Raw genomic sequence first — 121307 nt, forward strand, 5'->3', positions numbered from 1 at the left:
GATGAACAGCTGTGTTTTTTCCAGGTATTGTCTTTACAAACAACACTGCAAGGACCATTCTTAAATATTTATCATTATGAGTTTTATGAAGCTGTCCATCAGACAGATTCCACAAAGTAGGACTGCTGAGCAGGTGCTGCACATTAAAAAACTTTTATTTGTGTGTGCCCACTTTAGTAGCATAGATACTAAAACTGGAACAATACAGAGATTAGCATGGTCCCTGCGCGAGGAGGACACAAAAATTTGAGAAGCATTGCATATTTTTATCCTGTAATAAACCATGATAAAAGAATATGAAAAAGAATATATATGTATAATATATATTGTATAACTGAATACCTTTACTGTACATCAGAAACTAATACAGCATTGTAAATCCACTATGTTCAATAAAAAAATAAATCTTGGGACTTCCCTGGTAGTTTAATGGTTAAGACTCCAAGCTTCTGCTTTGGGGGCACAGGTTTGATCCCTGGTTTGGGAACTAAGATCCCACATGCCACACAGAGCAGTCAAAAAATAAATAAATAAAATATCTTTAAAAAATAAAATAATAGTCATGTGGCAGTTTAAATAAATAAATCTTAATGGATAACAAGGACCTACTGTATAGCACAGGGAACTCTGCTCGGTATTATGCAACAACCTAAATGGGAAAAGGATTTGAAAAAGGAAAGATACATGTATATGTATAACTCAATCACTTTGCTGTGGGCCTGAAACTATCGCAACATTGTTAACCAACTGTACTCCAATATAAAATAAAAAGTTTAAAACATAATAATATAGGACTTACTATGTGCTAGGCAGTGTTCTATGTTCTTGACAAATAGTACTTAATCCTTACCACAACCCTGTGAGGTAGATACTATTATTATCCCACTTTATGGATGGAGAAACAGGCCAAGAAAGCTAACTTGCTCAAGGTCATGCCCCTGGTACGCGGTGGAGCTGGGATTGGAGCCCAGGCACTGGGCTCTGAGCGGCTATTCAGAAGCACTAAGTCGTCTGCATGTGAGAGTGAGGCCCGCCCTGGAGAGGCCCCTCGGACTACAATGTGGCACCTGGGCCCGCCCAGGAGCCTGCACTCGTCCCTCTAAGGAAACGTGAGCAAACAGCAGCAGGGTTGCTGCCGCCGTGAGCACTGGGCCTGCCCTGGGGAAAGGGCTGCACAGAAGTTTTTTTTTTTAATTGCTTAATCATGTCCGACTCTTTCTTTGCAACCCCACGGACTGTAGCCCACTCTCTGTCCATGGGATTCTCCAGGCAAGAATACTGGAGTGGGTTGCCATTCACTTCTCCAGGAGATCGTCCAATTGAACCTGGGTCTCCTGCACTGTAGACAGACTCTTTACCATCTGAGTCACCAGAGAAGCCCCGCATGTGCTTAATAGAAGACAGCTAATAACCTCAGATATGCGGATGACACCACCCTTATGGCAGAAAGCGAAGAAGAATAAAGAGCCTCTTGATAAAAGTGAAAGAGGAGAGTGAAAAAACTGGCTTAAAACTCAACATTCAGAAAACTAAGATCATGGCATCTGGTCCCATCACTTCATGGCAAATAGATGGGGAAACAGTGGAAACAGTGGCTGACTTTATTTTGGGGGGCTCCAAAATCACTGCAGATGGTGACTGCAGCCATGAAATTAAAAGATGCTTACTCCTTGGAAGAAAAGTTATGACCAAACTAGACAGCAAAAAAATGTGAGGTTTGGACTATAAAGAAAGCTGGGCACTGAGGAATTGATGTTTTTGAACTGTGGTGTTGGAGAAGACTCTTGAGAGTCCCTTGGACTGCAAGGAGATCAAACCAGTCCATCCTAAAGGAAATCAGTCCTGAATATTCATTGAAAGGACTGATGCTGAAGCTGAAGTTCCAATATTTTGGCCTCCTGATGCAAAGAACTGACTCTTTAGAAAAGACCCTGATGCTGGGTAAGATTGAAGGCGGGAGGAGAAAGGGATGACAGAGGATGAGATGGTTGGATGGCATCACCGACTCTATGGACAGGAGTTTGAGTAAACTCCGGGAGCTGATCATAGACAGGGAGGCCTGGCGTGCTGCAGCCCATGGGGTCACAAAGAGTTGGACACGACTGAGCGACTGAACTGAACTGAATTGAAATCTGAGTAACTCGCAGGAGTCCTCTCCCTGATTTTCTTTATTCTCACTCAGACTCCTGGCTTTATTTGTTTATCGGTCCCTGGAATTAGACCAAGCTGAGCATAGTCAGTAGCTTTGTGCCCTTCTCTGAGCCTTTGTTCTTTTGTCTAAAAAGTGGAGATAAAAAAAGTGGGGATAATAACAGAACTTACCTTAAAGTTTTCAAAAGTAACACAAGAACAAACTAAGTGAAACACCACAATTTCAGCCACTCACTCAAGGATTTCTAGAGCCCCTACTGTGTGCCCTGCAGAGCTGTGGGTCGCTCTACCCCACAGAGAAAAGCTCCCCACACCCCCACCGAGTCCAGCCAGGATAACAAGTTGCCCCAGGAGTCCAGCTCAGGCTGCTGAGCAGGGTTCCGTGGTGAACAGTGATGATCAGGGAGGCCTCTAATGTAACAAACATGATGACTAGTAAGTTGGGGAGTTCGAGGGGATCCCTGGTCCAGGCTGGGACAGGAGAGGCTGCTCTGAGGAGGCAGCATCTAAGGGGTGAGGAGTGTTCTGGGTGGGGGGCAGGGCAGCCCGTGGGAAGATCCAGAGGTGAGAGGATGACTTTGGACTCATCTTAAGGAGGCTGCATCATATCCCAAGGGCAATGGGAAGCCATGGAGGGATTTAGAGGTTTCCCTCTGGCCCCCTTGTAGAGCATGGACCAGAGAGGCTGAGCTCGGAGACAGGAGTGAACTCAGGAACTAGGTTTCTGTTTGTGTCTCCTGTTTACACCATGAAGATTAATCTTAACATGAACAAGACCATCCTCTTTAACAGCAGAAGTCATCCGAGTGGCTTCACTGATGGTCTGTGTGAATAAGACTCTGTGCTTGTGATGCAGGGGGTGCTGGTTTGATCCCTGGTCAGGAAACTAACCACATGGCCAAGAGAAAAATGTTAATAAATAATTTTTAACAACTCAAAAAAAATTATCAGGAATCATTCTAGAAATCAAAACCTAGAAACAGCCTGAAGTGAGGGCAAAATAAAAACCTCACTCTCTCAGATGTGTGCCCTGGGTTCGCATCTGCACAAGCCTTTTCCTCCCTCTGGAAGGCACACCTAACTCCACCTGTTTCAGTCTCCCTGCTCAGCACCCCCTACAGGAAGTCCTCCAGGATTCACTGGCTGGCGGGGCCTCACTGCCTCTGAGCTCCCTGCTGGGTCTCTTCCTGGGTTCGTTCAAGGGTACTGGACACATTCACCCATGTGTGTTCTGGTCACTCACAGGTTAGCTCATCTCCACCTCCCTCCACCTCCAGCCTCTCCCCAGAGTCATGCAGAGTATAAGTGCTCAGTACCGACGGCCGCAGCTAGCCTCCTCCCTGTCTGATTTTTTCTCCCAGCTTTCCTAGAACCCAGCAACTATCATTCATTCATTCGTTTATTCACTCACCCATTTGCAAACGTATATTGAGCGCCACTCTGTTCCAAGCTTGTGCCAAGTGCTGGTCTGACCGTGATGAGTCGGGAGACTCAGCCCAGCATCTCAGAGCTCACAGTCTGCTGGGGGAGGCGGGGCAGGCATCGGGCAGGTGTGGGAGGTGCTGGGACTGGGAAGCCTGGCCTGGGAGAAGGAGACAGGGGAGATGCAGGGATGGAGTGCGCTGATGGTGCTAACGGACGTTTCTCAGGATGCCTTCCTGTATGGTGTCTGTACATGAGGCCGGAAAGCAGAGGTGAAGCAGTGATCTTTACTCTCTCAAGGTCACAGTCGTCAGATGTGGAGACGGGCAGACCCAGAGTCCCGAGGGGTCCCGCTTGTCCTCACTCCCCTCACCTCTGTGTCTAGTTCCGTGTCCTGCCTGCTGGCCCTGCTGACCATCAGCAGCCCCCTGCCCACCTCCAGAGGCTCAGCCAGGAACCCCCAGAGGCCACAACTCCCAACAGGCTCTGGACGTGCCCAGCTTCTCAGATTGCCTGTGGAGGCTCTTTCTCTGACCCTCCAGTTCCCGCTCTGGACCTTCATCTGCCTAGCTCCTCCCACTGTCATGTCAAACCTAATCCCCATGATAAATCCATATCCCATAATACTCACAGAGCTCAGCCTCCCGACCCAGTGCTGCCTGATACAGTGATTAGCGATGGTGATACTTCCAGTGGAGCAGAACTGTAAGGAGGGGAGGCTGGCATCGATGCTCTAATCTGTCGATTTAGGGGCATTTTAAGGACCTGGCTTCTGGGGTAAAGGGGTCATTGGTGGTCCATGGCATGCAATGTGAAGCCGACACTTAAGCGATCACCTTTTGACCGTTGGGGTGATGACCTACAGAAGGCTCTGGGTGACCAAGCAGCTGCTGGCATAGAGCGTACCTGGAAATAAAGAGCATCAGGACCACGGGGCTGCTCCTTTGCTTCTAAGTGCACCAGAAAACTTAGAGGGAAAAGATGAGCTCAAGGGCTTCAATTCCCAAAGTCTGCGTAAAGAGCCAGAGGTTCTCTTTGTGCCTAGAGAAGCTCTAGTGGCCAAGGGATAATGCTTCTCAGACTTAAGACCCAGCAAGTTTCAGGGTATCAGGAACACAGTGTGACCCATGAGGAGGCGTGTGTGTGTGTGTGTGTGTGTGTGTGCTCACTGGCTCAGTTGTGTCTGACTCTTTGTGACCTCATAACTGGAGCCTGTCAGGCTCCTCTCTGTCCATGGGATTTCCCAGGCAAAAATACCGGAGTGGGTTGCCATTTCCTCCTTCAGGGGATCTTCCTGACCTAGGGATCAAACTTGCCTCTTCTGTGACTCCTGCACTGGCAGACGGATTCTTTACCACTGCGCCACCTGGGCAGCCCGGAGAAGGCATAGTACACACCAAAGAGCTGCAAGATGTCTCCAGTGTATATGAGCAGGGAAATGTGTCTGGGAATGGACACTAAGTAGCGCATTATAATGAAAGGAGTATCACGTGTTGAAGTGGGTGGATGCATTAATCATAGATCCTGCATTGCTCCTGTTAGCTCAAACAGCTGGGGATGGCTCTAAAACAGTGGTCCACCCGACCAGGGACAGGTTTCATGGAAGACCATTTTTCCATGGACTGGGGGTGGGGATGGTTTCAGGATGATTCCAGGGCATGACATTTATTGTGCACTTCGTTTCTATTATTATTACGTTGTGATATATAGTGAAACAATGATATAACTCACCATAATGCAGAATCAGTGGAAGCCCTGAGCTTGTTTTCTGTAACCAGACGATCCCATCTGGGGGTGCTGAGGGACCAATGGGGAGTGGCTGTAACATGGCCTGGGGCTTGCTCTAAAGGGTTGCTTGGTTGATTCATCGAAGGCTGGTCCCAAGGCAGCCTACACTGAGTGAAGCTGAGAGGCCAGGATTCCTTTAGTAGAGTGTAGAAGGAAGGGTCCAGAAGATTCCAGAGATTGCTCAAATGCTGAGTGGACTTTTTTTTTTTACTGTGCCATTTGACTTACAGGATTCCCCACCAGGGATTGAACCCAGACCCTCGGCAGTAAAGTGCACCACCAGGGAATTCTCGGCACTAATCACTGCACCACCAGGGAATTCTCTGAATGAATTTATTTAATTTCTGCTCACCCACCTCACCACCTCACCATTGTTCTCCAGTTGTAGAGGGTGGAATGCAGGGGAATGGAATTATTAGTGATCGACTGATTGATCAACCAATTATGGTGCTCCCAAGACCAAAGTAAGTGGGCAGCCTAATAAAATCTTGATTTGCTGAAGCAGGAAAGTTCTAGGTCTGCTGAACAGAAGTCTGAACTAAAACAGTATAACAGAGAATGTGAGTCAGTGCCCACCCACGCTAGGACCAGGCATTTCATGGACACAGAGCCCCTTGAATGAAAGAGGAGGCTGGAGTCACTTGAGGAAGGACCCTACACAGCCAAGACTATTTACTATACATTCTCCTCCCAGTGTTCCCCTATGGGACCTGAGGCCTGAGTGACTGAGTGGGCTGGAGAAGGCGAAGTGCCAGCTATTTTAGAGATTACTGGATGCTGGTTCTGAGTTGACACTAGTTCCAGGAGACCCACCATGGTTCCGTCAGAGTAAGGGCTTCTGGAGGTATTGTGGACATCATTTCTGAGTAACAAACCACAGACATTGTCTTATGCCCTATTATCTCATGGGTGAGGAGTTCAGGCAGGCCTCAGTGGGCATTCTCCTCCTTTGGGTGTCAGCTGAGATCACTCAGCGGCACTCAGCTGGCAATGGGCTCTTCTGGAGAGTCTGAGATAATATCTCACATACTCAGTGCTTTGGCTGCCATGGCTGGTGGGCAGGACTCAGCTGGGACTGTTGATGAGGCTTGGCGTGGTGGTCTCAGAGCGGTCGTGATTCTTACTCAGGGACTCTGGGTTCCATGAGCAACAGAACAAAGTCAGCAAACAAAGTGAGAGGTCCATGGCTCAGAGGCCTAGCCTTCAAGGTCCCATAGCAGCATTCCTTTATACTTTATTGGTCAAAGGAGCCGCGAGCCCCCCCAGGTTCAAGAGGAAGGGACACAGTCTGCACGTCTTGATGGGAGTAATGTTAAGAATGTATGACCGTGTTTTTGTATTGAGTTTGCATTTCTTGTTTCTTTATTTTTTAACAATTTTTATTGGAGTATAGTTGTACAATGTGTTAGTTTCAGGTGTACAGCAAAGTGAATCAGTTACACACACACATATACCCACCCTTTTTCGGATTCTCTTCCCACGTAGGTCATTACAGAGTATTAAGCAGAGGCCCCTGTGCTCTACAGCACTTCCTTATTAGTTACCCATTTGATATACAGTAGCGTGCATACGTCGACCCCAATCTCCCAATTCATCCCTCCCACCCTTCCCACTTGGTAACCCTGTTTATTTTCTACATCTGTGAATCTATTTCTGTTTTGTAAACAAGTTTGTTTGTACCATTCTTTTGGATTCCATACATAAGTGATATCACATGCTATATCTCTGGGTATGGTCATAATTTTAAAATACTCTTGGGTAACCAGGAGAGTTGGGTAACTAGGAGAGTCTTGTTCACATTCAGCTCATTTGGACCCAGTGGATCCCTGCACACAGCTCAGGGATCCTTTCCCAGTTCTGAAAGCAGCTGGGAGGAAAGGTGCATTATGGGAGAAAGGCCAGATGGAAGCCCCTCCCAATCGGGTAAACCAGGAGCAGAGCACATTCCTGTTGGTGCCTCCATCGAGGACACCACGTCGCGAGGGGCTGTCACATCCCCTTTCAGCTCACCTCCTGGGTCCGCACAGAAGACCTTGGAGAATGGCAGTGGACGATCATCAGCTCCATCACGTGGTGATTCCCACTGCAGCTATTGTTCTGACGCCATTTCTTGGCTGGAGCTCACCATCAGTACATCTTGTACCTCTTCTTTTTCAAAAAATGTTTTTTATTTATTTGGCTGGGCCAGGTCTTAGCTGCAGCACCTGGGATCATCAGTCTTCGATGAGACATGCAGGATCTTTAGTTGCAGCGTATGAACTCTTAGTTGCAGCATGTGGGATCTAGTTCTCTGACCAGGGATCGAACCTGGGGCCACCTGCATTGGGAGCTCAGAGTCTTAGCCACTGGACCACCAGGGAAGTCCCTCTTAGCAGCAGTTGTTCACGTCCAGTGGGTGGGGCCAGTAATATACCTTCAGCTTTCCAGCCCTCTTCCATAGTCCAGACCACAGGAACCTTGACTGGCGTTTCTTCCCTAAACCATCACAATAGAGCTCATGCTATGACACCACTCCCCAAGGAGACCAGAGCACCCTGGTCGCAGACAGATTACAGAGCACACACTACCGTCATAGAAGGAGCAGCACTTCGTGCTTCTTGGCATAAACTTCTCCTGAGTATAGATTTGCTTTCCCAGCCCCAAATGCTCTGCTAAAACCACCACCCATGGACTTACAGAATGCCTCATCCACCAACATGGTATTCCACAAAGCTTTGCTTCAACCAGGACATTCACTTTGTAGCAAATCAAGCCTAGCAATTGGCCCATGGGATTCCCTGATCCATGTGGAATTCCCTATCCTGCTAAAGCAGCTGGCTTTGGAGAAGGGTGGGATGGGGCCTTCCCTGATGGTCCAGAGGCTAGGACTCCGAGCTCCCCATGCAGGTGGGTAGGAAGGATGGGATTCAATCCCTGGTCAGGGAACCAGATCCCATAAGCCACAACTAAAGGTCCTGAATGCTGCAACTAAAGACCCCACATGCCACAACTAAAACCCAGCACAGCCAAATAAATAAATATTAAAAAAAAAAAGTGGGATGATCTTCTGGAGACACTGTTTTTGACACTGGGCATGCGTGCTAAGTCATTTCAGTCATGTCTGACTCTTTGCAACCCCATGGACTATAGCCTGCCAGGCTTCTCTATGGAGTGTTCCAGGCAAGAATACTGGAATGGGTTGCCATTTCCTCCTCCAGGGGATCTTCCCAACCCAGGGATTGAACCCAGGTCTCCTGACCTGCAGGTGGATTCTTTACCGTCTGAGCCACCAGAGAAGCCCTACCAACAGCCTAGCCTTTACTAACATGATACCAGACTTGGGAGAGGGGTCTCAGACTATCATTACACTGATGATGGTTAAGGGACTTCATTTGATCACAGAAAGGATCTTATGTCTCCTGTACTGGCAGGTGAGTTCTTTCCTGCTAGTGCCACCTGAGAAGCCTGAAAAATAAATTTTCACTTTTTGGCCTCATGGCATGTGGGCTCTGAGTTCCCCAACCGGAAATTGAACCCATGCCCCCTGCATTGAAAGCACTGAGTCTTAGCCACTGGGCCACTGGGGAAGGCACCAGTGTGGGGCAACACCTCACAGGCTGGGTCAGGATCCTCCAGGGTGCAGGCTGTGATCTGAGTCAGCATTCAGCACACGGGCCGTCTCTCTCACAGTCAGGATTCACGAGTGTAGGAGTCAACGCTGGATAGAACAGGGAGTAGCTCTTCTCACCATTTCCTCTCGTGGCCCACTAGCAAAGTGTTTGTTTCCCATCCCTGCAATTTTGAATTCCCAAAGGAGAAACATTCGCACTGGAGGACATAACAATAGTTCCACTAAATCGATGCTTCCTTCTGGCTATTTTGGGCTCGTTATGCTGCCAAATCAACAGCCAGAAGGGGGTGATTGGCCCTGTCTGGGGAAATAGGGCTGCTAGGTACATAATGGGGGACTTCCCTGGTGGTTCAATTGTTAAGACTCTGTGCTTCCATAGCAGGGGATGCGGGTTGGATCCCCGGTCGGGGAACTAAGATTCTGCATGCCGCGTGGTACAGCCAGATACATGCAGATACATATATACATATTAATACGATGGGAGTGAGGAGGGATATACGCACTCCAGTATTCTTGCCTGGAGAATCCCCATGGACAGAGGTGCCTGACGGGTTGCAGTCCATGGGTCAAAAGAGAGTCGGATGGGACCGAGTGACTAAGCACACAGCGCAAGGAGGGATGTAGTTGGAATGGAAATTACAGCTCAGTATGGGCAGGAACACTGACACATCTTCAGGAGGAAAGGCCTGGCTCCCTCCACCAGTTAGGAACCGCAACCAGCTGGGTGCCTGATGCAGGCAGAGAGAATGTGGAACGGATGACGGAAGAGGAATTAATGCCAACTGCAGCCCTGAGGCTTCTTGCAGAAACAAGGACTGCAGGAGCCACTGGTACGTCCCCCTTGTCCACCTATGAGCGTGTTGTTTTTGTTGTTCAGTCGCTCAGTTTCATCTGACTCTTTTGCGACCCCATGGTCTGTAGCCTGCCAGGTTCCTCTTGTCCATAGGATTTCCCAGGCAAAAATACTGGAGTAGGTTGTCATTTCCTTCTCCAGGGCATCTTCCTGACCTGGAGATTGAACCTGAGCCTCCTGTATTAGCAGGCAGGTTCTTTACTGCTGAGCCACCAAGGAAAACCACCCGTGAGTGTACTGCATAGGTAATCGATTCTTTTCCTTTTCCCTTTTCTTCCTCTCTCATTGCCCCTCACGTAACAGAGTGCACTAATAGCAGTTACACTTTCGTCAGTGCTCAAGTTCTAGGGTATCAAAGGGCAAGTGTGACACAGCTGGGAGAGGAGTTAACAGCCCCTGAGATGGATGGAAGGGACTTTGTGTGCCTTGTGGGTACACGGCTGCAGAGCCAGAGAGGTGGGAGCTACATGCAGACTTCTGGGCACCTCCTTCCCAGTCAGGGGCTGGACGGCTGGACGGACCTTCCTCCCCAGGTTGGCTGGTTGTGATTCTTGCTCTGATCCCCCAGTTCCTCCCTCAATCATCACTGTCCCAGCTCCTTCCACGACCCCATCAGACCTCATCCTAAACTACCCACCCCCATCCCACAGGACCTGGTGGCTCCAGATGGACACTGATTGGCACAAGGGGTACCTGTGCAAGGGCTTGGAGGTGACTGTGCAGGGGGAGTTCTATGGGTCCTGGAGTGAGGGGGCGGGCAGCAGGGAGTCACTCTGGGAGGGGCTGCAGACAGGAGGGTCTTGGTTCCCCCAGGCCTTGAAACCCACGCCAGTCAGCACATGCTACCAGAGGGAACGGACGAGACATGGCCTCTCACTGGCACAAAGCCCCCCAGCCCTACGGACCCAGGCCTGTCGTTCCTCTCTGTGTGGCCTTGGGATGGGCCTTGCCTGTCTCTGTGTCTGTTTCCCCAATTATACACATGGTGGGAGACTCATCTACGAAAGCTTTGCCAGCTTCCAGACTTGCTGAGTCTCTTACAGGAAGTACTGGTTTGGGAGAACAGTGCTGTTTTTAGTGGCTCAGTCATGTCCAACTCTTTGAGACGCCGTGGACTGCAGTCCACCAGGCTTCTCTGTCCATGGGGCTTCTCCAGGCAAGAATACTGGAGTGGGTTGCCATGCCCTCCTCCAGAAGATCTTCCCAACCCAGGGATTGAACCCAGGTCTCCCCCATTGCAGGCGGATTCTTTACCATCTGAGCCACCAGGGAAGCCCTGTGAGAACAGAGCCCCTCATAAAAAGACAGAAACACCAACAACAAAATGGGTGGTCCCTGACTCAAGTCTTGGGGGGCAGGGACCCAGGCCTGGGCAGCCCCACAGTGAGCCCCTGGACCCTGGGCCATGTCTGAGGCTTGGAAAGTGGTTGGCAGGCAGTAGACTCAGGATGAGCAGAAGGAAAGGATGCTTCCCGTCCAAACTTCCAGGCACATGACCCGGTGACACTGGGGGCCTGGCTTCCCAGCCCTTCCCAGTGAATGCAGTAGGCTTGATGGTGCTGTTTCCTAGGGCTGCTGTAACCAATACCATACGCTGCTGCAGCTGCTGCTAAGTCGCTTCAGTCGTGTCCGACACTGTGCGACCCCATAGACGGCAGCCCACCAGGCCCCCCCGTCCCTGGGATTCTCCAGGCAAGAACACTGGAGTGGGTTGCCATTTCCTTCTCCAATGCATGAAAGTGAGAAGTGAAAGTGAAGTCGATCAGTCGTGTCCGACTCGTAGCGACCGCATGGACTGCAGCCTACCAGGCTCCTCCATCCATGGGATTTTCCAGGCAAGAGTACTGGAGTGGGGTGCCATCGCCTTCTCCGATACCATACGCTAGGTGACTTAAAATCTAAATATAGTTTTCATAGTTTCAGGGTCCAAAAGCTTGAGGTCAAGGTGTCAGCAGGGTTGGTTCCTTTCCAGGATTGTAAGGGAGAATCCATTCCTCACTTACAGTGGTTTGGGGACAACCTTTGTGTCCCTTGGCTCTTGGAAGCACCACCGTAATCTCTGTCTCCATCTTCACAGGCCATTTTCCTGTACAGTCTCTGAGTCTAAATTTCTCCTTTTAACTGGATTCTAGGACTTACCAGGTGGCTCAGACGGTAAAGAATCCACCTACAATTCAGAAGACTTGAGTTCGATCCCTGGGTTAGGAAGATCCCCTGGAAAAGGGCATGGCAACCCACGCCAGTATTCTTGCCTGGAGAATTTCCATGGACAGAGGAGTCTGGAGGACTACAGTCCATGGAGTTACAAAGAGTGGGACCACTGAGCGACTGATAGCACACAGCATTAGATACTAGTCCCCACCAGGTGGCGCTAGTGGTAATAACTCACCTGCCAGTGCAGGAGATAGAAAAGACATGGGTTGGATCCCTGCCTGAGTCAGGAACATTCCCTGGAGAGGAGAATGGCAACCCACTCCAGTGTTCTTGCCTGGAGAATCCCAGGGACGGGGGAGCCTGGTGGGCTGCCGTCTATGGGGTCGCACAGAGTCGGACACGACTGAAGCGACTTAACAGCAGCAACAGCCACAGGAAGGACTTCCTTATTTGAAGACAGGCTCTTTAGAGAGAGAATCAGGTTTTTAACTTTACAGAGACAAGGTTTTTGTTTGGTTGGCTTTTGGGGTTTTTCTTTTGCTGCACGAAGCATGTGGGATCCTAGTTCCCCTATCAGGAACAGAACCCAGGGCCCTGCACTGGAGGTTTTTAACTTTACAGAGACAAGGTTTTTGTTTGGTTTTTGGGGTTTTTCTTTTGCTGCACGAAGCATGTGGGATCCTAGTTCCCCTATCAGGAACAGAACCCAGGGCCCTGCACTGGAGGTTTTTAACTTTACAGAGACAAGGTTTTTGTTTGGTTGGCTTTTGGGGTTTTTCTTTTGCTGCACGAAGCATGTGGGATCCTAGTTCCCCTATCAGGGACAGAACCCAGGGCCCTGCACTGGAAGTGCAGGGTCCCAACCTCTGGACCTCCAGGGAAGTCCCCAAGGCAATAAAATATTTGAACTTGGGGTGATGTCCCATCACTCTGTGACTCTGGGGTGAGGCATAGATGAGGGTTGGGGTTTGCGTTGATGGGTAATGTGAGCCAGACTCCTTATTGATGAGTCAGGGATAAGGGGTCTCCAGCACTGGGGCACCCAGGTGTTGCTCATCCCTGACTCCCCTGCTCTGGCCCCTTAGATCATCCAAAATCCCGCAAGACCAGGCTTCTTTGGGGAAGAGTGGTCACAGCCGCAGGGCCTCAGGCCTGGTCCCGCCCTTCTCGAAGCTGCCCCAGGGGCTCAACCTGTCCCAGCCCAGCATCTCCCAACCCCTACCCACCCCACACTTACTTCTCCCTCCCACACACAAAAAGTGTTTTAACTTAATTACTACTGAAAGATCTTGTCTCCCGATGAAGTCACGTTCTGAGGTCCCGGGGGTTAGCACTTCCACATGTGGGTTTGGTAAGGGGACAGGATTCAACTTTAACAGTGACTGAGGTTCGGATTTGCTAACCTGACCCTGCTCTGCTCCAAATCTCCCCAGGATGGTTCTCTTACTAAATTCATAGGACGCTGGTCTAACTTCCTTCAGGAGGCAGAGGGCCAGGTTGCCCTGCCTGGATGGAGTACAGTGAGCAGCCACGGGCACCCCAGGGGGCCTGACAGACCAGCACAGCAACTTCTAGGCAAAGCGGACTCCTCTTCACCCAGCTCTGCCCTTGCCAGTGGCCTGGCCCTGTGGGCACCTCACATATCCCCCCATTTGCCCCTCACAACCACCTGCAAGTTAGGGATAAACTATTCCCATTTTACAGATGAGAAAACTGAGGAGGGAATTCACCTCCCTATGGTGTCCCAGCTGATAAATGTCAACACCAGCCAACCTGGCCTCTGAGCCTGAACTCTCACACTCAGCCACACAAGTGGCTCCGTCCCCCTCCTGTGGATCTGCTGGCATGGAGTTGATCTCGGTGGCCTCGGTCTGCAGTGACTTACAGCAGGATTTCAGTTCCTGACCAGAGATGGAAGTCAGGCCGTGGCAGTGAGAGCGCTGAGTCATTGCCCCTGGACCACCAGGGACTAGTGTCCAGCGACAAGTCCCTGGCCCATCAGCTTTGCAGAAATAAGTTCCACAGAGAGACAGAAATTAGTGAAACAAGTATAGTGTTTATTTAGAGGAAAAGGAGTACGTGTGAATAGGCACACACGAGCAGACTCAGCCAGCCAGGCCTCACAGTAGTTTGAATCACTCATATGGGCCATTTCTTCTGGGTTTCCTTTGGCCAATCATCCTGTTTCTCCTGGTTCTGAGTCCGTATTAGATTTTTCTCAGGGTCCTCCCTGTGTGTGTACATGCATCTCTTAGTCAAGATGGATTCCAGGAAAGAATCCAGGAGGTTGACATCACTCCATTTTTGACCCCCAGGGAGCTTTTCTGCCCATGTACGGTGGGAAAGGTCTCCACCTCGAGAACAGGAAATATGTGATCTCCATCTTTTCTCTGGGCAGGGCTCAGCTTCTCCTATTATCCTCCTGCTATTATCTTCATCTTGGAGTATCTGTCCACAGGGACAAACTGCAGCTGTTTAGCCGGGGGTCCATCTATCTCCTGCCTCAGGGTGGTGAGCAAGGTGGAGGGAAGCGGAGGCCCAGTGACTACAACCCTGGCCACCACCTCCAGGCAGGGCCCAGCTGCCAGAGGTACCTGGCAAGGAGCTGGACCCGGGCCGGAACTGCCTCTCCAGCCCTAGTGGGCTGGTCTTCCTATCCAAGCTCAGGCTTGCTACTATACAGTGGAGACCGCAGTTCCCAATGGCTCAGGGGAGACTCCAGCGAGAGCCACCAGGACAGCCCTATGTCCCAACAGGGCACGTGCTCCATGTTGTCCCCTTCTGGGCCCAGGGGAGCCTGGCACACTGAAGGCACCGACAAACACACAACACCAGACTTGTGGTTTCCAGAAAGGTGAATAATTAGTCAAAACCCTCAAACTCTGGGTGTGGGATAGAAACACATCCTGGGCGCAGACCCTTAGACCTCACCTGCCATCAGGTGAGCGGCAGGGTCACCAAGATCCAGCTCCTGCCTGTAAAACAACAATGAATGCTCCTCCCCCAGCCAGGCTAACGAGGCGCAGCTAGAGGAGGGGCAAGGCCATGGAAGTTGCAGAGCCAAGTACAGTGGGCAGACTGGAAGCTGAGAGTGGAACAGACACGGAGAAAACTCCTGTGGCAAATCAAGCCCAACCCTTAAAACACAGAAACACTGAAGGAATGTTAAGCAACCCAATTAAAAAATGGGCGAAAGATTTGAATAGACACTTCATCAAAGAAGATATGCATGCAATAAGAACATGAAATTGATGCTCAGTATTATTAGTGCAGAGGAACTCAAAAGCCTCTTGATGAAAGTGAAAGTGGAGAGTGAAAAAGTTGGCTTAAAGCTCAACATTCAGAAAATGAAGATCATGGCATCTGGTCCCGTCACTTCATGGGAAATAGATAGGGAAACAGTGGAAACAGTGTCAGACTTTATTTTTCTGGGCTCCAAAATCACCGTAGATGGTGACTGCAGCCATGAAATTAAAAGACGCTTACTCCTTGGAAGGAAAGTTATGACTGACCTAGATAGCGTATTTAAAAGCAGAGACATTACTTTGCCAACAAAGGTTCGTCTGGTCAAGGCTATGGTTTTTCCAGTGGTCACGTATGGATGTGAGAGTTGGACTGTGAGGAAAGCTGAGCACCGAAGAATTGATGCTTTTGAACTGCGGTGTTGGAGAAGACTCTTGAGAGTCCCTTGGACTGCAAGGAGATCCAACCAGTCCATTCCGAAGGAGATCAGCCCTGGGATTTCTTTGGAAGGAATGATGCTAAAGCTGAAACTCGAGTATTTGGCCACCTCATGCGAAGAGTTGACTCTCTGATGCTGGGAGGGATTGGGGGCAGGAGGAGAAGGGGACGACAGAGGATGAGATGGCTGGATGGCATCACCGACTCGATGGACGTGAGTCTGAGTGAACTCCGGGAGTTGGTGATGGACAGGGAGGCCTGGTGTGCTGTGATTCATGGGGTTGCAAAGAGTCGGACACGACTGAGTGACTGAACTGAACTGAACTATTAGTGGAGCCAGTAATGCTAGAGGGATGTGAGGGTGGCCATAACAACGTGACCCAAACTCAACTCAACTCCCAGTCAGAATGACTCAAATCCCAGAAGAAAGGCCTTGCAAAAGAGGAAATGTGTCTATTTCCAGATTAAATACCATTTACCAGATCAACAGCAATGGTGGAAAGCAGGAGACAATGGAATAAACTCTCAAAATTATCTGGGGATGTGACTTCCTACCTAGAATATCACACCCAGCCAAACCATCAATCACACAAGTGCATGGTGTAAAGCCATTTTCAGAATCACAAGATCTCTATTATACTGCATGGAAAACATACTCCAGAGGCGTTAAAGAGTTGGGGAAGAATTAACAATTGGGACATTAAAAAAACTAATCAAACGAAAACATGAGGATCCAAAAAGCTACCAGAGAAAGGAAATGTGATCAAAATTTCTTACAAGGCCCAGATGTGAACAAGACTTACATAGATGCTGAGTCCTGATTTAATATTGTTATATACCTACACTGTGAGCAAGGAAAAGAGAAAGGTGAGGGCAGATGAGTAAGAGAATTAAATTTTCATGTTCCATTGCAGGAAACGAGTAGAAAATGTCTGAAGCTGTTGGAATGAGAAATAGTGGTACAAACGAATTATTGACAAATATTAATTAAGTGCCTGTAAATTATTTAAGGTCTTCCCTTGTAGCTCATTTGGAGCAATTGCCTTTGGGGAAAGGGACTCGGGAAGGAGGCAGGAAGGGGTCAAGGGACAGCTGGCTTTTGTTAGGAGCTGTTAGTACTATTTGACTTTTTTTTTTTTAACTATGTGCTTATATAATTTGGGAGAAGGGGGATTGAAATAATTAAAATACAATGAAGAAAATGATGAGGTTGCACTGATTGGTCTCAGAAAGACTTTCCAGTTCTGCCAATCTGTGGTTCTACAACTGCCATGGAAAACGAGACCGTGAGGGCCATCAGATCTGGGCCAGCCCTTGACCTCAACATCTGAGAATCCACTCACAAATTCTGCCAATTGTACTAGTATTTGACTAATATTATCATTAATATTTTAATTACATGGATATATTTCAGAAGGTGTTATGGGTTAAAGTGTGTCCCCTAAGAAGGTATATAAATAAGGCTGAGCACCAAAGAATTGATGCTTTCAAACTGTGGTGCTAGAGAAGACTCTTGCGAGTCCCTTGAACAGCAAGAAGATCAAAGCAATCAATCCAAAAGGATATCAACCCTGAATATTCATTGGAAGAACTGATGCTGAAGATGAAGCTTCAATACTTTGGCCACCTAATGTGAAGAGCTGACTCTTTGGGAAAGACCCTGATGCTGGGAAAGATTGAGGGCAGGAGGAGAAGGGGACGACAGAGAATGAGATGGTTGGATGGCATCACTGACTCAATGGACATGAGTTTGAGCAAAATCCAGAAGACACTGGAGGACAGAGAAAGCTGGCATGCTGCAGTCCATGGGGTCGCAAAGAGTTGGACACAACTTAGCAACTGAACAACAGCAAGATACCCTGAAATCCTCTCAGCACTTGTGAATGTGGCATTTTTGGAAACAGTCTTTGCAGATGCAATCAAGTTAAGATGTCATTAGTGTGGAACCTAATCCTATACGACTGATGTCCTTATAAGAAAAAGAGACACACAGAGAGAAGAAAGCCATGTGACAAGAGAGGCAGAGGCCAGAGTGATGAAGTTACAAGCACCACCAGAAGCTGAGAGGCCAGGAAGCATTGACCCAGAGTCTCAGAGGGAGCATGGCCCTGCTAACACCTTGATTTCAGACTTGCGTACTCCAGAACAATGGAACATACTGAAGCTGAAACTCCAATACTTTGGCCACCTGATGCAAAGAGCCCACTCACTGGGAAAGAGCCTGATGCTTTGGGAAAGGAAAGATTGAAGGCAAGAGGAGCAGGGGGTGGCAGAGGATGAGTCACCGACTCAGTGGACATGAATTTGAGCCAACTCCGGCAGACAGTGGAGGACAGAGGAACCCGGCATGCCGGAGACCGTGGAATTGCAAAAAGTCGGACACGACTTAGCAACTGAACAACGACAATCTTCCAGAACTGTGAGAGGATACCCTTCTGTTGTTTTAAGCCCCCCAGTTTGTGGTACTTACTGATGGGAGCCTTAGGGAACTAATGCAGAAGAAACCAGAATATTAGCAGGAATTTGCCATTAAATCTAAGATCACTGTAGAAAGACTGCATTTTTATTGCAATGCTTATAATGTCTGGCACCACAGATCTTGTTCCTGGAAGTGGCTCAGTTTCCTGCCTTCTAGGCCATGCCTGGCTTTGGGATACCTGAGGAACTGGGCTCACAAACGTGCCATTTCTCCAGACACCGTGCCACTGACAGGCTTGAATGTGCTCATTCTTTTCTTTTAAAAAATATATATATACGTGCATATATATTTTTTCTGTATTTCTTTCTCTTTGGCTGTGCTAGGTCTTTGCTGAGTTTCAGGCTTTCTCTAGTTTGGGCAAGCAGGGGCTACCCTGTAGTCATGGGCTTCTCATTAGGGTGGCTTCTCTCGTGGATCAAGGGCTCTAGGGCACACAATCTTCAGGAGTTGCAGCTCATGGGCTCAGTAGTTGCAGTTCGAGCGTTCTAGTAGTGCACAGGCTCAAGAGTTGTGCTTCACGGCTCAATTGCTCTGCAGCATGTTGGACCCTCCCAGACCAGGGATGGAACCCATGGAACCCATGTCTCCTGCACTGGCAGGTGGATTCTTTACCACTGAGCCACTAGGGAAGCCCTCTTTTTTTTTTTTAATTAATTTATTTGCAGCCTGTGGGATCAAACACAGGTTCCCTGCATTGGGAGCACAGAGTTTTAGCCACTGGACCATAAGGGAAGTCCCCAAAGAGTTCTTTCTGCTCAAGAACTCCTGCAGCTCAAGAGCTCTGCTCAAAGTGGGGCTCCCGCAGCTCTCAGCCCTGCTCTCTAAGTAGAAGGGCAAGATAAATGTCAAGAGGGAGGCACTTTTGCAGCCCAAGCAACTGCACACGACCATAGGTTCAGTTCAGTTCAGTCGCTCAGTCGTGTCCGACTCTTTGTGACCCCATGGACTGCAGCACGCCAGGCCTCCCTGTCCATCACCAGCTCCCAGAGTTTACTCAAACTCATATCCATTGAGTCAGTGATGCCATCCAACCATCTCATCCTCTGTCGTCCCCTTCTCCTCCCGCCTTCAATCTTTCCCAGCATCAGGGTCTTTTCCAAAGAGTCAGTTCTTCACATCAGATGGCCGAAGGATTGGAGTTTCAGCTTCAGCATTAGTCCTTCCAATGAACATTCAGGACTGATTTCCTTTAGGATGAAGTGTTGGATCTCCTTGCAGTCCAAGGGACTCTCAAGAGTCTTCTCCAACACCATAGTTCAAAAGCACCAATTTTTTCAGTGCTCAACTTTCTTTATGGTCCAGCTCTCACATCCATACATGACTACTGGTAGACTCTCCCTTTATAAAATATATATATATTATTTTTTGGCTGTGCCATGTGGCATGTGGGGTCTCAGCTCCCCAACCAGAGATCAAACCCATGCCCCTCACAGTAACAGCACAGAATCTTAGCCACTGGACCACCAGAGAAATCCCATAGGTAGGCTGTCCCTTGAAGAGGTTCTCTTCTCTGTCCCTCCCCCGCCTCCCCCCAGTGTCTTCTGGCCCCCATGCCTCTGACTCAGTGAAATGAGCTCATCTGTCTGGAAGGCAGGCTTACAGAGAGTTCCAGAGCAAGGGATGGTCTGGAAGGGGGTGCAGGCCAATAGGAAAATGGAGCCTGAGGTCATGAGTAGACTCTCTGGAACTTGGCCTGTGTGTGCGTGTGTGTGCATTTGCGTGTGTGTCCTATGTGCACGTATGTGAGTGGTTATGTACGTGAGCGTGCATGCACTTGTGATTAAGCACATGTCTGTGTGTGCATGTGCATCCATGCGCCTTGTCTGAGTGTGTATCAGGCTGGAGCAGAGAAGCTCTGTAAATCCACCTAGGCCCACCCCAGAAGGCTTTCCACTGACAAACTTTTGGCCCAGGGTGTTCATTTAAACATTCTTCCACCTCCTTTCTTTCCCTCCATCACTATTGATCACGAAGATCCCAACCTCCAGGTCCTCCTTTTGGAAAGTCTTTTTCTGCCTGGTGCTCACCAGCTCGTGACCAACTTCCAGGTAGAGTAAAGGATTAAATGGAAGGCACAATAAGAAGTGAAACAATTAGAATTTCTGCCTCATTATCATGGTAATCTTATCAGTCGGATAATGAGGTATTAATGGAGATTTAATGTGCATCTCATAACAGAATCCCTTGGAGAAAACACACAGGGAAATTGCTGTAAATCCACTTAATGATGGAGAAGTCCCAAAACACCATATTCCAAAGGATGAAAAATGCAGGATGCAAATGAGAAAGAATCAAGGTCAATAACACCACGGGGACAGGCCTAATGGCAGATTTGGAGATATATGTAATAAAAATTGCATGTTGCTTTTAAACCTCACCCTCTGTTGTTTTCAAATGTGCATTCCTCGTAATGAAACACAGAAGTGCAGCCAGAATGATTTGTATGTTTTAGAAACCATAGGGGGGATGGAAACGCATCTTGCAACCCATCAGTTCCCCTGTGGGGAGCCACGGGAGAAACGGGGTGCTTCACCAAGAGGCCTCGAGAGGAGGGCAGAGGGAGAGCCCCTTGCTTAGCGGAGGGGAAGCAGCCTGCCTGAGTTCAAGGTCATTTGGGAAACACTAACGGAGAGAGCCACATTTATTCATACTTCCACTCCTTCATTCAGTCAGCATTTGTCGGGCGCCTGCTGCGTGGCTGACCACAAGCAGCTCAGAAAGCTGAAGGACACAAAAGATACAGGCTGAAAATAAAAGCTCTAGTTTGAAGAGCACCTACTAAGAGCCAGGTATTACTGAAATGCCTGATACAAGGATGATCTCATTAATCCCAACAGCAACACCGGAACGGAGGAACTTAATTAAGAGCCCCACTTTCCTGATGAGACACTGAAGCTCAGAAATATTAAGTAAGTTGTCTCCAGTTGCTCATGGCCTGAACTTCACCGCTACTATCTGAGGTTGAACCCTAGGAAAATGATGATACTGGACTGTTGGGGATCCACAGAAAGACTATTTTCATATGGTTCAGGCTAACAGTTTACTTTCTGCCTAGGGACCCTTTCTGGATGTGGATGCCTCTAACAGAGGCAGGAGGGAGGGACAGAAACATGACCTGAGTTGAGAGTGACAGAATTCAAGGAGCCTCACAAGGGACCGGTGCCCTCCTTTCTTAGCCCCTGATAGCCTGTGTTCCCATACCAGCCCTAGGGGCTCAAGCTGTGGACGCTGAGTAAGTGGAAAGAAAGCCCTGACACACTCATCCTGCAAATTAAAAGCAGTTTGTGGATTAAAAAACACTAAGCAAATGTTGGCTATTTGGTTCTTATAATTTATTGATGATAATAAATAACCCTTGGGCTTTCCACACGTTTGCAAGCATTGAAGGTAAAGTTAGCTCAATTTTTCATTTTAGGGAACTTGGAAAAGCAGAGTTTCATGGGACTTTGAGGGCAAACTGACAGTCCCTGTTTTAGTCCTAAAAAGCCCACATCCTGGGAACATCCTGGGCAAACTGAGACTGTCAGCCGCATCATCCCAGAGGGACACTGGGATGCCCGGGGTCGTGGACAGGAAACACCAGGCCAGTTCCACCCAGCGCTGGGCAAGCAGTCCCTATGTGCCAGGCTCTGTGCTGGGTCCCCATGGTAGCAGCAGATGCAGATTTGCCTTGTTCAGGGCTGTCTGGGGGACCCTGGGGCCTGCGTCTTAATGGCAGCCCAGAATGTAGGGGGTACAGAAGGAATCTTCACCATCCAGTTTCTGACTGGGGCCTAGAAGAGCCGCTGAACACCCATCCCAACAGCCAGAGGATCACAAACCCATTATACAGATGAAGAAACTGAGTCCTTGGTGCTGGTGCTGGCACTTGCTCAGAGTCACAAGCAGTCTGTGAGTGCATAATAGCTGAAGAAGGATGACAAGACCCCACTTGAGGGTAGAAATGGCCTCCAGAGAACAGGTCCGTCTGAGCTAGGACATAAAGGCGGATGGATATTAGGCAACATTTCTGGAGTCTTGCAGCTGTGTTTCGTTTAATCACAGACTGCAAATTGAATGAAGTGAAGACAGTGTTGCCTCTTTGAATTTCCCCCAGGCCCTGTTTAATGAATAAATAGGCATGATTTGTAATTAGCTGATCCGTTGTGCCAACGCTGCGAGAACACCTGAAGCGCGTTAAACATGCCCCCTGCAATCTGGCCGACAGTATTAATACGCCCGGCAAACCTTCCCTCCTGGTCCACGGTGCATGTCACCCAATGATCACACGCATTGCTTTGAAGTGGACGTACTGAGGAAAAAAAAGGGGATTTTTTCAGCCTGGAAAGATGAAGACACAGGGTCCTCATGAGCCCTGCCTCCCCATGTGGAATTTTGGAAGCTACAAGTTCAATTTGTTGCCACCCGCAAGTGCTAGACAACCCACAAAGTCATCTCACCTCCGCACTCTCAGCCAGCCTTTCAGAACCCCACGGCTACTCTCAGGAAACCCTTCTGGGCAGGACCCCCTGGTCGAGGGGTCCACGGCTGGGCCGGGATCCTCAGCCGTGCGGGCTGCGTTTCTTTGTGCAAGCTGGCATCTGTTTGCAGGGGCCGTCTGATACCCACCCGCAGCCGCTGAGTCCACAGATTCCTGCCAAACTAACGGGCATCCTGTATCATTTATCCTCTAATTGGGGCTGCTTATCACGAGTTTTGCCTGCTTTCCGTGCTAACCATGTGGCTGGTGCTGAAATTCCGAATCCTAACATTTCCCTGCACGAAGCTGGTAGGAGGGCCCCCGGCCCAGGTAGCGTCTTGATTGCCGCCACATTTTCCAGCAAAGGGGTTTCCATTCATCTTCATCATGGGCTCAATCTGTGCGCCGAAAGGAGGCGGCTGCCCCTGTGGGTCCTCTCCACCCAGTCACCTGGAGGCTCGCTCTCATCTGTTCCTCCGCGTTCACAGGCGCATTTATATTCCGCCCGCCCTACTGCTTTCTCGGGGCCTGCGAGGGATCTCCCGCCACGAAGCCCTCTCCCTCTGGGCCCTGCGTGGGAGTCCAGGTGCCAGCCTATTGCAACCAAGGAGGAAGAGAAGGTCACCCCTTCCTCTGAATGAAGTGAATCAGGAGGCAGAGACTGACTATCCTTGCCTCGACCATGAACACTAGGAAGTGGACCTGGGCCTCATGGGGATGGGTGCGGAAGTGGGCATTTCCCTGCTCCCCAGACTGCCCATTGGGTACCAGGCTCCGTGCTGGGCCCTGAGGATGCCATGAGCATCCAGCCCTGCCCTCAAAGGGCTCACACGCACAAAGGGAAGTGCACACCAGGAGCAGGATAATAATGCACTGTCAAGGGCCCCGTCCTCTACAGTTCGCAAAGCTCTCTCCACGCCTGCTTGATATGATTCTCCCATAATCCTATGGGGCTGATATGTTGCAGAGAAGCAGACAGGGTCCCCTAGTAGCTAAAAATAAGGACTCAGGGGATTTCCCTGGTGGTCCAGTGGCTAAGACTCCACACTCCCAATGCAGGGGACCCAGGTTCCATCCCTAGTCAGGGAACTAAATCCTACATGAGCGTGCATATTAAGTCGTTCCCAAGTTTGCCACCCCACAGACTGTAGCCCACCAGGCTCCCCTATCCATGTCCATGGGATTTTCAGGCAAGAATACTGGAGTGGGTTGCCATTTTCTCCTCCAGGGAATCTTCCCAACCCAGAATCAAACCCACATCTCCTACATTGGTATGGGTGCTAGTCGGAGGGATTCTTTACCTCTGAGCCACCTGGGAATCCCATATCTCACCTGTGGCAACTGGAAAAGATCCCTCATGCCTCAACTAAAGATGCCCATGCCACAACGAAGATAGAAGATCTCACATGCCCCAACTAAGAACCAGCACAGCCAAATAAATAAAAATAAATATATATTTTTAAAGATTAATATATTAAAAAAAAATAAGGATTTGTGAATCCTCCAGACCTGGATCAGATCCTGGCTCTGCCATTGATTTTCTGGGTGGCTTTAGATGAGCCACTTCACCTCTCTGAGCCTCAAATTCCTCACCTGTAACATGGGGCTCATAATGCTGCCCGGCTCACAGGTGAGGGTTCTGTGAGATACTGTAAAGCACACAGCTCTGTGCTCAGCACCAAAAAATGAACTCAAGGCATTCCTGTGGCCAATAATACTTCCACCCTTGGCAGCACCTCCCTGGACAGTGGGGTACACGACACCTGCGGCTCTCAGCCCTATGTCCGGCAGCATGCTGCAGCCTGACAAAGCTGGGCTCCAGTTCTGCTGTGGTTACTCAGGGCTGCTGCCTCATCTGCAAAATGGGAATAATAACCTGGTCATTGTGTGCTAGTCACTCAGTTGGGTCCAACTCTTTGCGACCCCATGAGGCTCTTTTGTCCATGGAATTCTCCAGGCAAGCATTCTGGAGTGGGTTGCCATTCCCTTCTCCAGGGAATCTTCCTGAGCCAAGGATCACCTGCATTGCAGGCAGATTCTTTACTGTCTAAGCCACCAGGTCACTAGCTTGCTATATAATGCTAATTTGCCCCAATAAGGTGTGGGCCAAGAGGAACCCAGTATATTCGTGTGTCTAGCTCAGGGGACACAAGTGAGTTTGGGGGTCTGCCTGGAGCTGTCCTAGAAAAGAGTTCGGTGAAAGGGTGGGTGCAAGGGGGCTGGTTGCGGCTTCTGAGTCCGAGAGCCTCTGGCCTCCTCCAGAGGAGCCTGAGGGGGGCCTTCGTTCCGCAGCCTTTGCCGCCGCGGGTCTGTACCCGTCCTTGGCCACAAGATGTCGCCCAAGCAACAGCAAAGCAGGGGCCTGGGCTAAACCGGCCAGTTCAGAGTCGACTCGGCGAACAGCGAGGTCCAGCCGCAGCCCTCTCCCACCGCCCCGCAGCTCTGGGACGCCTCAGGGGAGGAACCCCTGCTGCCTTGGGTTCAAATCCCAGGATTTCCTACCCAACACGATACTGCTGCCCCCAGAGAACACCGGTTTGTAGACCCCACCTAAAGTAATAAATAGAGATAATAATTACTCCTACTCCTTCACGGTGTAGGATTAACCCGTGCCTGAGGAACAAGGAGGACCTGGAGGCGGTGCAAACAGAAGACCACGTGGCCCGATTCGGGGCTGCAGCCGGGCGGCACTCCGCAGGGCACCGGAGACCCTCCATCCCCGCCCCGTGCCTCACGGGGGTGCGGAGCAGACACCGGACAGGCAACAGTGTGGCACGTCCTCGGACCCCGGGGCGGCCCCAGACGGCCCAGCAGGGCCCACACTTCTGCGTGGCGGCCACCTGGCACCGGGATCTGGGCCGCCAAGCGAGGGAGGCAGGGTGAGACCCCCGGGCTCGGCTCCCCGGAAGCAGCTTGGACCCCGAGCGCAGCCCCGGGCGCTGGAAGAGCCGTCGAGGGCCGACTGGAGCTGGAGAACCGCGTGCGTCCTGGACGGCCAGCCTGACCTCCCAAACTCTCCGCCGGCCGTCCGCCCGCCCGCCCTGGACTTGGCGCGGCTGTGCCGGCGCTTCGCTGGGTGGGGGGGCTCCTTATCCGACCCTCCATCAGCTCGAAGGACCACCTCGGTGAACCGGCCTCTCCCGCTGGGGATGCGCGGTCCCAGCAGGGTGAACCGGGGGCGGGCCTAGACACAGGCGCGCGCAGCGGGACGGGGCCGCCGGGAGCCTGTGCTCACCTCCGTCTCCCAGGTAGAGGTCCGGGGCTTGGGGCGCAGTGTCTTCCCCGAGGACAAGCAGAGCTTTCGGCCCCGGACCACGTGAAGGTGGGGGAGAGAGAGCCCCTGTCCCTGCACAGACTGAATCTGGGAGGAAAAAAGAGTGGAATCCCCGCACCCAGGGGCTACTGTCTGACTACCTACCCTCCTCCCCGGCCCCCGACACTTGGGGACACCTGCCAGCTGGTGATCGGACAGTCCCTAAGGAGAGCTCAGGTTCCAGAGAGATCACTACTTCGTAGAGAAGTGTAGGGGGATAAGCCTCCTAGGAGGGGGAGGGAAGGATGGGGACATCTGGGGAGTTGCCCGCCCAGAAGAGCTGCAGAGCCTGCTTAGGGAGAGCACTGAAACCAGAGGGCCCTGCAAAGGCGGAGGCTTGGGGGCAGGTGTTGACTGGAAAAAAGTGCACAATCTGAGGGTTGTGAGTTGTTTTATTTGGGGTCAAATGAGGACTATAGCTTGAGAGATAGCATTTCAGATGGCTCTGAGAAACTGCTTCAAAGAGGGTGGGGTGGGGGGAGGGCAGTATGTGATTTTATGCAGGGCAAGTACATGCAATCAGGCACATAATTTTTGCAGAACGTTTCTGCTAGCCACAAGGAGCAGAGGTCACCGTGAAGGAGAGGAGATGCAAGAATTGGGCTCATAAAATCATCTCCTGAAATTATCTGTCTGAAGACTCGTTCCGCCAGTTTTTCACAGAGCTCAGAGGGCCTCATTCCTCCTGATCTCCACCCTGAACTCCCTTCAGGGGGGTGTTGAAGGTCAGCAGCTGCAGTGGTTCATAATCTGATCCTTGCAGAGGTAGAGGGCCAGTGCCAATTTGTGGGTACTGCAGGTAAAGCATGATTTACTTTGAGAGGCAGGAGTGGAGCTAGACGGAAAAAAGGGACAGAGGCATGAGGATGAAAATGCAGGTTGGAAGCAAAATAGAAAATGTTCTGGAGAGAAGAGAAATCTGATCAGACTTGACTGACTCTAGGAGAAAGAGGGGAAGGGAGGCATGGAAATCCACCAGTTGTGATCATGGAGATGAAAAAAAAAGCACATTAGAGCTGTTTCCTAAGGAGACTCTTCAGGAGGTGTGAGTGATCCAGGGATTGGGGCAGTGAGGAATAGGAGAGGTGGGTGGACTGGAGCACTAAAGATTGAAATAGCCAAATGCAGAGAAGAACTGACAACTAAAAAGTCACTCGCCATCTGCTTTTAGGAGGGTTAGGTCATAGCCACTGCAGCTGCTGACCTTCAACACCCCCTGAAAGGAGTTCAGGGTGGAGATCAGGAATGAGGCACTCTTTCATCTGGAAAAACTGGCAGAGAGATATTTTCAGGAGAAAATGTCTTGAACCCAATATCTTGCATCTTCTCACATCTAGAAAAATCACTAAAATCATTCATGGAGACACCTTCTCATGACTAGCAGAAACCTTTTAGTGAGATGTATGCTTCACTGCATGCACCACCTTCACCAAAATCACATATGTATCAGCCTTCCCCTTCCTCCAGAGCAGGTCCTCAAAGCTGCTTGAGAACCATCTCCTCAGTAAGTCCCCAAATAAACTTGGACTCACAGCTCTTACGCTGCACTTTTTTTCCAGTCAACAGTATAAAGGGAAGTTTCAGAAGTTGTGTCAGTATTATTCATGACCACAGCAGCACAAGCTTAAGTGCACAAGGGAAGCTTTTAGTTAAAAACAGGTGGAGTGGTTTTTGTGTTCATAGGTCGTTCCGGTGTTCCTGGGATGTCACGACGCAGAACCAATGCTGCCCCTCGGCTCTGCTGGCTGATGTCAGAGAAAAGTGCTTCTCTAGGATTACCCAGCCTGTACCTGGTCACCCACAATACATCAGTCCTGGTTCAAGTTCATTAAACCAGATTAGAAAGAAGCTGGGTGCCTAAACTGGTGTTCACTGGCTGGAGCCTCAAGTCCCTCCTTGAATCAGCTCAGTGGGCAGCCTCTTCCATCAGGGCTTCCAAACACCCATGGTCCATGCTGGCAACCTCCGCAGTGTCACTGCACTCTACTACATCCCTCGGTTAAATGCTGGCACAGGAGAACTATTTCAAGACCATATAAATACACACACACACGTATACACATACACATGTATATACACACACATATTTATATACACCCACATATGTATATACACACATGCCTGCCTGCCTGCTAAGTTGCTTCAGTCACATCCGACTTTGCAACCCCCTGTAGTCCACCGGGCTCCTCCTCTGTCCATGGGATTCTCCAGGCAAGAATACTGGAGTGGGTTGCTGTACCCTCCTCCAGGGGATCTTCCTGACCCAAGGATCAAACCCTCATCTTCTGTGGCTCCTGCACTGCAGGAGCGGGTCCTTTACCACTGAGCCACTGGGGAAGCCCCATATACACATACATATATGCATATATATACATATTTGTATATCCATGTATAAGTCTGTGTATACATATATATTCACCAAGACTGGATGTCCAGGACCACTGAGGTAGTAGAGCCCAACTCAGGAAAAACCCTTCTAAGAGGTTTTCATTGGCCTTAGAATTGATTAGTGGCAGGTCTAAAACAAGAACCATTTTCAGGCTCCTGGACCTGACATTACAACCACATACCACTTGAAACCAGTGGCTTTCCAGGAAGTAGCAAGAATGATCTGGATGATCCCACTGGTGTGGCCCAGCTTTGCTGTGGAGGAGGTGTTTCGGGGCATCACTGTGACACTGTGCTGTGGGATGATGGCCTTAGCACCTCCCCTTCCTGTCATTTGTGACTTTCTTATGCGCCTGCCTCTCTGTCTCCCCCCACCCCACCAGGCTGGCTCACTCCCAGACTGCTACCCCTAAGCTGCTGCAGAAAGAAAGTAAAAGTCGCTCAGTCACGTCCAACTCTGTGACCCCATGGGCTATACAGTCCATAGAATTCTCCAGGCCAGAATACTGAAGTAGGTAGCCTTTCCCTTCTCCAGGGGATCTTTCCAACCCAGGGATCGAATTTGGGTCTCCTGCATTGCAGGCAGATTCTTTACCAATTGAGCTATCAGGTAAGCCCAAGCTACAGCAGACACAGCCTCAACTGTCACCATCACAGCCACAAGAGAAGGAAAAGAATGTTGTTACTGATCAAAAAGTGAGAGAGAGAGAGGAAGGGGCTGGAACTCACGTATCGACTGAGAGGATCAGAAATAGGAGGGGAAGTGGCTGCTTATAGGTTCTCTCACTTTCAGCAGAGGGCAGGCCGGGAAAAAAATCTAGTTGGGGGAAAAAATCCAGTTGGAAGCTGGGGCTGCTAGAAACAATGCTGTTACTTAACATGGGACAGCAAAGGCAACAGAAACCAAACAGCCATTTTAAAAGCTAAAACAATGAGGAAGGAAGATTAGATGATACGTTTTCACTTAGAAATTCGAACACCGTGATTATCAAATGTTTAGCAATTTGAGGTTTGAGAAAGAAACCTTTTATATAACCAGAAAATTATCAGAAAACATTTGGATTTAAGCAAAATTTTAAAAAAAGAAAAAACTGTCCTTAAAGGATATCAGCTTGGCTACTAGGTCCTTTATCCCTTTTTTTTTGGCCATGCTGTGCGGCATGAAGGCTCTTAGTTCCTTCATCAGGGACTGGACCTATGCCCCAGCAGTGCAAGCGCAGAGCCTTAACCACCGGACCGCCAGGGGAGGCCCTGCCAGGCCCCGTATCCTTTAAAAGGGGCTCTACCCACCTTGGGGATGTGGAGCCAAAACTTGAGGAATTGAACACCTTTCACAGATCACACATTTTTTAGCATCAGAGAAGGGGAGTTTGCTAGGCATGCAGATTTTTTCTCTGTTCTTCCCCCAAAATTGATTCAATGTGCCCTGTGAGGAATAATGAATCAGCAGTTTATCGTCCCAGGTGGACAGTGCACGTGGTCCTCCAGCTCATTCTCTGTGAAATGCTGACTCATGGTGCTGCTCTAAGTCCCACAAAAATAAGTCACCTGGAGTTCTTGTTTAAAGATTCCTGTCCCATCCCCTATGCACGCTGATTTATCAGCAAGAGCACCAGGTGATTCTTAACAGTGAGGTTTGAAAACAATGTTTTACAGAACTGCCTAGAGCACTTAAAAATGGACCTGTTTTGAGTACCACCCCCAGATTGTGGGCTCCCCTGGTGGTTCAGATGGTAAAGAATCTGCCTCCAATGCAGAAGACCTGGGTTTGCTCCTTGGGTCAGGCAGATCCCCTGGAGAAGGACATGGCTACCCACTCCAGTATTCCTGCCTAGAGAATTCCATGGACAGAGGAGCCTAGTGGGTTACAGTCCACGGGGTCACAAAGTGTCAGACACAACTGAGCAACTAACATTTTCATTTTCCCAAAGATTGGTTTATTTGGTCAGTGAGTCAGATCAGACAGATATCTTGACTACATTCACTAGGTATTACTGATAAGAAACATCAGCAGTTATGTATATTAACCAACAGTCTTGGTGACAAAAGTTCTGTCAAAACTGCAAATTAGTAGGGCTAAGGAGAGTTGAAGTAAAATGGTCCATGTTTAAAAATCACACTGGATACTCTTTTTTACAGGAGCATAAAATTTAATGATTTGGGCCAGCAATATGCTGAAATCCTAGTTAACAGAAATGAGATTACCATGGTTTTCATGTTCACTGTCCACAACAGGTTCAATGACAGAATTGAGAGCTTTTTCCATTTTAGCACAAAATGTGGAAGATGCTTCCTGGATCCTCATAACCAGATTTTCCTGCCTCTCTGATCAATGTTTTTCCCCCCTGAAGTCTTTGTACTGTATTTTGGTAGCCTAAGAAGATGGAATAGGGTTCTTCTGGAATGAAATGACTGACTCGAAAGCCCTTCAATGAATACTTAAATCTCTAGGTAGAGACGCATTTACAGCTAAGAGGAGCTTCTGACCTGATTTCACTTTCCAGGATCGTGACATATTTTACAGGCAGCACTGCAGGGAGGCCTAGCTAAACATCACTAGCTCTGCATCCTCAGGGAAAAGCCACAGAGCCGCTTACTTAGAGAGGGCTGAGCAGGCACAAATATAACAAGAGTCCAGGTGACATAGGGAATTCCAAATTGGCAAGAAAAGTTGAATTCTATTTTCAGTTCTAGGAAAGTCATAGCATTAATTTTAATAATGAACAGACTGAGTGAAAACTGAATCCTAATCCAGTTTTTAAATGTTTCCAACCAAGTTAAGTGCAATCAATATGAACAAAGTGCTTTTCCATCAGCAAGTAGAATGAGCTGGCCTCTGCAACAAGGGCTCCTTGGCTAATAGAAACTTCCCTCAACTGAGAGGATTAATCAAGGCTCCCGTGAATACCATGATTAGGACTTCTGCGCTCAGAACTAAGGCTGATGAATAGCTAACCAAATACAGGGTTCAGACAGGAACCGTGTTAAAGGAGTGAATGTGCACCATCTCATTAGCAACTGCTGGATGATTCCAATTCCTTCCTGTACTGTAGTTAACAAGTAGATGTTCAGATGAAAAGGACGAGTGTGAATTCATGGAGAACCTTAGTTACATCTGAGAAGTCAGAGAAATTTTCAGAAATGCTTCCAAATACAAAAGAGATGATGGAAACATAAAACCCAATGAATTCAACTGCTCTCCCTTTTTAATCAATTTTACACAATGATATTGTACATGAGTAATCACATTAGGAGACAGGATGGGTTTCCTGTACATATACAAGATGGTGCAAGCTCATTCACTGAGGCTTATAGGTTTTTATCAGTTTCAAGAGGAGAGGCAGTACAAAGCTTTTTCACACAGGTGAAACACAAGACGACGGAAGACAAGACAGAACATTAACTCAGCAGAGGTGAATTCTTAAGGCGTGTGGCTCCTGCCCACAGAGTCTGCCACGAACCAGGTGTAGAGGACTTTCTTTCCCGGGGATTTAACCTTTGATGAGCACAGGCCTGTGGGACATGCAGCTTTGTGGTGATGCCACAGCTCAACCACACCAACCTTGACACTGAAGCAAAGCGTATCTTCCTTTCTCCAAGTATTCTCAAGGGTAATAAAGCAATTCCTGGTCACCCTACTCCTTGGGTAACCCCATTCTAAAATATATGATTATTAATCTGGCAACATTCTCAAGTGTTTTGGCAAAGTACCTCAAACATCTCATCACTGTGCATCTACTCAACTAAAAATTCTTTGAGCTTCAAGATCTTTCTGACTTCCCCCCTAAAGTTGGCAATTACATATAGAATAAACTTACTAGTTAAAAGAACTAAACAGAGGGCAGACTTTTCCTTACGAAATAAAGCAGGAATGGGAAGGGAGGAGAAAGTCTAGGACGCACATCAACGGAGGAAGCTAAGTCCACTAATGACTCTATCACTTCGACACAACCACTAACAATTCTGAGCAAGTGTGTTCCTACTTTCCTTTTTCACACCCAATCTCATCAGACACAGGAACTGTTAAATCTTCACGATGTTGATCTTCACTTGGCCACGGAATTCCCACGGCAGGCAATGGGGAACAGTGCCGACCGGCATGCACAGTCAGGTACAGCTTCTTGTGGCCAAAATTAGACCTTGTCACTGACTGGGACGGGTTTTAGTTCTCTCGCTTACGTACCTCAGGAACATGTAGGTTGAAAGTCTACATTAAACAAAGGCTTCCAGGACACAACAGGGAGAGAAAAACCCATGCATCTCATCCACATCTATTTTCCATCCTTCACAAAGCCCAACCCTCTTACAGTGATTTCATATCTGTATAAAATGGCTTTTATAAACAGGTTTTTAAAAAGAAAAAGGAGAAATCAGTTAACTGTGGCTGAGATTTGACCTAGAGAAAGAAAACAAAATGTTTACTAGATTTAAAAAATAACACTTTTACAAATAAAAGATAATCTTCAATCTGTAATTCTATTACTTAATCATCTCTGGAAGCAGAGTATTAATACAAAATAGGAACTGATTTTTTTCGTGAGATAATTCCACAGAATTTCAGTGAACATTTAACATTCATTTTCTTTGTAAATTCCATGTAATAATCAGTGGCTACTGAAGGTTTCCTACATGTGATTTTGTATTTTTGCACACTCCTTCATAGGACCTATGTCCTGGGAGGATCTGTGGTACGAAACAGCTGAAGGACAACTACTCCTTTCCTGAAAGAGTACAATCGGATTACTCCCTATCTCACGCCCACCGCTGCCACACACACAGGTGTTGTGTAGTCACTGAATTGTGTCTGACTCTACGTGACCCAATGGACTGTAGTCGGTCAGCCTCCTCTGTCCATGGGATTTCCCCGGCAAGAATACAGGGGCGGGTTGCCATGCCCTTCTCCTGACCCAGAGATCGAACCTGAGTTTCCTGTATTGGCACGCAGAGGCTTTACTGCTGAGCCACCTGAGAAGCCCATGCAGACAGTTACCAATTCCTAAACTCAGAACTCAACACTACTAAACCCTGTTACGAACGAAACTACCAGTGACAGTTAACGCTGAAATAGTCCTTACTCCTGACCGGCTTCCCGAAGAAAACAGCTTAACCTTAAACAGCTGGGCTGTGCGCTTCTCTGCTGGCACCTGAGTCAAGACACAAGCACCCACCTCCATCTCGGACGTAACTGTGATGCCAAGTCTCTGAGGTCCTCCTCTCACAACTGTCTCAAGCCCTGCAGAGCCCTACCTCCTGCCTCTAGGAGATACAAACTCACCACCTTCTCCACAGAAAAGAGCCCCATGCAGTGTCCACATCTTCATATTTATTTCCATAGTAACAACATGGAAGTGAGTTAGGAACCACCACGGGGGTGAAAAACTGCATTGACTTCTGAGTTAAATCCCCAAACAATAAATTTCAACTATTTCAAGACTTCTGTTGACTTAACATTTATTGAATCAAATGCTGAACTGCCCCCCTCTGCCTTAGAAATCATGTTAAGACAGTTTGTTTGTCTTGTAAAGTATCTACGGTGGGATCTGACTTCTAAGACCTAAATGAGCTTGACCGTTACAGTCCATGAAGCATGACTGTACATAGATTTCTTGATCTAACGTTCAAGAGGACATTTTTCAGTACTACTTTAATTTTGATCTGCCCCTAAAAGGCAGAAACCTCATCTCAGAATCCTCTGCAACTTATCTCAGTATTTTAGAGTAAAGGAATGAGAAGAGGTCAAGGCATAAAGAAAACCCAGCTTCTTTAGGCACAGTGGAGCACAGAGCTCCTGGAGAGATAGCCTCTGTCCTTATCTGCTCAAGGCTGTTGGTCACAGTTCCCTTAAACATGCCTGGAAATGCTGCCAGCAACAAGAGACTCAAAGGAGGGGACCAATTTTCATAAAAGAAGTTAACACGTTTAGGAAACACACAGAGCGAAACCAGTCGGCGACAGCCTACGGGTAAGACTTGTGCTCGGAGCTTTGGTGGGCCTCCTTGGCCTGTTTCTCAGACACCAAAACCCATTCCTGATGAATCAGCAACACACGATCAAACCAAAATACAGAAAAACATACTTTTGTTCAGAAGAGGGAAACAAAGGCACAGAAACCTGCCAAAACAGATTTTTTCCCCCCCGTAAGAATAGTATGGTTGATTAAAATAGTTTATCACTAGTAAAACTTGTATCACTAAAGCAGACAATACAAATTAGTTTTTTAAAAAAATGACATTCACTGAATTCCTGGTCTGTGCATTCAATGTGAATCATCATTTCAAAAATATATTACAGTTAAAGGTTTGTAAGGAGTTCTGGCTGGGGTTTCTACACTATATTTAGCATTTCAGATGAGAAGTACCACAAGGGTGGGTTAGGTATCTACTGTCCCTTTGTATGCCTCGTATGGTGATTAAACAAACAGTCTATCTCCTACTGCAGGCTCAAAGACGTCCAGGGTGAGAAGGTCTAAGTGATATATTCAATAAGTTCTATACCCCTCATCAAAGGCAGCCCTGTGCATCAAATTCCATACCTAGAAAGTTCAATAAACTGTGTTACACTTTAATAAATACTTCTGCGTATTTGTTCGCCTTCTGCTTTTAAGCTCAGCTTAAATGTTGTCAAGGAAACCATTTCACAAGAGGGTACATGACAACCTACCATCAGCAATATTCCTTGTTTATTAGAATCTGAAGATGTCCATATTACATCAAATATAAATATATATCATATTTACATTTCCTTCTTAGCTTTTCAATTTAGGTGAGTGTATTTATAGATAATGCCACTAATGTCACCACTATTTTAATCCTCAGTGCAACTGGTATTTTCCTTCTGTTAGATGCTTCCAAGATTAGACAGCATCTTAAAAGAGGTGTACTGTTCTTTTTTTTTTTTAATGAAAAGAAAGAATGAGTATCCATAAACAGAGATCTAGGAATTTTCTAGATTTGGGTTTTTTTTTTTTGTATTTCAAAATACCTGAAAAATGTGGTCCCTTTTTGCAGTACTATTCTCTATGTGGGGACAAGAAATTAATGAAATATGCAACTCAGAAAGGAAAAGAACCCAAAGAAAAGAGAACCTGCTTGTTAGCTCATTAATCTGTTTAGTAAAGATCTGTTTTAAAAGGTCTGAACACTGTACAATATTATACAAAAACAATCTTCAGCCTTCAAAGCAGCTGGTACGTTTTCTGAGAGATCTGTGTGCCCCGCCAACAGTCCGCTGCCTTGCTGGGCCTTTGTCTCGGTCACTTTCGGTCATCGATAGTCTTAATGAATTCCACGGCCGCCGTGAACTGCATCCACCAATAGGACTCCTCTCCAGACAGACAGCTGGCATAAAAGCTACTGATGTACTGAACAGTGGACAGCAAACAGGGTGGATTTGCCTAGAGAAGTGAAAAACAAAGTCAACTACTCAGCCGGAAAAATCATTTATGGTAACATCTTTCAAATGTTTTCCTGTGAAAAAGAGATACCAGTCCTTTTCAAAATAATCCCCCAAATCCTTTTTGGAACTAATTTGTAAACCCAAGTTACTGTGAGGAGCAACAGTGTATTGGAAAGAAGACTCAGGTTCTAATCCTAGCTCGACTATCTAGAGCTTTCTAGCCTAACAAAGCACTTGACCTCACGGGTCCTTAGAGGGGCTGCACTAATCCCAGTGGCTTTACTCAACATCCCAGGATTCCAGATAAGGAAGGAAATGCTGCAGACAAATTGAGTTATATCTGTTTAGTAAGTAAGGATAGAGCAGAGAAAGAAAAAAACTTAAAAAAAAAAGAGTAGGCCCTCTGCTGCAGGAGGCAGCACAGAAACTCCTGCTTTTCACCTCCAGGCTCAGGTGTGTTAAATCAGGAGGGCAAGCTAAGGCCTGCTCCTTAAAAGGGGCTTAGACTGGCTCTGCATAGAGACTAAACACATCACCTGTGGAAGGGAGCTGAGCTACGGGCAATAGGAGGAGTGAAGCAGGCTCATCGCACACTGATTCAGAGTCAGGGTTCTGACTCTGAGCTAAGAGTTCAGGCTGCAGAAATACCGCAACATTAAGAATTAGTAAGCTATATGTCAAATACACTTTAGACATCACCAGAGGGCTGAGCTGACTGGAACACATACTGGCTGGCTGTTGTGCACCCAAACTGCAGGGTCCCCACCTCCAAACCAAAATGTTCAAAATAAACCATTTGAATGGTGACACTTTAAAGTCAAAAAAGGACAAGAGGTGTCAGTGCTTTTAAAAACAATATGGTACAATTAATAAAATGTGAGGTCAAAAGAGGAGAAAGATGACAGGAAAATGTAGTAGTTTATGTGATAACCACTATGAAGAATTCAACATGAAAGAAGATGGTAAAAACATGACCAGAGAACCTGCCCTCATTCATTCATTCAGTAATTACCTACTGAGCTCCAAGCAAGACCTTCAGGCACTGCTTTAAAAAGCTGAAAATGTTCATCTAGGAATCTAGCTCTTCCTTTTCTTTGGAAAACCCTAACTTCAGAACAGAACATAACTTGACGTTAACTACTTTCTTCCTGGGTATCACAGAGCTGGAAACTTGTAAAAGAGTCAAAGTCTGTTAACACCTGGCGACCCTCTGCACAACCCCCCGAATCAGGATGGCAAAGAAACTCTTCTCACGGGTGGTAGCGAGGACCTACCTTGATCAACACAAACACTAGCACAGGGACGAAGTCATCTGCCCCTGGGACGGAGTCCTCGTTGGCCAAGCTCAGGAGGTTCATGATCGTGGAGCACATTCTCAGGATGCACTGCACTTTGTCCCGGGGCGTCTTGTAAGCACTTATTGTCCTGATTTCTGACTGTGCCGAGGGCCACGGTGCCTCCTTAAGATAAACCTAAGCGAGACCACACACAGACTGTCATGCAGATGGGAAGCAGTGACCAGAGCAACCTCCACGTCAGGAGGCAGATGGGTGAAGCCGCTGCCTTTTCCCTTTTTCAGAAAAACCAAATTGCAATTCCTCCCCATCCTCCCACTTCAGGATTGAAGCCTAACTTTTAAGCTTTTAAATTATTTGCTTTGCATTTTAAAATAAAACCACCCAGAGAAATGCCCTGGCCGTTGAGTAGTTAGGACTCTGAGCTCTCACTGCCAGGGCCCCAGGTTCCATCCCCGGTCACTGGGGAACTAAGATCCCCAAGCTGCATGATGCGGCCCCAAAGGAAAAACAAACAAACACACAAACCCACCCCGAAATATAGTAATAGAGGCATTTGATAACACAGAACCTAGAATTCATAAATTTAAAACAATTATCTTTCTTAAAAGAGCTAGAATGGGACTTATCTATGTATTGCAGCTGATTCCAAAAGCACCGACAAGCTACTTTTACAATAGCTTAAAAATTAGTATGTACCTGTGTTGCAGCAGCTCTAGAAATCAAGGACAATTAAAAATTTTATGCCAATTAATATCCAGATTCTAATGAAACAACCAGAAAACTCATATACCTAAAACTTTCCTGTTTCCTGATTTTGTAAGAGGTGTAAGACAGGTAAAAATGTACTATTAGGAACTAAAAGGTAATTCTGAGGTCACATTCAGATTCAGTTCCCTCTTCTGGACAGGAGTTTCCACACTCTCTTTGAAGTTCCACCAGATCCTTTCATATGGGACATTCCTGCAGAATGTTCTGGAAAGAACACTGGCTATTGAGTGGTTAGGACTCCAAGGCTCTATATGATAATAAAAGCATCAGTGGAGTGTGTGGTTGCCGCAGGAGGAGTGAGCTGTGAGCAGGAAGCCCTGCCTACAGGGGGTGGTGTCAGGGCGGGGGCTCCCCCAGGCTGGCCCTCCCTCCACTCACCTCTCACTACTAAGGTCCCTTCTCAGGCTAGGGAATTTTAATCCACGGAAAGACCTTTGAGAATTTTATTGGCTGAAGGACATCCAGTGCAAGTGGTTTCTTTATAACTTACTATATTCTGCTTCCCTGAAAAATTGGTAACATGTACATAGCACACCAAGACACTTTTAATTGAATAATACCATCCATACTGTATAAACTGTTATTACCTCTGGTATCTGCAGAGCTCTGTGATTTGCAGTCACTACTTTAGACAATCTCTGAATATGTTCATGAAGAACCCTGAAAATGCCCCGAAACACATATGTAAATATATAATTCAGAAAAGAAGGTATGCAGGTAGTCATAATCGGTTTCCTCAAAACACATTTAAACCATTTTAGACTCACTTCCAGATACAGATTACCATTACAGTTGAGACTCTCTCTTAGCTATAAGTATTCTGTCTTGGTCAAAAACTCTCACATTTAGGATCTGCTTAGAAAGGCTCAGGGAGCCAAGGGGATGCAGGGGGAAGAGTGGGAACCCCTCCTTTCTGGACCAGGGAAGTGTCCACAGGAGAAGTGAGGGGACTCCTTAGCCTAGAAGCTACCTGGACAAGCTAACTGGTGAACAGGCTAAGAAGAAGTGGAGGGGTCAAAGGCCAGAAACTGGAGAGCACAGACGCTTTGATGGAGAAGGGATGCTGAGGACGCTCACCTCTCATTTCAGAGATGACAATGATTAGGCCTAAAAGGTGAAGGATTTCCCTAAGGCCACACAGTGGTGAGCAGCTGAGGCTACGCCCAGTCTCCTGCCTTCGAGTGTCCTTTCCAGAACACAGTGCTAACTCTCTATAAACCTGCAAAGATGACACGGAGGGGACAGAGGCATACTCGGCTTCAAAGGTGCTCTCTGCAGTAAGCAGTTTGAATGTTCCCATTCCTCATCCCACCCTGGAAGCCAAAAACTGGGGCTCTGGAGAAAAAACAGAACCCAGTTGGCAAATTGCATACAGAAACTTGGGGAGGGGTAAAAAGCCCGAGTCTAGGAACAAGTGAGGGAGGCAGGTGGGAACGATCCTAACCCACTCAAAGGAAAGTGAGCTCTCTCAAATATACAAGAGAGATCTTAAAATTTCCATGAAAAAAAAGAATCTTACAGAAACCACCAGTGTCCCACCCTGAGGTCCTATTACATGGGCCCCTCAGGGCCGCTGGCACAGTGAGTCACTGTCACTGCTCGGGGCACACGGTGGCCACTGAGCAACACACTCGGGGACAGAAACCGGGTCATAAAATGCAGAAGAGGAAAAAATTAAAATGCTGAGTCTCACTACCCCCAAATAACCACTGTTACCCTTCTAGATTGTTTTTTTCAAGATCAGTATTTTTAGGATTGTTTTTAAAAATAGGCTTTACTGAGATTTAATTCATATGCCATATACTTTTTGATATTTTGATATTCAAATACATATCATTCCCAATAAATAAAAAGAACATATCAGAAGTCACACACTGTGCTTGATGCCCCAGTGGAGAGATGAATGAAGCGTTGTGTTCCTGGACTCAAGGAAGGAACCATCCAGTGGAGGACAGAGGCGTTCATCAAACAATCACACAAACCAGTGATCCGGAACAGAGGGCGGTTCTGCCCCCAAGGGGCACTTGGCGGTGTCTGGAGACAGCGTGGTTCTCACAGCTGGTAGGGTACTACCGGCCAAGGCCAGCCATGACGCCACATGTCCCACAAGGCACAGGACAGCCTCCCACAGTAAAGAATCATCTGGCCCGAAATGTCAGCCATGCCAGCTTGAGAAACCATGACTCAAGTGTAAAACTGCAATGGTGGCAAGTGCTAAAGAAAGGTACCCAGGCCCGAGGCAGCCCTGCCCTGCCAGGGCATCTCACCCAGGCAGACAGGCTAGGAAGGGTTTCCCCCGAGGAAGTGAGGTCTGAGTCCTGATCTGAAGGGTAACAGTAGGTAGAAGAAAGAAGGGAAGAATAGCTGCGGCAGAGTAAACAGCAGTGCCTTCCACAGCGGCCAGGCCAGTGTACACAACCCTCCAACCCAACTCCCAGCATCTCTGAGAACACAGCGCTTTCCTTCTTTCCGGTCTGGTAACTCTGAGAGATGCAAAAAGGAAACACGTATCTTTTCCTTTACTACTCAGATACCACGTCTCATGAATACCTTGTCTAAACTATGGGGCTGGCTGGGATAGCCCTACTTAGTCCATCACAGGCAGGAGCACTCACTGGTCACGGAGTATGTCCCCGTCCTGATTCGGGTAGAAGGCAAGTTTGAAGATCCGGTTCATCACACTTCTCTCAATGGCCAGCTGAGCGTCCTGAAGCTGTTCCTCACTCGCGTTCTGCCATATGACGTCCTGGGCCATCGCGCCGTACAGGAACTGCAGAAAATCTTCCACTTGGGCGGTTTTATCATCAGCGGCTGTGAGTTTCTGAAAGTCTCCAATGCAAAATAATATGCTTTAAAATAGAGTATTTGAACGATTTTAAATAGGAAATTATTAGAAAGTAGTTAAAAATAGAAAACTATTAGAATCATAATCTACTACTGTGCTGCTACCATGCTCTCAAAGCCGGAAGTATCTGGGCATTGTTTCATTTGGGGAGAAAATACATCCAAATCATTAAAAACAGGGGAAAGGTAAGACACGTGCAGAAGTTTAAGAACAAGAGGTTTGTTACAAAATGATATGCTTTGTTTAAAAAAAAATAAGAAAAATTGGGTGCATCCAAAACTTTGTTAATTTTGCCAACTTTTTAATAAACCATAGATATTCAACCAGGATAAACACGACATTTATTGGTTGAACATCAAGGTTTAATTACTAAGAAATAACTGGGAATTTAAGGAACTGCTCTTAGACAGGTAGGTACTTAAAAAGTAGCAAAAGAAAACTTCCCAAATCTTCCCGCTAACATATGGCTTCACCGAGGGTCTCTGGTTACCTTGAATGAATTCCCTGATCTTCTTCTCTTTGCTCTCAAGCAGCAGCCTCACACAGACGGTGGTGAAGTACCGATTGGCCACCTCTTTGTCCCGAAGAACCCTCTGCAGTAGCCTTTCCAGGTGAGCCTGCGTGGTCTGCAGTCCTTGTCGACAGCGAGTGAGGTAAGCAATGTAGGGGGCCCGCTTCCTGAAAGGAAAGACACTGCAGGACGCCAGACACACACAGCGCACACCTTCCTTGGAGATGAAGAGTCCTGACTTTTCTCCAAAGGAAAAGAACTACCCCAAAGACTCTGGTTTTACAGATGAGCCTATCGGGCTGCAGACAACCATCCTGAGAACTGACTATTTTGCCAGGTCAAGAAACAGAGTCAGGACTTCCCTAGCGGTCCAGTAGTTACAAGTCCGCCTGCCAAAGCAGGGAACATGGGCTCGATCCGCAGTGCGGGAAGGTGTCACATGCCGAGGGGCAACTAAACGTGCGTGCCACAGCTACTGAGCCTGAGCTCTAGAGCCCGTGTGCTGCAACTCCTGAAGCCGGCACACCCTAGAGCCTGTGCTCTGCAACAAGAGAAGCCTGTGCTCTGCAACAAGAGAAGCCGCAGTGAGGAGCCCACACACCACATTAGAGAAGGCCCTCACGCAGCAATGAAGACCCAGTGCAGCCAAAACTTATGCAAGGGTAGAACGTACACTACAGAGAACAGACCCAACATTTTATAACGACTTTAACTGAAGTATAATGTTTAAAAAGCGCATCACTACGTTGTACACCTGAAACTAATTTAACACTGTAAATCAACTGTATTTCAATTAAAAAAAAAAGAAAGAAACAGAACCATTTACTGGTCCGAACACTCAGCTCCCTAACTCCCTAAACACTACCAAATCTCTTCCCATCACTGGTCTGTTCTGCACTGGAGCACAGTCTCCATGCTGGTAGAACCTCGTACTTGACAGGAAGTTGACTGCTACAAAAGACTAAAATAACAACAAAATACAGGCTGATATATCACAAGATCACTAAATATACCACCAATTATCTGCTTATAGTCTAAACGCAACAATCACTAGAGCACCCATTCCCTAAGCCTCTTTACTTCCTAAGCTTCTCAACTTAAATGTCAGCAGTGACAGGCAACAGGCAAATGGTAACAATTCCTAGGACTCCTCCTGCTTCCCTGGTCCGTGGAAGCAGTCTTTTCTATCACCACTAAAAGAGGGAAATGACATCCTAGTTATCCTGGCCCCACCTCCACCAAAGATGCTTTTGGGCAAAGCTGAAGTCAACTGTACTCTGTTACTAAGATCTGAGTGAGTGAGTGAGTGAAAGGCGCTCAGTCGTGTCTGACTCTTTGTGACCCCATGGACTATACAGTCCATGGAATTCTCCAGGCCAGAATACTGGAGTGGGTAGCCTTTCCCTTCTTCAAGGGATCTTCCCAACCCAGGGATCAAATCGCACCGCAGGCAGATTCTTTACCAGCTGAGCCACAAGAAGCCCAAGAATACTGGAGTGGGTAGCCTATCCCTTCTCCAGCAGATCTTCCCCACCCAGGAATTGAACTGAGGTCTCCTGTGTTGCAGGCAGATTCTTTACCAATTGAGCTATCAGAGAAGCCCTAGTAAGAGCTGCTCGCTTACAACTACACTTCCAGACTAAATATCCACATATGTTGCTTGGAAATCTACATCCAGGAAAGCCCAGCACTTTGCAGTGAGCCTAGATTCATTTCTGAAATAAGGGCTGAGAAGAAAATACTTGCAGCTGAAAACAGTTATACAAGTGAAACAGGCTGGGGATATTACCTGTAGTCCTCGGCGATGGACGCCAGCAGCTTCCTACAGGTCCGGTTATCAAAGCGGCACACACAACGCATTGTTTCCTGAAGCTGAGCCATTAAGTTCTTATCTTGTAAGTTAATTGCTTCAGCTATTTGCACTTTTAAGAAGCAGACAATTTCATTGTCTAAATAAAAAAACATCAGAATTCTGTTACTGTTGAGAAGTTCCACAAGCTTTATATAAGCTGAAGGTCATCCCTCAGCCTGTGGGAAGTCAGTTATGTCTGTATCAGTAAAACTAAGCAGAACCAATCAGAGAACATTTTCACAAACCACGAGTAATCCAAGTGCCCTTCACTTCAGTTCAATTCAGTTCAGTCGCTCAGTTGTGTCCGACTCTTTGCGACCCCATGAATCGCAGCATGCCAGGCCTCCCTGTCCATCACCAACTCCTGGAGTTCACTCAGACTCACGTCCATCGAGTCAGTGATGCCATCCAGCCATCTCATCCTCCGTCGTCCCCTTCTCCTCCTGCCCCCAGTCCCTCCCAGCATCAGAGTCTTTTCCAGTGAGTCAACTCTTCACATGAGGTGGCCAAAGTACTGGAGTTTCAGCTTTAGTATCATTCCTTCCAAAGAAATCCCAGGGCTGATCTCCTTCAGAATGGACTGGTTGGATCTCCTTGCAGTCCAAGGGACTCTCAAGAGTCTTCTCCAACACCACAGTTCAAAAGCATCAATTCTTCAGTGCTCAGCCTTCTTCACAGTCCAACTCTCACATCCATACATGACCATAGGAAAAACCATAGCCTTGACTAGACGAACCTTTGTTGGCAAAGTAATGTCTCTGCTTTTGAATATGCTATCTAGGTTGGTCATAACGTTCCTTCCAAGGCGTAAGCGTCTTTTAATTTCATGGCTGCAGTCACCATCTGCAGTGATTTTGGAGCCCCCAAAAATAAAGTCTGACACTGTTTCCCCATCTATTTCCCATGAAGTGATGGGACCGGATGCCATGATCTTCATTTTCTGAATGTTGAGTTTTAAGCCAACTTTTTCACTCTCCACTTTCACTTTCATCATGAGGCATTTTAGTTCCTCTTCACTTTCTGCCATAAGGGTGGTATCATCTGCAGAGCTGAGGTTATTGATATTTCTCCCAGCAATCTTGATTCCAGCTTGTGTTTCTTCCAGTCCAGCGTTTCTCATGATGTACTCTGCATAGAAGTTAAATAAGCAGGGTGACAATATACAGCCTTGATGTACTCCTTTTCTTATTTGGAACCAGTCTGTTGTTCCATGTCCAGTTCTAATTGTTGCTTCCTGACCTGCATATAGGTTTCTCAAGCGGCAGATCAGGTGGTCTGGTATTCCCATCTCTTTCAGAATTTTCCACAGTTTCTTGTGATCCACACAGTCAAAGGCTTTGGCATAGTCAATAAAGCAGAAATAGATGTTTTTCTGGAACTCTCTTGCTTTTTCCATGATCCAGCGGATGTTGTCAATTTGATCTCTGGTTCCTCTGCCTTTTCTAAAACCAGCTTGAACATCAGGAAGTTCACAGTTCACGTATTGCTGAAGCCTGGCTTGGAGAATTTTGAGCATGACTTTACTAGCGTGTGAGGTGAGTGCAACTGTGCGGTAGTTTGAGCATTCTCTGGCATTGCCTTTCTTTGGGATTGGAATGAAAACTGACCTTTTCCAGTCCTGTGGCCTCTGCTGAGTTTTGCAAATTTGCTGGCATATTGAGTGCAGCACTTTCACCGCATCATCTTTCAGGATTTGAAAGAGCTCAACTGGAATTCCATCACCAAGTGCCCTTAACTGATGCTAATATAAATGTGTTACATTGAACTGCATGGAACTGCTGTATAGTTTAAACACAGTTGAATACTGGCAGTTTCATATGGTTCCTATAAAGCATAGGGAAAAAACAAACTCTCATGTAGCAACCTACCTTCTGGGTCTGTATGGTCTGGTAAACCGTTTCTTGTTGAGTGGGTTAGCACTGGGAAAGCCACAGAATCCGCAGAGCAAAGAGCGAGCCTCAGTTTCTTTTTTGCATCTCTAAAAAACAGATGAAAATACAGTCATTTCTTTGTCCAGATATGGTCACATTCTATAAACTATTATCTTATTTACTATACAAATTAATGGGCTTCCCAGGTGGTGCTCGTGGTAAAGAACCTGCCTGCCAATGCAGGAGACATAAGAAACATTTGATCCCTGGGTCGGGAAGATTCCCTGGAGGAGGTCATGGCAACCCACTCTAGTATTCTTGCCTGTAGAATCCCACGGACAGAGGAGCCTGGTGGGCTATGGTCCAGAGGGTTGCAAAGAGTCAAATACGACTGAAGCAACTTAGCACACACGCACATACACAAATTAATAGGCTAGCTCAGAACTCAAATGTTTCAAATGGTCATAAATAAAAGATAATTTTTAACTTACTGACACCTTGCTTAAGGAGTGGGCTTTCTGGTTACCTGAGAAGCAAGGTTGTAAAGGTGGCTCTGAGCAAGGACCATTTGGTAAAGTCACTAGAATCAAACAAATCCTTTCTGATGTTCCAACATCCACTGAATTCTATGCTAAACGTGATGACAAGTCAGAAAGCCAGATTTTGCCCAAGCTGGGAAGGAATCCACAGAAGTCATCAGGACCATCTCAGCACTCAAACTAAGGAAGCCTTCCACCACATTTCTCAAGAAATGTTGATCCTGCCAGAAGACAAGCTTGTGACAAGAAGACCTTTCTGTTGCCCTGTTGATCAAAACTTTGTATTGAACCAAAACCCGCTCAACTTCTGACCACTGAACCTCCTGCTACCACCTGGCAGAGCACCCTTCAGCAAGCCATCACCCTCCTCAGCAACGCAGTCCTTCATGCTGGGAGGGTCTTGGAGGGCAGGGATCAGAGCTTCTTCAGAATGGCTGAGGCTGCCTCCCAATAAAAGGAGTCAAAACACCTCTGAGAGCAAGCCAGAGTTTGCTCCTATTGCAGGATTATCACTTGTCCACCTCACCTGACTGGTTCTGAGACCCACCTTAATGGTTTGCTTCCTTGAAAATGAGTAACTTACGAATCGGCTCAATCAACTGTAATATTTGCCTACTTTGTAAAGACTCCGAAATATAAAGCAGTGACATCATGGCTGGAAAATAAAAATTGTCTCCCACTACACCCCACGCCGTTTTACCATAGGAAAAAAGTATAAACTCCATAATATTTAATGATAAAATGATATGTACAGCACAAGGAATATAGTCATTATTTTATAATAACTGTAAATGGAGTATAATTTTTAAAATTGTGAATCACTATGTTGTACCCCTGAAACTTAAACAATATTATAAATCAACGATACCTCAATAAAAGTAAATAAAATGATATGCTATTAAGAGTTTACTTAAATTAAGTGGGGGAGGAAGTAAACATGAAACAATACTGGCCACGTATGAGTAACAGATCTGGGGAACGGGTACATCACTGTACTTTCCCGTTTTGTACAAGCTAGAAAGTTTCCAAAATAAAAAGTTTAAAAAGCTAGAAAGACAGACAGAAACGGAGAGATGGACAGATAATTAATGCTTTAAAACTGATAATCCGGGGGCTTCCCTGGAGGCTCAGTAGGAAAGAATCTGCCTGCCAATGCAGGAGACAGGAGTTCAATCCTTGATCTGGGAAGATCCCACATGCCTTGGAGCAACTAAGCCCGTGCACAACTGTTCAGGCTCCTAAAGTCATTTTCTCAAACTGTGTTAGAAATCGAGGGAATGAGGAAGATGATAAACTGGGAGGGCTCCAGTAGGCTTACTGGGGAAGTGGGTTACTCAACAATATGTGGTCCCTGTGAGCCCATGAGGTTTGCTTGGCTTTTTCATTCTCTGAATTAAAGCCTTTGTATATGACATCCACAAGGCGAGCAAAGTCTTCTCAGTGCACAGCGTTTCGTTCTTACCTCCCTGCTCTACATGTTTATTAAGGGACTCAAAGAAACACCTGACTTGAAGTGACTGCAATGGTGATGACAAATTCAAACCCAAAGATTCTAAGTCGTATACAAGAAATACCTGTAAGAGAAGGCTGAATCCTGAGGGTGAGCCGCTTGGCTCGCAGAATCTGGGAGATCGTCAGCGGAGATGTTCTGCAGGGTTTCGTCACGAGGAGAGTCGTGTGCGCTTTCACCGTCACCCATGACTTCTAAACAAATCCCACCCCCCGCAAAAAGGATAAGCAAGTTAATCCGGAATATTCTAGTACTGGTAGGTATTCAGAGCAACTCAACGATAAATTAAGCTGTGCCTTCTGAAAAGAGTTCTTTGAGAGAGAAAGGGAAAAAAAAAAAAGAAACTTCAAACATATAAATAAACTGCCTGCAACGATAATATATCAAGAGAGCAATTGAGAATAATTTTACTTCTTATCCAATTATAATCCAAAACAATGAAAACCTTTATTAACTTAATAAAGATAATACTCTGTAACCACAATCACTGAACCACAGAACTAAAAGGGGGTCTCAGAAATCATTTTATATAACACCCTCGTTTTTCAGACGTGGAATCCTGCCCAGTCAGGAAGGAGCTGGCTGTGACCCTCTCGGCCAGGCCACACTGAGACCCCTCATCCTCACTCCAAGGGACACCCCCCCAATCCTCCCCACCTGAGAATGAGCTGGGGACAAACTCACAAATGCAGCCAGCACAGACCTATGGTGCCCCCACAGTTATTTTTATGTTTCTAATTTATCCATTTAGATAATACATGCATGTATACAATCAAAAGAAATGAGAAGTTCCTTAGTGTAATAAAGATACTGTGCCTATGTGGAAAAAAAATCTCTATTCTTAGGAGATCATTTCAAATACTTCAGGAAAAAAATACATATAGAAAATGTGGCAAAACATTAACAACTGGTAAGTCTAGGCATATGGAATATAACAGACCTTCACTGTACTATTCCAACTTTTTTGTTATTTTAAAACTTAAAAAGAGTAGGTGGTTTTCTCAGGCTCCTGTGAGTCCCCCTTGAGCCAACTCATGTTCAGTTTGTCAGACTCTTCCAGAGACGCTCTAATATTAATCTTGGGGATTATACCATGGTTTTTTGACAACTGTTTACGGGAGCTACTAAAGGGCTACTTGGAAGAATGGATACGTGTGTACGTATGGCTACGTGTGTACGTACGGCTACGTGTGTATGTATGGATATGCGTGTGTACGTATGGCTACGTGTGTACGTATGGCTACGTGTGTGTGTATGGATACGCGTGTGTACGTATGGATACGTGTGTACGTATGGATACGTGTGTATGTGGCTGGGTTGCTCTGCTGTGCATCTGAAACTACACTGTCAATTGACTAACTCCAATGTAAAAGAAAAAGTTAAAAAAGAAAGAGGCTACTTTCAGTTCAGACCACTTTCATGGCAGTGACATAAAAGTTCCTATTCCGTTCTTTATCAGGATGGTCACCTGCACTTTCGTAGTTTGCCAGAGCTCCCTCACTGGGGCTGGTGCGTTTGATGGCATTCCTGTATTTGTCCAGAATATCCTCAGCGACCTGAGCCTGTGCACTGAGTCTCGGGCTGGGATCATCTGCGGGAGGGAAAGGAGAGGAGGAGAATTAGTGCCCCTTGGTTTGCATCCACTCTGATGTTAGTACGACACCAGTAGCATAATCCCAAAGGCGGATTAGGAGGTAAGACTTTAAAAGAGCACATATCTCAGTGTTATAAGAGGCACCATGCAGCTGCCTACTCATCCCAGGTCTAGGTCTGAGAGCCTTGCCAAGGCATGAAATCGGGACGAATAGCTCCACTTTCTCATCATCGTCAGATTTCTGCATGACATTGTCAAACAGTTCAGTGCAGACTGAATGGATGATGGGATCCTACAGTGTTTACACTCAAATCACTGTTATTAGCAATGCATGCTAACAGAACTTCCAACAAGGCGTTTTTATACTCAGGCTTCATTTATTCAGACATCTCTATGCTGAAGGAGGAAAAAACGTATTCAGACTTAAAACTTAACCCTTTTAAATACTTTTAAAATGCCTTCCTCCACTTTTCCTTCATGAATTTTTCTCTCTACACCGTATTTAAAACCTTCAGGTAATTCATATTCTATCTCACTGAATCTCACCATGACAGTTACAGGTGCTGGACTAGAGAGCACTTTTGTGCATGCAGTGGCGTCAGAGGCACTCCCAGAGAATCTAGACATTCTGGGAGAGTGCTTGAATTGTACCTGGCGTACACAGAGAAAAGGTTTACCACCATCACAGGTACTGACAGGCCCACTATCCTGTCAGCAAAATAAGCACATCAGTTATGTTTTCCTGGAGTCAGATGGCAATGTCACTAATTAACAGTTAACAAAGCAAAGAAGTGCTACAGATCTATGGGACAAAACATAGTTCCACGGTGAGATGTGAATTCCTGAGACAGATCTAGGCCAAGCAGGTAATATCCACACTCTGGTAGAATCCCATTTTTTAAAAAAGTCTTAAAACATATATTTTTAAAAAATCACTAGAATGTATATATTCCTATGTGTTAACTGCAGCTAGTGTGAATAGCAGCTGACATTTACTGAGCTTAGCACGTGCCAGGAACTGTGCTGAACAATAACCCTACAAGGGAGGTACCATTACCACCCCTATTTTCAAGAAAAGGAAATCTAAGTAGAAAGAGGTTAAGTGGCATGCTCACAGGCTCTTCTTCTCTTTCTACAAAAAACAATATTTAGTGTTTGTGTCTCTGTAAAATTGTGGTAAAACTGTAGGGAGAAACAACTGCCAAAATAATTTAATTTCTGCTATAATAATTTCAATGCATGGTAAGAAAGTCCTAAAAAAACATGATCTTCAAAATGAAAACTTACAAAACCTTTATTGTTACAAAATCTTCTTTCTGCTATTGGTTTTGAGTGCTGTTGAAAGCTCTGAAAAAAGGCTAAACATAGTGAAAGCAATAATGTTGCTTATAACCTTTATTTCTATAATGCCACTTAAAAAAAATTTATCTGAGGACAATAAACAACAAGAACAAATAACTAAAACATACAAAAAATGCTATATGTACAAGGGGATGAGTGTTCCAACTTATCTTAAGTAGTTTTTCATAGTAAAAAAAAAAAAATTGCATATGATTAAATATCCAAAAGCAAGAAAATGGTTTACATTGCCATAAAATCATGATAGATGATCCAAGAGCCAATAATGATTAAAAAACCACCTATGTCTAGGAGAAACTGGGAGAGGGTTTATGAAATAACGTGTGGTAAAAGGATACAACTCTGATTTAATCATGAAAAGCCGTGTCTAGGTATGGAAAGATTCAGAGAGAATATGAAAAAAAGAAAAGGTGGCGAGATGATGGACAGACTGTTAAGAAATTCATAACATTCCAAAAAATTGATTTAATGATACTTTTCCGTGAGTCATTAATTAAGAGTGTGTAGAAATTTCTGCACCAGTCGGGCAGCTAAACTGCTTGAATCAAACACAAACAAAATGGAATATTTTATGGGAAAAACTTAGTCAACTTAGCTTCTCCTTTAGGCACCAAGAACTAATAAAAATGTATTGCCTAAAGACACGAATAAAAAATAATTTAAAACTTCTCCAAAGTTACTAATTCAAACATTTTGAAAACCTGAGATTTCTTCATTGAGTATTCCACTCTGTAAATGGTGGTGGTGTTCTAAAACGAGGAGCATGGTAAGAAAACACGGAAATCTTGCCCAAACTATGCCTTTCCAATTCTTCTCAATCAGACTAAGTGCCAAGATTCATGTGTGATTTGACTTAACACCCACAACCCTTAGCACAGTGCCTGGCATGAGTCAGATGTTCAACAAGTGTTTGCTGGTTGAATGAGGCCTGACTGCTCTCAGCAGGAAACCTGGCCTGAAAGCACAGCTACTGCTGATAAAAGCCCTTTATTCCAGGAAAGTCATTTCATTAAATAAACAGGAAGGGACGCCGGGGCATAGAACCGTCTACATGTATTTCAGAGCTAGACATGATGGGGCTATGCGGTGAAATGGGATTCTACCTGTACTATGCTGAGCTCTTTGAGGAGGATGTTCTTTTGAAACTTATCCCATTTTTAAATAAAAACCTTCTTTTTACCTGAGTAGGATAACATAATTTAAAAATCAACACAAGAAAAAGAGAGACGAGGAATTAATTTCCCTCCAGACGCTCTGCAGTCACTGGAGACAGTACACAGCTATCAAACTCATGGTTGGCTTGTCAATACTACCTCTCATACTTTTTCCTTTCAGGGTGTTCATTCATAATATGCCAAAAAGAAGCTGCAAAAATACAAATGCTGCATGAGGTAAGAACCCAACCCCTAGTTATATATTCCTTGGGTCAGATAACAATGTTAAAATGATTCAAGCTGTAAAAAAACTGGTCAAGTTTACAAATCTACTGATGTTGTTTGAACACTTCTCGGGGAAAAAAGGAAATGATTAGGTAAAACAGAATTTCAGTGATCCTGAATAATCAAGAACTATAGATGGAAATAAACTGAGACTTCTACAATCAACGTTAAAGGAAACTACCGTCAATGATCCAAAGATACGGCATGCACAACGCTGAAACCGTCACCACACTTTCCTCAAAGGCATGGGAGGTCGTCATCCCACTAAGATGTCGGGTGCTAGGGCAGGCCCAGAGGCTCAGGGTCAGGGGCCTCATCATAAATGCAAGTTATGACAATGAGGATGATGATGGTGGTGGCGGTCTGCAGGAAGAGCACACTGTGGCCGCCAACTGGAAACCACAGAGCTATGAGAACATACTCCCCACTGTACACACACAGACACACTCGTCTAAAAAGGCAACGCTTATGGCACCCAAGAGAAAGTGTTATGAAATATGTGCTCTGGGAATGAAGGAGCCAGGAAGTCCATGAGTCTACAAACCTGTGAGTGTTGAGAATCTGTCAGGCCCCAGATCATCTTTGTCTTTTTCTTGTTTTTCTTTCTTTCTAAATGGTATAGGAGCTGGAAATTAAATAAAGTCAGTAGTGTGACATATAACATACTGCACTACTCGGCAGACAGCAGTCATTCTGGAGTTAACTGGTGTGCCAACATTTCTAAGTGGAAGGAAGGTGAAAAGTTTAAAAGCTAAGAAATCCCGAGTGTCCACTGATTATCATTCTTAACATAGCATTGAAGGTTCTTAAAGAAGTTTTCAGAATCTGCTTTGAGGTCATCTGCCACAGGAAGAAGGATTTAACAGGAATCTACTGGCACTGAATCAAAACCACTGCCTCTTAACCTCTGCTCAAAAAAACACAACACGTTCAAAGCTCTGAGCCTCATTCTCTCCTCCTCTAGTGGGCCTGAGTCTGGCGTGAGAGCAGTGCTCCTCAGCTCCTGAGCACCACAGTGCCGAGAAGCGGCCTTCGGAAGCAGCCCCTCCCTTTAGTTCTGGATAATCTCTCCTTCCTAGAAGAGATGCTTTTGCCAACTCAGATTTCAATACCTATTGGAATGATGCCAGGCTATTCACACAAAAAAAGCGAACAATGTACACAACTGCCTTCCAGAATAAACACTAATATTCAGGGTATTATCATTCTCAATGATTATAAACATAAGAAGCTTAAGTTTATTCCAAGAATGTAAAGAATGAATTTTCAATGTTTATTAATAGCATCCCTTTTTCCTGCAGTAATTATTAGCAATACATATGTCAAAAGTCCTACATGTTTAACTTCAATGGAATATAATATTTAAACAACTGTGGCCTGCCTGACTTTCATTTATGAAACCATTGCCACTTCCTGCAAAGAACAGGAACTATCACTTCTAAAGCTGTACCTTAGCATTCACCTGAGTGAAAGCATTTTCTATAACCTCAAAACAGCATGAAACTCAGGCCCCACAAGAACCTCCCAGAGGAGTTGAAATTTTAGCTCTCTGAAAGAGATTTGGGGGCTTTGCTTCTTGTTGCTATTATTGCATTCTGATATCTTATAAAATTACCTTTGGGCATGGCAGAAACAAAACGTTTTCTCCACCAAGGTCTGTTCCTGTCTGATTTCTCATCATCGCTATCTTTGCGTTCTTCAGTCTGTAGAAAAAGTTTGATGTTTTATTTGTAGTTGGACAGCAGGATAAATTACTATGAAAAGGATTTTAGTTAGTCTGTAAAATACAAAAACCACTCATTTGTCTTCAAAGCAAAACTGTTCTTATTGTGGTACAGGCAGCTTCTGGAACATAGACGTATACCTTTCAAGCACTAGACTGATTGATTACTTGAGGGCAGGCATTATCTCACTACTATCAGTAAGCCAAAAGGGTAATAGAGTCCAGCATAGAGTAGGCACTCAATAAATACTCATAAGGGATGACTAAATGCAATGCAGATAAAATCTAGAGATTTGGAGAGAGGTAGCAGTAGTATTAATAATAAAACTAAGTATGTACTGTGTGCCAAACACTGAATGAAAAACATGTATTACCTCATTTAAACTTCACAGTAGCCTTGTGGGTGCTAAGTGGCTTCAGTCGTGTCTGACTCTTTGCAACCCCACGGACTATAGCCTGCAAGGCTCCTCTGTCCATGGGATTCTCCAGGCAAGAATCCTGGAATGGGTTGCCATACCCTCCTCCAGGGTATCTTCCTGACCCAGGGATCAAACCTGGGTCTCCTGCATTGCAGGCACATTCTTTACTGTCTGAGCTACCAGGGCAGCAAAAGGGCTTAACAATAATATTTATAGTCTCAGGAAATAAATATTATTACTAAGCCCTCTTTATAGATGAGAAATATGAGGCTAAAAAAGGTTATCTCCCCACGTTCCCCAAAGTTATTCAGACTGGATGTGGCACAGCTGCTCAAAGCTAGATGTGACCAATTGCAAAGTTGCTGCTTTGACCATCAATTATGAGTTATCATTAAGACTACATGTCAAAAGGCAGAGACTATAATTCCTTTACTAATCTATGATATGACCCTAGACAAATCATTTTATTTTTGTTTTCTCATCTACAAAATTGGAACTAAAAATACCTTCTCTGAGGGCATCCATGTGAATGGGATATCAGAACCTAAGAAGGGAAATGAGGGCACCCAGGGAGGGTTCAGTGGTGGGGGTGGGATATTCATTACATGAGGGAGACTCATCAATTAAGTACCTACATGAAGAATCATGAAAGCAGGCTTCTCACTGCTGGAGAAGGGAATTGCAAACACAGAATGAGAGACATGAATTCTGCTGTTCTTGAACTGGAAATGTTTCTCTACATAGAAAGATAGAGAAATATGCACTGGAGCATCGGGTTGGCACCTAAGTCTCACAAGGCTGGGGGAGGGAGGCTCTTTGTGTCTCATTCCAACTTTTTTTAGTAACCCTGTGAGTGCTGAAAAATTAAAAATAATAACTTATTGGAAAAAGAAAAAAAGCAGTTCCTCTATCCATCTCTGAAGGAAACCGTGAGGTTTAAATGAGATACAAAATCACTTGTAGAAAAGTTAAAAGTATCATAAAAATGCAAGATACTACAAAACCAAAGTAGAGGGATTTTTTTAATGGGTTAAGGTGCTGGACATACCAGACTGACAAACCACCTTTAGACATGACTACTGTCCCTCCTTCACCCTAGATTTATATATTCCGCATTAATTTCAGGTATCAAGAGAACTAGGCAGATGGAACACTAACTGTAGCTGACCATAACGAGCAAGCTCTTCTGCATGGCCTGTGTCCCGTACCTCTCCTCTTGAGGAGTCCTTACTCGGGGATGAAGATGAAGAGTGAGGCGCAGCCACCAAAGAAGTAGCACCAATGGCTGCGGCTGGAGGGAGTTCTCGCTCTTCATTCCCTGGGCGTCGGTTCCAGCTGGGGTCGCTCATCGGGCGCCGGACAGAAGACACGACGTCGGAGCTCCTGCTGCGAACTAATCTCTCGGGGTACGAGTGCCTTTGCTTAAACGCCTCCATCTCAGCTGGAGTCAGGATATGGGAACCGAAGGTAGGCAACCTGGCCTCGTTTCCTCCCACAGCTCCTTCCAGGATCGGGGGGTCTGGGGGTGGGTGCGACGGCCGGGCATAGTGAACCTTCGGCCTTACCACAGCAGAAGCTCCCCCTGCAACACAGGAAAAACGTTCTCAGCTGAGACACAACTGGTCCCAAAAGGCATGAACAAAGGGGTTGTAGTTCTGCTCTTCTGGCCGTGATAGAACAGGAGCCAGAAAGTTCACCCGACTACTTTACCTTCGTGCGAAGACAATGGATCAAACATGGCAAGCAGAGACTCTGACTGAGACGGAGGAGAGGTCAGCTGGTGGGCACCTGAAAGACACGGGCAGACGGTGTGACCAACTCAGGAGTCATGACTCAGAGGCGGTCTCCACGCAGCGAAAAAGGCTCTCTCTTCCACAGGTTTCCTTTTTGACCAATCAGAACTTGAGGGGCATACCAGAAAAAACAGTCTAATAAATAGTATATTCTGATTACGTCAAATTCACTTTAGGTTTTTATCTACATACATGGATTTTAATTATGTTTAAGTGGTCTAGTATCCATATGCCTATTACTTTTAATGGCCAAATTATATTGTGGTTATTGCAAAGAGCAGAGTCAGAAGATGAAAATCATCAAAACTTTCAGAATGTTTTAAGTTTCCTGAGTCCACTTTGCCTTCACCTATAAAAACAAATACTACCTACAGAAGGAGCATAAATTAAAAGTTCTAAAACTTGAAATTCACTATTGTTCTCAGCAACAGAGAACTCATAACGAAAGTGAGTCAAGCTACATTATACCACAAAACAAACTTGAACCTCTAAAATACGTTATTTTAAAGCTACAGAGTAAAAGATGATTCCTCTGAGCTTGAGTGCTCAGTCGCTCAGTCATGTCGGACTCTTTGCGACCCCATGGACTGTAGCCCACCAGGCTCCTCTGTCCATGGAATTTTCCAGGCAAGAATACTGGGACAGGTTGCCATTTCCTAGTCTAGAGGATCTCCCCAACCCAGGGATTGAACCCATGTCTCTTGCATATCCTGCACTGGCAGGCAGATTCTTGACGCCTGTGCCACCTAGGAAGCCCCCTCTAAGCATATGTCTAAACAATCAAAACGAGAGACTATTAAAACACATAAGTATGTAGAGACTAAAACTCACAAATATATGAAAGAAACTGTTGCTCTAAACTTTCTAGTCTGAGTTCTTTTTTGATAATGAATGATACTATGATTTTTCCAATTGATTTTCCTTTTGTTCTGTCTTATAATTACTTTCCTTTCTAAAAACTACAGAAATAGTTTATCATTAGGAAAGATAGCTTAGAATTATCAGTTTTCAAGATTTTGGTCTTAGGTCATGTAAAACATGCTTAATTTCTTTAAATTATTTTTTTATATTTTGGCTGCACCACACAGCACATGGTATCTTAGTTCTCCACCCAGGTTCCAACCCACATACCTGACAGTGGAAGTGTGGCGTCTCAACCACTGGGCTGCCAGGAAAGTCCCTTACAATTTCTTAACCCTAAAACCTTACTTATATGTAAGGTTATATATAATACTATAACTAATATAAGATATATTATAAGATATATAATAAGATATATCTTATATATCTCATATAAGGTTGGTTATATCTAATATAGTTAACCATACTAGCAATTAAAACTGAAAAGAATATATAAATAAAACATTTAAACTTTTGATAAATTTTATATTAAAATGTTACATATATTAATTCAATTGAATACACTCATTAAATGGTAACACAAATAACCTTTTTAGGTGAAAAGTAACTATATTTTCCAAAATAAAAAGCCAGAAGAGTGACATGTTTACATTTCTGCAAATTCCTTCATAGAACACAGCTAAATTCTCATATCTGCTTCTGCTTTCCATCTGTTGCACTGTGCTGTTGTGGTTGACGTATATAAGGAAAAGCTGATCACACAAAGATATGCAAGTAGAAAGGAGATAATATTTTAACAGCCTTTTCAGGAAACTGTGGATATTACTCTTCAAATACTATACCAAACCTTGGCAGTAATAACTATTTTTTAAAGGTTAGCTACAATTTGGAAGCTGAAACCAGACCAACGAACTTTTTTGTACTGTTACATTAAAATTCAAGTGGTCTGTCTTGCACTTTGAAGGAATCTTTTACCCAAGCATGATTTTGTTACATCATGTGTTGGTCATCTGGAAAATACTGGTTCAACTAGATAAATGCAGATCTTCCAAATGTTGACACCATTCATCATATAATATCCAGAAAAAATGACACTCTCAGTATCACCACCAATCTCACCAGAAAAGTTTTTAAATAGCAGTAATCTGTCATGCTCATGGAGGTAGACACAAAGCTTTCAAAAATTCTGATTTCTATCTGAAAGCCTGAATTTTATCACTGGCAACAAACTCTCTACCCTGTAAGTTGTTTTCCTTGAAATAACAGGCTCATTTTGTTAATTTTCAAGAAATGTCTGCCAAATACCCAAGTACCAATAACTACAGCTTATCATTCTTTCAAGTAAAAATGATGTTTCATGAAAAAACAAACAATGAAAAAAGAAAAAAAAAAGCTACTTCAGCTCATAACTCAATCATATAAGCTTTTCCTTAGACATGCCATCATATTTCAGAATGCAGCAAAAATCCATTAGGGATATTTCCTGTGTCTTCAGAATATTAGACAGATGTGTACTCAAGGGTTGAGATATAAAATTAAATAATTTTTACTGCTTTATCAAACACATTCATAAGTAAAACTTTTATTTTTTTTAACTCTGAGAAAAGAATACAGTGACTGGTAGCCTGGTCCTGCTGTCCTGCTTTGTCCTAAAGGCCTCGGCAAATTTACCCATCTTTGCTTGTGTACTATCAGTGCAACGTCAGTATGGTACAAAGGACAATAACCTTTTATTATATGAAACCAGTTTTGACCTCATACCTCCCCAACCCCTTGAGAGGTCATAAGGGCCCTCAGTGGACCATGGACACGACACTCTGAAAACTGCTGGTTTAGAACAGTGGTTCTCAACTGGGGCTTACTGTACCACCGAAGTGATCATTTGGCAATGATTTTTGGTTGTTCCCCGATAGCTCAGTTGGTAAAGAAGCTGCCTGCAATGCAGGCAATCCCAGTTCAATTCCTGGGTTAGGAAGATCTGCTGGAGAAAGGATAGGCTACCTACCCACTCCAGTATTCTTGGGTTTCCCTTGTGGATCAGCTGGTAAAGAATCCGCTTGAAATGTGGGAGACCTGGGTTCAATCCCTGGGTTGGGAAGAGGCCCTGGAGAAGGGAAAGGCTACCAACTCCAGTATTCTAGTCTGGAGAATTCCATGACTGTATAGTCCATAGGGTCACAAAGAGTCAGACACGACTGAGCAACTTTTACTTTTGGTTGTCATGACTGCACAAGAAGGGGATGGTACGCTTCCAACAGAGGCCAGAGATGCTGCTAAACATGCTACAATGCACAGGACAGGCCCCACAGCAAAGAATCACCTGGCTCAAAATGCCATAGTGTTGAGGTAAGAAACCTTGGTTTAGAATAAACAAAAATGTAAAAATAAAAGTACTTCAAAACCCAGTACCCAAATCCTGTAAAGCAATTATCCTTCAATTAAAAAACAAATTAAAAAAAAAAACCATTACACAGTATATAAAATCACTACTTACTAGCACTCTGGTACTTCTTCCCAGTGCTTTCTTTAGGATAGGTTTTTTTTTTTTTACATTTTATTATCTTATATATAAAATGCTTTAAGATAAAATTTCCAAGTGATATTATGTTCTAGGTATTTCTCCAAATTATTTCATATTCTTTAAAGTATTTAAAAAACAGCTGTGCAAGTTCTAATAAGTGGTTACTTCAAAATTCACTTAGCCATTCTATTTTTCAGTTCTTAGGTTGTTTTAAGTTTTCTGCCAATATAAATATTATGAAGAATATCTTGGTGCCTAAGACTTTCTCCATACATCAACTGTTTCCTTACGACTGATTCCTACAATGGATTAACTGAATGAAATTTAGTCTGTGAACCTTATTTTAAGGCCTTATACACATAATGCCCCAAAGATGTATAACAATTGATATCACCATCAGCAATGTGTTAAGGCTGACAGTTTCAGTCATGGATGTGATCATTTCTATTAATAAAAGTCATTCTCATTTCCCCTTCTTACCATGGGTGACTTCATCCATGTCTGGACTAGTGACAGAATCTTTACCCCCAAAATCAGAGCTGCACTCAGATCTCAGATCTTCAATCTTATTGGGAATATCCTCAGAGGTTGCACTTATGCCTTCAGAAAAAAAAAAAATATACATATATGGTAAAAAAATTAACAGCAAGAACAACAAAATAACCACACAAAAAGTATATGAAGTTTGGAGAAATGTATATAGTCTCACATTCTTTTGTGTCCCAGTTCTTTACAAGGGAGTTGTTTGGTATTATATCCTTTCTCGTACTATTGCTTAAATATATTTACTTTGATTTGTACAACATAATCAGAATTACCACACGACAGCTAAATACAGTAGCAGAGGCTACCAAGAACAGATAGTTATAGAGGGAACACACACAGACTGTCTATCAACCACTCTGACAAGTTCTATAAAGGCACATAGTAACTTCTCACAGATGTCAGATCCCGAAGAAATAACTGTTTCCTGGGAGTTACTCAGATCTTAAACAAAATATATATCTTTGCTATTGACTTTATAAAGGGGGAAGTGGGAACACACCTTCAAGTCCTTATTCCTTAAAACAAGACAGACATACCCGACACAACACTGAGGCCTGGTGTGCTGGGGCGGGAACTGACCTCCCTGACATCCGTATCATCAGATGTGCTACCCAGTCCAGAACAGCTCTCCAGTTCCTGCAGTCGCTCTTCCTGCTTTAGATCTGGGGCCTCTAAGCAGAAGAAGTGAGGTACCACATTAGTGATTCTGCTAGCACATCACAGTTTCAGCTTTTGTGACCCAGATGAAGAAAGCTACTGGGGCATGAACAGACTCAGTGCAAACAGACTTCCAAGTCTGGGCCAGTTAGCAAAGCCAGTTAGATCAAGTGTTAAAGAAGTCAAGGTTGTGGTGTTTATCCCGATACAGGCCAGTTCACTGTGAACAGATGAAAACTCTGCTTCCAGATCACTAATCTCAGAGTATTTTTTCTTCTGGTTAAGTAAACTAAAGAATACAGGCGAGCCTGCCATTAAATCAACCACTTTCTAAAAAAATAACTCCAATGGTGGCTCAGATGGTAAAGCACATGTCTGCAATGCAGGAGACCCGCGTTCGATCCCTGGGTTGGGAAGATCCCCTGGAGAAAGAAATGGCAGTCCACTCCAGTAGTCTTGCCTGGAAAACCCATGGACAGAGGAGCCTGGTAGGCTACAGTCCATGGGGTCATTAAGAGTCGGACACGACTGAGCGACTTCACTTTCACTTTCCTGGATGCTTGGCAGTGAGCTAATCCTACCATCTCCTTATGGACAGGTCAGCATGTCTGAATGTGGTAAGGTTAAAAAACACATATCAAAATCACTTCATATTTTTGAGCCAAGCAGATGAAACAGACTGTAATTCAGATACCCAGTTGCTTATATTTGCATCCTGGTAGTTGATACTTAGTTGAAGCCAAGGATTTAAATTCATAAGCAGAAAAAAAGCAGAAATGCAATACATAAGAGAAAGTACAAAATACACCTAGCAGGCTACAGCCCATGGGGCTGCAAGAGTTGGACAGGACTGAGCAACTAAACCACCGCCACGTTTATAATAACCCTGCACAAAAGAATTCTTGGGATTCCAGAGTCTCAATTTCAATGCATTTCAAAAATACATTCGGTATCTTTGGGTTAAATTCTCCAAATCTAAACATGCTTATTACCAGGTATTCAACCACTCAAGGTTCAAGCTGTGCTGCTATTCTTCTCTTGCAGTAAGTTAGTAAGAGACATTGAACTCAATGTCCCACATAGAATCCTGATGAGTTACTAACAATTGCTTTCAAGATAAATGAACCAAGTCAGAAAGCACCTGTTATCAGCCTCTGCCATCCAACTACATTTTTTCTTGATGGATGCAAAACATCCTAAACTAATTTATCATTTGAAGTTTTTAGCAATGTTATTGCCTCATACTTGTCAAACGTATATCTGACAAAAGGTATACATAATATAGAAATTAGGATGCCTTACATTTAAAACTTCTGTGCAAATCAAAAGCAAACAATGACAGCATACTAACCTGAGTCACTTGGCAATACCTCTACACTCCAAGCTTCGCTTGTTGTCTCTGATATGGTGGAACCAGTGCAGGGGTCAAGAAGCACTGACCCCGAACCTGGCAGGCACAGTAAACTGCCTAACATGTTCTCTGCTGCTGCACCTGCATAACCAACGGGGAGCAAAGGGTTAACAAAGATCCTCAGGGAAAGAGCAGTGATGAAGGAAAAAGGGCAAACACGAAGCTAACAACATCTCTCTACTCACAAGAAAAAGGCCAAGGTAAGAGTAATTTCAATCAATAAAACCACTAAAAACACACATTTCCCACTTGGGTCACAATAGCACGAATGCCTTTTCATCAGTTTCCTACTATTCACCTTGGTCTCCACTGAGAAAACACAGTTCATTAGGTCAAGTCATTGCAACGAGCTTTCACTCTTGTTTTTCAGCAAATTTTGTGTGTCCTCAGCACTTCTCTAATAATTATAGTCCTTCAGGGATTAAAAACACTCAGAGACATTTAACCACAGAAAGTTATACTGGCCAAACGTTTTTTTCTGGCACATTAACCACATATTCAGAGCAATAAAGTATATTTGCAGGAAAATACACATCTCCTTTGTAGCATTCACTCAACTGCAAATACAACTTATTGCCCAAATACAGTTCACCTATAGGAAAAATATCACTTTGACATCTGGAACAAAATAATGCAAAACCAATTGGGAAATCTATTTATACGTCTTAAAAATACAAACAGAAAGATTAAACATTGTTGTACATCTGTGTTAAAAATAGTCAAGTTCAGAACACTCCACTACTTCTGATTAAACCTAATAAACTTCTCACTTTGACATCTGGAACAAAATAATGCAAAACCAATTGGGAAATCTATTTAAACGTCTTAAAAATACAAACAGAAAGATTAAACATTGTTGTACATCTGTGTTAAAAATAGTCAAGTTCAGAACGCTCCACTACTTCTGATTAAACCTAATAAACTTCTATTTCAGTAGATGAAGAACTTTTGGAAAAAGGTTACTGGCAAAAGTTACCTTTTAAAGATACGTCACAGTTACCAAGGGGAAAAGATGGGGGGCAGGGATGGATAAGTTAAGAGTTTGAGATTGGCATATGCACACTACCATATATGGAATATATGGTCATTAGGGACCTATCATATAGCACAGGGAACTCTGCTCAATGTTCTGTAATAATCTCCATGGGAAAAGAATCTAGAAAAGAGCAGACAGATGTGTATGTGTAACTGAATCACAACTAACAAAACACTGTAAATCAACTATACCCTGATGTAAAATTTAAAATTTTTTAAATGAAAGATATGTCATGAAATAATCACAAATAAAATAATGTCTGGAACATGCCTAAACATAATCACATAATCAGGAGAGGGGATGAAAAGGTGGGAGAAGAGATGAAACAACTGGCCAGGTGTGTATGTGTACTGTTGCATCTGGGTGACGGGTAATGGTGCTCAGTGTACTGTTCTCTCCTGTATTTGTTTGAAATGGTCCATGATTTAAAAAGAAAATAAAGATGGTGATTATAAGACTGTGTGACTCTTTCAGAAGGGACAGAACACTATCCTTAAAAAGGTAACTTTTAACATACGGAAACTGTATCTCGATAAACCTGATACTAGAAAAACAGAAAAAGAGAAAACTGTTCCTTCCTTGGAGCAGAATTAAACCTTCCAGAAGTGAATTCAGGTTTTAGAGAATCTCAATATATTACTCTGAAAGGCTTTACGGCTATAACCCATAAGAATTTTCATTTTAAGGCAAAGTGTTTAGTTTCAAAAGAATATGCTAATCATAGACTAAGAACATATCCTAGGCTCTGTAAACAAGAATTGACAAGAAGATAATTCAAAAGATTGGTTCTTCTTTTTTGTATGGGGAAGAACCCTTAAATGCAGACAGAGAAAACACTACCTATATTTCAATAAAGAGAAAAAAAAAATACACAAATGCCTTGTCACATACAATTATCTCAGTTTTCCAGTTATTAACATACACACCATGTTAGAGCACGGAAGCTCCCTCCCATGAGGGGTGGGTGGATACGAATAACCGAACAGCAATCTTCCAGAGACATTCACCAGCAGTTACCTGCGATTTCTTGCAAGCGATCTTCATCAATGTTAGGGTCAAAATCACTTCCCAAGACATCCGTACTCCACGTCTCACTCACTGTTTCTGATATATCCCTGTCATCCGTCAGTCCCATCATGTCACGGATTTCAAACTTCCGGAGCTTATCATCAAGATTATCCTGCGTGGTAGCTAGCAAAAGCAAAATTAAGCACTTTAAAACTCACAGCATAGCTACCATTTTTAAAATCAACTTTAAAGAACTTTATGTGTTTGAACTCCAAGTTATGTATTTGAACACGAACATTCAGCACACAGTACCAAAACACGGAATTATTCCCTCATGGATGTACTCTTTCCCTCTCTGAACCAAGCTCAACATATGTCCTCCCCCTTCTGGTCAGTTACTGTCTCCATGTCCTCAGTAGTGTGACACTGTTCAAGAATTGGGATATATGCCCCCTTCTTCGAATTTGGACGGGCCTGGTAACTTGCTCTGTCTGAAAGGATAAAGAGGAAGTGAGCCAGTTGCGAGGTTAGGCTTCAAGAGATCTCACAAGCATCTGCTCTCTCTCATCCTTGCTTCTGCCCCGAGGACAAGCTGAAACCAGCTTTTTAGGGGAGCAGGAACCACACGGAACAAAGGAAAGGTCATCCTAGACTAGCCAGCTCCCCACTGACCAATAGACGCCCAGCTAAAATTAGCAGAGCTCCCTACTTTGACTACAAGTGATCCAAGATGCATGAGGGTCCAGATTCGATCAGGGAACTGCATCCCACAAGCTGTAACTAAGGGTCCTTCGTGCTGCAACCAAGACCTGGCATAGCCAAATAAATATTTTTTAAAAAGAATACCAGAATCACCTAAAAGGTTTGTTAAAGAAGTGATATTCTTTCAACTTCCATCTTAAGCTAATATTATTTTAGGTTTCTGCTTTTTGCAGAAAATTTAATCCTAAATAACACAGTGACAAACTGATTCAGTAAAACTCAGCCTTACTTTTATTCAACCCACATGTAACCTGACTGGCAACCCTCTTTTCCCTTCTAAAAAGAGATTAAACCATGATTTCTAGAAATGAGACATGGGAAATGCCTTTTCTTTTTTTTTCCTTTTTTCCTAACTCCTCAGGTGATTTTTACACCCACTGAAGTCATTGCCTCAAATCCAGTTGAGGGCAATAAACATTCCCATAAAATCCACCAGTGATCTTTTTCTACAAGGACAACAGGGATCCATCTGCTTTTCATCCTAACCTCACATTATCACCCTACTTGACAGTTCCTGAGAGAGTACTATGGTTTCCCAGCTTGCTTATACTATTAATATTACTTTACCTAGAGTATCTCTAGTTTCAGCCAATGCCAATGCCAGCCAGGCTTCAAGGCTAGTATTTTCTCCCTATAAGCTTTTCCCTACACTTTGAACCACATGTATTTCTTACCCAGAACTGCCAATGCACTTTTATGATAATTTTAATCATTTGCCTACCATTTTCTGCCTATTCTAAGTTCCTTGAGCCCTCAGAATTTATCTTAGCACCGCTTAAAATTGTAATACTACAGAACTGAAATACCAAGTATCACACAATTCAAGCAATTCATTTTAGTTCTTCTATGTAATTTAAGCCTAAATAATCCACTTAGCAACTAAACACTTTTTTTTTTCTGACTCCACCATGCAGCTTACAGGATCTGAGTTCCCCGACCAGGGATTAAAGCAGGCCATCACAGTGAAAGTGCCAAGTCCTAACTGCTGGGCTGCCAGGGAATTCCCAACCAAACACATTTTTAAGAAATGTAGGAACTATGAATAAATGCCAGTTTAATGGTCATTATATAATCAACTGAACACAGCCAACTCACAGGAAAACAGATTGCTTATTCTGTGACCAGGTAAATTCTCTGCTACTTGAGCAACTGAATTCAACCTCACTTTACCTTGCTCATGCTCTAACAGCTGTAGAGCTTCAACTCCATTACTCCCAGAAGGTCCTGCTCCAAGCTCTGATACAGATTCCCCCTCCAGGTCTAGTGAGGACACTGAATTAGAACGATTTGAAGGACCTAGAGAGACGTTTATACTGTGAGTGAACTTTACAAGACAGTCATGAGCTGCCATGTACTGTTTCATGCCTTGATAAGAAAATAAAAGACTGATTAAAGTGCTTTTAGTGCTGTTACACCCTAAAAATAAACACACCCTTTAGCCAGAAATTCTGCTTTTAGACATTTATCCAAAGGAACTAATCAAACTCCATCTAAGGTTGCTTGTTGCAGGACTTCTTATAATGTCTAAAAAGTGGAAACAATCTACTTGTGTAGTCACAGAAGAAAGTTTAAATATATTATGAGAAATGCCCATTTGAAGTTAAAGAAAGTAGCCATTAAAAACTATGTTATTTAAGAATGTTCAATTACAAAGGGAAATGTTATTGTTACACTGTTAAACCAAAAAAGCTGCAAAACAGCATAAGCCTAATTTTGCTGTAAATAAACCAAAATGTTAACTGTTATTAATAGAAAGATAAGGTTACAGATGGTTCAATTTTTCCCCTTCATTTCATTCTCTAGAATGAATGTACATTACTTACATTTTTAAAAGTGAGGGGGAAAAGGAAAAGTCACCACTGTTTATGTTACCCTAAAATGTCAATCAACTTGGGACTCTTCCATTAATAAAGCCTGTCCTTGCACATGGACTCACATATTCTCACTTTACAATCTTGCCTTTTCATTTCCTTTTTAATTCCTATCCTATTTCCATTGTATCTTTCCACTTCATTAAAAGGTTAAACGGATACACACTGTCCTGAAATATTATGAGTCCATTTTTTCCATTTACACATGCATTAATCCCTCTAAAGGAGCTCTATAAGCTTTGGTATATTTTAATACTAGTGAAATAAAACTCGGTATTATTCAAGTCTCAATAAAGACATACATCTTCTCTACTTTATATGACCAAAGGTCTCTTGCCATCTTAATTTTATTCAGAGAAATCATCTTTACAGCCAACTGTTCGAGATCATTAGAGGAAAACTTCATTACTCTCCTCGGTGAGAGGCACAGATGGCATAATTATAATTTATAAGGCTCCTTTAAAGAACAGAAAACAAAATATTACTTGAATCACACAACTCCTTGAATGAAGTAACCCTTCACCTTCAGATATTCCTTCCAGATTATCACTGCACAGGGAGAAGCGCAAGGTTTTATCAGGTTTACCGTGGAGTTTGTTTTCATCAACAGGGACGTCTCCTTGTCCTCCATCCGAAAGCTGCATGTTGAGGACCTGAAAAATAAAACGCCATTAGTTTATCACAATGGAAAGATTGCTGATAAGAAAAACAAACCATGGCAAATGCATATTTAATTTCTTCTTAACATTAAATAATCGTTTTTTAACTAAAAACCCATTTACAGGGTCTAAGTGCCCCTGGGATGAAAGTACATCAAGAAGAACTGAAGAACTGAACCTATGCCTTTCCATGACCCCACTGATGTCAGTGACTCAACAGGCAATCAGCTGCCAATGGGCAGTTCAGGGCTGCAGGAATCCGAGGCTTCAGGGTCAGCGGTCTGTCCCTGATGGTTCAGAGGTTAAGACTCCCAGCTTCCATTGCAGCGGGAGTGGGTTCAATCTCAGGTTGGAGAACCAAAATCCCTCATGCTACACAGCATAGCCAAAAAAAAAAAATCTAAATTTCTTAAGGTTAATAGCTATAAGTGTGTGTAACAATACAATCATACCTCATTTTCTGACATCATCCCTGGAGTAAGCTGGGGACCTGTTCCTAAGGAAATGACCAACACCTCTTCCGGCTGCACCTCCTGGATGGTTTCTTGAGCTGATCCTTCATGGTCCATATGCAAGTCCATTAGCACGTTAGTGCGACTTCTGCTTCGAGTTGCTAACAAAACAATTTCAAGTATGATCATTTACAGAAAAAACAAAATGAAGAAAATGGCACATTAATACAAAAATATATTTTCTATTAATGTAGAACACTTGCACATGCACAAAAAAAGACTGGTGAGAATGTGAATAAGAAAAAAATATATATGTCCTCCCAGGTACTCATCTAGTGACTGACACAAACTCTCCTTCAAAACTGATCCACAGAAACAATGATCCATGTTCACCTGACAGGGAGTGACAGATTACACCTGCAGAACAGCAAACACGCCTCCATCACTTTAAGACTTGGGGGTGACAAGAAAAGCATTATTTTATTCTTTTACCTTTTCAAGATATCTTCAACTACTTCTACAACATAATGACTTAACTGCCACAGGTCTCCCATACTCATAACTACACTCACAAGCATTAGAAAATTTCGTATGGAAATCTGATAGCCATACAAAGTTATACGCATTAATTAGGCAACTGTTAATAAAACAGAATCAAAACATTGTTTTTTCTGAACTGTATTAACCTCTTTTCAAAGATACAGAAGAGTTCTCTGTTTGAATACACATTTCCTTTCTGCTTTATGGGAACAGTCTGAACTAACAAAGGATCTAATTATTTTGTGGTGCTTTTTCCTCTGTCTATAAGTAAATAAGTAATAGCTTTAGAAAGTATTCCATCCTACAGATCTTGTAAGAACTTTGGAAACTGAAAGATTTAGATGGTTTGTGACAAATTCTCTATGAGTTTCAGTCCTCTGTGATAAGCTTCAGTTTTCTTTCAGAGGCCATTACAATTCGATACAACTAGAATACTAAATAGATACTCTTTCTGTACAAAATAAAAAACACAGACAAAGCCAAAACACTCAATAATAACAAAAGCCTTTCACCTTCAGTTTGAGTGAAAGCTGACCTACTTGAAGACAGAAATATAAACAATCATGTTCTCTCCACAATGCTGTAGATCACTTCATCAATCACTCGAACTTTCAAAAACTCAAAGTACACACCAACTTCCACAAGTCTAAAACAGGTTTCACTCACACCTTTCTTCGCTGACTCTGTCTTCTCTCGAATTGTAAGCTTAAATTCAGCTTTATGAACAACTACATGAAATCTTACGGAATAAACTTTACAATTTGTAAAAATGCAAGTAATCAAAGTTCATGTAGCAATTTACATAAAGCAAAAGCAACATGCACATGGAGCACGATTTCATAAACTATTTCTTAAATAAAAGTTGTGTAAGAAGAGGAACAGCCTATTACCCACCAAACGGGGTTACTAGAGTAATATGAGCAGTAAGACTGGTGGCTGAGGAATCCCAGGCAGTGATGGCTGCTAACTGTTGTCCTGGGTTGCGAAGGCATTAAACAGAAAGAAAATCGACCCTCTGAATAACGGACATATCTCTTACAATAGGAAGTAAGTTCAACGACCAGGTCACACAACTGTACAAAATCACAACGGGCAAACATTTGAAGTTTACTTTCCATGATACTTTTCCTTTTATATAATGACACTTCTGAATGACAAGAAATGAAAGAACTAATGTACACGAGTGAATCATGGAAGAAAAAAAAATCTCTGGTTTACCAAACACCACTTGTTTCTTAATGCTAAAAAAAAAACCCCGCAAATAAGACTATAATACTGAATGTCAAGTTTTACTTTTTTCTTTCTCTAGTTCTGAAAATTGACATTTTGGGATGACGAAAGCCAAAGACTTGAAGAATATGATGCCACATTCCTACTGATGTGTATGCTCAGTTATGTCTGATTCTTTGTGACCCCGTGGACTGTAGCCCACCAGGTTCCTCTGTCTATGGAATTTTCCAGGCAAGGATACTGGAGTGGGTTACCATTTCCTACTCCAGGGGATCTTCCTGACCCAGGGATTGAATCCATGTCTCCTGTGTCTCCTGCATTACAGGTGGATTCTTTACCACTAAGCCATCTGGGAAGCCCAGTTCTTAATATGCTTGACAAAATAAAATGAAAGTTTTGCCTTATTTCATAAAATAGCAAAGATTTTAACTCAGTCATAAAAGATTGACTATTACTAATAATGAAAAATAGTAACTATATATTTTCAACTTTACCAAGAGAAAACTTCTAAAATAATATTATTTTATTATATTATTTAGAACTTTATGGAAAGAAGAGGTCTACCTAATTCAAATAATGACCACTTAGAGCAAATCACATTTTCAAAATTGTCCAAGACACTGAAATATAAGTATACTGTAAGGGCCATGATTCCAATCAATTATGAAAAGTATGTTTAGATAAAGCTAAAGCCTACTGATGAACTTTAACTAATCTGGTGCAATATTTTTTTAATGTTAAAACCTGAATTACTCCCAGTAAAAATGAAGAGAAGAGCTTCTCCAAATTACTGAAAACTATACCCCTAATCACTAAGCAATAGCCTAGCCTAATAAAGAAACATTCAATTTAAAGGAAAGCCTCAATATGAGAAATTCTCTTTACCTATAGGCAACCGATTCTTTTTATTTGCTGGAGTGGCTGCTGGAGACAGCTGAGGAGTACTGTAGGGGGTCATTTCCAGACTGCTGCTTTTTCCCGGCTTTGCCTGCGGTAGATTTGCCAGTAAGTTGTCAAGAGCCATTCTATCTTCTCTCAGTTGATCTCCAGACATCACACTCTTCATAAAATTCACCTGGCAAAAGTAAAAAGGACATTAGCTTGTGAGATCAATTTTTCAAACAGTGTATATTTCTCACACAATGTATTCATCCATGGGTCTGCCCACGTTTAGATAAATGACTTTTGAGGAAAAAAAATTCTATTATAGAATAAAGCCATTACCAGAGTAATAAGCTGACTGTAGGTTATATAAACCACAGTTCTGCTCAACCCTTCCAGGAGATTAACGGAGGACATTGGCGGGGTCTCCACTGCACGGCCTCCAATCACAACATCAAGGAAAGCAGCAACACAGCTCTGTTCAAACAGGAGAAAAAAACCACTGTGAAACACTCTCCCTTTAAAGTAAGGGAACAGATGGGGACACATGTACACCCGTGGCGGACTCATGTCAATGTATGGCAAAACCAACACAACACTGTAATTAGCCTCCAATTAAAATAAATAAATTTAAAACAATAAAAAAGGGAACAAAATTTCTGATTAAGACAAAGAAGCACGTAGAAAGCTTTTCTTCTTGAAAATTATATTAAACCCAATATTTGAAAAAAATTAAAAACTATAAATTGATATAAAATAATCAACAAGATAGTCTGGTATGTGAAATAAACATGAGGCACACAGTACACACAGTCCTACCACTTGTAATTAGGAAAAGATATTCCTAAAAATATATTAGGAATATACACATAGACTTCTTGAAGGACGCATAGAAGATTGGTAATATAAAGAACCTTTAGAAGAGGAAATGAAGGTTAGAGATCAGAGGTGGAAGGGAAACTTCACTACATAACCTTTGAATTTTAATCTAGGTTGAATGTACAGCCTACTAAAAATATGATAAATTTTTATTTAGTTAAATCAACTGAACAATGCCACGTTAACTTATGAAATCCATTTAAAATTATCAATCATTGCTGATTCATATATTCATAGACTTAATTTTGTAACAATTTTTAAAAATCGAACTTTAAAAAATAATCTTAACAGCTGTTTGGCTCTCATTACAATGGCATCGCCTCAACATTTCAGCAAGTGAGCATTAGTAATCTTTGATGACATCTTCCTTTAAATGCTACTGATCCAACATTGTATCCTCTACAGCCAAACCAAGCATAATTAAAAAGAATATTTAATTTATACATCACTGAGAGATAAGATTTAATAAAGAGAACAGTTAGGTTCACTAATATTTTAGCAGAACTTTCCATACAGAGTCCTTCACATGACATAGGATCCACTCTTACTTTGTCAAATTTTCCAAGGCTGCTCTTTGTCCGGGGATCTCCCTCTTCAGAGCCAGTCATTGCTAATTGCTGCAAAAGGCGGCCAACCTGCAACCCAGAACAGAGGTGGGAAGACGCAGGCTGGAGAGACAGTCCCCACTGTGAAAGCATCTCCATTCTACTCTAAAAATCTGTTTCATAAGAATATTCACATCACCTAACTAAGCATACAAAATGGGATCCCCAATAAAATATGCATCTTGACTCTGTCAGCTTTTACTATATTTTAAGGACTTCTGTTTTTTACATTTTTATTTATTTATTTATTTTTGGCTAGACTGCGTCTTCATTGCCGCACAGGCTTTTTCTCTAGTTGCAATGAGCCGAGGCTTCTCTTGAGTTGCAGTGCGGTGGCTTCTCTGGAGGCAGAGCACAGGCTCTAGAGTGCAAGGGCTCAGTAGTTGAGGTGCACGCATCCAGCTGCTTCCCAGCAAGTGGGATCTTCCCAGACCAGGGATCAAACCCGTGTCTCCTACACTGGCAGGCAGATTCTTTACCACTGAGCCACCAGGGAAGCCCACTGTATTTTATTATGTTTATACTGAGCTATAATGAATAAGTAGAAAATTTTGCTTTGTCTTTAATGCATATTATATCGACAATAGGAAATGAAGGTACATGACCTTTGTTTCTGCTGCTGTACTTACCGTATCTTTAAAAACTTAATTTGTAAAAGCTGACAAACTATCTCAAGTTATTATTAAGTACTTTTTTCTATAGTTCATAAAGTACTCAAGGTAAAACATTTTTTCTAGACTTGAAAGCAAATAATTCCTACAGAACATAAGCTGTTTTGAAAGTAAATATTAACTCTCAGAGCCGGATCCTTACTGCAAAAAGTGAACTGTTAATCTACTCTCTAAAGATATTTTGCTGAAAGTTATCATATAGCATCATCTTCAAATCTGGGACAATCCCTCTTTTTACTCATTTTGAAAGCATGTGATTCTATCTCTACTGGAATGACAAAAATAAAACTATAATGATGTTATCGTAAGAATAAATTTAGTGTTTCAGAGATGACAAAGAAATTCTAATTTTATTTTAGGGATGTCTATGTAATTTCTAAACACCCCAAAATGACAGAACTAATCATGAAAAAAAAGCTTATCATTAAAAAAATAATCATCCAAAGATAAGATATATGGTATTCCAAATAAACTCTATCTTCTTCACAGTATTTTTGGGAATAACATATAATTAAAAGAATCCCTTAAGAAATAAAAACATGATTTCAGTAGTTTAGATGATTAGGGGGGAAAAAAGTGCTAACATAGATCCAAAAATCTTCTTTTGAAAACGTTTAGGTCCAGAAGAGTTTCAGATTTCAAAATCTGGAGATTTTAGAAAGGCTGGTAACATACATACGTAACATGCCCAGTATTTAGGGTGGCATCCTATAATCAGATACATTAACATTCCCGCAGCAAAACACAAATACTCATTAACACGAAATGGACTATAAACAGCCTCTTGTTAGTTCAGGATAGGTTTTGCTACCAAAGGAAGTATAAAAGACCACCTCAGTTTTTAATCATTCTGAATTGTGAAATCATGGGAAAGGGATGGTGGTCTTGTTCTAGAAAATGGAATCATCTAAATATTTAAAGTGTGTGAGGACTCCATTTAAAAATGAACACAAAACTTAAGAAGCAAATATTTGGGACACTTTGGGGAAAAGAATGTTAAGAATATACGAACAATGTCATCATACTTTCCGTTCCCACCCCAATGCCCAATCAACTGGTTTCACACTGAATGCCCAGGAAAAGCATACCTGCATCAGGTTAAATCTCGCCACCTCATTAATGGGAGCGTCGGAGATTATTCCATACTGTTCTGGATTGACGACTGCAGGACAAATGAAGCAGGCCAACAGGAGGTCAGTGCACATGGCCCTGACCTCCCCAACTTCCAGTCTGTCTACACAGGAGAGAGTTTTGTACATTTGTGACACAATCCACCTCAGACTATGTGGGAAGCAGTAAGTGTTCTGTTTGAGATAACCAATAAATTTGTTCACCAAGGCCACAAGTTTGGCCTCATTGGAATCCACCATCTCTTGAACCTTCTGCCTAAACCTGTCTGAGCCTTTCTCTCCAAAGAGTTTTTCCTGTTGAGCTGGGGAGAACCTCTCAATCAACTTGTTTGGGTCTGTCTCCAGGTGATCTTCGTCTTCAACAAGCAGTTGCATGATCGGCTCATGTAAAGTAGCTGTGAGGAAAAGTTTGGCAGAAAACAGTCCTTCAGAAAAAAGTTTAAATAAGATGCTGAAGGCACAGGTTCCTCTCCTCAAAAGTCTTCTGGGGTTGTCACTTTCTTTAAGTTCAAATTCAATCAAGTATCTCAACACCTGAAGGAGGTAGCTTTCATCTTCTTGCATAATGCAGTTGCCATAGAGAGAGGTAAAAACTGTGTAAATGACACTCTGTGTGTTCTCCTGATTAAGTTTCTCTCCAGCAACCAAGGAGGAGGCAATAAGACGAGGATTTTCCCTTAGTCGACTCAAGAATTCTCCATAAGCAGTCTCCTGAAATCCCAGTTGCTTATACCCATCAACAAACTGTGTGTCTTCCAAAATCTTAGCATGTTGGCAACATTCAGCAGGGGAAGCTTCAGCACTAAAAAAAAAAGAGCAAACAAGCAAAATAATAAAATTAACAACAATAATAATATAACACATATACTATACTGAAGCATGGAAACGTGAGTTGGTTACAGTCTCACCAATGAGATCACTAGGAATTGCTAAAATCTTTTAGACCACCAGCACCTGAATATGTACAGAAAGTCAAAACCAAAAAGTACAAAGGAGAACAGATTTCTCATATTAAATCAGGTTCCATGAAAAATATTGAGAAATAACCATTATTCTGATTTCTATCATTGAAGATTGTTGTTGTTCAGTCGCTCAGTCATGTCCAACTCTTTGCGACCCCCATGGACTACGGCATGTCAGGCTTCCCTGTCCTTCACCATCTCCCAGAGTTTGCTCAAACTCATGTCCACTGAGTCAGTGATGCCATCCAACCGTCTCATCTTCTGTCGTCCCCTTCTCCTCCTGCCTTCTATCTTTCCCAGCACCAGGGTCTTTTCCAATGAGTCAGCTCTTTGCATCAGTATTGGCGCTTCAGCTTCAGAATCAGTCCTTCCAATGAATATTCAGGGTTGATTTCCTTTAGGAATGAAGATTAGTCCTGCATTTTTTTGAATTTCATATTTATGGAATCATAGAGTATGTACTCTTTTATGTCTGTCTTCTTTTCTAGACACTATACCACAGCGTCAGTATTTCTAAACTTAAAAACCGCTTCTTGAGGGACTTCCCTGGTGGTCCAGCGGTTAAGAATCCACACTTCCACTGCAGGGGGCATGAGTGCAATCCCTGGTTGGGGAACTAAGATCCCACATGCCCTGTGGTGCAGCCAAAAAAAAAAAAATTGCTTCTTGGAACAATAGAATAATGAAGTATTAACACAGTGAAAAATGAGGTTTCTAAAACTGCAAAGTAGATACACAATAGCAAAACATGAAAATGTGTATTTTAAATAATATTAGGAGAAAAGTAGGAAACAAGATAACTTACTCTCTATACAAATAAAATGTTATATAACGCTGTGGTATAAAATATTAATGCTGAAGTTGTAATTCTCTACAACAGTGCTTAGGTCAATACATTAATTAATAAACAAAATAAGCAAAGACTCACCATTGGGATGCTGATTTAAGTTATCTTAAACGATGCACTTTGTTAGAAATATATTTGTTTATTTGCAGTTAGCAGTTATGTAACTGCCATAAGCAGAATTATATCGGTTTATAAAATTTCTGAACTCAAAACCTTTTCTTTACCTGGTGATGATAAGCCGATCCAAATTAATTCTCTGCTGCTTAGCAATCCATGCTGTACGATACAACTTTTCGGCTGTCTTAAGTACATCTGCATTAAGCCTCTGAATGAGCTGTTTCTCAGAGTTCACGTATAAGCGTTCCTGCTTGAGGTGATGGGCCAGAGTATGAATATCTAGCTTCACCATCTTCAAATGTGGAGAAGGTACAAAGGCTGATCACTAAGAGTAAAAAAGAAAAAAAAATTATTTTTATTTTCGGGTCTCTCTGCTCAAATGTCTATTGAGAAAGCTCTTCTAAAACAACTCATTCTGAAACAGAGAAAATCACTTCTTACTCCCTCTTCTGACCTTTTATTAAGCATTTGCCCCTACTCAGCATATATTACATGCATGTTCAAGATGCTTACAGTGGGGCTTCCCCACTGAAAGGCAAGGACTGCCAAGACCAAGGCTTGTCTGCTTTGTCAACTTACAGCTGTAATTTCGGGGCTAAGGAGAGGGCTTGGCTCACGCCAGGAGGTAAAGAAGTATTTGCCACAGGAATGAATGAAATCACACAATTCTTGTTCATCTAGTAGCTAAACAAACTGATAAAAATAGCACACATATTTTAGAGCATTATTATTTAAGCTATACCCTTGAAGTTAGAATGCCTGCCAGACCACAAATGTTTGATATCAGCAATAGAAGCGTTTGTGGCCCAGATAGCAGAATACAACGTTGTGTCCAGACAGCAGTCATTAAGTTAGAAAAATGCTCCTCATTAAGAATTAAACATTAGTGGTGGGGAAGAGAAGGACTGGGAGTTCAGGATCAGCAGATGCAAACTGTTACATACAGGATGAATAAACAAGGTCCCACTGTATAGCACAGGGAACGATATTCAATGCCCTGTGATAAACCGTAATGGAAAAGAATACTTATATCTGAGTTACTTCACAACACTGTACATCAATGCGGAATTTACACTTGAATATGTTGAATTTACATTTAAATCAATGTTGAATCTATACCTGAATAAAAAATTTTTTAAAGAATTAAACATTAAGATTGTATACTTAAAAGCTGCTATGAGAGTAAAGCTTTAAATGATCTCATCATAATAACAAGAAAATGGTAATTACATGAGGTGAAGGATGCATTAACTAACTTCACTGTGGCAAACTTTTGCAATATATGTGTATCAAATCGTTATTATATAACTTAAACTTACACAATGCTATGTCAATTATACTTCAATAAAGTTGTGGAGACAGCTGTCCCCCTCCAAATAAAAACAAATTTAAAGAAAAGAAATATATTAAAAATCTTTTTAAAAATGTCCCAACCAAACAAATTCATAATGGATTTATTTGGAATTGATAAACTATAATTTGCAGTGAATTCAGCTTTGGAAAGAGGAACGTAGCCCACAGAACTCTCAATATGTTTACAGACCCAATGAAAATATGTTTATATATATGAAATAAGTATTTTTGTGCTAAGACTTAAAAAAATATCAAGAATTAAACATTATGAGAGTCAATGGAAATATATTTAAAGACACTTTTAAATTTAAAAAATGAAACAGATTCAACAATTTTTAAAATAAGTTTGATTTCAGAAATTTTTAACCTTTATTTTAATGAACTACTGATTTCTAGGGAAGTTTCTGGTATTATCATCTAACCTGAATTTAACTGCTTTCAAAAAAACACTTTCTTGTACTTTATCAATTACCTAGCAAACTATTTCGGAGAAGGAAACGGCACCCCACTCCACTGCTCTTGTCTGGAAAATCCCATGGACGGAGGAGCCTGGTGGGCTGCAGTCCATGGGGTCACTGAGGGTCGGACACGACTGAGTGACTTCACTTTCACTTTTCACTTTCATGCATTGGAGAAGGAAATGGCAACCCACTCCAGTGTTCTTGCCTGGAGAATCCCTGGGACGGGGGAGCCTGGTGGGCTGCCGTCTATGGGGTCGCACAGAGTCAGACACGACTGAAGTGACTTAGCAGCAGCAGCGGCAAACTAATTCAAGTCTCCTGTATTAAGTCCCTCAGACTGCTTTCCTCTCAAAGATTTTAAATATGTCTGCTTCACCAAGATGATTCGTTATTAAGTCACAAAAACATCCATGTTTTTGTGTACATTCAAAAAAACTGGTGCCAAACATATATAATCTTATTAACTCAGTCTAAAGAAAACACACATGACTTTGTAATCTTCCATGAGAGAATTCTGGAGAAGGCAATGGCACCCCACTCCAGTTCTCTTGCCTGGAAAATCCCATGGATGGAGGAGCCTGGTGGGCTTCAGTCCATGGGGTCACTGAGGGTCGGACACGACTGAGCAACTTCACTTTCACTTTTCACTTTCATGCACTGGAGAAGGAAATGGCAACCCATTCCAGTGTTCTTGCCTGGAGAAACCCAGGGATGGGGGAGCCTGGTGGGCTGCCGTCTATGGGGTCGCACAGAGTCGGACACGACTGAAGCGACTTAGAAGTAGTAGTTGTAGTATGAGGGAATTCTAACATCCTCTAGGGGGCTCTAAATCCACAGACTAAGAACAGAATCACTGAACAAATGGTTGTAATTATGAGAAGTATTATAGTTAATGAAAATAAAACTGAAATGGGCTCTTAAAGATATCTATGTTTCATTAATAGTTCTGTTACCTTGGGTACATAATGCATATTCTCTAAACTTCAGGTTTTTTTCTCCTAAAACGTGGACACAATACCTATATTTATTTTGTGCCTGGCATGAGCAACACATTAGGTACAAGGGATACAAAAAAAAAGATAAAACCTAGTCCTCAAGGACTTTCTAATTTAATAGAGCCCCCATTCTATTAGACATGCAAGTTAGTGGCTGCCCCAAAATATGGATAATATGCTGAAGGCTGTACAATGTAGAGCAGGGACAAAAGAGAAGGAGTGACGGAGAAGTTAGGTACCCGAGTCTGGTCTTCAAAAACAAGTATTTGGGCGGGGAGGCAGGGGTGGGATAAGAATTTGCCAGACAAAAAGAGGATTTCCTCAGCGATCAATGCAAAGATATAGAGGAAAACAACAGAATGGGAAAGACTAGAGCTCTCTTCAAGAAAATTAGAGATACCAAGGGAACATTTCATGCAAGGATGGGCTCGATAAAGGACAGAAATGGTATGGACCTAACAGAAGCAGAAGATATTAAGAAAAGGTGGCAGGAATACACAGAAGAACTGTACAAAAAAAATCTTCACAACCCAGAAAACCACGATGGTGTGATCACTCACCTAGGGCCAGAGATTCTGGAATGTGAAGTTAAGTGGGCCTTAGAAAGCATCACTACAAACAAAGCTAGTAGAGGTGATGGAATTCCAGTTGAGCTATTTCAAATCCTGAAAGATTATGTGGTGAAAGTGCTGCACTCAATATGCCAGCAAATTTGGAAAACTCAGCAGTGGCCACAGGACTGGAAAAGGTCAGTTTTCATTCCAATCTCAAAGAAAGGCAATGCCAAAGAACGCTCAAACTACCCCACAATTGCACTCACCTCACACGCTAGTAAAGTAATGTTCAAAATTCTCCAAGGCAGGCTTCAGCAATACGTGAACTGTGAATTTCCTGATGTTCAAGCTGGTTTTAGAAAAGGCAGAGGAACCAGAGATCAAATTGCCAACATCCACTGGATCATGAAAAAAGCAAGAGAGTTCCAGAAAAACATCTATTTCTGCTTTATTGACTATGCCAAAGCCTTTGACTGTGTGGATCACAAGAAACTGTGGAAAATTGTGAAAGAGATGGGAATACCAGACCACCTGATCTGCCTCTTGAGAAATCTGTATGAAGGTCAGGAAGCAACAGTTCAAATGGACATGGAACAACAGACTGGTTCCAAATAGGAAAAGGAGTACTTCAAGGCTGTATACTGTCACCCTGCTTATTTAACTTCTATGCAGAGTACATCATGAGAAACGCTGGGCTGGAAGAAGCACAAGCTGGAATCAAGATTGCCGGGAGAAATATCAATAACCTCAGATATGCAGATGACACCACCCTTATGGCAGAAAGTGAAGAGGAACTAAAAAGCCTCTTGATGAAGGTGAAAGTGGAGAGTGAAAAAGCTGGCTTAAAGCTCCACATTCAGAAAAAGAAGATCATGGCATGTGGTCCCATCACTTCATGGGAAATAGATGGGGAAACAGTGGAAACAGTCTCAGACTTTATTTTTTGGGGCTCCAAAATCACTGTAGATGGTGACTGCAGCCATGAAATTAAAAGACGCTTACTCCTTGGAAGGAAAGTTATGACCAAACTAGATAGCATATTCAAAAGCAGAGACATTACTTTGCCAACAAAGGTCTGTCTAATCAAGGCTATGGTTTTTCCTGTGGTCATGTATGGATGTGAGAGTTGGACTGTGAAGGCTGAGCACCGAAGAATTCATGCTTTTGAACTGTAGTGTTGGAGAAGACTCTTGAGAGTCCCTTGGACTGCAAGGAGATCCAACCAGTTCATTCTGAAGGAGATCAGCCCTGGGATTTCTTTGGAAGGAATGATGCTAAAGCTGAAACTCCAGTAACTTTAGCCACCTCATGCGAAGAGATGACTCACTGGAAAAGACTGATGCTGGGAGGGATTGGGGGCAGGAGGAGAAGGGGATGACAGCATGAGATGTCTGATGGCATCACTGACTCGATGGACGTGAGTCTGGGTGAACTCCGGGAGTTGGTGATGGACAGGGAGGCCTGGCGTGCTGTGATTCATGGGGTCTCGAAGAGTCGGACACGACTGAGTGACTGAACTGAACTGAACTGACTTCCAGATACACAGAGCCAATCAAGCAAAAGCACAGAGGTGTGTGATATTCAGAGAACTACAAATGACTTCCTACAGTTTGGGGACATGTGTGTTTGTGTGTGTTAAGAGTGAGGCTGGAGGCAGAGGACTCAATGTATAATGAGATAAGGCTACAGACAGACTGCACACAGAACCCAGTGTTAAGAAATTGGACTGTTAAAAAGAAAAGAAAAGAAAAAGAAACTGGACTGTAGGAGATGGGGAAAGAGTTTAAATGGATTAACATAATTAAATTTATATTTGAGAACATAAACTCTAGCAGTAAGGAGAAAGAGGAGATAGGGATGGAACTAGATGAAGAAACACTACAAACTTGATAGGCAAGAAATACTGCAGTGGCAGTGGAAAGAATCGGACAGATGTGACAGACACTGGAGGCAGAAAATCCCTGCCTGCTGACACTTGTACATGGCGATGGCCAGGCAGGTGTTTCCAACTCCGGTGACAAGGGCTGGCTGTGGCGGTATACACCAGAATTGAGTATTATGTCAGAAAACCACTTCATAAACTGAAAATTGTGCCTGGTGTGGTTCTAAGAACTTTACACACTTCATCCTCACAACATCCCTCTGAGATAGGAACTTTGCAGCAAAGTGAATTAAGGCTCAGGGACGTTAAGTAACTTGCATCAGGCCAAGTGGGTGAGAGGTGACAGAGCCGGTACATTTTACTATTTCCCTGATCTCTACAAGAATGGCTCAGAAAAATCCTGTGGTTACACAGGAGAACACTGTATTTTTCAGAGATGCACACTCAGGTATGTAGAAGTGAAGTGTCAGGATATCTGGAACTCACTTGTACATGGTCAAAAAAAAAATTAAAAGATTTGTAAAACACTGCAAAATATAAACACTGTTGAATGAATCTGGTTGGTGGGTATACGGTGATCAATGTACTACTCTTCAACAGTTTCTTTATGTTAGAAGTTTTTCATAATAAAATGATAGAGGAAAATATTTTGGCGATTCTCAAACTGTACCTTTCTTGCTGCCTTAATACAACTTAACAAAATATCTTATCAACTATTGTTGGAACCTAGCCAGGCCCCCTAATCTCAAGGAGCTCACAGTCCAATTAGAACTGAAATTCTGTTCAAGATAGGACGCATAAAATGTTTCCAACGACATAGCAAAATGTGAACGAATCTATGCAATTTAGAAACCAAAACCTTCAAGCAAACCCTCACTTAAAAAAATTAACACATGTCCGCAACTGAGACCCAGCATGGCCAAATAAATAAATATTTAAAAATAAAAAATCACATGAAGGTAATGCTTCAAATATCTGAACAAGAACTCACCTTCTAAACCCTTCGATAGGCCCAAAATGTCTTCAAAGACATTTCTGTGAACATATTTTAAATAAATCCAGAACACTAGGTAAACTTGCTAAGCATTTTCTTTCAAGTTCATCAGACTATATGACCTACTATTACCCACCCTTACTGCTATCATGTACTACAGTCTCTCTCCTTCCCCTACAACACTCAAACTCCAGTGATCATTTGACCCCACCAAGAATTTCAAGCCATTAAGCCTATTTTTTATATATATATATATTTTTTTTTAAACTAACCTTCAGCCTCCTTCTGTCCCTGCTTCCCTCCTTACCCAACTAGCATAAACCCCATAGTCAATCATTATGATCACTTGCCGAATGCACTCTCAACTTGCTCCGTGCACGCATGCTAAGTTCTTTAGTCGTGTCCGACTCTTTGTGACCCTATGGACTGTAGCCTGCCAGGCTCCTCTGTCCATGGGATTCTCCAGGCAAAAATACTGGAGTGGATTGTGCTCCTCCAGGGGATCTTCCCGACCCAGGGATCGAACCTGCATCTAGTACATCTCCCTGCACTGGCAGGCAGGTTCTTTATCACTAGCGCTGCCTGGGAAGCCTGCAATTTGCCCTCACTTGACTAACCCTCAATTCCAGTTGAATCTAATGCTCTCCCAACTCCTACTTTATACCTGTGAATGAGAAAACCGACATACACAACCATGCTAGCATCACTTCAAACTCACGATCACACACCCTACACGGACCCTCACTGACGCATGGCACACGCACTGGTACTCCCCCAAGTCCCTCCACCACTCCCCAATCCCCCAGGCAATGAATCCATACCATCCTCTCTCCTCAGATCTCCAACTTCTTCCCCTCTCCTTATTCTCAGCCCCTTGCCTCCTACTTCACTGAGAAAACCGAAGCATCGGAAGCGATTTTCCACAGGCTCCCTGCTTCGGTCTTTGCTCTCGGCCTATTCTCAACACAGTGAGCCTAAGTGAAAGCCTGTGAAAGCCTAAGTCAAATAACATCATTGTACTTAAAATCCGCCAAAAGCTTCTTTTCTTGGCTCTCCGTGGTCTACCTCTATTCCCCTTTAGCTCTGACTTCACCTCCTATTACCAGACCACACAACTTACCGTCCAAACTGGGACACTACTGGGAATGAAAGCAGACACTATTAATAATTTCATCAAGACACACAAAGAAGGACATTAGATCACTCTCCTATCAACCCCCACATTCATTCTGTTTCAGCCCGATTCTCAAACCTGCCGGGCATACTTCCACTCCAGTATCTTTGCACCTGTTTCCCACCCGGGTCTCTTACTTCCTTTGGGTCTTAGAGTCATCTTCAGTGAAGTCTTTCTCGTCCACCCTACCTAAATTCCAACCCTCACTCAGTCACATGCTCATTTTATGTCTCCCTGATTTCATTTTTCTTGTTCAGTTCAGTCACTCAGTCGTGTCCAACGCTTTGCAAACCCCATGGACTGGAGCACACCAGACTTCCCTGATCATCACCAACTCCTGGAGCTTGCTCAAACTCACGTCTCTTGAATTGGTGATGCCACCCAATCATCTCAACCTCTGCTGTCCCCTACCCCTCCTGCCTTCAATCTTTCCCAGCATCAGGGTCTTTTCCAATGAGACAGTTCTTCGCATCAGGTGGCCAAAGTACTGGAGCTTCAGCTTCAGCATCAGTCCTCCCAATGAATATTCAGGACTGATCTCAGGATTGACTTGTTAGCACTGGTTACTATACATTTCACTTATCTATCTTATGTATTCACCATCTCCCCAAGAAAATATACACTCCCTAAGAGGAGGGATTTATGCCCAATTTGTTTCCAGTTCTGTTCACACTGACTAGAATCCATCACATCATGCACATCAGTACACATCTGCTAATGAATATATGAATGAAAAAGAGGCATTTCAGTAACATATTCATGTTAGAAACCTCGTAAGCAGAGGTAGAAATAATATAGGAAGAACAAGCATGTAGTCTCTGATGGACAGGAAAAGAAGAGAGGTAAATACTATGAAAAGCATCAATACATGTTAACTACAATAAGCACACTGTACTGAAAACATTAAAAATACTACACGCTCAAAATTAACATTTATTCCTTACTTTTAGAGTATTATTTGTCTATACAAACCCTCGTATGCCTCTTCATTTTTATTTTCAACTCACCTTCATCCTATTTGCTCCTTTACATTTTCAAGGCCTAGCTCAATGAAATCTTCCTTCCCAACCATACAGTTTGCCCCACTGATAAATTCCAACTTTGAACTCCTAAAGCAGTGCTTATTCATACCATTACATTGGAACTGTTATTTTTTGTTTTCATCTTTAATGTCTATTTTCCTTCCAGCAAGAATGAAGGGTCCCCTCAAAGGATGAGAATTCTCTCTTAGACCTATGTATGCCCAGCCCCCAATACCACAGCCGAACACAGAAGTTCTCATACAGGTTTGCTAACGGCATTATCACAAGTCGCTCTGAGAAAAAGAACTTAAGTAAAAATCAAAGACTTTTTAAATTAACTTTAGGTATATCTCACAGTAACAAACTGGTTTTTTCCCCCTGAAAGCTGCAAGCATTTTCAAAGTTAGATAATCTCTTTTTGGAGGGGTCAATAACTGAACTTTGAAAATCTATATTAACCTCAGTTCCACTTACCCACATTTTCTACAAAAATAAAGTCAATTATACCTATGCATCAGAGAAGGCAATGGCACCCCACTTCAATACTCTTGCCTGGAAATCCCATGGATGGAGGGCCTGGTAGGCTGCAGTCCATGGGGTCGTGAAGAGTTGGACACGACTGAGCAACTTCACTCTCACTCTTCACTTTCTTACATTGGAGAAGTAAATGACAACCCACTCCAGTGTTCTTGCCTGGAGAATCCCAGGGACGGGGGAGCCTGGTGGGCTACCGTCTATGGGGTCACACAGAGTCGGACACGACTGAAGCCACTTAGAAGCAGCAGCAGCAGCATACCTGTGCGTGTTAAGTCAGATTTTAACCTTTTCAACTCATGTTAGGAAGACTTATCACTGAGAGCCCAGAGGGAGATTTTAGTTGGAAGAATGAAGCACACTGGGCTTTTGTATCGTTCCTACAATTGTGTAGAGGAGAGGCTGCCAAACTACAGCCTGTGGGTCAAATTCAACCAGTTGCCTACTTGTACAAATAAAGTTTTACCAGAACACAGCCATGCACATTTGTTTATATATTATCATTGGCTGTTCTCAGGCTACAACAGCAGAGCTGAATAGTTGCCAGAGTCACCAGAGTCCATATGCCACAAAGCCTAAAACGTTCACTATCTGGCCTAAAAAGCCTGTCAACTCCTGATAAGCACGCATACCTACTCTAACACAGAGCATGGGGAAGGAAGCACAACCAGATAAAGTGAAATGCGTGGATTAGAAAATGCATTCAAAGTTCCACGGAGGAAACGCGTATCACACATGTCAGCAACTATGCCTGAACTCCCGTGACTCAAGGACTCAAAAGTAGGGGGAAATCATTTCAAATGTTTTATGGAATGAGAATCATGTCTGATTATTTCACTGATGAAAATTTCTAATCAGAAGCATCCCAAGTTAATGATATGCAGCTAAGAGTTTTAAACTTATAAGTAACAGCGAGAGTTTATCTAATCATCTCTCTCTTGTTGTTCAGTTGCTCGGCTCTTTGAGATCCCATGGACTGTAGCACGCCAGGCTTCAGGAATTTAATAAACTCAAGATCAACTCTATAAGTCAGTAACACAAAAACACTCACTACTTTATCATTTTTTATAGAAATTATTTCATACAAGACAACAGAAAGGATATTAAAAAAAAAACAAACAAACAACTACAATAAGAAAATCTGAGGGATTTAAGACTGGGCTCTGCCTTCTACTGGCACCGTGATCTGTAGCTAGTGATTTCAGCTAAGTTTCTGCTTCCCCATCTTCAAAACTGGGATAATGCTCTTACCTCTTACCTACTTCATATGCTCAATAGTATAGTTCACATGAGAAGATTGTGAAGTATAAATAATCTATGATGTAGGACATCACTATTCTTATCAATTAAGAGGTAGGGCAGGGAATTTCCTGGTGGTCCAGTGGTTAGGACTCTCTACTTTCACAGCCAAGGGCCTCGGTCCAATCCCTGGTCAATGAGGTAAAATCCCACAGGCCATGTGGCACAGCTTGTGGGATCTTAGTTCCTCCACAAAAAAGAGGCAGAGTAATTTTTATCATTTCGCTAGGACACAATGAGACATACTCCATGTCCTTCACGTGACAGAGGCGACCAAAATGAACCTTTCCATGAAAGTAAGCGTGAAATATCAAACATTTTGCGTTAGGAGGTTTCTGTGTTTTGTTTCCGATCACAGTGAACTGAAAGAAAAAATATTCTTACCTTTTTAGTTAAAAGGTAAGACAGACTACTTGCTAACATGATGAAACCTATACTAATAAAGGCTTATTAAAGGTGAACTAGCTTCAAGCAAAGAGCATTTTTAGTAACATAATATGCCACACATAGGTATGGCTTTGAATTTTGAGAATAAAGCATGTTTTGCAAACAAATAATTTGGTTAATTAAAATGATCCAATCAAAAATTACAGAGATAATAACAACTAAATGTAACATATCCTGAATGAGATCCTGGAACAGAAAAAGGACATCAGGTAAAGACTAAAGAAATCTGAATAAAGTATGAACTTTAATTAATAATAATTATCAATACTGGTTCACTAATTATAGCAAATGTGCCATATCAACAGGAACTTGATACTGGGTGTATGGCAACTCCTTGTACCATCATCTAGGTTTTTCTGTAAATTAAACTGTTCTAAAAAGTAGTCTTTTAATTTTTTGTTGTATAAATAACATAATTCTAAATCTAAGCATACAATTTGGCAACTTCTCTCAGTAAGAAAAAGTATACGAATTTGAGAACTGCACATGAACACTGTAATTTATCATCAACTGATGTCACAGAACCCACTAACATCTGGTAACATACTGCACTGTTTAAACTATCATTCTAAGAATATTTTTTCTTTCAGTTCACTGTGATCGGAAACAAAACACAGAAACCTCCTAACGCAAAAGTTCCACAGGTGTATTAACATTTTGCACTAATTCCTAGTCAAAAGAAGCAAGGCAAATCAGCCAGAATTGTTTAGGAAAAGTCAGTTTTCATATTAATTTCCACTTAATAGCAAAATTTTTAAAAAGCCATTATAAGTAGTAGTGGTTGAGCTTGAAGAGGAGAGTTTTGGCTGGTGGTAGTAAAGTGTACGTGTGCCTAGGAAACAAAAACAATAATAACCACTGGGCCTTTCAGGATTGTCATTCAGTTCAGTTCAGTCGCTCAGTCGTGTCTGACTCTTCGAGACCCCATGAATCGCAGCACGCCAGGCCTCCCTGTCCATCACCAACTCCTGGAGTTCACTCAGACTCACGTCCATCAAGTCAGTGATGCCATCCAGCCATCTCATCCTCTATCGTCCCCTTCTCCTCCTGCCCCCAATCCGTCCCAGCATCAAAGTCTTTCCCAAGGAGTCAACTCTTCCCATGAGGTGGCCAAAGTACTGGAGTTTCAGCTTTAGTATCATTCCCTCCAAAGAAATCCCAGGGCTGATCTCCTTCAGAATGGACTGGTTGGATCTCCTTGCAGTCCAAGGGACTCTCAAGAGTCTTCTCCAACACCACAGTTCAAAAGCATCAATTCTTTGGCACTCAGCCTTCTTCACAGTCCAATTCTCACATCCATTCATGACCATGGGAAAGACCATAGCCTTGACTAGACGGACCTTTGTTGGCAACGTAATGTCTCCACTTTTGAATACGCTATCTAGGTTGGTCATAACTTTCCTTCCAAGGAGTAAGCGTCTTTTAATTTCATGGCTGCAGTCACCATCTGCAGTGATTTTGGAGCCCCCAAAAATAAAGTCTGACACTGTTTCCACTGTTTCCCCATCTATTTCCCATGAAGTGATGGGACCAGATGCCATGATCTTCGTTTTCTGAATGTGGAGCTTTAAGCCAACTTTTTCACTCTCCACTTTCACTTTCATCAAGAGGCTTTTTAGTTCCTCTTCACTTTCTGCCATAAGGGTGGTGTCAGCTGCATATCTGAGGTTATTGATATTTCTCCCAGCAATCTTGATTCCAGCTTGTGTTTCTGGAATGTGAGGTCAAGTGGGCCTTAGAAAGCATCACTACGAACAAAGCTAGTGGAGGTGATGGAATTCCAGTTGAGCTCTTTCAAATCCTGAAAGATGATGCTGTGAAAGTGCTGCACTCAATATGCCAGCAAATTTGGAAAACTCAGTAGTGGCCACAGGACTAGAAAAGGTCAGTTTTCATTCCAATCCCAAAGAAAGGCAATGCCAAAGAATGCTTAAACTACCACACAGTTGCACTCATCTCACACGCTAGTAAAGTAATGCTCAAAATTCTCCAAGCCAGGCTCAGCAATACATGAACCGTGAACTTTCTGATGTTCAAACTGGTTTTAAAAAGGCAGAGGAACCAGAGATCAAATTGCCAATATCCTCCGGATCATGGAAAAGGCAAGAGAGTTCCAGAAAAACATCTATTTCTGCTTTATTGACTATGCCAAAGCCTTTGACTGTGTGGATCACAAGAAACTGTGGAAAATTGTGAAAGAGATGGGAATACCAGACCACCTGATCTGCCTCTTGAGAAATTTGTATGCAGGTCAGGAAGCAACAGTTCGAACTGGACATGGAACAACAGACTGGTTCCAAATAGGAAAAGGAGTACGTCAAGGCTGTATATAATCACCCTGCTTATTTAACTTCTATGCAGAGTACATCATGAGAAACGCTGGACTGGAAGAAACACAAACTGGAATCAAGATTGCCAGGAGGATTGTCATTGCTAGGGACTAACTAGGTACTTTATATGGAAATTTGCATTTCATCTGTGTAACATTCCTGAAAGGTATTCGTACCCACCTTTTACTGATGAAGAAATTAAATATTCTGCCCAAGGTCAAATTAGTAACTAGCAAAGCTAAGACTAGAATCCAAGTGTACCTGGCTTACACAGATTTTAACCACCATGCCATGTGCCTCCCAAAAATGAGTGCTTTAATTCACCATCAAGGTCACTTCTTCTACTCACCCCACTCTTCCAACTATTAATATGTCAGTCAGTAGCTGGACAACTCCCCTCTTCTTCGAAAGTTTCAAACTGTCTGACAAAGTTAAGTTTAGTTGGACTTCAGGACTAAATAACCTAAATCCTACTAAACAAATGGTATATGAAAGTTTTGAAAAAGTTACTAGGGACTAATCTAGATTCAGTTCAGTCACTCAGTCGTGTCCGACTCTTTTGCAACCCCGTGAACTGCAGCACGACAGGCCTCCCTGTCCATCACCAACTGCCGGAGTCTACCGAAACCCATGTCCATTGAGTCGGTGATGCCATCCAACCATCTCATCCTCTGTCATCCCCTTCTCCTGCCCTCAATCTTTCCCAGCATCAGGGTCTTTTCAAATGAGTCAGCTCTTCGTATCAGGTGGTCAGTCCTTCCAATGAACATCCAGGGCTGATCTGCTTTAGGATGGACTTGTTGGATCTTCTTGCAGTCCAAGGGACTCTCAAGAGTCTTCTCCAACACCACAGTTCAAAAGCATCAATTCTTCCTTAAGTGGCACCAGAACATCTTGGTCACTTCACTCTCTTTCTCTAGAAGCTAACTGGGATTTCCTGTGGGCAAGTGACCTCAGAGAGTAATCAATATTGTCAAAGTGAGCTATGCTCTGAGTGTATCTTCTGCCTTCTTCCAATGTGAGAGAACAGAAAATCAAAATGGCCCTTTATTGGGAAAGGTTAGGAAAATTCAAGATTATCATCTTCCTCCAGTCAACCCTTCAGACTATGAAGAGTCTCATCATTTGAGTAGTCTCATTCCTGGACTCTCCTCCCTACTGCAGGAGAGACATAGGAGACATGGGTTCAATCCCTTGAGTCGGGAAGATCCCCTGATGGAGGAAATGGTAACCTGCTCCAGTTTCCTTGCCTGAAAAAAATCCCATGGACAGAAGAGCCTGGCAAGCTATAGTCAACGGGGTCGCAAAGAGTCGGACACAGCTGAGCATCCACATGCAAACACGCACATATGCACACACACGAAGCCTATATCCTCCCTATCTTTAAGTGAACTCAAATTTCTCCTTTGAGGCCCAGCCCCCAAATCTCTTCCCACTGCTAAGTGCTGGGGGAACTGCCTCTAACAAATAGGGTTCGTCCTTCCTCCCTTATGACACTGAGTGGGAAAGTTACTCCATCTTAAAGTCTCTTTCAGTTCTCCTATTCACATCATGGAGAAAATCTAAGCAAGGCCCCAGTTTGTCTTCAACATTTCCCTAACACTTGCTGTGCTGTGCTTAGTCGCTCAGTGGTGTCTGACTCTTTGTGACCCCATGGACTGTAGCCTGTCAGACTCCTCTGTCCATGGGGATTCTCCGGGCAAGAATACTGGACAGGGTTGCCATGCCCTCCTCCAGGGGATCTTCCCAACTCAGGATCAAACCCAGGTCTCCTGCATTGCAGGCAGATTCTTTACCAGCTGAGCTACCAGGGAAGCCTAACACCTGCTAATCTCTCCTTTCATTAAAGGACAGCAGATCTCAAACTCAGTACTCTTCTACAAACAGCAGTAAGCAAAGTTTTATAACACTGCCGTGTTTTTATTATATTTAACTTGGTTTCTATTTAGGGCAAGAGATAGTAGCCTCTCATTATGGTAAGAACATAAAGCTTCTTTAAAAATATTTTTAAGGGGTCCCCAAAAAAGACATTTCAAATAAACAACAGTAAAGCAGTGTGCAGATTCAGGAAAAGTTCTGATGTTACTCGAGAATCAAGCATGGTAAACAGTTATATACTACTGCCTAGACCTTGACAGAACTGTCAGTTACTTTTTTTGTTCACTATATACGTACATTTCATCATAATATTCATGTACTATTTATACTAATGTGAAAAGGCAAAAAAATGACCGTCATTTTTAATGACCTACTACAATGTTAGCTGTATAGGATTTCAAATACCCACCACTTTTCAGGGATGTATCCAACCCATACCAGAGATGGGTGTTCACTGCAAATTTTTTTTTTAAATAAATATAATCATGTTGAATTACAATGATTTGTCTGCATGTGTTTCCCTTTGCAAGACTTACCTCTTTCGATGCAGGAATAGTTTCTTACTCATTTTATGTTTCTTTAAATTAACATACTCTAAACATCATCAGGTATTAAAAATAATGAGCTCAGCTCTTTCCAAAAAATGGACAGACAAGGACAGTAAGGCTTTATTTAACACACTCGTTTCACTCACCCAGTCAACAAATGTTTACTAAACACCTATGAAGTGCAAGGCGCTGATGAACATGACAGGTTAAGGTCTGCTCTTGAGGGACCCGCATTCTCACAGGGATACATGACATTCTGATGACAATTTTGAGTCACTGTCAGAGACTGGATTTCTACACGCCCTCTGTTTAGAATCCTCTGCCTACTCCTCTTAGTGGCCAATTAAGTCCCACTCAGGCAGCGGGGCCCAGCCCAAACTGAGAAGCCTTTACCAGCCTCTTGAGTCAGACATTTTCTCATAGACTATTTGCAACAGAACATTGTTTTCTCAACAAAACTTCAAGTGCCCTGAAACAGGGACACAGTCATCTTGGTATCTCCATTACTTGGCAGAGGAACTGGTGTTTAGCAGGTACTGAATCAACATATAAATTTATAAATAATTAATAAACAAGCGACTGAATGATGAAGAGCAATGTTCCAGTTAGGAATCAGCCAAGCTGCTGCTAACTCAGTTCCAAAATGATTAAAGAACAGCAACCAAATTTAAGTTGGAGACACCTATTAACTTCCCAATGAGTATGTCTGAAATAACTATTAAGGTACCAAAAAAAAGGACATTTCTTCACAATGAAGAAACGTATATCATGAGGGAAAAATACGGAAACGACTGATACTTTCTAATATCTTTGGTTGACATTTTTGAAACAAAAGTAAAACATTGTTTAAAAAAATAGACTTGGTACCAACTATTCCTGGCACGAGCACAAGGAACTGAAAGACACACAGCTCTGAAGACGTAAGTACCTAATTCAAAGTCAGATAGTACCCAAAATTCAGAGTACAGCACTTTGTGTTATGACACCAAAACTCCAAACCCTACCAAAAGTAAATAAAATCCAAAGGTCAATTTTACCCCCCCCAGATCTATTAATTAATTTTCCAGAGCTAAAAAAGAAAAACCATGAAAACAATGAAATCCAATGCATAACAAACAGCTTGTGGATTAAGCTCAAGTTTTATTAGACCACACAACTGACAAAATAAAACACCTGGACAGCTAATATGCATTACTTAGTAAATACTAATGTAGACTCACTATTTTCATTTAAAAATCTTGACTTTTTAAAATCTTACTTGAAATCATTACTAATGAATAGTTAAACAAGATGAAGCATGAAAGACATTAAGTAAATTATGGTAACGCCTTCCATGGACTTGCATAGTTGCTAAGTCATGTTCTTTTGTGACCCCTATCAACTGTAGCCTGCCAGGCTCCTCTGTTCAAGGGATTTCCCAGGCAAGAATACTGGGATGGGTTGCCATTTCCTTCTCCATGAGATGTTCTTGACTCAGGCATCGAACCTGCGTCTCTTCTCCTGCATTGTCAGGCAGATTCTGTACCGCTGAGCCACCAGGGAAGCGGCTTTCCATGTACTACCACATCATTACTAAGAAGGAGGTAGAGGTTCATGGGACGATGCCTATCAGGTTCCACCAAGTGAAAAAAAGCAAACTGCAGGATGATATGCAAGGTAAGATCCCAGAGGCAGTCCAAGGTTAAAAGGCAAATCCCAGAGCAAGACTTCTTGAGCTCAAATCTCGGTTTTGCTGCTCACTAGTTACGCAGCCTTTTGGAGAAGGCAATGGCACCCCACTCCAGTACTCTCGCCTGGAAAATCCCATGGGCGGAGGAGCCTGGTAGGCTGCAGTCCATGGGGTCACTAGAGTCGGACACGACTGAGCGACTTCACTTTCACTTTTCACTTTCATGCACTGGAGAAGGAAATGGCAACCCACTCCAGTGTTCTTGCCTGAAGAATCCCAGGGACAGAGGGAGCCTGGTGGGCTGCCATCTATGGGGCTGCACAGAGTCGGACACGACTGAAGCGATTTAGCAGTAGCAGTAGCAGTTATGCAGCCTTTGGCTAATTACTTTTCCTTGCCTCAGTTTCTTCATATGCAAATGGATGTAAAACTGAACCTTTGACAGGTATGTTCATAAGGTTTAGAGGGTTTAATGGGTTAACATATGTAAAGCACTTAACAAGTGTTAACTATAATTCTGGGGGAAAAAAAATTCCAAATCATATAGCATGTGCATATACAGGTAGGGAAAAAATTTTTCATTTCTGCATTGTTTTTAGTTTTGTTTTTTAAACAAAGAATATTTATTACTTAAGTAATTCAAAAAAAATTTTAAGGAAAACATAATAAAAACTTGGCACTAAAAGCTCCCCTGCTTAAAGATCTGCTAGTACAATTACTTAAACACTCAGGACCTGACAAATTTTGTGAATAATTAGAACTGTGAAATTTTCAAGTCCAACAAAAAGGACACAGTACTTAATTTCTTGGTACATCTGAACAATAACACACTATACACTAATAAGCAGAATTTCAATGGTATTAAAATTATATCCCCTTTTCCTCCAAAGGCAGTAAGTAACACAAAAAATATCCACCTGATCTAGAAATGTATCAGGAACTTCCATGTTATGTAAGCCTTAATTAATTTCATTAGTCCAAAGTTATATACCACCAAATCTAATTTCCTCCTATTCACCAATCTCTAACGACAACTCACTAAGACATACAGAAATCTGTAGATCAAGGCAAACTAGTGAAAAAAATCCTAAAACCCTTAAAACACTCTACAAACCTCTGAGAGAGAGATTTCACCACCCACATGCTTTGAGGAAGCTTTCGTCCCCAGCATAAACTTAAGTTTCTTCCCTAAATACAGTGGGTGCACAAAACTACCAGATAGAAGAGCAGAAAGAGAACTTTGGGCTTCAGCTGCATTTTTGCTGAGCTGTAATACTGGTAAAGCCTGTTTCAAGATCCAAGAGTACACCCTCAAATTTAAGGAAAGCATGTAAACAGCAGACTGACATGTCTGTGTCATCACATTTACCAAAACGGTACTTCATAAAATTACAAACACTATCAAACTTCAAACAGTATTATTATCACTGTGTTCTACCTAAAAGGAACATTCTGGACCACAAAAAAAAAAAAAAAAAAAATCTCATTAGTCAAACAGCTTTTCAAAAATAAATGAACCATTAAGATGCCTCCATAGAATTATGGAACTTTTAACTTTAGTTTACATAATGCCTACAAAAAAAGAAGTCAATAAATGTTAGGTATTGTTGTCATTATTGCTATCATGATGTTTTGCAATGATGGAATAAAAACTTTACATGAATTTGAGCAAACTCTGGGAGTTGGTGGAGGACAGAGGAGCCTGGCCTGCTGCAGTCCATGGGGTTGAAAAGAGTCAGACTTAGCAACTGAACAGCAACAAACAGAAACTTGGAGGAAAGCTTACTTAATAAGTTACTTTCCATCAGAATCCACGTTGGCCCACCAGGCCCTTGAATAATTCGATATTAAAAAGCACTTTGTTTTAGAGAAATCAAAGTTAGATTCCTTGAGTTCTAAAGAAGGTAAAGATGAAATAAATTCTGTAAAAAGAACTAATCTATTCTTCCCTAAGCCTTTTGGACACAGAAATCCATATTTGTAAACATTTTGCAATTCTGCCATAAGTGCTATGACTTTCAGACCTAATGTATTTTTGTCAGGTAGTCAGGATTTATAAACAGTGGAAGTAAAATTAAGACATGGGTCAGAGTTCTCCATTAGAAAGTGAAAGGAGACAGTTCAGAGTGGGCTGAAAATAGATGACTTTACCCTAAGTCCTAAAAACTTTTAAAATAGATGTACTTAGATAAAATTTGAATTGCTTGGGAAGATAATTTGATTCTGATCCTGAAAAAAAGGGAATAGGCTAACATCCCTTGATTAAATATTCTGTCTTTTAAATTTCCCAATATTAATCCTTTCAAAGACTCAGAGAAAATAAATTGAAAGTATAAATTAGGAAGAGAAAAAAATAGAACTGAACACGTTTGATGACTAGTCTCCAGCGTGGGTGTACAGGCGTTACATGGGAGCAAGACCAAGCAGGCACCCTTTCAGACAGACATCTTAAATTAATGAGCAGACATCTTGCCTGTTTATACAGTTACAGTCTGCTTAAAGCCTTGTATTGTTTATCATCATTTTATTGAAGTATAGTTGATTACAATATTGTGTTAATGTCAGGTATACAGCAAAGTGACTCAGATATGTATATCTATCTATCTTTTATCTATTGGCAAAGAATCCACCTGCCAATGCAGGAGACCCAAGACACGAGGGTTTGATCCCTGGGTGGGAAAGATCCCCTGGAGTAGGAAATGGCAATCTGATCCAGTATTTCTGCCTGGAAAATTCCATGGGCAAGAGGAGCTTGGTGGGCTACAGTCCTTGGGGTCATGAAGAGTCAGACACAATTGAGCACACACACAAGTAGATACATACATATAGAAATCTATCTATATATTGATAGATATCTTTTTTAAGATTATTTTCCATTATAGGTTATTATAAGACACTGGTTATAATTCCCTGTGCCATACAGTAAATCCTTGTTGCTTATCTATTTTATGTACAGCAGTCTGTATCTGTCGATCCAATATTCCTAATTTATCCCACCAACCCCCTACCCCCTTTCCCCTTTGATAACCATAGGTTTATTTTCTATGTCTGTGTTTTTGTTTTGAATATAAAGTCATTTGCATTATTTTTAGATTCCACATATAAGTGATATCATATATTTGTCTTTCTCTCTGACTAAGTACAATATTTTCTAGGTCCACTCAAGTTACTGCAAACGGCAACATTTCATTCTTTTTTATGTAGTCTTGTCTTTTTTAAATGGTTTACAGAAAAGGTGAATACAAAGATAATTTTGGCTTAATATATACAATTTAATTACACTGTTAGCATTAAGTTATATTTTCCTTTTGGGTATACATACTTAACAAGTATTTAGTTTATCTTCAAACTTAGAAAAGAAAAAAGACATTATAAAGACCCTTAGGAAGTCTGTATTTTCTTAAACATTTGCTCAACCATTTATTTATTAAATATGAGAACTTGAAGTATCAATAGATATTCATCACTTTTTTTGACCTTTGAATTGCAGAGTTCAAAACTGGGTTTCAGCTTAGAAACAGTGAAGAACTTCCCTTTTGAAAATATTTTTACAAAATCGTAATACATACTGAAACATAATCCAAAAAATAAGAAAATATAGGTAAACACAAAGAAGGAAATTTTAATTATCTATAATTTTACAAGCCACAAGTCAAACAATTTGTGTCAAAAGCTTTTTCTGTACACAAAACAGAAATTGTTCCTTTACAAATGAAAATATCTTGATTAGGATTTAAGAGTTAAAGCCACAAATAATTCTATGCAAACATATAGAATTTGTGTTCTAGGCAGTTCAAATGTAAAAAATCAAAAACACAGCTAAAATCCTTTCTTACCTAAGAAAACATTAACTACAGAGAAGGAAAGCTGAAGGGGAAATTTTAATTAATCACTTGAGAAGAAATTGTTCTTCAATTATTTTTGGTCTTTCCTAAGCAAGTAAAAAGGATTCCACTTATTTTTTAAAATTTATTTTTAATTGGAGGATAATTGCTTTATAATGTCATGCTGGTTTCTGCTATACAACACTGTAACTCTGCCCTAAGTACACATATATCCCCTCCCTCTTGAACATCCTTTCCATGCCCCCAATCCACCCCAAGGATCCCACTTATATCAGACTTTTTTATTTTAAATTTATCAGACTTTTAACACCTCAAAAAAATCATACTTTATCCTGGAGAATGTGTAACCAACGCCCCAATACACTCACTACTAAAAATAATAATAATAAATAAAAGTGAAACATCTTACAATTGGGAATGTATCTACTTTCCTGCTGCAATTTTCTGCAAATATCAGGGGCAATTTTTCCAAATAAACTAATCTAAACTGAAGCACATTCCATTTAAAGAGTGGCAAATTTTGTATTGTTAGGGGCACCCAACAAAAGTTAATACATATTGTTGCCATTTCCAGAATGCCATTCTCAGGCAGTATCACCTTGTATGGTGCTAAGTGTCACCACTGGAAAATTGCTCACAAACTCACAGTAAAGCCGACTGGGTGAAGTGGGAAGTGACATCATTGTGACAGTGCCCGAGAAGGCACCAGAGAGCAGTGGCTGTTTTAAGGTCAGGGACGTGGCATGAAGGTGGAAAAGGGTGAAAGCACGTTGAAAGTTGGAATGCCAAAAGATAACTAGCAATTACTGAGTGAAAGCCATGTTCCTGAAGTTACTTCTGGGGTTAATCCTATATGACAGCTATTTATCACCTCCATTATACAGATGAGGAAATAGCTTTAGAGAAGTCAAATAACTTACTGCCTAATCATCCAGCTATTATGCAGCAGACAAGGAATTCAAGACTAGATCTGTTTGACTCCACACCCCACACTCTTCATTTCCCCAGGCTGCCTCTCTGGTTCTTCAGCATAGAGACTTCAAGTTCCCTGTGAGCAATGTCACTGTGGTGGGCTCTAGGAGGGAGAGATCCATCTGGAGGCAAATGGTCACATACTTTCATGGGGAGCCTAGATTTCTCAGCCTCTGTTCATCCCAAACTGCCTTTATACATAATCTTTTCTTCCAGTTTTCCTGTTACAGACCTAACGCGCTGGTTGGATGGATGGATGGATGGGAGTGAGGTGGGGGCGAGCTGTTGATTTAGATGTTTATTTGATTTACAAACTCCTCTGTCCTTGTCTTTGTTCAAGTTGTTCCCTGTACCCAAAGCCTTTCTCCAGTATCCCTGTAGCTAATCACATCTACGACTGAATGTCCAGTTCAAATGACAGATCCACACAGCATTCCCCAATCTCCACTCTCCCATTTAGTAGTAGTAGCTCCAATCTAAATTCTCTTCATCTTTTAGGTATAAATATATACAAATATACAAATAATACGATGCCAGATAGGTACACGCTATAAATAAAATAAAGGGGCAGGGGAGAAAGAATGACGAAAGAGGCAGTGTAAGGTCACAGAAAGATCTGGCAAGACCTCCCCAAGGCAGTGATTTTAATACGGTGTGTTTAAGTCAACACAAAATATTTCAGCACCAACATCTATTTCACAAAAGACTCTTCCTCAGCTTTCCATACCCTCCCCTAATCCTTTCTAGAAAAAGTCTGCTGCACTGGTTTTTCATTATAGCTATTATTTTAGAGGGGAAAATATCTCACACAAGATGCTGACAGGTGCTTTACAAACAGGTGCAAACTTCCAGTCACACATATTCTGAAAAAATGTTAAGAGTGATTTGTCAGTGAGAAGTCTGAGGCCAAAAAGAAGCTGAACTACAAGAATTTAAAATGAAATTTCAAGAAAAAGACTTAGTAACTCTTCAACTCTAAGCTGTACTTTACTGTCTGTCATGTATGAAAAGAAGAACGGCAACAGGAAAACAGACTCGAAGAGAGATCCTGCAGTTTTTCTCTTAATGACAGAAAAATTAGTCTGGGGAATTCCCTGGCAGTCAGTACTCTCACCGCCAGGGTCCGCGTTTGATCTCTGGTCACAGAACTAAGATCCCACAATCCTCACGGTGTGGCCCACCACCCCGCATCCCAAAAAAGATAGAAAAATTAGAATATCCTCCCCCCCTTTAAAAGTCACACTACCTACATGACTTAAAGAAAAACAGCACACACTAAAATTTTCTTTCACGGACTTACACAAGAGTTTGGAGGGCTCAATTCCTTTAATCACTTAGAACCAGGAGGTGCCTTTATACAAAAATCTAAGGGCCAAAGTACTCACTTCCCTTTCTTCCTCAGATTATTTTGCTGATTCCTCAGTACCTTGAGTGAAATATCTGTGGTCCATACTATTTTTCAAAACTATTACTCTGATTACAGTCAGATTTTTTTATTTCCCTGAATACAAAAATTCCCTCTTTCATCTACACTATTGTCGTATCTGCTTTGACTTTTTTCTTATCTAATGATCCAAATATTCTTGAAAGCCAAATTACAGATCCCCAAAACTTACTTCTGCTTCAGAAATTCTTAGTCTTTTTGAGCCGTGGGTCTCTTTGGTAGTCTAGTGAAGCCTACGGACCCCCCTTTCAGATTGCTTTTAAATGCATAATTAACTATATGCGACTACAAAAGAAACTAATTATACTGAACTATTAGCAAAAGAATGAAAAAAAACCCTGATATTGTAATATATGTGCACCTTTATTATCAAATTAAATAACAAGGCCTAACAGTGGGTCTGATAATACCATAATCCAAAGAAATTATAAGCATAAATGATACTTTTTTTACTGGAGTGTATCATAAATGATATTTTGAGATACCCGCAACACCTGTAAACATGACACAAAAATACCTATTATTTATATTGGTGACAAAGTCACAGGCATCGCTAACTCTACTGTGGTTTGTTGCTTATATTCATAAGTGAAGAAATGACAATACAGTCATCAGATAATAAAGACGCGTTTTGTTCTCATTCTAGTTCAAGGAGCTCCTGAATTCTATCCACCAACTGGTGAATTCCAGGTGTAAAATCCTTTCTAGTTTAAAGCCTCGCTCAAACTGATTTTTAGCACAAATTTAAAAATAAAAACACTGAGTTCTCCTTTGACTAACCTCTCATCTGAACGGACCACCACGCCTTCCTGTTTTTACGCAGATTTACAGACAGAACTACCTGTTTATTTCTCTTCTTTGCTTAGCCAGCACTCGTTTACATTTTGCCAGTCAATGAAAGACGAAGTTGAAGGAAAGGCGATGGAAGCAACCGACAGCTTCATATTTACAGACCTCCAACAGGAAGTGGAAAGATGCCAAGTATGGTGTGTATGTTTCTGGTAGGTGGGCTGCCCCTCCACCCCCAGACCTTTGAGTCCAGCTTGACAAGAGTCTCCGAACCAAGACATCTTCACCAGCGGCACTCAGAGGACACTGCACCTTCTCGACTCCCATTCTCAGTTCTCCAGCTGCCAGGTCGCTCGCCTCTGGCTCTCCTTTCCCATCCCATCCCCCACGCGTCCCTCCCTCTTGTCCGCCCCAGGCTGCCTGGTCCCCAGCGCGCCGCCTCCTCTCCCCTCTGGACCGAACCGTGTGCCCCCGGCACCACGTTTCCCCTCGCTAGAGGGAAAGGCCCAGGGCCCAGGGGTCAGCTGGACCCGGTGGCCCGCCGTCAGGCGCAGGCTGCGGCCCTAGGCCGGAGCAGCACCGCCGCCAGGCAAGGAGCCCGCGCACTGGGCGCGGGGTGATCGGGGACGTGCACTTACCGAGAAGATCATGCGGAGGAAGGCACCGAGGTGTGCGTCGGACCGTCACTCGGCCTCGGAGCCGTCGCTCTCGCCGCGAACTGCCACCGCCGCTGCCCCTGCCGCCGCCACTCGTTAGTTGGCTTCCCTGCGTCCTGCGGCGGCGCTGCCGCCAAGTCATCGCGCTTGCGCAGAGCCGCGGGGACCTCTGGGACTAGTAGTTCGGACCCGCGACCAGCGGCGCCTCTTCCGCTTTTACCCCCCACCCCCCGACCCCGAGTCCGCCGCGGGCTGGAGCCGTCTTCAGCGGCTGGGTTACCGCGAAAGGGCTTCCAGAGACTTGTTCGCCAAAGACTCTCTCTTGCTTTCGCGTAGGGTACCGCTGAATGTTAAAAAATCCGTCTGAGCAAGTATGTGTAAAGTAAAACAATTTATAGCAGTTATGTTTTAGGTGACAAGTGTCACTTGACCAGAACACATCATTCCAAACCCATATAGCTCTCTCTTCTTCCTTTCTGTTAAAAGTGTCACTAATTGCCTTTAATGACATCTGGGTTTTCAGTCTTAAACCTGATTTCCCACTATGTTTATCAAATTTTACTTACTGTAAACTTGACCATACAGTTTTTAGGTCGATTGACAATTTAATACAATTTTTAAAAAATAACAATTCACATATATTCAAATGTCAGGTTAACTGAACACTCCTATAAACCTTAGAATTGGAAGACAGCTTAAAAGTCATTAGTCCAACTTCCTCCGGGCATGAATTCCCTCTTGTACACTCCCACCAGATAGGCGTCCGACTTCTATTTCAACAGTTCAAATTTCAGAGTGCTCACTTACTTAAGTAAGACAGCCTGCTCAACTGTTGGGCAGTGTTTAATGTTAGAAAGTTCTCCTGCTGAACCAAAATCTATTTCCCTTTTACTTCCTTCCACTTCTAGTAGTTATGCTGCTTAGAGCGATATAGAATGTTTTCCCCTTGAGTCTTTCAAAAACTTGAACACAATAATTATATCTTCCAACACTAGGCGTCTCCAGACAAAAAAAAAAAAAAGTGATAATTGTCAGTTTTGCAGCAACTTAAATATGATTCAGCTCCCAGACTGCTTTCCATTTAGTCATTCTCCTTGATGTATTATCTTTATGTCAAAATTTGCCTCGGATTTATTGCCTCTTTTTTTTTTTTTAAATCACAAGAGCATTCTGTGGTAAGCTCACCAGGTATTATTGCTATCATATTGCCATTCAACTGACTCAAGAATTAGATTAGAAATTATTCCACAGCTGTATTATAAAACATTGTCCAAAGCAACCAGAGGCTTCCCTTGTGGCTCAGATGGTAGCTGCTGCTGTTAAGTCGCTTCAGTCATGTCCGACTCTGAGCAACCCCAGGGACGGCAACCCACCAGGCTCTGCTGTCCCTGGGATTCTCCAGGCAAGAACACTGGAGTGGGTTGCCATTTCCTTCTCCAATGCATGAAAGTGAAGTCACTCAGTTGTGTCCAACTCTTTGTGACCCCATGGACTGCAGCCTACCAGGCTCCTCCATCCATGGGATTTTCCAGGCAAGAGTACTGGAGTGGGTTGCCATTGCCTTTTCCATCAGATGGTGGAGTCCGCCTGTAATGCAGGAAACCTGTGTTCAATCCCTGGGTGGAGAGGATCCTCTGGAGGAGGGCATGGCAATCCATTCCAGTATTCTTGCCTGGAGAATCCCATGGACAGAGAAGCTTGGTGGGTGCATAGAGTCAGACATGACTGAGCAACTAACACACACACACACACACACACACACACGCACACACAGCAACCAGTGAATGAAAAAAGCAACAGAATGTGGTTTATTATTTAGGGTAAAAGGATAATCACACAGATTAAGGATCATAAATATAAGCTGTTATAAAGTGCATTCAGATTCCTGGTGAAAATATTCATCACGTTGATGGGCCATGACTTTAGGCAGGAAGTAACACTTCAAATTTACTGAATGGTTGGATTTCAAGAAAGAAATGGCATATCACTAAGGAAGAGTCCAGCAAAATGAAATGCATTCACAGTTGGCTCTCACTTAACAATGAGTACAGTGCTATAAATGGGCTGGAGCACACAAGCCAGGTTAAAGGGGAAGGAAATAACCCCCGAAGTTGTGAAAAGTTCTTAAGGGTTGTGAAGAAATTGCAGTGTGTAGTAAGTAAAAAGAATACCGGGATGGTCAGTTAGTCATTCTGAGTCCTCTGTCAATCTATAAATGAAGAACTTGACCTAGATAAGTAGTTCTCAATATTTTCTTCCAGCTAGTACATCCAAGGAACACAACCTGCACATCAGAACAAGGGATCACCGGACTCCCTGGTGGCACAGTGGATAAGAATCCACCTGCAAATGCAGGGCACTCCGGCTCCATCCCTGGTCCAGGAAGATTCCACATGCCACAGAGCAACTAAGCCCCAGAGCCGCGACTACTGAACTGTGCTCTAGAGCCCCGAAAGCCAAAACGACTGAGCTGTGCTCTAGAGCCCTGAGAGCCACAACTACTGAGCCTGTCTGCAGCCTGTACACCTAGAGCCCAGGCTCCACAACAAAAGAAAGCAGCACAATGAGAAGCCCATGCACGGCAACAAAGAGTAACCCCCACTCACCGCAACTAGCTGTGCAAAGCAGTGAAGACCCACTGCAGCCAAAAAAAAGGAGAAAAGGATCACTGTAACGGTAATTCTTATGGAATATGAAGATTATCCTGAACACTTTTTACACAAAGAAAAGTGAACTCAGGAGGTGAAAAGATGCTCAGAATCAATTAATAGTACACTTTACGGGAAGAGAGGGCTTCCCTGATAGCTCAGTTGGTAAAGAATTTGCCTGCAATGCAGGAGACCCCCAGTTTGATTCCTGGGTCAGGAAGATACCCTGGAGAAGGGATAGGCTACCCAATCCAGCATTCTTGGGCTTCCCTTGTGGCTCAGCTGGTAAAGAATACGCCTGCAATGTGGGAGACCTGGGTTTGATCCCTGGGTTGGGAAGATCCCCTGGAGAAGGGAAAGACTACGGACTCCAGTATCCTGGCCTGGAGAATTCCATGGATTACAGTCCATGGTATTGCAAAGAGTCGGACATGACTGAGCGACTTTCACTTCACTACAAAGGGAGAGAACCCCATTTTGTTCACCACTGTCTCTCTGGAACCTGCCATACTACCTACTTAGAATGTAATACATTTTTTTTTTTTTTTTTTTTTAATGAATGGGATGAATAAACAGTGAGCTGTGGTCAAAGCACTTTTCTTTCTACTACATCACGGAACTTTCCTTGACATACAGAGAAAATGAAATTACTTGTTCATACCCACAGAAATCATGCCAGATCTAGATTAGAGCTCAGTTCTTGAGACTCTCGACCTCATAATCCCCAGACTACTCTGCCACAGAAGCAGAGAGCAGTGACAAACTCAATCTTTTTTAAGTGTTCTCTTTCCTTTTGTTTGTGCACAGCCAGTACTTGGAGGCAAGACAAGAAAGCAGGTGCTACGTCAAGTGATTTGAGGGGCTTTTGGTATTTCCAGACAAAAATATTTTTTCCTCATGTCCATGATAGCTCCCTGAAATGTCATCATTAGTGATAGAAACATTGAATCCTGGATGTTAGAGCTGTATCAGAGATCACCTAGTCCAAAGTTGCATTCATTTGAATTTAGAGGCTGTCCCTCAAGAGATCCTGATTAAAAACTACATGCCCCTGGAAAAAGTAAAATTTACATTATTGTGCATCAATATGTAGGAGAAAAAGCAAGAGAGTTCCAGAAAAACATCTATTTCTGCTTTATTGACTATGCCAAAGCCTTTGACTGTGTGGATCACAAGAAACTGTGGAAAATTCTGAAAGAGATGGGAATACCAGACCACCTGACCTGCCTCCTGAGAAATCTGTATGCAGGTCAGGAAGCAATAGTTAGGATTGGACATGGAACAACAGACTGGTTCCAAATAGGAAAAGGAGTACATCAAGGCTGTATACTGTCACCCTGCTTATTTAACAAATGCAGAGTACATCATGAGAAACACTGGGCTGGAAGAAGCACAAGTAGGAATCAAGATTGCCTGGAGAAATATCAATCACCTCAGATATGCAGGTGACACCACCCTTATGGCAGAAAGTGAAGAGGAACTAAAAAGCCTCTTGATGAAAGTGAAAAAGTTGGCTTAAAGCTCAACATTCAGAAAACGAAGATCATGGCATCCGGTCCCATCACTTCATGGGAAATAGATGGGGAAACAGTGGAAACAGTGTCAGACTTTATTTTTGGGGGCTCCAAAATCACTGCAGATGGGGACTGCAGCCATGAAATTAAAAGACGCTTACGCCTTGGAAGGAAAGTTATGACCAACCTAGACAGCATATTCAAAAGCAGAGACATTACGTTGCCAACAAAGGTCCGTCTAGTCAAGGCTATGGTTTTTCCAGTGGTCATGTATGGATGTGAGAGTTGGACTGTGAAGAAAGCTGAGCGCCGAAGAATTGATGCTTTTGAACTGTGGTGTTGGAGAAGACTCTTGAGAGTCCCTTGGACTGCAAGGAGATCCAACCAGTCCATTCTGAAGGAGATCAGCCCTGGGATTTCTTTGGAAGGAATGATGCTAAAGCTGAAACTCCAGTACTTTGGCCACCTCATGCCAAGAGTTGACTCATTGGAAAAGACTCTGATGCTCGGCGGGATTGAGGGCAGGAGGAGAAGGGGACGACAGAGGATGAGATGGCTGGATGGCATCACCGACTCGATGGACGTAAGTTTGAGTGAACTCCGGGAGTTGGTGATAGAGAGGGAGGCCTAGTGTGCTGCAATTCATGGGGTCGCAAAGAGTCGGACACGACTGAGTGACTGAACTGAACTGAACTGAACCCACTCCAGTATTCTGGCCTGGAGAAGTCCATGGATTACAGTCCATAGTGTCGCAAAGAGTCAGACACTTTCACTTTCCCACCTTTCCACTTTGGTGACCATAAGTTTGTTTTCTAAGTCTGTGAGTTTCTGTTTTGTAAATAAGCTCATTTGTATCATTTTTTAGAATCTATATATAAGCAATATCACATGATATTTGTCTTTGTATGATTTACTTCACTAAGTATGATAATCCCTAGGGCCATCCACGTTGTGTATCATATATGTATTTTATAAGAACAAGAATGAATATATTGCTTGTTGGATTGAAAGTAGACTTTATACAAGAAATGTAGTAAACAGAAAACAACTAAGTTAGCCTTTAGCATTGAATGTTTGCCAGCTGTTTGAGTTTGAATTATGTCAAAGTATAACATTTATATTTTGATTTATGATAAAAAGCTTTGACCTGCATCCTCTGGTTTTACCCTAATAACAACCAAATGGGATAGATAGGATTGGTGATGTCTCTGTTTTACAGTTTTACACCAACTCCCAGAGTTTACTCAGACTCACATCCATCGAGTCAGTGATGCCATCCAGCCATCTCATCCTCTGTTGTCCCCTGCTCCTCCTGCCCCCAATCCCTCCCAGCATCAGAGTCTTTTCCAATGAGTCAACTCTTCGCACGAGGTGGCCAAAGTACTGGAGTTTCACCTTTGGCATCAGTCCTTCCAATGAACACCCAGGGCTGATCTCCTTCAGAATGGACTGGTTGGATCTCCTTGCAGTCCAAGGGACTCTCAAGAGTCTTCTCCAACACCACAGTTCAAAAGCATCAGTTCTTCAGCACTCAGCTTTCTTCACAGTCCAACTCTCACATCCATACATGACCACTGGAAAAACCATAGCCTTGACTAGACGGACCTTTGTTGGCAACGTAATGTCTCTGTTTTTCAATATGCTATCTAGGTTGGTCATGACTTTCTTCCAAGGAGTAAGCGTCTTTTAATTTCATGGCTGCAGTCACCATCTACAGTGATTTTGGAGCCCCAAAATATAAAGTCTGACACTGGTTCCACTGTTTCTCCATCTATTTCCCATAAAGTGATGGGACCAGATGCCATGATCTTCGTTTTCAGAATGTTGAGTTTTAAGCCAAGTTTTTCACTCTCCTCTTTTACCTTCATTAAGAGGCTTTTTAGTTTCTCTTCACTTTCTGCTATAAGGGTGGTATCAGCTGCATATCTGAGGTTATTGATATTTCTCCCGGCAATCTTGATTCCAGCTTGTGCTTCTTCCAGCCCAGCGTTTCTTATGATGTACTCTGCATATAAGTTAAACAAGCAGGGTGACAATATACAGCCTTGACGGACTCCTTTTCCTATTTGGAACCAGTCTGTTGTTCCATGTCCAGTTTGAACTGTTGCTTCCTGACCTGCATACAGATTTCTCAGGAGGCAGATCAGGTGGTCTGGTATTCCCATCTCTTTCAGAATTTTCCACAGTTTCTTGTGATCCACACAGTCAAAGGCTTTGGCATAGTCAATAAAGCAGAAATAGATGTTTTTCTGGAACTCTCTTGCTTTTTCCAAGATCCAGCGGATGTTGACAATTTGATCTCTGGTTCCTCTGCCTTTTCTAAAACCAGCTTGAACATCAGGAATTTCACAGTTCACGTATTGCTGAAGCCTGGCTTGGAGAATTTTGAGCATTACTTTACTAGCGTGTGAGATGAGTGCAATTGTGAGGTAGTTTGAGCATTCTTTGGCATTGCCTTTCTTTGGGATTGGAATGAAAACTGACCTTTTCCAGTCCTGTGGCCGCTGCTGAGTTTTCCAAATTTGCTGGCATATTGAGTGCAGCACTTTCACAGCATCATCTTTCAGGATTTGGAATAGCTCAACTGGAATTCTATCACCTCCACTAGCTTTGTTCGTAGTGATGCTTTCTAAGGCCCACTTGACTTCACATTCCAGGATGTCTGGCTCTAGGTGAGTGATCACACCATCGTCATTATCTGGGTCATGAAGATCTTTTTTGTACAGTTCTTCTGTGTATTCTTGCCACCTCTTCTTAATATCTTCTGTTTCTGTTAGGTCCATACCATTTCTGTCCTTTATCGAGCCCATCTTTGCATGAAATGTTTCCTTGGTATCTCTAATTTTCTTGAAGAGATCTCTAGTCTTTCCCATTCTGTTGTTTTCCTGTATTTCTTTGCATTGATTGCTGAGGAAGGCTTTCTTATCTTCTTGCTATTCTTTGGAACTCTGCAGTGGGTAGCCTTTCCCTTTTCCAAGGGATCTTTCCAACCCGAGGATCAAACCTAGGTCTCCCACACTGCATGCGGATTCCTTACCAGCTGAGCCACAAGGGAAGGCCAAGAGTACTGGAGTGGCTAGCCTATCCTTTTTCCAGTGGATCTTCCTGACCCAGGAATCACACTGAGGTCTCCTGCATGGCAGGTGGATTATTTACCAACTGAACTATCAGGTAAAGGTGGGGGAGAGGGATAAATTAGGAGGTTGGGATTAACATATATACACTGCTACTGCTGCTGCTAAGTCTTTTCAGTGGTGTCCGACTCTGTGCGACCCCATAGATGGCAGCCCACCAGGCTCCCCCGTCCTGGGATTCTCCAGGCAAGAACACTGGAGTGGGTTGCCATTTCCTTCTCCAATGCATGAAAGTGAAAAGTGAAAGTGAAGTCGCTCAGTTGTGCCCGACTCTTAGCATCCCCATGGACTGCAGCCTACCAGGCTCCTCCATCCATGGGATTGTCCAGGCAACAGTACTGGAGTGGGGTGCCACTGCCTTCTCCGCCAATATATACACTACTGTATATAAAAAAGATAAGCAATAAGGACCTGCTGGATAGCACAGGGAACTCTACTCAATACTTTGTAATACAGAAAAGGAATCCAAAAAATAATAGAAGTATGTATAACTAAATCATTTTGCTGTACATCTGAAACTAACAAAACATTGTAAATGAACTATACTCCAATATAAAATGAAAAAATTTATTTTAAAAAATGAATAAAAAAAAGAAAATCAAAAATTTTAAATGTATACAATATAAAGAGGTCAAAAATTCCTCTTGATTCCCATCCAGTTCCATCCAGGAGCCGAGCTTGTCAACTCGATAGGTATCCATCCAGATTTGGCAAATGGTGGGGTGTTTAACACAAGTAGAATCACATTGTACATATTGTTCCATGTTCTGTAATACTTTTTCCATGTAATAATAAATCCTGGCATCTTTCCATATAGATACATAAAAATCTACCTCATTATTTTGAACCTCACACAATATTTCCATAGTATACTCTACCCTAGTTTAGTTTAGCATCTCCTATTGATAGGTCTTTAGGTTGACTCATCACACTTTGAGTGACAAAAAAATACATGTGAATTAACTATATGTTATGTCTTAATGGGAACATTTTTCTAAACCTCTGGAAAATCCAAGAAGACAGGCATGGATGCTGTCCTAATCACAGGTGGCAAAGAGTTCCTTCACAAAACCCTTTTTTGCACGTGTACAGTCCAGTTGCAAGTAGAGAACAAGATTGCAGCCATAGCCTTATTCCATGCTCTGTGCCCTTGCTTGTCCTGCACTGGCCCCCACTGGCAGGTTCAGAAATACAGATATTCAGAGGTCGATTTACTGTGAAGCTGATGTAGCTTTTGATTTAAGGCAATGTATTAATGTATTCACATAGTCATTTAGTTTGGTAACATATGCCAAGGAATTTTAAATTATTGGCTAAATTGAGAACAACAGATAAAAGCCTAAAAATTGAGACTACTGGAAATGATAAAAATGACTCCTGTAGAACAGGATCATAAATCATGCAACTCATACTTCAGGGCAATGAAATCTACTATAAAACTTATTTTTCTACCTTTGCAAGTTATGTGCAGAATGATAGGAGCTATAATGTTAATGCAACATAAAACTTTGGTGCATTATCTGTATTTGAATTTAACTGACGACTAATTACAATGTATGGGCTTCCCCTATGGCTCAGCAGTAAAGAATCCACCGGCAATGCAGGAGACACAGAACACATGGATTTGATTTGATTTCTGAGTTGGAAAGATCCCATGGAGGAGGAAATGACATCCCACTCCAGTATTCTTGCCTGAAAACTCCCATGGACAGAGGAACCTGGAGGGCTATAGTCCAAAGGGGTGCAGAGTTGGACAGGACTGGGCGACTAAGCAAGCACTCAGTTACAATGCATGAAAAATCTTTAAAAAAAAATTTTTGTTGTTTTTATTTATTTGCCTGTGCCGAGTCTCAGTTGCAGTTGAGATTTTTACTTGTGGCATGTGAACTCCTAGTTATGGCATATAGGATCTTAGTTCCCTGACCCAGGATCAAACCCAGGCCTCCTGCATTGGAAGCATGGAGTCTTAGCCCACTGGACTACCAAGGAAGTCCCTTACAGTGTATGAAGTATCTTTAATGTAATCATATCTTATATCTTTCACTGATGACTTGTTTCACTGTCTTGTATTACTCTTAGTTTTAAGTTCTTCAGTTCAGACCAGTCGCTCAGTCATGTCCGACTCTTTGCGACCCCATGAATCGCAGCACGCCAGGCCTCCCTGTCCATCACCAACTCCCGGAGTTCACTCAGACTCACGTCCATTGAGTCAGTGATGCCATCGAGCCATCTCATCCTCTGTCGTCCCCTTCTCCTCCTGCCCCCAATCCCTCCCAGCATCAGAGTCTTTTCCAATGAATCAACTCTCGCATGAGGTGGCCAAAGTACTCGAGTTTCAGCTTTAGCATCATTCCTTCCAAAGAAATCCCAGGGCTGATCTCCTTCAGAATGGACTGGTTGGATCTCCTTGCAGTCCAAGGGACTCTCAAGAGTCTTCTCCAACACCACAGTTCAAAAGCATCAATTCTTCAGCACTCAGCTTTCTTCACAGTCCAACTCTCACATCCATACATGACCACTGGAAAAACCATAGCCTTGACTAGATGGACCTTTGTTGGCAAAGTACTGTCTCTGCTTTTGAATATGCTATCTAGGTTGGTCATAACTTTCCTTCCAAGGAGTAAGCGTCTTTTAATTTCATGGCTGCAGTCACCATCTGCAGTGATTTTGGAGCCCCCAAAAATAAAGTCTGACACTGTTTCCACTGTTTCCCCATCTATTTCCCATGAAGTGATGGGACCAGATGCCATGATCTTAGTTTTCTGAATATTGATTTTTATGGCAGAAAGTGAAGAGGAACTCAAAAGCCTCTTGATGAAAGTGAAAGTGGAGAGTGAAAAAGTTGACACGACTGAGTGACTGATCTGATCTGAAGCCGACTTTTTCACTCTCCTCTTTCACCTTCATCAAGAGGCTTTTTAGTTCCTCTTCACTTTGTGCCTTAAGGGTGGTGTGATCTGCATATTTGAGGTTATTGATATTTCTCCTGGCAATCTTGATTCCAACTTGTGCTTCTTCCAGCCCAGCATTTCTCATGATGTACTCTGCATATAAGTTAAATAAGCAGGGGGACAATATACAGCCTTGACAGACTCCTTTTCCTATTTGGAACCAGTCTGTTGTTCCATGTCCAGTTCTAACTGTTGCTTCCTGACCTGCATACAGGTTTCTCAAGAGGCAGGTCAGGTGGTCTGGTATTCCCATCTCTTTCACAATTTTCCACAGTTTCTTGTGATCCACACAGTCAAAGGCTTTGGCATAGTCAATAAAGCAGAAATAGATGTTTTTCTGGAACTCTCTTGCTTTTTCCAAGATCCAGCGGATGTTGGCAATTTGATCTCTGGTTCTTCTGCCTTTTCTAAAACCAGCTTGAACACCAGGAAGTTCACGGTTCACTTACTGCTGAAGCCTGGCTTGGAGAATTTTGAGCATTACTTTACTAGCGTGTGAGATGAGTGCAATTGTGTGGTAGTTTGAGCATTCTTTGGCATTGCCTTTCTTTGGGATTGGAATGAAAACTGACCTTTTCCAGTCCTGTGGCCACTGCTGAGTTTTCCAAATTTGCTGGCATATTGAGTGCAGCACTTTCACAGCATCATCTTTCAGGATTTGGAATAGCTCAACTGGAATTCCATCACCTCCACTAGCTTTGTTCGTAGTGATGCTTTCTAAGGCCTACTTGACTTCACATTCCAGGATGTCTGGCTCTAGGTCAGTGATCACACCATCGTGATCATCTGGGTCATGAAGATCTTTTTTGTACAGTTCTTCTGTGTATTCTTGCCACCTCTTCTTAATATCTTCTATTTCTATTAGGTCCATATCATTTCTGTCCTTTATCGAGCCCATCTTTGCATGAAATGTTTCCTTGGTATCTCTAATTTTCTTGAAGAGATCTCTAGTCTTTCCCATTCTGTTGTTTTCCTCTATTTCTTTGCATTGATCACTGAGGAAGGCTTTCTTATCTCTTCTTGCTATTCTTTGGAACTCTGCATTCAGATGCTTATATCTTTCCTTTTCTCCTTTGCTTTTTGCTTCTCTTCTTTTCACAGCTATTTGTAAGGCCTCCCCAGACAGCCATTTTGCTTTTTTGCTTTTCTTTTCCATGGGGATGGTCTTGATCCCTGTCTCCTGTACAATGTCACGAACCTCCGTCCATAGTTCATCAGGCACTCTATCAGATCTAGGCCCTTAAATATATTTCTCACTTCCACTGTATAATCATAAGGGATTGATTTAGGTCATACCTGAATGGTCTCGTGGTTTTCCCTACTTTCTTCAATTTCAGTCTGAATTTGGCAATAAGGAGTTCATGATCTGAGCCACAGTCAGCTCCTGGTCTTGTTTTTGTTGACTGTATAGAGCTTCTCCATCTTTGGCTGCAAAGAATATAATGAACCTGATTTCGGTGTTGACCATCTGGTGATGTCCATGTGAGAGTCTTCTCTTGTGTTGTTGGAAGAGGGTGTTTGCTATGACCAGTGCATTTTCTTGGCAAAACTCTATTAGTCTTTGCCCTGCTTCATTCCGTATTCCAAGGCCAAATTTGCCTGTTACTCCAGGTGCTTCTTGACTTCCTACTTTTGCATTCCAGTCCCCTATAATGAAAAGGACATCTCTTTTGGGTGTTAGTTCTAAAAGGTCTTGTAGGTCTTCACAGAACTGTTCAACTTCAGCTTCTTCAGCGTTACTGGTTGGGGCATAGACTTGGATTACTGTGATAGTGAATGGTTTGCCTTGGAAATGAACAGAGATCATTCTGTCGTTTTTGAGACTGCATCCAAGTACTGCACTTCGGACTCTTTTGTTGACCATGATGGCCACTCCATTTCTTCTGAGGGATTCCTGCCCGCAGTAGTAGATATAATGGTCATCTGAGTTAAATTCACCCATTCCAGTCCATTTTAGTTCACTGATTCCTAGAATGTCTACATTCACTCTTGCCATCTCTTGTTTGACCACTTCCAATTTGCCTTGATTCATGAACCTGACATTCCAGGTTCCTATGCAATATTGCTCTTTACAGCATAGGACCTTGCTTCTATCACCAGTCACATCCACAGCTGGGTATTGTTTTTGCTTTGGCTCCATCCCTTCATTCTTTCTGGAGTTATTTCTCCACTGATCTCCAGTAGCATGTTGGGCACCTACTGACCTGGGGAGTTCCTCTTTCAGTATCCTATCATTTTGCCTTTTCATACTGTTCATGGGGTTCTCAAGGCAAGAATACTGAAGTGGTTTGCCATTCCCTTCTCCAGTGGACCACATTCTGTCAGATCCCTCCACCATGACCCACCCATCTTGGGTTGCCCCACGGGCATGGCTTAGTTTCATTGAGTTAGACGAGGCTGTGGTCCTAGTGTGATTAGATTGACTAGTTTTCTGTGAGTATGGTTTCAGTGTGTCTGCCCTCTGATGCCCTCTTGCAACACCTACTGTCTTACTTGGGTTCTCTTACCTTTGGGCATGGGGTATCTCTTCATGGCTGCTCCAGCAAAGCGCAGCCGCTGCTCCTTACCTTGGACGAGGGGTATCTCCTCACCGCCACCCCTTCTGACCTTGAACGTGGAATAGCTCCTCTAAGCCCTCCTGCTTTAAGTTCTTAAAGTTTTCCAAGTTTATTAAGCTCCTGATAGATAAATGGAGATTTTTTAATAGCAAAAGAGTCTAGACCAAAAAAGTAACATGCTTACAATTTATGTACTTTTTGAAAATCATAGATATCAACACTTTTAATGGCTACATAATATATCATACTGATAAATCATAACATCATTTCAAAATGGAAATTGTTTACTCCTGATAGCAAATTTTAAATGCAAAATTCATGCAAATTAAAGAACTCTACAATACAGAAATAAGTTAAATAGAAAATTAATACTTTATAAAGCTTATTTTAAAAATAAATGGCATAGGACTCATTGAGTAACTTAGCTTTTTATTTAATAATTTATTTTCCTAAGTTTATAAGTTAATTCTAAAATTTTTTATGAGGGACTTCCCTGGTGGTCCAACTAATACTCCATGCTCCCAAAGCAGGGGGCCCAGGTTGGAGCCATGGTCAGGGAACTAGATCCCACATGACACAAGACCCAGTGCAGCCAAATACATAAAATTTTTTTAAATAAAAAACAAAATTTATATGGAAATACAATTACCATGATTAGCCAAGGACACTCCTGAAGAAGAGCAGTGTGGAAGGACTTGTCCTACCAGATATCAAAATTTGTTACAGTTGACTCTTGAACAATGTGTGGGGTTAGAGACACCAGCCCTCTGCATAGCAGAAAATCCAACTGTAAGTTAGCCCTCTGTATCCACAGTTCTACATCCACAAATTCAACGAACCTCGGATTCTGTACTACTGTAGTATTTCTTATTGAAAACAATCCATGCGTAAGTGGATCCATGCAGTTCAAACCTGTGTGTCGCTCAAAGTCCAGCTCTATAAAGCTATAGAAATTAAGACAGAGGCTCACAAAACACTGATATGAAAAATGGTGTTGGGACCATTGAGCATCCATATGGAAAAAAATTCATTTTACTCACAGTATGTATAACTCACATATATCAAAAAATAAATTCCAAGTAAATTATATAGATCTGAGAGAGACAGGTTTAAAAATGTAAGTTTTAGGGACTTCCCTTGTGGTCTAGTGGTTAGGACTCCGCACTATCAAAGCACCAGTTTAATACTTGGCTGAAAACTAAGATCCCACATGCTGCAGGACGGCCAATTAATTAATTAAAACAATAAAAAGTAAGTTTTTAGCAGATAATTAAGAACAATATCTTCTTGATCTCAGGATAAGGAAAGATTTCTAAAACGACATAAAAAGCACAACCATAAAAGAAAAAAAATTGATGTTTTCTGTTTGTCGAACTATCTGGCCATCAAAAATAGAATTAAGTTCTAACTTAATTTTAGTGATGGTTACATGAATCTATCCATCAGATAAAACAGCATAAGACTGCTTTCTAGCCTCTGTTCTCAGTAGGGATGTTCTTCTCCGGAGGTTCGAGTGGACTGGGGCAAGCTGCCACCAGGCCTCTGAGGGCCAGGTCCCTGGCATGCAGACTCCCTGGGTCTGGAGAGGTTCCCGTCACAACCCTGCTGGCCCGAGGTTTCTGCATCCTGAACACTGGAGGGCAGCATTCCGGTGTGGCCTCCACCACGCTGACGGTGAGAACTCAGGAGGCCCCAGGTCTGCTTTCCACGTCAGGAGATGGAACGATGGGGGTGAGTTTATTGCTCATCGATTGTATGTCATGGAATTTTGAATAGAAGAGGGGATTTCTTGGGTGTGAAAGGGAAAGGCTTCACAGGATAACTGCAGGTATGTTGACCTTGTCACAGTGTGAAATCAGGTCAACGCAGAAGTGCCACTTAGGGTGTAGATCTTGATAATGGTGTCATGGTGCAGAATTTGGCAGAAATGAGTATCACCAGCCTTGCAGGTGAAAGATGGAGGCTTGAAGCACAGATGGCTGCCAGGTGAATACTTACTATCTGGGAGCCCACAGATTATCTAAGGCTGTCCTTGGTGAGGAATTTGACAACTTGATTTCAGGAGCTGCTTAGAGTATTTAAAACTTCCAAGGTTACTAAAAATACTGCTTTGGGACAGTCCATAAATATACATATAAAACAGTGGGGCTATAAATAAAAAATAATGCTTCTTGGGGAAAAAAAACTGTATAGGATTATATGCAAACATACACACAGGCTAAAAAGATGGTAGAAACTGAATACAATGTGTGGTCTAGTTAAAAGTAATGGTCTGATGTCAACTTCCTAGTTTTTCCAACTATGTAAGATGTCACCTTACATCTTACCTCCTCCATCTTACATTGGAGGAACCTGAGTGAAGGGTACATGGGATTCTAGTATTTTGCTGTTGTTTTTGTTGTTCAGTCACTCAGTCATGTCCAATTCTTTGTGACACCATGGACCACAGCACTCCAGGCTTCCCTGTCCTCCACTATCTCCCAGAGTTTGCTCAAACTCATGTCCATTAAGTCGGTGATGCCATCCAACCTTCTCATCCTCTGTTGGCCCATCTCCTCCTACCCTCAGTCTTTCCCAGCATCAGGATCTTTTCCAGTGAGTCAGCTCTTCGCATCACATGGCCAAAGTATTGGAGCTTCAGCATCAATCCTTCTGATGAATGTTCAGAGTTGATTTTCTTTAGGATTGACTGATTTGATCTCCTTGCTGTCCAGGAGATTCTCAAGAGTCTTCCCTAACACCATAATTCAAAAACATCAGTTCTTTGGCACTCAGCCTTCTTTATGGTCCAACTCTCACATCCTTACAAGACTACTGGAAAAACCATAGCTTTGACTGTACAGACCTTTAATGGCAAAGTAACTTTCTGCAAGTCTGCAATGCTTTCACAAGTAAAAGGTTTTTAAAGACACTAGGAAGAGAGTTGAAAACAAATGCCACAGTGTAGTTAAAGGATATTTGCAATACATATAACTGAAAAAATGACTAATATGTAAATATAAAGAATTAACTAATTACAAAATAAGAAACTCTAAATAGAGAAATGGACAATTTCAGAAAATAAATCAAGAAAGACAAATATGTCATATCGTGCATGTGTGGAATCTAAAAAAAATTATACAAACGAACTTATTTATAAAAACAGAAACAGATTCACAGACTAAGAGACTGGACTTATGGTTACCAGGGGGTAGGGAGGGATAGATTGGGAGTTTGAGACTGACATGTGCACACTGTCATATTTAAAGAACCAATAAAGACCTACTGTATAGCACAGGGAACTCTGCTCAGCACTCTGTAATAACCTAAATGGGAAAGGAATTTGAAAAAGGATAGAAAAAGGAAAAAACAAGAACACATGCCTGGGGTTTTTGAGCCACATTGTACCAGTTTGTCTGGTTTATACTAACAAGTATGTATTCTCTGGTGAACATCTTCTCTCTGGATATGCACTGTATACCTGATTGACCCCCAATAAAAATCCTGGAATCCTAGGCTCAGATGAGCTTCCTTGATTGGCAACATTTTGTACATGTTGTCACACATCGTTCTGTTCAGTTCAGTTCAGTCACTCAGTCGTGTCCGACTCTTTGCGACCTCATGAATCACAGCACACCAGGCCTCCCTGTCCATCACCAACTCCCGGAGTTCACTCAGACTCATGTCCATCGAGTCGGTGATGCCATCCAGCAATCTCATCCTCTGTCATCCCCTTCTCCTCCTGCCCCCAATCCCTCCCAGCATCAGGGTCTTTTCCAATGAGTCAACTCTTTGCATGAGGTGGCCAAAGTATTGGAATTTCACCTTTAGCATCAGTCCTTCCAATGAACACCCAGGACTGATCTCCTTTAGGATGGACTGGTTGGATCTCCTTGCAGTCCAAGGGACTCTCAAGAGTCTTCTCCAACACCACAGTTCAAAAGCATCAGTTCTTAGGCGCTCAGCTTTCTTCATGGTCCAACTCTCACATCCACACATGACCACTGGAAAAACCATAGCCTTGATTAGACGGACCTTTGTTGGCAAAGTAATGTCTCTGCTTTTCAATACGCTATCTAGGTTGGTCATAACTTTCCTTCCAAGGAGTAAGCGTCTTTTAATTTCATGGCTGCAATCACCATCTGCAGTGATTTGGGAGCCCAGAAAAATAAAGTCTGACACTGTTTCCACTGTTTCCCCATCTATTTCCCATGAAGTGATGGGACCAGATGCCATGATCTTCGTTTTCTGAATGTGGAGCTTTAAGCCAACTTTTTCACTCTCCTCTTTCACTTTCATCAAGAGGCTTTTTAGTTCCTCTTCACTTTCTGCCATAAGGGTGGTGTCATCTGCATATCTGAGGTTATTGATATTTCTCCCAGCAATCTTGATTCCAGCTTGTGCTTCTTCCAGCCCAGCGTTTCTCATGATGTACTCTGCATAGGTTAAATAAGCAGGGTGACAATATACAGCTTTGACGTACTCCTTTTCCTATTTGGAACCTGGAGCAATTAAGCATGTCTTATGTTACCCCACTGAGAGCGGATTCTTGGAAACCTGGCCTTCTGATTTCCCCATGCCTATTTTGCTAATTTTATTTTGTCATGCTTGTTCAGTCGCTAAGTCGTGTCTGACTCTTTGAGACCCAGTGGACTGCAGCACACCAGGCTCCTCTGTCTTCCACTATCTCCTGGAGTTTGCTCAAATTCATGTCCATCAAGTCGGTGATGCTATCTAACCATCTCATTGCTATGTTATGTAATAAACCATAACTATGAACCCCATAAAAGAAATCAAAATGACCAATAAGTACACAACTCCATTTATGATCAGAGAAATTAAAACCATAATGAGAAGCGAGTATACATGCCTCAGACTGTCAAATAAAGTATATATCAAGTGTTGACAATGACATGAACACCTGGACTTCTTGTAAACTTCTGGTGAGAGTGTACACTTGCAAAGTAGTTCAACATGATCTACTATATTTGAAACATATTTAAACCTTTTGAAGATATTTAAACCCTAGACAGCATGTTAAAAAGCAGGGCATTACTTTGCCAACAAAGTTCCATATAGTCAAAACTATGGTTTTTCCAGGCTTTGGAAAGGAAATCGGTCCTGAATATTCATTGGAAGGACTGATGCTGAAGCTGAAGCTCCAATAGTTTGGCCACCTGATGTGAAGAACTGTCTCATTGGGAAAGACCCTGATGCTGGGAAACACTGAAGGCAGGAGGAGACGACAGAGGATGAGATGGTTGGATGGTATCACCGACTCGATGGACATGAGTTTGAGCAAGCTCTGGGAGCTGGTGATGGACAGGGAAGCCTGGTGTGCTACAGTCCTTGGGGTCACAGAGTTAGACACGACAGAGTGACTGAACTGACTGAAACCTTTTGATCCTTGTGTATACTCAGTCGCTCAGTTGTGTCGGACTCTGCAACCCAATGGACTGTAACCCATCAGGCTCCTCTGTCCATGATTTTTTCTGGCAAGAATACTGAAGCATGTTGCCATTTACTACTCCAGGGTATCTTTCCCACCCAGGGATCAAACCTGTGTCTCTTACACCTCCTGCATTGGGAGGAGGGGGCCCCTCCTCCTTCCAATGTGTAGCCTGGGAAGCCTCCATAATACACACCTGATCTTAGCCAAAACCCTGGTCACACACCCTAGAGAAATTCATGTGTGTGTGTACTAACAATCATGTAGAATAATGTTCACAGTAGCATTGTCCATAATAGCCAAAATACTAAATACAACCTAAATTGTGCTGTCTTAGGGATACTAAACAATTGAAAGTGAATGAATTAGAGCTACACATAACAATAAGGATAAAACTTTAAAACAATGTGAGTGAAAGAAGCCAGACACAAGTATACATATTCTTGGATTCCATTACATCAAGTGAAAAAATACAAAGGAAACTAAACGATGATGTGTGAGGAGGTATTTTTACATGGTTAAGTTCTGAAGACTGTAACAATAAAGTCACTTAAAAAAAAAATATATATATGTATTTATTTATTTATTTATTTTTGGCTGCGCTGGGTCTTCACTGCTGCGGGCAGGTTTTCTCTAGAAACAGTGAGCCTGGGCTACTTTCTAGTTGCCGTGTGCGGGCTGCTCACTGCAGTGGTTTCCCCTGTTGCAGAGCACACGCCCTAGGATGCGCAGCCTTCAGTTGCTCCAGCTCTTAGCACACAGGCTCAATAGTTGTGGGTACACAGGCTCAGCTGCCCTGTGGCATGCAGAATCTTCCCAGACCAGGGATCAAACCTGTGTCTTCTGCATTGGCAGGCAGCTTCTTAATCACTGGACCACCAGGGAAGCCCAGAAGTCACTTTTTTTTCATGGAGGAGGGGACTGTGATCAGCTAGCGGAAAAAATGAGGACTTCTGGGTACTGACAACATTCTATTTCTTGGCCTAGTTATTGAATACTTAGGGATTCACTTTATGTTTTTCATTAAACTGTACATTTGTGTTTTCTGTATCCACATTGTAATTTATAATAAAATGGTTTAAAGTGTATAAAACACTCACCATGTAGTAGATACTCAATTCAGGGCACCCAGTATGACATTAAAAAAAAATGGAGGCAGCTGATTTGTGACAATCTCCAAGAAACATAGCCAAGTGGATAAAGGAGCAGAAACCACTTGTGCACTATCCTCTACCATTGGTTTTAAAACTGGGTTGCACTCACACACATTGCATGTGAATAAAACATCTCTAGAAGGCACTATCAGAAGCAGTGACAGCAGTAACCTTCACTTGTGCAGGGTAACAGGGCTGGGGACTGGGTGGCAGGCCACCTTATTTTCACTGTATACTGTATCCGTTGAATTATACGCTATGTGTATATATTTCCTATTTTAAAAATTTAGAAGTTTAAGACATATCAAATCACTCAAAATCAATAGGCAGCTCCTTATGCTCAGGCCTTCCTCTTCTCTTTTTTACATTATTTGGCTGCCCTGGGCCTTAGTCGTGGCACGTGGGATCTAGTCCCCTGCAGACCAGGATCAAACCCAGGCCCCCAAGCCTTGTGAGGGTGGAGTCTTAGCCACGGACCACCAGGGAGGTCCCCTCCGTAGCTTACTGTACTTCAAAGGAAAACTTAAGACAGAAGAAAAATAAAAACGAACATTTTATGTATAAAGTACTTTATAATTAATCAAGTACCTCAATCATAAGTAGCTTTGTGAGGAGGCAGAATTACATCCATTTTACAGACTGAGGAGGCAGAATTACATCCATTTTACAGACTAGTAAACAGAGCTTTAGAGGGATTAAATGACTTACCCTAAGTCATAGCCAATTCGTGACAGAACTGGACCTCATTTTTATGCCTGCGAACTCCATGATCCTTCTCTATCACGCTGACACAATATACCCTCCTAAATGCCTTTCACCAAAAATATTTATGTGAAGAACAAAAAACACACCATCTGTTACTTTTCACTTGTGCGTGGGGAAGGTTCTCTATTAATTATTAAAGTCACTTTTTAAGTGAAGACAAAGAAACTTATTGAATGGCACATTGCACTATCAGAAGTACTAAGACAGCTTATAGGATTCATACTTCCTATTACTCCCGGCTTGGGTATTAGGGAGATATACTTTTCTCTCACTCTCTTGTTGTTTAATGAAGGCTGAGGAATTATCCCGTCTCTTAATCAAAAAAGACATCTTATGCAGCCAATACAAGACAGTAATTAGATGTAACACTTTTCAAAGCATTTCCAAAAATTTTTGTCAAATTCAATGAGATCACCAAATACTATTTCCCTTAGAAAGTAATTTTGAAAATTCACTCTCAAGAGGTGCTTTGCTTGAAGACTTCTAAAATTTATTGTTTATTTACGATAAATAACAGCGTTACCACTACTGTACAACTTTCACATACAATATCTCATTTGATCCTTGAAACAAGCCACCAAGACAAGGAGGGACAGAAATTTCCTGACATTCAATAGATGAAAGAAGAAACTGAGGCTCTGGGAGGTTGGGTGTTTCCACGGTCATATGCCCTCTTAGCTGAATATTCTCTCCAACAAAATATGTGAACTTACCAGGGTCTAAATATATTGGCCTTTTCCTTCTTGCTCTATGCCTTTAATTCCCTTTCAGAAAGGAAGATTTAGGACCTAAATAACATCCAATCCTAATTAATTGTAACTCTGCTTAGCTTTCTGAGATCAGATGGGAAATAGAAATCTATTTTCTTACCCATAAGAGTAAAATGAGCTTGTTTAAATTACTGGATAAAAATTTACATTTGTCTATCACCGATATCAAAATACTTGTACTATGTAACTACTCTATATCCTAAAAACTACAGAAGTCTTATAAACTTGAAGTTCAGGATGACAACCCAGACTACAGAAATTAAAAATTAACCTGCCAAAGCTCAAATTCTGGTTCTGTATTTTCTCAGCTGTGTGATCTCCTGGCCAAATTTCTTTACCTCTTAGAGCTTCATATGCCTTATCCCCAAAGTAGGGGTTTTAAAAATATTTTCTTAAGGATTAAAAGAAATACTGCACTTACAGCATTTTGCATAGTGTTTAGCACTTAAATATTGATAACTTAGCACTGTTATTATTATTGGTATTTAACATTCAGCAAACTAGATTTATTTACTGATTTTCCTACTCAATCCATAAATGATTGCACTTTGGAATACACTATAATTTACCTAATATATTTGACTTTTAAAAATACTACGACCACCAATATGTTCAATTCTCTTTAGCAGTTAGCTAGATACCACTTTTCTAAATCTCAGAAAAGGAGAGCTGCAAAGG

General features: G+C 42.8%; 1 protein-coding gene and 1 non-coding gene across 5 annotated transcripts; one reads left to right on the plus strand and one right to left on the minus strand.

The window, feature by feature from the left end:
- Positions 1-164: 164 nt before the first annotated feature.
- Positions 165-268, plus strand: LOC138990099 (U6 spliceosomal RNA). Its single transcript, XR_011466265.1, has one exon. It is a non-coding gene; the product is annotated as a U6 spliceosomal RNA (small nuclear RNA).
- Positions 269-31486: 31218 nt separating this feature from the next.
- Positions 31487-99847, minus strand: GAPVD1 (GTPase activating protein and VPS9 domains 1). Of its 4 annotated transcripts, none has more exons than XM_070378994.1 (26): positions 99690-99847; positions 74969-75186; positions 72894-73737; positions 71078-71164; positions 69993-70127; positions 69654-69843; positions 66999-67159; positions 66474-66540; positions 65187-65312; positions 63264-63437; positions 61151-61291; positions 59679-59813; positions 59077-59196; positions 55132-55209; positions 54630-55003; positions 52895-52982; positions 51824-51904; positions 48356-48478; positions 46952-47081; positions 44836-44945; positions 42905-43064; positions 41095-41282; positions 40375-40588; positions 38347-38419; positions 36968-37165; positions 31487-35691 (listed from the first exon to the last, which is right to left on the minus strand). In XM_070378994.1, the coding sequence occupies exons 2-26, from the start codon at positions 75151-75153 to the stop codon at positions 35551-35553; spliced, it is 4323 nt and encodes a 1440-aa protein (XP_070235095.1). In that variant the 5' UTR covers positions 75154-75186; positions 99690-99847; the 3' UTR covers positions 31487-35550. The 4 variants fall into 4 exon arrangements, with proteins under 4 accessions (XP_070235095.1, XP_070235094.1, XP_070235097.1 ...); XM_070378993.1 differs by having other exon boundaries at positions 66411-66540; XM_070378996.1 differs by lacking the exon at positions 51824-51904.
- Positions 99848-121307: the final 21460 nt, after the last annotated feature.

The sequence above is a fragment of the Bos mutus genome, chromosome 11 (genome assembly GCF_027580195.1).
Source record: "Bos mutus isolate GX-2022 chromosome 11, NWIPB_WYAK_1.1, whole genome shotgun sequence".
NCBI lineage: Eukaryota > Metazoa > Chordata > Mammalia > Artiodactyla > Bovidae > Bos > Bos mutus.

What these genes read in the sequence shown, in the direction of transcription:
- GAPVD1 (XM_070378993.1), bottom strand. Translation starts at nt 75,153, where the DNA reads ATGGTGAAGCTAGATATTCATACTCTGGCCCATCACCTCAAGCAGGAA. An exon ending in GATCGGCTTATCATCACCAG is followed by an intron (nt 73,738 to 74,968) that starts GTAAAGAAAAGG and finishes TTTTTTTTTTAG; the next exon opens with TGCTGAAGCTTCCCCTGCTG. An exon ending in GCTGTTAGAGCATGAGCAAG is followed by an intron (nt 63,438 to 65,186) that starts GTAAAGTGAGGT and finishes TGCTTTTGCTAG; the next exon opens with CTACCACGCAGGATAATCTT.